General features: G+C 44.6%; 2 protein-coding genes across 2 annotated transcripts; one reads left to right on the forward strand and one right to left on the reverse strand.

The window, feature by feature from the left end:
* Nucleotides 1-5,432: 5,432 nt before the first annotated feature.
* RPRD1B (regulation of nuclear pre-mRNA domain containing 1B) lies at nt 5,433-56,449 on the reverse strand. The gene is made up of 7 exons (XM_080813277.1): nt 55,880-56,449; nt 50,840-50,969; nt 43,133-43,266; nt 34,507-34,619; nt 32,575-32,701; nt 26,883-27,058; nt 5,433-8,085 (listed from the first exon to the last, which is right to left on the reverse strand). The coding sequence occupies exons 1-7, from the start codon at nt 56,028-56,030 to the stop codon at nt 7,936-7,938; spliced, it is 981 nt and encodes a 326-aa protein (XP_080669403.1). The 5' UTR covers nt 56,031-56,449; the 3' UTR covers nt 5,433-7,935.
* A 76-nt stretch (nt 56,450-56,525) lies between these two features.
* On the forward strand, nt 56,526-104,019 carry TTI1 (TELO2 interacting protein 1). Its single transcript, XM_080813276.1, has 8 exons — nt 56,526-56,567; nt 72,654-74,977; nt 80,136-80,345; nt 83,674-83,822; nt 87,660-87,800; nt 89,756-89,960; nt 90,239-90,326; nt 102,708-104,019. The coding sequence occupies exons 2-8, from the start codon at nt 72,688-72,690 to the stop codon at nt 102,889-102,891; spliced, it is 3,267 nt and encodes a 1,088-aa protein (XP_080669402.1). The 5' UTR covers nt 56,526-56,567; nt 72,654-72,687; the 3' UTR covers nt 102,892-104,019.
* Nucleotides 104,020-126,400: the final 22,381 nt, after the last annotated feature.

Raw genomic sequence — 126,400 nt, forward strand, 5'->3', positions numbered from 1 at the left:
CTGTATGTCGGGTGCCTGGGTGGCTCAGTTGGTTAAGTGACTGTCTTCGGTTCAGGTCATGATCTTGGAGTCCTGGGATCAAGTCCCACATCGGGCTCCCAGCTCAGCAGGGAGTCCACTCCTCCCTCTGACCTCTCCCCTCTCATGCTCTCTCTCTCTCTAATAAATAAATAAAATCTTTAAAATTAAAAAAAAAAAGAAAAATATATGTCCTCTGTCTTTCCTCATTATGTTCATATTCTCCTTTATATCCTTGAGCTTTTATCGTGTTCACAACAGTTGTTTCAGCTCTTTGTCAACCAATTCCATCGTCTGTGCCATTCTGGATCTATTGGTTTATTTTTCTTCGGACTCCAGTCATATTTCTTCTGCTTCTTTGCATGTGTGCTGATTTTTTTTTCTCTTTTTTTGGATGCCAAAGAGTGAATTTTACACTGTGGCGTGCTAGGTCTTGTTGTATTTCTTTAAACAGAGCTGGACTTCGTTTTGCCAAGCCGTTCAGTTACAGACCAGCTTGAAGCTCACTATCAAGCTTTATTTATGGCTGGCTGAAAGCAGCTTTTACTCTAGCACTAATTTAGTCCAACTACAAAGGCATGACCTTTCTGCAGATTCTGGCCAGTGCTCTGTGTTATGATGAGGCCTCTCTGCTTTGGCTAGCAGAAACTTCAACTATTCCCAGACCCCTGTGAGTGGCAGGAACTAGCTGGGCCATTGCTTTCTGTTTCTTCTTCCCTTGGTCACACTGACTTTCATCCCACACATCCTGCTCAGAACTCCCCAAGGGGTCCAGGAAAACCTCTGTGGATTTTCGGAGCACAGTGTCTGTACAGCTAACTCCTGTTAGTGTTCCCCCCAGAGTCTAGCCACCGCAGCCTTCCTGAACTCTGATGTTTGCCTCCTCATCTCAGTGATACAGGGGGCCTCTGGCTCCCAGCAGATTGGGAACACCCTCCATAGGATGGGGCAATCACCTCTCCTTATCTGTTTCCCTTGTCTCAGGAACTCAGAGTTCTGGGCTTCCTGATAGGCAATGTCTGAAAACATTTGTTTTACATATTTCAATGGTTTTCCAGTAGTTACTGTGAGGGCAATTCCCACAGCACGTACTCCTTCATAGGTGGAACTGAAAATCTCTACCCTAGTTGTTTTCATTTGGGGTTAAACTCCAAAATATCATTTAACGAATAGACGGTGACTTCATTAAAGGTTGCTAGAGACCTTTAACAACATTGTGTTTGGAATTAATTCCTGATTATTCTTGAGTTTTACAACTCTACCAGGAAGCCAGGCTCTGTCAGGAATTTATGAAAGGTTGAGCTGGGGGCCATCTGGGTGGCTCGGTTGGTTAGGTGTCTGCCTTTGGCTCAGGTCATGATCCCAGGGTCCTGGGATCAAGTCCCAAATCAGGGTTAGGGTTAGGGTTAGGGTTAGGGTTAGGCTCAGCTGGGAGACTGCTTCTCCCTCTCCACTCTGCCTGCTTGTGCTCTCTGTCAAATAAATAAGTAAAATCTTTTAAAAAAAGGGGGGGGGGGCAAAGGGCTTGAATAGACACTTCTCCAAAGAAGACAACAAGCACAGGGAAAGACGCTCACTGCCATTAGCCAGTGGAAAATGCAAATCACTTCATACCCACCAGGATGGCTACTATTAAGGGTTGAATTGTGTCCCTGCCTTAAAAAGATAGGTTAAAAGCCTAAGTCCCAGTATCTGTGACTGTGACCTCATTTAAAAATAGGCTCGGGCGCCTGGGTGGCTCAGTGGGTTAAGCCTCTGCCTTTGGCTCAGGTCATGATCCCAGGGTCCTGGGATCGAGCCCCGCATCGGGCTCTCTGCTCAGCAGGGAGCCTGCTTCCCCCACTACCCTCTCTGCCTGCCTCTCTGCCTACTTGTGATCTCTCTCTCTGTCAAATAAATAAATAAATAAATCTTAAAAAAAAAAAAAGAAATAAAGTCTTGCAGGTTTAATCAAGTTGAGGTCATCAGGGTGGGCCCTAAAAAGAGGTAAATTTGGACAAAGACGTAGGGGTAATATGGCCATGTGAAGACAGAGGCAGAGAGATAAGAGTTACAGGGGTAATATGGCCATGTGAAGACAGAGGCAGAGAGATAAGAGTTACGTTGAGACAAGCCAAGGAATGCCTGGAGCTACCAGAAGCTGGAAGAGGCAAGGAAGGAGCCTCTCCTAGAGGATTTGGAAGGAGCACGGGCCTGCAAACATCTCACAGACAATAAATTTGTTGTTTTAAGCCACCTGGTTTCTGCACTTTCTTGTGGAGCCCCAGAACAGGTACATAGGTATAATTTTTAAAATGAAAAATAAAGTGTCAGCAAGGGTGATGGTTAATTTTATGTATCAGCTGGGCTAGGACACAAAGCCCAGCTCTTTGGTCAAGCATTATTCTGGATATTTCGGTGAAGGCGCTCTTAGGATGAGATTAACATTTAAATGGAAGGATCAGAGGATCCTCTACATGGGTGGGCTTCATCCAATCAGTTGAATGACTTAATAAATAAAACAGATTGACATCCCCCTTGAGCAAGAAATGACTCCCTTTGGACTCATATACCAATCTTTCTTGGGTCTCCAGCTGCTGGCCTGCCCTACAGATTTTGGACTTACCAAGCCCCCACAATTACATGTACCCATTCCTTAACATTTCCTTCTATAGGCACACCCCCAGCTCTCAGCTTTCTCCTCCTCAGCACTACACCTAAGCAAGTTCCGTCGCTCTTGGTTAGGATCTGAGATGACCCCATGCCAGTTCTCTTGCATACATAACCCACATCTGGTCCTTGGGAGACAGACATGCATCCCTTGCCTGACAAATTCTAGAAGAGACTGCACACAACCCAGCCACCTCTCCCTTGCTCCATCATCAAAGCACCTTCCTACCGACATCCTGTCCTTTAGTTTTTTTCCAGGCAGGGGTCTGTCCTGTGCACTGGATTGTCACCCTAGAGGATACACATATTAAGCTCCACTGAAGCCCTCTTCCCTAACCTGAAGGTAAGTAAGGGGCAGCTGGCAGCCCTCTCCCTTGGGGGACTCAAAACACCAATGGCTCTCTTCCAAGAAATCCACACCCCAAGTCCCCCACCTTCAACTCTAACTCCTGACTCTTTTATACCCTCCACATGAGTGAGAAAGTTTAGTGGACTACAGGTGTTTTACCATCTCCATTGTAAACACAGCATATGGTACAGGCATGTGGGATTTCTCGCTGCCTTCCAAAACCCATCTATTTTAACATCTTGTTGCATGAGCGTTTAAATACCTATATTATTATTGAACATAGTACAGCTACTATCGAACCCCTAATTTATCCCAGACGTGGCACTAGGCCCTTTTAAAAAAAACTTCTCATTTGAAGTTACGAATAGGTATGTTCGTAACCACTTTACAATTCTATAACTAAGAATTCACCCAGATAACTGGCATTCCAAAAATTTATGGAGCGCATTGTGCACGCTTTAGTAAGACTCTCGGGAGGAGGTAATGCTCTGAAAACCTGGGTGTAATGAACTTGGGATCTGGAAAGGACTTCAGAGGTTACTCAAGTCAACTCCCCCCACCCTCATTCATTCCCTTTAAGCAGCAGCTAAGGTCTCCAAAGGCTGAGGGACTCAGCCAAGGTCATCACAGTGAGAGATCAGATGCAGGCCATCACTTGCACAGCTGCATCCGATTTGTTAAAAAAAAAAAAAAAATTAGATAAATTCTGATTCATACTGCTAAGTTTAATGTTTATCGAACCAGTGGTAGAAATTAAATTTTAATGCAAAATAACTATTTCAGAGTCTAAAAAATTGAACCAACTGGGCTTTCAACACTACGTGAAGCTACGCGAATCCCAATCTACTATACAGGAGAATAATGGATTCTTAATTGAATCTGTGCCTTAGAGTGGAAGAATGATTTTTAAATGAAAAACCCCACGGAGGTGGTGATGAGAAATGAGTTTAGCCAGATGAATGATTCTGGCAGAAAGTAAGACAGCAAACCAGGCTGGAAAATAGCTTTCTCTTAAAGATCTCGACTACACCAAATGTAGATTAATTTGTGCCCAGTCAACAGTGTTTATTCCCATCTTCCTAGTCCCGTTCCTGTGTCTTGTGTTCTGATACTTGTAGACGTCAGTCTCCAGGGTTCCGCATATGCACCCCTCTCTTTTTAAAGCAACTGTATATAGCACAGCGGTGGTATTATTAACCTAACGAATGCTCCTGGGAACCTAGGATTTGCCGTTCAGTGTTCTCAGACTTCGGTCTTGCGCTTTTCTCCTGCAACACAACCACCCCAAGCTTTTAGGGCTGGCAGAGAACCCAGAAATAATTTAGTGCAATACCGTGTTTCAGAAGTAAGAAAACGGAGACCCAGGGAGGGAAGTACGTGGCCCGAGAAGGTCACACAGAGAGTTAAGGACTCTAATCACAAGAGTTAAGCATTTTGACAGATTCATGAACTCTTAGGTAGTTCCATCTTCAGCTGAGAATCTTTCAGTCATATTTTGTAGCCTGAAGTGCTAATTAAACCCGAGGAATTACGGACTTACTATTTATAGGTAGGAGTGGAGGCATTAAGTAGGCCATGAAACCTGCGGACACAGGAGATTCTGTCTCCTGAGACTCATGTGTCACAGTCAACCTTTACATTTTAAGGCAGAACTTCAGCAATGTACGGTTTCAACTCCCCTGATTCTGGACTTGGCTTTGAGCCACACTTTAGTCTTGAAGGACCACAGCTACTGCAGCCTTCTTGCATTCCCAGATGGGGAACCCCGCTTTTTCTGGCCAATATTGCCATCACCCAGTGGAGAGGTTAAAATCAGTCTTTCAAACCGATCAGCTACTTCGAAAGGCTGTATTTTCAAACTGTTTTTCATTATTTCAAGTTCTCACCAACGATGCTCAGCCCATGTGTTTTCACTGAGAGTGAAAGGAAAAGAGAAAGGAACATACCACCTGGGTTAATGATTACCTCACATTTCTTCTTTTTAACTGTTCAGAGTGGCTTTCATTGGATTGCCAAAATCAAATCTCTCTCTGGAGGCCCAGCAGTGTGAACAAAAGTGCTGAAATCAAAGAACTTCCAAGTCTGAATCTGTCAGAGACTGTGGTACTGGGGAAAAAGTCATTTAACCTCTCTTCATCGGTTCTCACTTCTGTACAACGAGGATAAAACTATGGAGGTACCTCTCCGGGGCACTGTGTGGATTGGCTAATTAAAGCTAATTAAGCCCCTGGAAAGAACTAGAAAATACTATGTAAGTGCCGAGTATTTATGGGCCACTAACAGTCACAAAACTCCTAAGGGACAAGATTCTGTGCAGACAGCACGATCCCTACTGGTGGGTCCTAATTACTGGCTGCTTACAAAGAAAGCAGTGGGTGTTCTGTAACAAGGCAAGGAAAAGAAACATTACACGATGTCGTTCAACAACACCATCTTTATTCAAAAATATATATCTATGAGACATTTCAGAATATACTGCTGCCGCCAATGACAGCCTATACTTCTAAATAAAGTCCTAAATTAATATACAAATTTAAGCTTTAAAAATATTCTTTAAGAAAAAAACAAAACAAAACAAAGAAGAATGAAGACTTTCTGAGGAATATGACCTAAAGGAAAGGTCCTTTGAGGCCTATGGATGCCCTAAAGAAAGAAAAAACACAAAACAAAACCACCCACCCCACCCCACCAGATCACCTCATACATACAAGGAGAAGAAAGGTTCATTTAAATTAAACAAAAGAAGTAATAAGCACACTTGGGGAGGATACTGGGAGAATTAAGATTTAAAAAACAAAAGTATTTCATTAAAAAACAAAACAAAGCCCCAAACTAACTTCCTCATAGGAAGTCCACTAGTAACAGGTGTTAGGAGGCCAACACATTCATTTACATAATTGCTACAGTTTCATTTTTTGCTCTTGCTGTAATAATTATGCACCAATTGCTGGTCAAACTCAATCAGATAAAACACAGCAGTGGGTGAAATCCATCACGTTATGACACTTTCATCTAGCTGATCAGAGCAAACATCTACTATACCCTTTTGATTCATGGCTAGTAACATTTCGCTTCCTCGGCGAAAGCACAGAGAATGTCCGAGATGGGTCCGTTCCAAAGCAAGCTCACACGCGGGACTAAAGCAGCACACCAGATGGGGAGCGGGGCGCATGTGCACAAACAGCAAAGACTAGACTTGATCTTGCAATTTTAGTAAGGTCACCTACTGCCCTATGGCCTCTGAGAAGAAAAACTTTACAGTTAGAGACTCATTAATTTAATAATGACAGGACAACAGGCAGTGTCAATAAGCAAACAACACACAGTCCATATTCAAATCCGAAAAACAGCTTAAATGCTACTATGTTCTACACAGAGTTAAACTGAACACCTGCTACGACTTTCCGTCGTTCTCACTTCACGGCAGGCGGGAGAGCTTCTTAAAGGAAAGCCTGCCACACGTTTAACACACAGGCTATGTTTCAACATGTTTAACATGTAAAACTACAAGTAATTGGCTTTTTGGTAATCCTGAAAATAGCAACTCAAAATAATGGAGATTCTGCGGCCCCCACCACTGAATTCCTTCTTACAGCTTCTGGATTTCAGCCTCTGGGCTCTACTCCTATTATACTACCGGGGCAAATTGTTTTCTGCCCTTTCCAATGTCAAAAACAAGCCTGCCAAATCAGAATGATTTACAGTTGGCAGGCCTAACCTTCACTAAAAGCAAGGTAAAAATCCTCTCTGACTACGATATATAGTCATAATGTCAGCTGGCATGATAATGGAATTAAAACCCCAAATTAAAAATCCCTGACTTGCCCCCTTCCTCTGCCAGAGATGAGCTATCCGGTGACAGCCCATCAGAGGACCCCTCCCTCTTCCGGGCACAGGGGCGCGCGGTGGCCAGTAGCGCGCGCGCACACACACACAAACAGGCGCAGTGCCGTATTCACAAGGGACATACTCAAGTTTACTCACCATACTGCAGACACGCGCCCAGCGAAGTAAATGTTAGTGTGAGCCCTGCTCCCCAAAAGACATGGGTTGAAAAAGCAACACCACCTGTGCAGAGCCCAGACTCTTAGTAAGTCTTAAGCTTTTGGGGTCCACCAGTGCCATTTCTAATAATTGCCTTCACAACCAATCAGGGCCAAAAGATCAGGTTTTTAGGAAGGTTTTCTCTGACAGTGGGTGGCTGGGAAGGTTGTTTGTAGAAACCTGGCGCAAATAACTTATTTTTAACTCATGCTTGTGATCCCCGTTACTCTTGTTTCTGAACTGTGACTGTGTTCCAGATCAGCTTTGAATCTTATCACTAGATGCCCTAGTCTGCTTACAAAACAAACGCACCTCACCTCTGACTACACATCACTAGAAGTAAGGGAAAGGAAGGATGAGATTTGGCAAACTCTTTATGGCAAAGCTGCTTGACAGTTGTGCCTCCAACCTTTGGGGTGGATGGTAGCCAGGAAAGTCCATGACTCCAGAGCGAGTCCTTCAGTGGAGGCCCGTTCTGAACTTGAACAAGCCCAGCTCAGAAAAGAGAAGTTGCTTTCATGACACAATGCTGTCATAAGCGATAAGATTCTTCTGAACGCTTCCAGAAGTACACATGATTTTCGTAACTTCTTGGGTGTAAAGAGAGAGCTAAGAATGGAAACCCAACAGGGGCATGAAAACATGAAGTGGGAGAGTTTGTATTCCTTCCACATACGAATCTAAACTGGACTCCACTCGCCACTGTTCTGAATTGTGCTCGAGAGAGGACGGAGAGGAGAATCAGAGTCTGTGGTTCTTGAGGCTGCAGGACCGGGATGGAGGGACAGAACCAGGGGCCACAAGGTTACTTCCAGCCATGACTTGCCCTCTTCTTTTTTGCTGGTAGAGATGGGATCTGGGGCATGACACCTGTCCTAGTCAGTTGAAAACAGGTCACCAGCAGAGGGCAGCGGGGCCAAGCCTCCCGTGACATTGGGCAGCAATGAGAGGTCTGGCAAACTCTGAATATGGGACTTCAGTTCCTTGCGGACCTGGGTTACCCGAGCAAGCTTCTGTTTATATTCCTAAGGAGACAAAGAGAAGACAATGCGGTTAAGTCCGTGTGTGCTGACGGTCAGGCTTAGGGAGCCGATACAGATACTCTCAGCTTCTTGCTCTACATTCCTCCCAGCAGACCACCCCTCCCCAGTTCAGCTAAACTACAGTGTTTGGGTTCTCAAAAGGAAAAAAACTTGACATAAAAAAGGAAAGCAGAGTTCAATACCGGCAACAGTGAATTAAATGGTATTTAGCGTCACACTTGAGATTTGGAAGGAAAAACAGTGGCACTTTGTATTTGCATTCTCTTAATTGGTTTTATCTATTGCAAAACACCTTATAAAATAAAATACAGATTCTCAAGCTTTCCAATTATCTTGAGAGCTCCACCTAGACATCCCTAGAAAACTCCCTATAAAGCAATACTTAGTGTTAAACTGAGAGAGTAATCCAGTATCACCAATGAGCACCACAGAAGCTCGAATCCCCACTGCCACTGCCTGCGTCCAGGACTTCGTCATTCCACGCCTGAGCAACTGCAGTGAGGCCCAGAGGAGGCCCGCTGGGAGGCTCCCCCAAAGACGCCAGGCTTATCTTCCGGAAGGCCAGCTTTCATCAAGCTACTTCCTTCAAAAAGTGAAGTGGGGCACCATAGTCTCTCCGTAACTGCTCAGAGCTCCAGATCTGCTAAGACTGGCTCCCGCCCACATGTTACTTCCTGCAGCTTCCCAATCCCCTGTGCACAGGCCGCTGCCTGCGTGTGCCACTGGTTTGGGGTTCCCCTCAAGCCTGGAGGGGGATCTTTCTTCTCCTGGTCTCAGGGAAGTTCTGCCTCCCTGTCTCCCCAGGAAAAGCTTTCCTCCTCATCCAGAAGACTGGTCCCCACCTCCACTGGTCCTGGAGCCCTCCTGCGCGCGACGGTGCGTCTGAGCCCTGAACAGGGGGCTCTGAGGTGCTCTCTTCACACAGGTTAGACTCCTTGGCTCCTCTAAAACAGGACTTCCCTGATGACAGGAACTTGGTGCACTATTTTCTTTCCTCCCAGCAAAAGGCACCCTTGGTAAATCTGGATGCAGTTAACAACCCTGAGCCTTGTGAGGTGTTTATGGCCCCCCTTGGGGCTGTTTTTTTTTCCCTTAAGAACAGCTGTGTCACCCTCCTTAGTCTTTCCAGAGAGAGAGAAAGTTCCTGACGCTGGATCCCCGCGGACTAAAGCCTCTCCTGCAGGAATGTAACAGAAAGCCCACAGAACGGGCTATGAGTCAAAGACTGGGTTAGTTTTGGCTCTGGCTCTAACTTGCTCTGTGATTGTAGGTGTGGCCTTTCGCTTCCTTTGTCCTCACCTTCCTTATCTGAAAGTGAAGGAACAGGCCCACTCACAAGATTGTTCTTCAAGTTCTAGATTCCTTTGCACCAGATACGTTCTACACACTTACAGAGGTAGAGAGTTTGAGGGCCTATGCTTAAGCACTCCTGGGAAGAGTGATAAGACAGGAAAAAGGTTAAATGAAGAGGTCAAGCTGTAAAGACAAAATCCAGGCCAGGAGGGGGAGAAGAGATAAGGAAGCACGGGCAGGGAGGCTCTGTGCCTTCATTAGTGCCAGCAGTCAAGGCTTCCACCTAAAATGAGAGCTGCTCACACAGCCATGGGATGAAGAGACAGAGGCAGAAAGTTAAGCTCTCCTGGCATCCCATTTCTTTCCTTTGTAGACTTAACGCAACAAAAATAATGGCTTACGTAAATTATAATGACACCCCCATCAAATTAGTGAGCTTCAGGAGGCTCAGACCAAACCCATCTGCTTTACCCATCATCTACCATGACCAGCAGTACCCTGGAAACAGCAGGTGTCCAACAGTTGCCCAATAAATTAACAATACATGAAACATAACATTACAAGCACATCACATTAAGTAATCAGCTTTCATTCTTGAAGCTGGTAACTAATTTCAGATCTGAGGACCTAAAATGTCAAGGTTTCCTGCCCTTCCCTCTGCAAACATTTTTCTTCTTTGGTTTTTTATACTTCAAGGGAAATTAACAGAGAAGACCAATTCTCTATTACTGAACATGGATTCATTTAATAAACTTCTCCTGATTCTATGTACACAAAAGGAAAAATAGTTACTAAATAGTTATCCCTTGCTCTCTACCCAAATCCTGTGACCAAAGGTGATAGACAAAAACCACCCTGACTTGGAGCCATCACTCCTGGCAGCTACAGAGGACTTCAAGTGAAGGCATTCCTTAAGAACAGTCTGAAGATCATGAGTGGACCTGGGGTCAGAATCCAAGGCTCTGTACTCTGGAGTGACGCTCACACTAACTTAGCAAGTCCATCTGAGTTTAAAAGGGAAGGCAGGTGATCTCATTAGACAGCACCTTAAGTTCAAATAATCCTCTCCTAGGCAATCTTTAAAAAACAAACAAACAAACAAACAAATACCATTTGTTCCTGTCTGGAGGTAGGGAGGTTGGGAGGAGGTAGGCTGCTATTATATCCTAAATATCATCAAAGAAACTTCATTTTAATTTTAAAGGAAACATATTCCCCATTAAAGTCCTCTCTCTGGGCCAGTCTGAAAGCTGACAGATCCCGTACACACCTCCTCATGCTACTGGGTTACTCTTTCCACAGGGATTTCTACTTTCAGAGCAGGTGCATGAGCCTAGGAGGAGGACATCACTACAGAAAGGACGAAAGTAGGACTGCCAATGAAAAAGATTAAAAAGCAGGGAGTTTACATTAGCAGACAAGACAATGAAATACTAATCAGGTGTAAATCTAACAAAATATGTACAAGACCCATATGAGGAAAACTATAAGACTCTGATACAAAGAAGAACTAAATAAATGGGAGATATTCCATGTTCATGAATAGGAAGCCTCAATATTATAAAGACGTCAGATCTTCCCAACTTGATCTACAGATTCAGTGTAGTCACAGTCAAAAGCACAGCAAGCTATTTTGTGAATACAGACAAAGTGCTTCTAAAATTTACATGGAGAGGCAAAAGACTCCAAATTGTTAACACAATATTGAAAGAGAAGAACAAAGTCTGACACCATTCAACTCCAAGACTTACTATGAAGCTACAGTAATCAAGACAATGTGATACTGCCCAGAGAATAGACAAATATATCAATGCAACAGAACACAGAGTCCAGAAATGCACCCACATCAATACAGCTAACTGATCTCTGACAAAGGAGCAAAGGCAATACAGCGGACTATTTTCAACAAAAAAGTTGGAACAACTGGACACTCACATGCAAAACACCAAATCTAGACACAAATCTTATACCTTTACAAAAATTAACTCAAAATGAATCACCGGCCTAAATGGAAAACACAAAACTATAAAACTCCTAGAGGACAGGAAAAGTCAATCTAGATGATCTTTGGTCTGGTGATGACTTTCAGGATACAACACCAAAGGCCTGACCCATGAAGGAACACACCTAAGCTAGACGGTACTAACATTTTCTGCTTTGCAAAAGACACTGTCAACAGAATGAAAATGGCAAGACACAGACCGGGAGAGAATGTTTTTATAAAACACAACATGTATTATCAGAGAAATGCAAATTAAAACCAGATACCACCACACATCTATTAGGATGACCAAAACCCGAACACTGACGCCACCAAATGCCAACAAGGAAGTGGTGCAAGAGGGAACTCTCATACATTCTGGTGGGGATACAAAATGGTACAACTGTTCTGGAAGACAGTCTGGTGGTTTCTTACAAAACTAAACATACTCTCACCATATGATCCAGCAATCATGTTCATTGGTGTTTAACTCCAAAGGAGTTAAAAACTTACGCCACACAAAAACCTACACTTAAATGTTTTTCATAATTGCCAAAACTAAGAAGCACCCAAGAAGCTCTTTAGTAGGTGAATGGATTAATAAACTCGAGTACATCCAAACAACAATTTTGCGGCATTAAAAAGGAGGGCTTTATCAAGTCATGAAAAGACATGGATAAATGTTAAATGCATATTACTAAGTGAAAGAAGCTAATCTGAGAAGGCCATATACTGTATGAGCCCAACTATATGACATTCTGGAGAAGGCAAAACTATGGAGATAGGGGTTGTGGGGATGAACAGGCCAAGCACACAGAATTTTTAGGGTAGTGAAAATACTATAATGATGGACACATACCGTCATACATTTGTCCAAACCCACAGAACATATGACACCAAGAGTGAGCCCTACAGTATGGACACTGGGTGATTAGGACGTGTCAGCAGAGGTTCATCAATGGCAGCAAATGCACCACACTGGTGGGGGGGGTGAGGGGGGAGGGAGTATATGGGAAATCTCTGTACCTTCCTCTTATTTTGCTGTGAACCTAAAACTGCCCTAAAAAATAAGCCAAGAGGTCTAAATGCATCAGCAAGGGTAATTCTGAACATCCAAATACAGGTGAAGATCGCCTTAAAAACTGTTAAAACATGCAGCTGGCTTAGCTGAGATAGCTGAATGACCTAGTTTAATGCTTTGAGGAGAAACGAGTAGGTAAGAATTCATGGCAAACTCTGATTAGGTCAAACTGAATAATGATAGTAATTTTATAGTCCCCTAAATAGATCAGGTAGTAACAGACTCTGATCTCCAACCCTTCTTCTTCTTTTTTTTTTTTTTAAATATAGATTCAGTCTTTTCCCAAACAAAGTCCTCTATAAACGTCACCATGGACAAACAAGAAAATCAAGATTGAATCCAAACAAAACTATCCCCCAACACAATTCCAGCTCTCACTTGCCTTCCGCTTCTCCTGCTCCCAGACCCTCACTGGTCAGGCAGTGGCACTTCCCCACTAGCTGCCTTTCCAGTTTTTCTCTTTGGTTCCGGACAGGCAGGGGAGAGAGATCATGAGAACCCAAGAGCCTTTTTTCTCAACCTACCAGCCAGCCTGTCTTCTAACAAAAGTTTGGTATAAGCTGGTATAAGGTTACAAACTGTGCCCTCAGCAGAAATCCAGCTCCTTTTCATGGTATCACTAAAATCAACGTGATGAGACCCGTTCAAAGTCTTCTGACTCATTTAAGTACACTATATCCCACAACCTCTTTAGTACACTGAGTACCACTCAGCTAGAGAAATGATGTGGCAAGGTGGTCACATGCTCCTTGTTTAACATACCTGACACTTGTGTGCAATAGAGGACTAAGCCTTTAACACTCAACGCTACCCCGCCTGGGAGAGGAATGCGCGAGATCGGGACCTGCACGATTTCTATCAGCAGGATGGCGGGGCTGCCCGGCCTTCTGCCTCTCTCCTTCTTCCTCTCCATCACAATTCACCATGGCTCCTCTTTGTACTCGTCTTCAGATACTTGCCGTTCCCCCACTACCTATCTTCAGCAAGAGGAGAGAAGGCAAATCCAAGTGGTCCTGTGGCTAGTCCTTTCCTGCTCATGCATAATCTATACCAGGCTGGTGGCAGAGGCGAGGGGCCAGGCTGCCACTCGGCTGCATGCACCTACCGCAGCAAACCCTACCTCTCCCACGAGAGACTGCAGGGAGCCGTGAAACAGGCAAGAGTTCTATCAGACTTGCTGCTGCTACCTTCTGTGTCAGGATCCCTGAGAAGGGGAGAGGGAAGTGGGCACCTGCGATAAATTGCCTGGGTTTATGTAACTGGCAAGAAATGTTTAAAACGCAGAGGGTGAGGCCCAGTGTGCAGTTCTGAGATAATGCCTAGGATTTATGGTCCTGGCAAAGCTCTGGAATCCTGCCCCACAGACTCTCTGAACTTGCAGCAGAAAACGCGTCCAACACCCCCTGCTTCCTGTAGATCCAGCTGACACTGTGCGAACACAGACCATCATGGAGCACTAAGACAACCGGCTGAAGGGAGCAAGCCCTCCACATTCTTTGCCTTTTTTGGTTAAGAGCAGCAGGCCAGACCTGACATGCTGCAGATGAGCTCTGAGATAAGAGGGTTAGAAATGACAGGGACTGACACGGCGGTGACCTTTCTACAGGAATTTCATTTTCAAAACAAAATTATAAGCTTCTCCTCTAACCAACTCCTATAAGAAATACTGATCAAAATGTAAACATCGTCAGATCTATTTTTTTCTGGCCAGGAAGTATTTATGTAAGAAAAATTATATTAGAAAGAACATCACAGGCAAGGGCTTGATTTGATGAGACAAGATTTCCAGTATCAAGACCAATGTTTTCCTTTATCTGGCCCTGCTGTGCTATAGGACATATGGTATATAAAAACCACCCACTGCTCGGCTACTCCCAATTAAGAGTCATAAAGGGTTATTATGCACGAAGAAGTTTATGAAGGGCCCTGTTTTAAAGGTGACCTGCCATACTGAATTTAAGTCAAAGAACTGCTTCATCGCATGAAGACTGAGAGCCATGCAGAAAGGGGAAGCTGCCCCTCACCCTAAAATGATTTCACACCCCGAAGTCAGACCTCTTCATCCTGCCAGGAGGCTTATTACTTCTCGCCAATAAAGCTCAGAGGAGCTACACTTAGAAATCACAGCCTCTACTTAAACTACAACACTTCTCTTTCTTTTGTTTTTTAGGGAAAACATATACATCTTCAGACTGAAAATAAGAATGCCACTCTAACTTCTCTTCAAGAATCTATGCAGGAAGAAAAAGCCGTAAGTGATCTGCACCTCTCCCCCAGCCAGCTCCCCGCTCCCACGTGACTCAGTGGCAGCTGCAACATTTCCAAATGATACATTCTAGGGTGTCATAGCAGGGCTGGAGCTGCTGAATAAGATGCTGGGGAAGACAGAAGAAAAGGAGGAAGTTGTGGTTCCAGCTCCAGTGCTCAGGGTCTCTCGTCTCCATTACTAAACCCATAAAAAAGGTAAACACAAAGTATTTCCCAGAAGGGAAAAATGACAAAACGGCTACAATTAGAGGAATGTTCTCAGAGCAATCCAACCTATCCACTGGAGAAGTCAAATGGGAAGGGGCTTTGCAAACTTGGAACTGTACCACAGAGTGTCTTCAGGGTATTTCTTTCTCCCCAGCAGACCCTCTACACAAAAGGTTCAAGGGAGCTTCTACTGCTACAGCAAAATCTCCCTTTAAAAAAAAAAAAAAAAAAAAAGATTTTACTTATTTATTTGAGAGAGAGAGAGAGAGAGAGAGAGCATGAGAAGGGGGAGGGTCAGAGGAAGAAGCAGACTCCTGCCAAGCAAGGGGCCTGATGGAGGACTCCATCCTGGGACTCCAGGATCATGACCTGAGCCAAAGGCAGTTGCTTAACCAACTAAGCCACCCAGGCGCACCAGAAACTGCCTTCTGACAGGGATCTGCAGAAGAGAAGAATAGAAAGATAGTGTCTATATATAATTAAATTAATAAAAATGAAAAAAAAAAGTGAATTTTAGGACTGGGCAAATTTCCCAACTTTAATGTAATCATAAAGCTAAATATTTACAATTTAACATATGTCCATAAAATGCTTTAAAAAAGATTTATTTTAAAAAAAAAAAAAGATTTATTTTGGGGCATCTGGGTGGCTCAGTCGGTTTAGTATCCAACTCTTGATCTCGGCTCAGGTCTTGATCTCAGTCATGAGTTCGAGCCCCGGAAGACCAAGATTTAAGAATGCACCTGGGTCCTCCAAAAAGAGAGAGAGAGAGAGAGAGATTTATTTAAAAAATGTACCTGGGTCCTCCAAAAATGCTTACATGTATGCCATGGGTCCCTCATTACATAAAACTAGGTAAAACCATGATACTAGTACAAGAAGAACTATTTACTATTTATAGTTAAGTATTTTCCTTAGAGGCGCCTGGGTGGCTCAGCTAGTTAAGCGTCCCGCTCTTGATTTCAGCTCAGGTCATGATCTCAGGGTTGTGCGACTGAGCCCCACATCTGGCTCCAAGTGGAGAGTGGAGCCTGCTTAGGATTCTTTCTTTCCCTCTTCCTCTGCCCCTCCCCTCCACTCGTGCTCTCTTTCAAAAAAATAAATGAGTTTTGAGGGTTTTTAAGTCAAATGTCAAAAAATCTAAGTTTTATGCAAATAACAAAGCCCCCACAAGCTGGCCTCCTTAACAACTATTTTTATGGAAAACCAGGTTACTGATGTTGCGCAAACATCAGAGATGCAGGCCTTCCAATGGTTTCTCCTTCTGAGCCAAATGCTGACAGAGTCAAGTCTTCCTGGAGGGGAGTTAAGAAGCAAAGGGTAGAAAGGCAAAGGGCAGCTTCCACATGGAATAATTTTAGGCAACATTTATTATAATTTTAAGCGCTAGCAGGTCTGCCTGGGGCAAGGCAGTGTGTAGATTACTGCACTGCAACTGGATATAGTTTTCTCTACAAGGAATAAAAAGAGCAATTTCTTTCTATAAGCAAAAAAAAGAAAAAAAAAAAAGGAGGGAAATAACATTTCTGGGCTCCTCCAAAAGACTAAGGGTATATCGCATCTCTCCCACCAGGAGGTTGCTGTGATGGAAAGTATGGAGTCAGAAGATCCAAGTTCAAATCCTATTCTACCACTTGCCTGTGGTGCACCACAGAACACCTCGCTGAGCGAGGCATCCTTACATTTAGGATGGGAATGGAAACCCTGCCTGCACCATGGGCTGATGCCAGATCTGAATGAGAGCAGGTACATGCCAAACTGTTCAGTGTGAATCAGCACATCTCAGGGGGAAAAGAACTACCACCACTCCCACATTTTTGTGTTGTAAGCAGTCCTTAGTCTTCCTGACCTACATATTCAGAAAAGGCATGCAGAATGGAAGAAAAAGAGAAGTGTCAATGGGATACAAAGATCCCATCCTCTTACAAGCCATCTGAGTATGTCCTGAAAATCTGGCACCTTTACTAGAAGTTGGTTTGAGCAAATGAAAGAGCCTCTGGGGGCACCAGGGTAGCTCCATCTGTTAAGCATCTGACTTCGGCTCAGGCCGTCATCTTGGGGAGCCCCACACTGGGCTGCTCTGTGCTCAGCAGGAAGAGTCTGCTTCTCCCTCTCCTCCTCCCCATGCTCTAATAAATAAAATCATAAAAAAAAAAAAAAAAGGAAGAGCATTCAACCTCCAAGACCATGGGTAAAAAAGTAACATACTTTTATGTCTAGATAATACCAAAGTCCAGTCCCATCATTCTAAAGGCCGAGAGAGAGGAAGAAATGTGTCTAAGCAGTAAAGTCTAGATCTCATGGGAGCATCATCAATGTGAAAGGAATCCCCCTATCAAAGATACAGCGTCTGACCTAGCCTAGAAATGAACTCAGTTGCAACCATACCTACCACCTGAGATGAAGACACTGTATCGAGCGTGAGGAGAGGGATGGGGATGACACAGTGACAATCCAGATAGGATTTTATGGTCTGGTCAGGGAACTAACGAAATCATCCATAAACAGAGTAACAAACCATGTGGTGCTCTGAAGGAAGAAGATAGGGAGAAAGGAAGAAGGGAGAAACCTGGTTTTACAGGGTAGGGTCTCAGGGAAATATCGTTTGACACAGAATATAAATGATGAAACAGGAATCAACAAGGTAAACAGCGGGAAGGAAAGCGGGCAGAGTGTTTTAAACAGGGGGAGCAGCACATAGAAAGTCGGAGACCCGATAGGCCAGCACAGACAAAACGCAGTGGAACATGTTAAGAGACAGGGCTGATGAGGTCAGCAGGGGCAAGCCACGCAGTGGGGCATGGAGCATGCGGCGGGAATGGGCAAGGATTTGGGCTTATATTCCCTGAGCCAGGGGCAGTCATTTAAATGTTTACACAGGGGAATGACCTGCTCAGAGCTCCATTTTGGAAAAGAATCACAGGGCTGCCATGTGAAGAATGAGTTACAGAACACAGAACAAATGCAGGCGGGTCTGCAAAGAGCTACCACAGGTGAGCAGGGGAGGAGTGGTGGCAGTGGGGGCTAAGGTGGTGGGCGTGGAGACACACAGGAAGAGAAGGGGACAGATTCAAGAAAAACTGAAATGAAAATCAAAGAGGCTGTCAGGCAGAGGTGCCGCACAGGGGCTGAGGGAAAGACTGGGACAAGAGGAAGCTGAACTGACCCATCTGGGAGGCGGGACGAACAGGGAGTGACACTGGATGAGCTCCGGTGTCCTCTTTTGACAAATGGCAATGCCATTCTCTAAGAAAGGGAAAGAGAAGGAAAGGAAAGGTTAGAAGAAGAGAACAGTCTGTTTTGGCCATATGACATCTGAGGTGTCTGTGGAAATAAGATATATGGGTCTAAAGCACAAGGCAGGGTCTGGGCTAAAGATCTAGATTTAAGCCATCAGCACGCAGGTGGGAGCTGAAGCCACTTTGTGTGTCACGCAAGGACAGAATGAGAAAAAGGCTAAAGGAATACCAACATATATAGGGTGGGGTTGGAGCTAACACACACAAAAATAAGACTGGAACAGAACCCAGAGAAGGAAAACACATAAAGGGTAATAATGAACAGTTCCAGAGCTCCAGAGAGGCCCCAAAAGAGCAAAGGAAACAAAAGACAGTGGGGGTGGGGACAGGTATCTTGGCATCTGAGTCTGGACCCAGTAGTGGTGGACTCTGAAGATGGCCACTTGAGCAGAATGTAGATATGCATGCCAAGCTGCGGTGGGCTCAGAAGTAAAGGCAGCGAGGGAAAATAAGGTAGGTGAAAAGGGACAGTGAGCGTGTGCTCACGTGAATGTTGCTGTTCTGTTTAATATTAGAGAAGCAAAGCATGCTACCTGTGGAGAAGGGCACCTATAGCCAGTCTACTGGAGAAGTCTTTGCCAGAAAGGAAAATAAAGTGCCCCTGAAGGCTCCGTGTGATAAGGAAAGGCAGGCTCCAACAGCTTCAGGGTAGACAAGTGTTAGTAGAGCCCACTTGCCGCAGGTGAGGGTGATGTCGCTGTTTTATAAATGACAAACCACACCAAAGATAAAAGGCTGCGAGGACCACTGGCCTCAAGAGAGAACGCCAGAGAAAGCCTGGAATGGCGACTGCATTGTAACTGGGGTAAAGGATGCCCATGGGAATAACTCCCAGCAAGTCTATGCAAGTCTATGCCTCATAGAACAGAAGCATGATGAGCAAAATAAAAGGACCCAGAAAAGCACCAAATACATCATCCCAGACGTTTTGAAGAAAAAGTGGACTGAGTTCATTAATCACTATCCAAACCCCAAGAATGCTCAGAAGGCTGCTGGTAAATTTTTGTTGAGTTTAAAATTGCAGTTACCCTGCTTAAAGTTCTCCAAGTACTTAATGAATGGATTAAGCAAGAGAGTTGTCCACACTTTTTCCTAAAGATATTTAAGGAATCTGAATAAGGGCAAAAACAAGTAAGGAGGCTTGCAAAGTCATAATGACAGCTGGTATCTTCCCCTCTTCACAGGAAGCACGTCATAGCTTTGGGAGCTTATGGGCTTCATTTGCAAAGGTTTCATTCTGACTCCCGATTACAACCACGAACACTTTTAGCTGTAATCGTAGGAAAAGACTTTCTAATCTTAATTCAAGCCCTGTATCTTATAGAGATAAAAATAAAAGTCAGAAATGGAACTTCCAAGATTGCAAAGTATGACACAATCCAATTTTATTCTCTACAAAAATTGTGACTTCAAGTGGGTGAAGGCCTACTTTAACAGTAGTAAGAACATTCCTAAAGACTAAAATAGATCTCTGCTCAAAATGACACGTATCCATTGGGTCAGACATTTAGACACTAGGGCTTAAATTTCTGTAATCTGAACCTGCTCTCAAAACGATGCTCCCTCAAGTCAGTGTTATAATAAGAAGTAGCTGCTATTTCTCACGGCTGTTTCATACGTAAACATAACTTAAAACCCAGAAGAGAGCCCCATTTGTCTAACTAAACTATTCAATGTTCATTTCTTCACAGAACAATGATTAATGCTTAACTTGGGGATGGATATCTGTATGTCCTATTTATCTATCTCTAAAGCTCTATGAAGTGCCAGGCTGCCGAAGATGTTTTGGAAGAGCAAGAACTCCTAAGGTAGGAAAGCATATTAGTGGCAAAGATCTTGAAATATATAAACTTAAGCATACTTAAAAGACAAGCAGGTATCTACACATACACACATAATCCATTTTTTGAAACTTACAGGAAGCAAATACTCCCATACTGGACGTTAGCCCAAAGTAAAAAAAAAAAAAAAAAAAAACCAAAAACATACTCAATAAAAATAATCACTGATTATCCAACTATAGTGTTCAAGCAACCATTTAAAATGTTTACACAGGTTTCTGTTAATAAGTTTAAAAAAAAAAAAGCATGACAGAAAATTGTCCATGTATTATGATCACTTTAATTTTAAAACTGTAGAAAAAGGGTGCCAGGAGGGCTCAGCTGGTTGAGCGTCTGGCTCTTGGTCTTGGCTTGGGGGCCACTGGGTCATGGTCTCAGGGTTGTGGGATCAGGCCCCGTGTCAGGCTCTACACTTAGCTCGGAGTCTGCTTGGCCCTCTCCCTCTGCTCCTCTCCTGGCTCACTCTCTTTTTTGCTCAAATAAATAAATACAATCTTAAAAAAATATATATATATATATGTAATTGAAGAAAAAATAAAGGAAACATACCAAAATCAAAAGTTCTCTGGGTAGTGAGATTATAATTTTTTTATACTTATTTTCTAAGCTTCCCTGTGATGTGCTTGTAATCAGAAAAACAGAAATAAAGAACCAATAGTTGAATAAGAATGAATGTTCTAGCAGGCAGGCAGTGACTAGGGGCCCAGATGCTGTTTTGACTTAACATGTATATGTACTTTGTAAATACAAAAAAGCAGTGTTACACACACCAGCTGAAACTCAGTGGAGCTATTTTGGAAAACAGGAGGAATCGCCAAAAGTTGGGCTATAAGTATGGAAATGATGCTATGACTAAACGTATGGAATTCTAGCTGGGAGAGCTTTGAAATCATGTCACTTCTTTAATGTGAAGCCTCAAGTGTTGGCGAACCATGCCCTTAGGTCACCAAGTACAGTGAAGTACATTAGAACGGTTATAATGAGGCATTCTCCGCCCCCCTTCACAAGATAACATTAAAAAAATACACACATGAGCACCTACCCACTCCCCTACCCATGCGAGTGCGTGTGTGCATGCAACCTCACAGATAAAAGCTCCAACTACAAATCTAACCTGAGTGTAAGGTTTGGCAGCAACCGAAAAGAATGAAAGGACTTCAAGGACACAGCCTCTAAACTCCAAATTACTTGCAGAACCACAAAATTCAAGCAATGTCCCCACTTGTTGGAAGGAAACTTTGTAGGGGGAGGCTCCCATCTCAAAGCAGAGGTGAAAAAGCAGGGGCGAGCCACGAGCTGCTGTGTGGGGAAGGATGTGAGTGCAAACCCTCTGTGGGGTCCCTTGACCAGTGTAAGCAGACTGACCTTTTCAACAATGGCTGGAACAGCCCATGGTGTTGACAGCACTGCGACTCTAGGGAGAAAAAGAATTATCTGCTAAGGAAGGGCAGTGAGTGTAGAGGACTGCGAGCAGGTGGGGCCAGGCTAGGCAGGGCTGTGAGAGGCAGTCTAGGCGGGGGGGGGGCCCTCTCAGCTCCCAGGGGAACACTGCAGATGATGACTAGGGTCAGGAGTCAGGAGATTAGGGTTTTGGTTCTTACTGACTTCCTCTGTGACCCTGAACTCCTCAAAGACATTCTGAGCTTTGTTTTCTCATCTAAAATGAGGATTAGATCACCGGCTCCCATCTGCCCTTACTGGAATGGACAATGAGATACTGGCTTTGAATATCATGAGAAAAAGAATTTACTCCAAAGTTGACAAAAAATGGATTTATCTCCACTATTGCCTATCCTATTATTGAAATAAATGCTTTTAACCATATGTACCCTGCAGGGAGGGGGCCGATGCTGCCAAAAACAACAGATGGCCATCAGTTTGGTTTAGTACCTTCTCAGCTGCACCCAAAGAATTTCTCAAGTTGTTATAACCAAACTGCAAACAGAAATACGAAGAGTCACAAGGCAATGTTAGATCCTGGGCCATTTCCCCCTTCCCAGCTGTGCTGTCTGAAGTAGAAGGCTCTACTCCCGAGTATTTGTTATGGCCAAGGGGGAGGTGCCAAGTTGGGGAGAAGCAGCAGCCCCAAATTCAATGGGCCAATCACCCCCATGCCCTCAAAGCATGTACAGTCACAGCCAGAAGGGTATGTAGAACCTCGGTGGCAGAGTTGGCTCTCTCAAACCTTAAAAAGGTCTTCTCAGAGGCCACTCGGAAATGCTTCATACAACTATTTTAATCCCCCTACAGAAGATGGCATTTTTCTAAAACAAGGTTCTTGGGGATTGTTGCAATGATTCAACTTTGGTTGCTCTTCTGTGTAGGATGCCTTCCGGCTGCTGACCTGATGGAATCAAATTTAAAATAAACAAAACAACAACAAAGGAAAACAAAAACCTGGTGGAAAGTTACCAGATGTCTGCCTTGGATTCTATTCCTGGTCTGTGGCAACCTCCCTTCTCTGAGTCTGAATTTCTTCACCAATTCGGAAGTCAGACTCCATGATGTCTAAGGTTCCATCCAGCTCAACAGTCCTGTTAACGACTTACATCCAGGTCTCAATGTGCCACTTCGTTTTGAGCAAAGAGTGAGGCTGTCTGTCATGGCTGTGCCTTGGTGGCTTTGCTGAGCACACATGCATCTGTATGCACGCTCCGTAAACATGGGGCTACACATACCTACTAAAAGGCGGCGCACACTAATGCCCTCTCCTGTGGTCCCTGGTATTCGTGGCACCTAAACGGGGCCTTTGTAACGGCAAATGCACCAGTTAGCGGGCCTCCTGCATGCTTTCTTAAATTCTGCAGCAGAAATTTTAAAAGATCTAAGTAAACAGAAAGAAATCTTGTGTTCATGGATTGGAAGTTAAGAATGTTAAAATGGCAATAGTTCCCAAAACAATCTAGAGATTCAGTGCGATTCCTATGAAAGTTCCAATGACTTTTTTTTTTTTTTTTTTGGCAGGAATGACAACCAAACACTAAGATGTGAATGAAAATAACTGATATATTATGGTAGTAAAACAGCGAGTACCTGCTCCTTTTCGATTTTTTTCCTCCAATGTTTGTACAAATAGATCTCTGTTCCCTCCCTCTGTCCCTTCCCCTTCCCCCCACATGCCCTGATCACTCAGATGAACATACCCACATTGTGCTTTTATCCAAACTGACAAGACAGGAAGTCCATCCAACCCATTCTGACATGGCTTATGAGCTTCTAACACACTGGGGTAACAGTCACCTCTGTCTACCAGGAACAAACTTTCCCTTTGCTCTAAGATCTGAAGTCTGGAGGCTTTTCTGGTACATTTGGCCTCACCTTTTTGAATTAGCTTTCTTCTGTACCCTCCAAACTTCCAACCACTTCGAGGCTGCCGTTTGTGCTTCCTTCCACATGTCCTCCTTCCCATTTCTAGATTTTCTCACGTTCGTGACAAAAGCATTGCAAATAGATTTGAAGCAGCCCCCTTCTAACCCTGCCTGGAATTTAAGGGGAAGGCTGAAGGCCAACGTCACCATACATCCAGAAACAGAGGCAAAAAAACAAAAGAAAGGGTAAAAAACAAAACCCCGTCATCTCAAAATGAACCATGGTTCTAGTTCTACTTAAAGGGGGAAAAAGCACAAACGAGAAAAACCATAGGAGTTTTCTATCAAAAAGTCACCTTTCCTTACCACAAATTAAATCAGACTTGTCAAACCACTTTTCACCCAACCACAATAAATAAATAAATAAACAACCAAAAACAAAGAAAAAGAGTACATTGACTGATGGAAATTTCATGCACAAATATTTATTGAGAGAAAGTTTGTTCCTGGCACTGCAAGAGCAGAAGACCACAAAGGCTAGCAGACTTCAGAAGATCTGCTGAAGGGTATTACAGGGTTCAAAAACTGCCCATGTGTTTAATAATTCTCCCATATTGAAAATAAACTTCTGACCAAATTAGTGTTGTTATTACTCAGACAGTGAGCTACGATACTCCCCTTACTTCTCCATTCACTGCTGTTTCTCCCCCAGTAGAGTGTGAGCTCCTTGAGGGAAGACAGCACACCTTGCTCATCTTTGGACATCTGGCTGGCACGGGCTGTGTGGACTTTATTCATGAATAAGCAGCTCCTTAAAGAGTACAGAGCCTGGTTCCCATTGGAGCACGGGGGCACTTCCCTCCCACCGCTTCTGGTTTTTTTTCTTTCTTCATACATTTGTCTGCTCCGGTCTGGCTTTCCCATTTATAAACATATTTCTCTTCTTCACTTGCGATTTCCCTTTACAAAAAGCCTTTTATTGCCTTCCAGGAAGTTAGGATTTGACCTTAAACCACAATCAGAGTGGCCAACTGCCTCCTTAATCTACATTATGTATAATCCCCTGGTTTGCTTTTATGTTCACCAAAGCTGTTTATGACTTCCTTGAGGGCAGAAACACAATCTCTCTCTGTGAGCCGTAACTGCCCCCTCCTACATGCCAGCACCTAAATCATTCTTGGCTCCAAATCATCACATTCCCTATTCCAAAGCTTAGGAGCCACCCAGAAATCAAACATAAGATTCTAAAGTGAAAGACAAAAAGGTACGCTTGTTACATGAAGGAAGAGATGAACTTAAAAGGGGGAGTGGAGAGGGGGAGGAGAAAAACTTATCTGTTAACAAATTAGAACTTTGGGAAGAAAACAGGCTCTCAAGCAAATCATTACATTTCCAGAGTTCTGAGAATTCCATATTCACACATTAAAGGTAATGACAGGATTAAAAAACAATAGCAGATTTCATTTACATTCTGATATGGCAATTTTAAAACAAGGACTACGAGTGTTACAAAGTGAATGTTAAAAGGACAAGCATACTTCACGACAGCCCTCCTCAACAAGAGACTGCAAGGCCTGAGAATGATTCATAGTGGTTAACGCATCACCTTTCAAGCAGCACATACTTTTCAAGTTTTGTCATTGCCATAAGGGTATGGTAGAGTGAGACCAGTCTGTTCCCGAATAGGGAGAGAAAAATCATAAATTCTAGAAAGCAGACATGCTTTAGCAAACATGGATAAAGAAAAAAACTAGCCAGATCTCAACATCTTACATTGTATCTAGTCTTTTGTTTTTAAACAAGCAAATTTAGCTTCATTTTTACAGTGAATGGTTTTGTTCAAGTGACTAAGTGACATGGTTTGAGATAAGAAAGGACCTTTAGCTCAGAATCTGTACTTTCCAGCAATGGTAGCCTCCTGTTCTGATTCTTAAGCAATGGAACCCCAATGCCCAGATGAGCAGAGGAATTTGGACTGGAAATTTGGACTGTAGCTACAGAACAGACCCAAATCTCTGATCCATCTCTGTGCTTAATGACCTTTCATAGCATCTCACAAACCACTGGTTCCAAAGAAACCAGAATGAGTCCCCAAGAAAATACAGGGAGCCAAGTGCAACTGTGAGGAAGGGAAATAAAGAGTTAATCCACTCTACCAACCCAATCTCCTTCTCAAAGACTCTGTCCTCTATGGTAGCATGCCACGTTCCACCCAACAACAGCTGCTCATGATAATCAATGTCTGACAGATCAGAGAAAGCCCTTAATGTGTCGCCAAGGGGCAGTTCAACAGATGGCATGGTGACTTACAACCAGAATCATTAATTACACTCTCTTATTAGTCCCGGGGCACAGTGCTGAAAATGCTTCCTCAGTGAAAGATGAGCATTTCAGATAAATGACCGTCTGGTATTGCCTGTGAAACTCCCTTTAGGATTTCTGGTCAGTGTCGATTTCTAAATCTAAGCCATACTACTTTCACAACCATTTCCCTCTTTCACTTCCGGACTGGCTTATGAAGTTCCCCCAACCACTACCCAGCCCTGCTCCCGTAATCACTGCAGGTAAGGATAGGGTCAAAAGTGCCCGTCAATGCTTGCCCTCCTCAAGTCGCCAACTGCGTGGAAAGGCAAGGACCGTAATCTCAGCCACAGGACTAGCTCTGTTTCCCTCCCTCTGTGTCAGAGAATATGTTTCTTGAGTACTGGGGTTGGGAGGGGGTACTATTCCCTCCCCCCTGTACCTACTCTGGTGCTTCCTGTGATATATAACAGATTCTCTGACTGCAAACTGTCCTGACCCCTGAAACCGCTAGCAGCTTGGGGCAAGCAAAGGTTCCCAAATGTCCACACCGCTGGCTGTGTTACGCGAGCACTGATGTAAAACCACCATGTACTTAATTAAGAAGCCAAATAAATGCAGGGTAAGGAACTAGTTCTAAAGCCCCTCCCCAAGGGCATGCAGGCTAATGTCAACTCAGGGTAGAAAGTAGCACCTTCTCAGCAGTTTGAGAACTGGACTCCATAAGCACTACTGTGAAGTTTTAGAACTGACTGCAGATAGAGCTGACAGGCAGACTACTTTCTGGCTTTAACCACGGCTTACGGGTCAGAAATCTCAATATAACCTAAAAGAAAGACAATTTTAAGTATTTTCCAAATCCTACCAAAAACACATGCTTCGGTTTTGCCAACCACCTGTTCTTTTTGTACCTGGATCTACAATTTTTTCTTTAATGTGAGTTCAAACTAAAGTAGTATTAAGATCCTAAATGCTTTAAGGATTCAATGCTTCTTGCATTCCAGTTTGTTCTTTCTTGGACACACAAAAACATGACTTGTTTTCAACTCGGTTCAAACGATTACAATATCTGGTGGATCTTCTCAACTCATTAGTTTTTAAAAAACAAAAAAATGTTAACAAAAGCACAAAGAACCTCCTGCTATGGACTTATAGGAAGGGAAACTTGGGCAGTCTGGGTCTGCCTCGGCAGGTACTCACTTCTAGTTTTTTCTCCTTTTCTGACAGAACATCTTTCTGGTTCTGGGTGTACTCCACCAGCATCCGAGCCAGCTGGCGCCGGTCTTCCAGTTCTGCCGCCAGACGCCCGTTATATTCTGCTAGTAACAGACATGCTTCATCTACCGTTTTTGAAAGACGTTCAGCTGCCTCTTTGTCTATGTACAAATGAGACCAAAAAACAGAGACAATATAGAAATCACACAGGCATGATTACAAACATTTCTGGGGGAGGCTAACAGTTTCTCTCCCAATGTACAGAGTCCAAGAATAAGCCAGAACCTGTAGACAAACAATGGATGGGCTGACAGAGAAATCCAAAGGCACTCACTCCTGTTAACAAGACAGGACATCTCTGAATTACCTGATGTGAGGCAATTGTACAAGGAGGGGAATCTTGCAAAGGATTTCTAAATGCCTATTCCTGAAAAAGCTCTACAGACAAAACAAACAGAAAGAAATATTTAAGGTCATAGTCATACATGAAATAATTTTTCCTTGCCTCTGAAAGTTTCGAAAGCGTTTTCATATTATTTTGTTAAGAATCCTTCACATGTTCTTCTGAAAGACAAAAGCAAGCACTCATTTCTTGGGTGTGGAAACTAAGACCAAATAAAAGCTATAGGACAGGTTTGATACCATGTGGTTAGCAGAGGAGTTGGGACTCAAAACCATGTCTGTAAAATGGATCTAAAACGTCTCTAAAATAGGACTCTGCCCCTTATACCATGTAAGTCTTGAAACTGGGCAGGAGCTCTCTTCTTCCATTCAAGAAAATATGGGGTCTGATAAGAACTGACTGTTCTTTCAAATTCTTTAAACACGACCCACAGTAAGAAACACCCTTTATGCAAACACAAAAAAGAAACGAAAGTTTCATAAAACAATACTTATCCTTACTATGTGCAAAGTGTTCCATCTTCTACTCTGTGTTTGTTTTAATTTTCATCATTACCTACCAGACTGATTTCACATCCAATTAATGGGTTGTAACTCACTGTTTGGGAAAAAACTGTGCTGAAGTATCAAAGTATAAGAGAGGATATCCTTGGAAAAGAGGAGGTGAACAAGGCTCAACATTAGGAAATGAGAGGAAGCAACAAAAGGATGATCTGTATTAGAAAAGTAATGAAAAAATTAATTTCATGTGGGTCTGGTGAAATTAGAGCTCTAATATATATAGTATGTACATATATATACATGTATATGTACATATTATATATATATATACACACATGCACACACACACACAGTATTTTTAGAAAGGCTTTTAAGGATCAAAAGAGTAGATCAGTACTTTGAAACCAAGAGCAAGGGCATCCCATTCCCTCTTGCTCACTCCAAGATTCTGCTTCTGTGACTGTCCCTTGTGACTCCCCACACCTCTCAACTTCTCTTCCTCTGCCAGCACTATCATCAGCATAAAAATATGCCGCTCTACCTTCTGTCCACATGTCACTCTCTAGCTACTGCCCCATTTCCCTGCCTCCTTTACAAAACTCCTCAGGAGAGCTGACCATTTTCCTGGTACCCACCTGGTACCCTGGTACCCACTTCCTCTCCTACCACTGTCACTTAACCCACTCCAATCGGACTGCTATGCCCCAAACCATCTAATTAGCTGAATAAATATGTGGGCTTCTATTATGCCCAACATCATTCTAGGCTCTCAGAGCAACAGGGGACACAAAGGACAAAAACTCTGTCCCAAGGAGTTTACATTCTCAGATAAGAAGAGAAACAATATACATTTTACTTGTTCATCAGCTGAAGAGCAGAATTCTAGAGAAAAAAAAAAAGGAAGAGGAGAAAGCATGTGGCATTCAGAGGGAGAACTGGACTTCTAAATGTGGTGGTCAGGATAAGCTTCCCTGAGATGGTATGTAAACCAAGGCCTGGAAAAAGTGAGAACAAGCCACATGAATGTGACTATCCGGGGAAGATCATTCCAAGCAGAGGAAACAGCAAGTACAAAGCCCTAGAAGGGGAAAGTGCCTGGCAAGGAGCCCATATAACTGGAGTGCTCTGAGCACTGACTTCCATTTGAACAGATCACTCTGGTTATTCTAGTTATGTGAAGAACAGAGCGATGGCTAGGGATGGGAGATAAAGAGGAAGCAGGGAGACCAAAGAGGAAATGATTGCAATAATCCCAGTAAGATGTTGGTGACTTGCACCAGGTAGTAGCAGTGGAAGTGGTGACAATATCAGACACTGGGGTCAGACACTGGTTTTGGTCCTGATCAACAGGAATGATGAGGGGCTCATCTACTGATAAGGGGAAGACTGTGAGAGCAATGAATTTTAGAGAGAAGATGACAAGTTTGGTTTCAGACAGGGTGAGTATGAAATGGTTTTTGTTTTTTTTTTTAAAGATTTTATTTATTTATTTGACAGATAGAGATTACAAGTAGACAGAGAGACAGGCAGAGAGAGAGAGAGAGGGAAGCAGGCTCCCTGCTGAGCAGAGAGCCCGATGTGGGACTCGATCCCAGGACCCTGAGATCATGACCTGAGCTGAAGGCAGTGGCTTAATCCACTGAGCCACCCAGGCGCCCAAATGAGGGAATTATTAGCCTAAAAATTATTTAAAGTTATCAACCTGGATAAGAGGAACTGTCAGTGAAACTAACTAGAGAAGAGAGCTAAACACTAAACATTAAGAGGTAACAGAGGAGTGAAGAAACTAGCCAAGGAGACTACAGAGCCACAGCCAGAGGGCAGTGAGGAAAGCTAGGAAAGAGTCCTACTTTCCTGCTGCTGCCGCTGCTGCCAACAGATTTATCACCAGTTAAGTGGCTGAAAATAACACAAATGTATTATCTTAGTATTTATTATCATGGCCTCTTCCTCCACCTTCAAAATGCATCTCACCAAAGACTGTTTCCAGGGTTCTATCTCCTTCTCTACTACTGCCCTTTGGCCTCCCTATCAGAAGGACCCTGTGACTAGATGGGGCCCACCTGAATCATCCAGGATACTCCTCCCCACCTCAAGATCCTTAACTTCATCACACCTGTAAGGACCCTACTGCCATGTAAGATTACGCACTCACGGGTTCTGGGGATTAGGACACAGATGCCTGGGTTGGTCGGGGTGTTTTTATTCTGTCTACTGCACCAAATCAGAAGAAACGACCAACTGGGCCAAACACTACTAAGATCAAGTCACGACAACCACAAGTAAATATTGGGTAAAATTCACCACCGAACTGGCAACATGGAAGGAAGTCATCAACAACACTGATCAGAGCAGCTTCAGTAGAGTGGAACCAAAAGAGAATGGGAAGAGGGGAAAGGGAGACAGATAAGCACAGGCCATCTATTTAGAATGTTTTATTACAAAGAACAGAGAAATAAGGCAGTAACTAGAGGAACATACGGGTCAAGAAAAAAAGTTTTTCCCATGTGGGAAGAAAAGTACATGTTTTTGTGCTGTGCAGCATGAGCCAGTAGAGGAAAAACATGGACAACTGCTGGAGCACTGTCCTTGAGCAATGAGAAGGAACAGGGCTGACAAACAGGCAGGGGGCTGGTTTAGAAAATGGCACGTTCACCCACAGAAATGGGAAGAAAATTCAGCTTATGGGTGTTATTTGTTATCCCAGTCACACCCACCTGTGCGGGTCCAGGAAAGAACAGAGGCAAAGCTGGATTTAGGAAAGGTGGCTGAGGGGGGAAACTGCGTTGTTATCAAATGGGTATAAAGTTTTAGTTTTGCAAGACGAAAAGAGTTCTGGAAATTGGCTGCATAATAATGTGAATGTGCTTAGAGCTTCTGAAGTGTACACTTAAAAATGGTTAAGATTGTAAATTAGGTGTATTTTATTGCAATTAAAAATCAAAATAAAATTTTTTATTAATTTAAAGAAAGTGGGGCGCCTGTGTGGCTCAGTTGGTTAAGGTCCAACTCCTGATTTAGGTCATCATCTCAGGGTCATGGGATCAAGCTTTACATCGGGTTCATTGGGGAGTTTGCTTGAAATCCTCTCTCCCTCTTCCTCTGCCCCAGACCCCCCATGCTTCCCCCTGTACTTACTCCCTCGCTTGCAAATAAATAAGTAGACCTTAAAAAAAAAAAAAAGGCTATGAGACATGAGACCTTTAGGTCAGTGAAAACAGATAAATAAAATCACATAATTTACTAGCTTTCTGTTAATTTGTTCCCAATTTTTACAGACTATGATTCTGATAGTAAGAATAAATGAGTTGATCATTATAATAAGCTCAAAAAGTTGGACTTAGCCAAGAGAAAAGCTAAAGTTTTGCCAGAAGACTACAGTGAAGAGGAAAGCGAAAATCAGAGACTGAGGGCGTATGTAAGGGAGCGATTATAAAGACTCTATGCTAAGTAGAGAAGAAAGTAAGGCCAGAGGGGAGTGGAGGCTGAGAAAAGGTGGAAGGAAGGACTGACAGACAGTAGGGTCCAACTGCCGGAGCTGGGGAAGGAAGAGTGAGCCCAGATGCTGCCTGTAGGATCTAGACTGCCTCTGAGCTGTGTCCTGCAGCTAAGCATGCTCCTGACCTGAAGTCTTTACTCGGCCTATACCCTCTGTCTGGGTGGCACTTGCTTCCCTCAGATATCCTCACCGCTTGCTTCCTAATCTTGGGGGCTTCTGATCAAAGGTCATCTCATCAGAAAGGTTTTCCCCAACCACCTTTAAAATACAGGTGTGCCTCGGAGATATTGCAGGTTCAGTTCCAGACCACTGCAATAAAACAAATGTCACAATAAAGGAGTCAAATGAGTTTTTTGGTTTCCCAGTGCATACAGAAGTTAAGGTTACACTATACTGTTCTACTAAGTGTGCGAGAGCACTATGTCTAAAAAAAAAAGTATACACTGTAATTAAAAAATACTTTGTTGCTAAAAAATGCTAACTATCACCTGAACTTTCAGTGAGTCCTAATCACTAATCACAGACCACTGTAAGGAATATAGTAGAAAAGTTTGAAATACTGCAAGAATTACCAAAATGGGACACAGAAACATGAAGTGATCAAATGCCGTGAAGAAAATGGAGACGACAATCTTGCCTGAAGACACCTAACCTCTCAAAAGCCTCAATTTCCTTCTATGCAATATGGGGATATATAGTCAGGGACCTCAAAAGGTTATCACAAAGAGAAGTATCTGACACAGAGCATTCTCTATGAATACTAGCTCGTGCTTCACTCCTTCCTTTCAATTTCCCACGCATATAGCGGGAATAACGCTACGTGTCCCTCCCTGTTTAACTGGCAGTGAGCATCAAGAGGGCAAAATGACATGACTAACAATATACACCTGGCATTCTTGGCATTAAAGGCACTATCATCTATGGGGTGTGTCTGTGTGCAGTGTATAAATCACACAGCACTGAATCATAAGTTTTGTTAGTAAGAGGATCGTGAATTTAATGTCTTCTCTCCTGCCCCCCAAATCACATACACAATTTGCCCTGCGTTTTCAACAGACCTTACTTAAGAGTGCCACAGGTTGTGGCATGCCGCATTTCTGCTTAGTTTCTAGAATCACTACTCAAGCATGGACTGTTTCAACAGCTGCTCTGTTTGCAAAACCCAATACCACATTGAAGAAGTTTGTATCTGCAGATACAAGCATGTCCTTGGGTTTGATGCATTAGAGAAATGTCCCTCTTCCTTTACCTTTCGAATGAACTCTACCTTCTCACCTGTTATTTTTTCCAACAGAGAAACATCCTGCACTTCCTGGGGCAAAGACGCAATCTTCTGCCGGACAGTAGCATCCCCTGATGCAGCATTTTCCAGGTCCTGCAAAGCTTTGATCAGTTCCTCAGTCTGTACAATGAAAGCACAAACAACACTGTCCTTTAAGACATATGGGATTTAAAGAAAGTTAGCCAGTATTAAACAGAAAAAAAATAATTGTTCCTGACATTTACAAAAACACTGTGCTCGGTACCCGAGTCTATACTGAGGTCAGTGATTAGACTGGACGATGGATTCTAAAAGAATCTACAGTTATTTTTTCTAAGTCGACAGCAGAACATGAAGAAATTCTACATAACCTGGAAAAAAACCAAAAAACAAAAAAAACAACCTTTTTAAAGGAGCATGTTTTTGGCAACTTAAAAACAAAGGGAGCCTGGTTCATACTGCTTAGTTTCAAATAACATTATGATTCCTAATACAGAATGGTCTGGTCTCTAGTATAGCATAAAGGTGTGTGTACCAGATGTTGAACAACTGTGTGCTGACTGATTAAATGAAATGACAATGCCTACTTCAATTCTTTCTTGGATGTGTTTTACAAAATAAGTGTCACAAAGATGACAGTTTCCATTTTGGCAGCCACTCCCCAAACTAAATGTGTCAAACTCATTAATTACAAACAAAGGGGAAAAGACGAAGAAAAGAGCAAACCAAGAACGCATAGTTTGTACACTAAAAGGGTAATTTTAAATCATCAGAAAACAGGATGCCTGGGTGGCTCAGTCAGTTAAGCATCTGCTTTCAGCTCATCATGATCCCAGGGTGCTGAGATCAAGTCCCACAGAGGACTCCCTGCTCATCGGGGAATCTGCTTCTTGCTCTCCTGCTGCCTGCCACTCCCCCTGCTTGTGCTTGCTCTCTCTCTCTCTGACAAACAAATAAATATTAAAAAGAAAAAAAATCAGAAAACAATGAGTGCTGACAGGTTCGCCAGTTGATCATGACCCAGGAGTAAGTAAGTGGCAATGCAGACAGTAGTCCAGGTACTCTAAAAGTTAATTCAGGTTGGCCCCCTTGGAGGTTTTTAAATGCAAAGCTATGTGGCCTAACACTGTTTTCACTTAACCCATCTCATTCAACATGTTAACATAACACAAACCAGAAATGCTGCCTATATAATAGGCCTTAGCCACACCTATGTTTGAAAAAGTAAAACTTTTAGCCAAAATGAGAGGCCATGTAACTCAGTAAAGAGCATGGTCTCTGAGGTCAGTCACACCCAGAGTCAAATTAAGACACTGGGCAAGTTATTTAATATCTCTTTGAGTCTCACTTTCTTTGACAGTAAGTAAAATAAGTTAAGTAAATTAGTAAGTAAATAAATACACAACAAAAATTAACCAATCACACATAGGTCAGGAGCCAATTTATATGAAGGGCTAAACAATGCAAATATATAATCAAAAACTCATCTCTATTTTAATACTTAAATAGGTGATAGTGTAGCAAATTTGCTATAGCCACACAGACTATCCTAGAAACTAATGAGCTGTCTACTTACAGCTACATAACTGTAACCATGCTACAGGAGAAAAGCCATGGCAGAGGGCATTCAAATGTCTTTGTAGCATTATCTACCCTTTCACAAAAATCTACTTTTTTGAGAGTATTTTCAAGTCCTAGGAGTGAAACAAAACCAAGTCCAAATACTGTAAAACACATAAATCCATCCAGACTCATGGCATGCAAAGACAAAGGCGAGCCTGCTATCTGGCTAGCTCTACTGGGTGGATCTTGCGCCCAGTGCCCTAAGAGCTGCCCTCTGGTGGTTCCATACTGTTGGTCCCTGGCGCCACCCTGTGGCCGTCATCTTCAACGAGTGGTCCCTCCACCAAGCCACTGTGTCCTACTCTCTGGGAGTTCTGACATACCAACAGGGGTCCTGCAGAAGGATCTTGGGGAGAGTAGCTTCCAGGGTAGTCATCATCCTCCTCGTCTTGTATCTGCTGAAAAGTTCGCTTCAGAGATTTCTTCTCCTCTGTTGCTAGAGGGAAGGAAAAGGGCACAAAATTTGGGTTACGAGGGCCCGTGCAAGAAGGAGTCAAATGCTATGCACAATGGGCCACATGCAATAAAAAGGGCAAAGGGGTGTACATTTCCAAAGATGGCTTAATGTTAACCTAGACGCTAGTTATTTTAAATTGGTCATAGTTCCCTACATTACTGAAGAGTCAAAAAATGGTCTCAGGCCTGTCATCTCGGATTGACTCACTGGAAAAATACTACCAAAAACCAGCATCTAAAAATTAAACTTACCAAACTTAATACATTTAAGTAAAAAGCTTATCTCTTGAAAATATAAGTTAACAAGAGACTCAAAGTGGTAAGAAACCCATGAGACAATATAATGAAGCAAGCCAATGTATGGGAGGGTTCATAGAAAATACACTGCATGTAAAATGAAATGCTGTACACTCTGCAAGATATGTCAAAAAGTAAAAACAGGTATTCCTCACTTTTCTAAAGCTTGCTTTTATGAAAGACCTACAGTAATAGTACTGGTTTTCACTAACCAAAAGAAATTCAAAGAGGATTTTCGCTTTCACAAAGAAAGGCACAAAGCGCAAACAGCGGTCAGCATGTGTGCTGCAGGGAGCCGCTATGGAGGAGGCACGCACCGCACTCGGCCAGTGCGGCCCTGCCGATCTCCTTCCCAGCGACTACACTCGGCATCTCAGCATCAAGCCACCAGAGCTCTGAGCTGTATCTGTGAGCATCTGTGCTTTATCTCAATTTATTTTGTGCATCTGTTAGCAAGATGTGGCCTAAGGTATCAGAAAAGCCTGAGAGAGGTTATTTTTGTGTCTGGGGATGCTCAAACATTTTTCCGTATAAATTAATGGTAACTGCTTCTTCACTTTATGCCATTTCAGCTTAGGAGATGTTTCATAGGAATGGTCTAATTTCAGATAGCAGGGAAAACCTGAGGTAGAGAGAAATCTATCAATAAAATTACGTCAGAAATTCCACACATCGTGTCCTTTAAACTCTCCCTTTAAAAACAAACTAACCTTATTTTATCTTAAAATTAAAGATAACCATTGCTGAGAAATATGACTGATACAATTGAGAGAAGTTACTTAAGTCACGATTTTAAAATTAACCACTTCCGAGGCAAACAGTTTACATTACATTTATTACTTGTACTGTATGTTTTTAAACGGCTATGAAAATGTGCCCATTCCAAAATCGTTCCTTTTGTATCAAATGGGACAATACAGGGGCACCTGGGTGGCTCAGTCGTTAAGCATCTGCCTTTGGCTTAGGTCCTGATCCTCCTGGGATCGAGCCCCACATCGGGCTCTCTGCTCAGCGGGAAGCCTGCTTCTTCCTCTCCCACTCCCCCTGCTGTGTTCCCTCTCTCGCTGTGTATCTCTCTGTGATATAAATAAAATCTTAAAAAAAAACTGGCCAATACAAAATAAATGCCAAACATCTGTGGGACATAAGTCTAAATGACACAGTTAGGCTTGGGAGGTAAAGAAACGATGGTAACATGTGGCAGGCACGGCAACAGTTTCTGTGCAACTCTGAGATATGGCATCTCCAGCTTGCAGGTGAGAAAATGGAGGCCCGAGAAGTTCAAAACACATCTAAAGGCAGGACTTTCAAAATCTGTACTCTTTCCACTGTAGTCAAATTCCTCTGCAGCCCACATTCTCTCATCTGTCAAAGGAGGAGTCACCATGCACCTGCCTCCAAAACTCTGAGTTATAAACAGAAGAACGTACACTTCTTACTTAATTAAACATTTTCTCCTGGAACCAAGGATGTAGTTCCTGTTCCTACCTTACACATTAACTGACCAAACTGCTTGACGTGAAAGCCAAGTCAGTACTTCGGGTTTTATTTTTTCTTAGCGCTTTGTTCCTCTGTTCTACTAAATAAAGGAAAATGGCAACATTTGCAACAAGGCAGCCCTCGCTTTGCAAGATTCTAGTATGCACAGATTTGTTACCAAGGTTGAAACAACACCAGTCCCCGAACACCCCGGTTCAAATTGCAGTTACGGTGGCATATTCACTCTGAGTAACTGCATAAAGGACAAACTTTGCTGCTAACTTCACTCCACAAATCACTGCGTAAGTAATAGAAATGCATCACGATCAGTGACCACATCACGCCGTTCAGGTCACAGGATGGTCACTGCACAGCTGTTATTTCAGTTCACAAATAAACAGCGAAGTGTTTGGTTGTGTTGTCTCCCAGGGATCAAATTCACATGACATTTCATTAAAATGAATAATCAACAGGAACTGAGTGAAAATGACAAAGATGAAAGAGGAGCCCAGAAACTAAAACTAAAGCTCATGCTAGAAGTGAACAGAACATAAAGGGAGCTGCAGAAGACTTGGGGGGCTGCGGAGACACTGGCATTGCCACCCCTTCCCAGAAACTCTAGGTCCCCAGGCAGAATCACCTGGTGAAAGCCAAGTTATCAACATAAGAAATTGGTTGTGATGACAAGGACGACCGTGTCCTGAGGAAGTGATGCTGACAAAACTCTTCACGTTACAGGAACTCTCCAACATACCTCCCGACACCAAGAGCACTAAGGGCAAACCACTGAAAGCCGATCCAAACATCCAGGATGCTTGCTCCGTACCATGGATTACACAAGAAGGCAAGCTCTGGTCAAACTCCTATTGTGCAGTTCATTTCAAAGAATAAAGCACTTTAATTCTCAAAGTTTCTAATGTTTTATGTTCTAGCATGTTAGGTAACGATCAGTGTTGCTATCTTTTTTGTTCCCTATAGATTTGTAATCAACCATGAGTTTTCAATTCTTTGATAAAAAAATTTTTAAAGTCATGGAACAATCATAACTCTTCCCCTCGATTATTAAGATCATTTTGCATGGTTTCGGCCTACATAGTCATTTTTACAGTCTTGCACTATGCAAAACAAGGACTGCTATGTTTGTAGAACAGAAAATCTAACAGTATATAATTTGCATACGAAATATCTAACAGTACTTAGCACCACACTAGCTGCCTAATTAATGTGCAGTGTGTGTGGTATGACCCTCACTGACACTTAGCCACCATAAAACATCAGAGTGGCAATGTGTTAGAAGTAGCCACTAAAATATAAGCATGTAAGTGAAAACAATTTTTTAATATTTTTTTGTCCATTTCCAAGCACCCAGAACAGTGCTCAATGAAATAATTGTTAAATACACTAAAGAAGGTAGAAAAACTACAAAACTTGAATCCTTCAGTTTCAAACTCTCATACATAAGTTATTATATATAAAAACCGCACAGCACTTAACACCTCAGGACCCGCAGAATCACTGAATTTGGGCAGTGGAAGGCCTTAGACAGACCTACGTTGTTGCTCTTCTTTATGAGCATATATCCAGGCCCACAAGCTGCGGTTTGTCCAAAGTCAAGGAGCTCATCAGTCTACGTCTGGGCCCTATAGCCAAAGTCACCCACCCCCCAAACTGGAGTACTTTTTACCACTTTGTACTGGCACTCACTCATGGCATCACAAGACTGAAAACAAACTAATGAAAATAATGCAGGCCCATTTCTGTCCTTGGCCATCCTGATGGAAGCGGGTGTAATAAGAGATAACCACCGTCATCCTACTTCAGTTCTCTCCTATTTCCACTGGAAATGAATTATTCATCATTTTCTTCATAAGGCTTCTCTTTTCCTGAGCTACCTACTTACACTATGAACACTTCCACTGGCCCCATCTTCCTAATACAATGCCTTGGAGACTACCAGAATCTCTCCTAAAGTCCCAACTTCCAGCAGATTCTACACTTCTGAGATGTAGCTTACAGATCTCTCCTCTCTGTTCCTTCCCATCGCCTCCTATCAGAAATGTGCCCTTTTCCATGCCTTATGCAGACCACTGCCCCAACCGGTCTCCCTGACGCTAGTCACTCCTTTTCCAACTTAGACTACACTCTTAAGAAATGAATCACCCGCAGGCCTCTACTCAAAAACCCAGAATGGCCTCTCGTGATTTTACAATGTCCAGCTATGCTCAAAGCCCACCCGTGGTTAACAGCAGCAGTATCATGAGCCAGCATCTTCCTCTACTCCTGCAGCACCTGGCCCTGCTGTGCTGCATGGCTCCGGCAGGCACACGCCTTACCTCTCAGATTGAAACATTAAGTATCTTATTTCTTTGTATCCTTAGAATACCTAGAAAAGTGTCATTAGGCCTGAGTTGGAAACTTCTTGAAAGCAGAGGTGGCACGGAGTCTGGAAAATGCCAGCGCTATATACCAAAAATGACCATATGCCTCCATTTACACAAACAGGACAGCCTGCTCTGTTAACTGTCCCCTGACTCATGTGTACAAAGTCAGCAATTATAATGCCCAGCATTCTCAATCTAGTCAGGCAGCTATTAAAAATAGCCGAGGAGGGACGCCTGGGTGGCTCAGTTGGTTAAGCCGCTGCCTTCGGCTCAGGTCATGGTCCCAGGGTCCTGGGATCGAGTCCCACATCGAGTTCCTTGCTCGGCAGGGAGCCTGCTTCTCTCGCTGCCTCTGCCTGCCTCTCTGCCTGCTTGTGTGTACTCTCTCTCTCTCTGGCAAATAAATAAAATCTTAAAAAAAAAAAAAATTAAAAAAAAAAAATAGCCGAGGAAGTCTGTCAGTCCCACTTCTATCACTCAATTTAAGACAAGGCACCCTCCCACTATCATTTCAGCTTCTGACCATACCATTTACACTTGCTTCTTGACTCAACCACTCTGTTTATAGTCTGGGCATAAACTACGGGTGGCCCCAGTCTGCCTGTCCTCATATTGTACACTCTCTACTCTATCCTCCAACCTGTCCCTATATCTCTAGCGGTCTTGTACTTGGCTAACATTCAAGTAATCCTGGTTCCCTAAGCACTTCTACTATGCCTCTTGGATACCTGACTGTGGTAGAATTTCAGACACTACAGCAGACTACAAAATTAACTTTGAGGCAAAAAGTTGGCCTGAAGGTACCTGAACACTTTATAAAATGCAGCCATCTACTTGTAAAGCTAGATCTTTCAAGGAATCCACTTGAAATTTTCTGGGATTAAAAAACAAACAAACAAAATAAAACAAATAAAAAAAACCAAAACAGAAAAACCCCAACACCCACAGTTTTTATATTACTTTTATTAAGGAGAAACGAATCAGGAAACATTGTTTGCAATAGCTCCCGCATTCTTTGTTCTCTCTCTGCCAAATAAAGGCAACCGTAAAACAGAACACATTAAACTTTACTCACGGAAAGACAGAGCCCTGCAGCCAAGGTCTGATGCTGGGTGTACCGTTCTAAAAGCATTCCACCAGTACCATCTCAAACTGAGTGGCCAGCGCCAGCGCCAGCACCAGACTTAAACCTGGGGAAGCTGGGCCTAGAGCTTGTGCACTTAACCACTATGTGAGCTAATCTTGCACAAAATCTGGGGGACTAAAAATACTAACAACCCTCCTCCTATGTTTGCCACTGGATCATTGAGAAACTCAGAATACTGGATATTAGAAACAGGGAATAGGGCTCAAATAAAAGTCATATCATCACTTCATTAATAACATTTACCTACGTTATCTCAAGTAATCTTAGGACAACGCTGTGAGGTGCTATTACTAATAGCCATATACAGTGAAGAACCTGAAGCTCAGAGAGATCTAATGCTATGCCCAAGGTCACACAGCTTAGAAGTGACAGAGCTGGGATTCATCCTCTGAAAGCCTGGTTTCAAACCCCTGCTTGGAAGAGTTAAACTAACTATACTAAGGTCCAGGAAAGCTGGGTGACCTGCTCATGAATTCATACCCTAATTCAAATCTGCTGAATCCATGGGGTTCCAGGAAAAAAATACGGTGTGAAGAGCACAGGCTTTAAAGTCATATAGACCAGAACATGAATTCTCCACTTATTAATTATATCTATTTGGACAAAATTAACTATACCCTTTTGAGCCTTAGTATCTTCATCTGAAATACGAAAATAATATCAAATTCATAGAGGAGCTATAAGAATCTAAAATAAATTAACATGAAAAGCAGCCAACAGACAGGCTGGAACCTAACAGGTGCTCAATAAACACTACTTCCTTTGCATCTACCTTTCTTTTCTAAATCCTTCTACAACTGTAGGACACTGTGTCACTCACGTGTGACTTAAGTAAATAATGAAATTCCATTCAGTTCAGTGACAGCTTGAGTATGCCCAAGAACAGAGAGACAACTTTAGAACCCTGGGTCCTATACAAGGGGAAATGGGTACATACACCCAAGTTCCACTTTTCTAAAACAGAATTTCTTTTTTTTTTTTTTTTTAGATTTCATTTATTTATTTGTCAGAGAGAAAGAGCGAGAGCAAGCACAGGCAGACAGAGTGGCAGGCAGAGACAGAGAGAGAAGCAGGCTCCCCGCTGAGCAGGGAGCCCGATGTAGGACTCGATCCCAGGATGCTGGGATCATGACCTGAGCCGAAGGCAGCCGCTTAACCAACTGAGCCACCCAGGCGTCCCTAAAACAGGATTTCTAAGCTTGTTTATTCTCTACTGTCAAAGTTCCACAAGAAAATTTTTATTTCAAAGGTAAATTCTAGAGTTGTCTCAAGACAAAGAAATATCCATGAGTCAAAGCTGAAATATAAAAGGACTACATAATTTTAGAAATAAACTTCTGGAGAACTCATCAATATTGTCAAAGGACTGAGGTAAAATATTCTGATAACTCAGGTCCAAAGAAGATGGTGAGGAGACAGATGGAGTTAGCTCAGACTAACACACATGTTGGAACCTTTGGTATATGTTTTCATATTTACAGCAGAAAGTTAGAGAAATTACCTTAGATCAGCTTTATCCTTCACATGGAGGAATACTGCCTCAACGGCTGTTAATGTCTAGGCGCTCAAAAAAATCAGAAACCCAAAGGAGCTATTTTCAAATCTACCACTGCCACAAACTCCCCAAATTGCCGGACTGCTCCCGAGGAGTGAAACTACTTCCCCACCCTCTGCTCAGTCCTATAGCATCTAGTATAGCCACTTACTCAAAGCACATGTCTGGCAAATGCTTGTCAAATTGAAATTCAACACTTAGCTTCCAACATTGTCTTTCAGAGTTCCCCCTACTTACCCAAAGGTGTTTTAAAAAATCAGCACTGTTTACCAATGAAGTCTAAGAGTAGAGAAGAGAATGCTGAATAATTCTCCAACATTGTCCAGAACACCTCCAAAAGATATAATACAAACACGACCAGAATACAAAGTAGGGAACACCTTGCTTTTCAGAAGCTACCTCCAGACTGACTTCAAAACTGTTTCCCATCAACTCTAAGTAAAACAATGACCTACAGTCGAAAGCACTTATGTCCTTCTTACAAAGCCTCTAACTTGTAGTTTTATGGGAAAGTTGCCCCATCTTAAAATGCATGTAAACTCAGACCTGGAAGATATCATGAAAGGTACGAAATAAAGGGTTGCTGAATGAGTGATATTATCAGGTAAACTAACCATGGTTAAATGCTATAGCAGAGGCAAATACAAAGTACCAGAGGAACATGGAGGGAAGGGCTACATGTGCCTAGACAAGGTAGGGAAACAGACAAAATGAGGAGAGCATTCCTAAAGAATGAGTTCACCACACACTGAAAACAGCAGAGGACATTTCAGGCAGAGGTAACACCAGATGCAAAGGAAGAGGTACCCTGAGAGCACCCAGAAAGGAAACTGTTGGGTATGGCCAAAGACCATGGTGTATGTGAAGAAATGGAAGAAGAATCTGGAAAAGTAAATGAGTTCAGATTATAGAGGATCCTAAGTACTACCTTAGTACTTAGACTTATCCTTCCAGGCAATGAATTTGTGTGCAGTCAGATCAATGTGTAGCTCAGAAACACGTCATGCCACCTAGAATTAAACCGCGCAACTAACCACAAACCCACAAACCAAATAATGTTTGACCTGACTCCTCTTTAAAGAAAAAGAAGCTCTTAAGAGGACTCGGTGAGGTTCACACACATATATGTACATACTTCTGGAGGATATTCTGGGTTCGGTAAAGACCAAAATCAATTACAGATAGCAAGCTGACAAACATCAAAAGCATGTTCCAAAACCACACCAATATTTAATGAAACCAAGCTCTAAAAGGGCTAAGGGACATATTCAAGACCCCAGAGTAGTAAGTGGTAGGGCCGGGGCAAAATCTTAGTCCAAGGTGCCTCCTAGTTCCCCACAACTAAAAAATGTTGTTGTTCCTTTCCCTTGTGCAAGGAAACTCTCTGCCAAGGCAGAAGAGAGCCACAGAGAATACACAGCAAAGTTAAGGGTGTGAGATGATGGATAGCATGAATACTAGAACCAGGCTTACACGCTGCGAGCACTACATAAATTCTCACCATCATTTATGATCATCTCTCTGAAGAATCATACAATCGCTGGTGGTTCACAGCAACCCCCACTGCAGCTTTTCATATGTGATTCGAAAGTAGGCAAAGACCAAGAGCTGTAAACATGTGGTGATGTTTCTACCTTTGGGGGGAGGGCTCTTGGAGTCCTCCATAGACAGCTTCAGCTGCTGTATGAACTCGCCGCCATACACACTTCTTTCTTGCCAGATGTTCAGCAATCTTTCTAAAGGTTTTTTACAGCCTTCATCTGCCTCTCTGCCCAGAAAAGACGAAAAGATAGATATAAGCTTAAGATTTTTTGTGTTTCATTAGGACAGACCTACTTTAAAAATAACAACTGACTAAATGATTTACATATTTAAACACAGACGGAAGAGTAAGACACACATTGTGATAAACAGATACCCAAAATTTGACCAAAAACTACATTCTTCCTGTGGTGTGTAGGGAAGACAGAGGGAGTATGTTATAGAAGAATTTGTCCTTATCTCCTTTGAAAGATGGGGCAAATAGGGCGAAAAGCCAATCGCTGATTGTTACAGAGAATTATCAAAAATCGATCATTTCAAATGTGACAGCTTGCTTTATAAGAAGACATTAATCGAAATGTAGGGCCAGACATTCTGCTGGAAATTAAAGGGGGCCAAAACCTTTAAGGGTAGGAAAAAAAAAAAGATTAAAAAAAAAATGGGGAATAAATTCACCATGACCCATCAATACTAGCACATCAACACCTCTACATGTCTTATAAATATAATCATACACACATACCAAGACTGATCTCAACTTAAATTAACTACTTCATCATTATTTTAATTCTGGGTTAGGTATGTAGTCCCCATTCTCACAAAGGTGTCTAGTGGGTAATTTTAGAACACACTGAGCATAACTTAGCCCTCTGTAATTTATATCTGAGAGAAGCTATACCGTTTTTTTTCTGACATACTGTACTCTGGAAACAGAGTATTTCAATGAGATAACTAGCACTAGCACTCAGTGTGCAACAGCTGCTTACCAGAAAACAACAGACACCAAGTGGAAGAGTGTGGGAAGACTTTCTGAAAGGAAAACAAATTCTCTCACCATCCACGGTGTTACTATGGCTTGTTCTGGTTTATAAAGCTGTCTGGATGTCAGTGATCTTACTCTGAGTGACTTCCAACAAGAAGGGATACACTGACACCTTAGTTTCTAAGCCAAGATCTTTAACAGAAACTTCAAGAAGAAAGAGGTACAAAGGAAATATGCCCTGATGGCACTTTTCTAAAATTTACGGTAACACTCAAGGTAACCTGAGGGTTCAGCTTGAGCTGGTCAGATGCATCATTTAGGAAATATTAGTGGCAAATTTTTACTGCATTGGAGTCAAAGTACTAAATCAGGGTACAAAAAAAAAATTTTTTTTTTTTTGGTCAAACTTTTTTTTAGTCAGAGGTGAAGGGGGAAAAAAGGGAAAAAAATTTCAATGGTAGTTTATAAAACTTAGAGCTATGACTGAATCATTTGATACTGGTGATAAAAATACTCCACCTCCAAAATATATCTAGAAACAAACTGCTTCTCACCCTTTCCTCTCTGTCAAGCTGGTCCAAGCCACTATTTTCTCTTGCCTGATTTCTGGTCTCCCTGCTTCTACCCTTATCCTCCTACAAACTACTCTCAAGTTTTAAAAATTCTGTTGCATCAAGGCAGATTACGTCACCCTTTGGCTCAAAACTTGCAACAGTTCTTCTCATTCTCCCCCAAAATAAAAGTGGAAGTTCTCATAAAGCCTACAAAGCCTTTCTCAACACAGCTCATTATTTCTCTGGCCTCACCTAACCTCTCCCTTCTTCACTCCCTAATAGTTACCCTGGCCCTCTTGACTCGGGGCCTTTGCCTAGAACAACATTTCCTTACAGGGCGGCATGGCTCAAGCATCCCTTCCTAATTTCCCTATTTAAAATTAATGCTCCCCACCCCTACGCTTAATTTTTCTCCATGCAGTTTAGCTTCTGATACGCTATTCAGTTTAATCGTTGTTTAGATTCTGTCCATCTGAATGCAGCTTCCGCAAGGGCAGCGATTTGACCTCTCCCCCCGACACAAACACGGCTACCCACCCTAGAACAGGCACAATATTGGCCTCATTGTGATCTTTCTAGAAAATTTTTAGTTAGATTTCGATAGGCCATACAATTAGTTACTTTTCAAGAATCATCTTCCCACAATAAAGCCATTCATATCATGCATCAGCTAAACATTCACCTGCTCATTCAATGAGGTTTATGAAATACTGCACTTGTAATACAAAGAACAAGGCCTAGAGCCTGACCCAACAGCCCCTTCCTTTTCCACACCTCAACCAGGGCACTCAAACATATTTATCCTCTGCTCAGAACTTGCTCTCTCCCACACATGTGCCTTTGCTCATACTATCTCCTCTCCTTTGAATGGAACCCCTAAAGGAGAACAAGATGAAGAGGGAGAAGCTGGGAGCAATGCAGGTGGTTTAAGTAAATACAGAGTATGTGGAAATAGCAGAAGAATCTGGACAGACAGAGTGGAATTAGATTAGGAGGGCCCTGAACACCATATTAAATATGTGGCCTTTATCCTGAAGGAAACGGGAAGTCTCAAATGTATGACTTAGAAAATAACTAGTATAGGGGCGCCTGGGTGGCTCAGTGAGTTAAAGCCTCTGCCTTGGGCTCAGGTCATGATCCCGGGGTCCTGGAATCGGGCCCCGCATCGGGCTCTCTGCTCAGCAGGGAGCCTGCTTCCCTTCCTCTCTCTCTGCCTGCCTCTCTCCTTACTTGTGATTTCTGTCTGTCAAATAAATAAATTTAAAAAAAATAATAATAACTAGTATAGCCAAATTACAACTTACCAAAACTTAACTGGTTGATACTTTTTTTTTTTTTCCTGGTTGATACTTTTAATATATAACCTGTTCTCTGCAAATTCTCTGTTCACTTAATATAAAGAGAAACCTATCATGAAAGGGTGGGGGACATAATGCAGACTAAATATTTGGGACTCGATTTAGACCAAGACTGGTTTGGGGTATAGATTCAGCCACATTACTGTATATGATGGAAACTGATACACAAACTGATAACAAATGACACAAAGTCATTTTCAAAAGGCTTTTACCACTTAAGGCAAAAGTCAAATAGGAGCTCAAGTTTAACTGGTGAATGTAATTAGTCAGGATAGGCTAATTCCTGGAGCAATATCATAAAAGTCAAAGTTTTGCCAGGTAAGTTTCAAAGCTACAGATAGAACAGTCTAGAAGTCTTTTTACTCATGAGGTTTTGCCTTAAGTAGCTTCAACGAAATGAAATCCCATTAGCACTCAGAAGTGGGTGCAACTAAAGCAATAAAGTAGTTTTATAACAGACGGAATTATCTTTCCAGGTTGCACTAACTCCATCCTGAACTGAGAAATCTTTAAGCGAAAAAACACCAAAAAGTCCTTGCCATTAAATCAGTGAGTAAGCAGAAAACGATAAATATGTATAACTTAAACACAATATAATTAGTTAAATTATAAATTCAATCGCTGCAAAACTGATCTGAAAAGTATAAACTGCATACTATACATACAGAATTGCTGCTTGAAGTGCCAGCTGAGGCCTCACCAAGCTTACTTGGGGGCCTTTTCTTCCTCTCTAGTTCTAATGGCACTTCCTTGGTACACCCACTATAATTTGTGTGTTTCTATCTTATCCCATGCACGGTAGCCCTGTGATAAGCCTACTAAAAGTAGGAATTCTTTCTAAATATCCCCAGCACTTCCAACAGAGCCTCTTGTGAAACTGAAGCAGAAATGGTCCGTTGCCAATCATGCAGAAAAGAGCGTAGCAAGCCTGAGACTGCCACCCTTAGAAAGGCCTGCTCACCGCACTGGCCCTTGGCTGGCATCTGGAAACTTGGGTTTCAGGAGTGTTCCTCCAGTTTCCTAAGTGATAATAAGGGTGGTTTACTGTGCCTAAACTGTTTGTGCAAACAATATAATTTATGCTGAATACTTGCTTTCTTTCTGAGAGTTGGGAATTTTGGCAGAGGGTACCTGTGGCCAACGCCAATAAAAACCCTGGGCACTGAGACTCTAATGAGCTTCCCAGGTATACAACACTTCACCCATGTTGTCACTACTCAGAAATGGAGGAATTTAGTATGTTTTGTGTAACTCCACTGTGAGAGGACTCTTGGAAGCTTATACGTGGTTTCCTCTGGACTGCGCCGATTCAACTTTTCCTTTGCTGATTTTGCTTTGTATCCTTTCACTGTAATAAATCGCAGCCACAGACACAACCATACGGTGAGTCTTGTGAGTCCTCCTAGCAAGCCACCAAACCTGGAAGTGGTCTTGAGAATCCATGACCCAATAGTAAATAAGTGTGTATATGGTGATAACTCCAAATTTATGTCTCCAGAAATTAATTTCCTACTGAGCTTCAGACTATCTATCAATATCTACCTATCTGGCATCACCCCCTTGGGATATCTACTAGCCACCTCAGACTTAGCATGGTCAAAACAAAACTCCTGACTTCCTCTACCACATCTTTTCCCCAAACTTCATCTCAGCATATAGCACCAGCAGCCATCCACTTAGTCATGTCAAAAACCTAGAAATAATCTGATTTCTTTTTTCCTTCATTACCAGTTCCCAGTAAACTCCCCCAAATCCTATCAGTTTTAGTGGGGAGGTGAAGCAAATCCATTCACAAAGTAAACATTTGATAATCTGGAAGCTATTACTATCTTCTCACTGCCCTGAGTCCTATCCAATGTCATCTCTAGGTTATAGTAGAGCAATACCCTTCATATTCCCTTGGCCTTTATAATCCATTCTCCACACCAAGCCACAGGGACCTCTTAACAATGTGATGGAATATATCGTTCCCCTGCTTAAAACCTGTCACTGACATCCCACCAGAATAAAATTCTCTCCCAAGGCTTTTAAGACACATTTGACTGGCACCTGCCTACCTCTCTGATCTTACCAGATACCGCTTTTCCCTTTGCTCAACACAGCTGTTTTAACCACACTGGCCTTCATTCTGATCCTCTTAACATGCCAAGATTATTTCTACCTTAGGTTCTTTTTAATAGCTGTTTGTTCCTACTTTGCATGATTACCTCAAATGTCATTTCCTTAGAGAGGCCTTCCTTCACCACACTAGAAGAGATCTGACTCCAGAATGTCATTCTATTTCATTATGTTCATATTACCACCCTCTGAAAGTATCTTGCTCCTTTATTTGTCCTTGCCTGCCTTGTTCACTGCTGCTACTCTAGAGTCTGCATCAGTTCTTGGCACATGGAAGGCACTCAAATATATTTTGAATAAAAAACAAAGTGCACATAACTATCTCCAAACTCAGGAGAAAGTAAGAAGGCATCTGTGTGGGAAAAAAAGTTCAAAGTCGAGGTAATTAAACTGCTATTCAAATTAAATCTAACCTATGAGTTTGGTGGCTTCCTCTGACTTGAGAGGTTTGGTTTGGGTTTTTTTTGGGGGGGGGCGGTGAGGGAGGAGGTAGGAAGTTATCATAAAAAGATTCCTCATCGGGGTGCCTGGGTGGCTCAGTGGGTTAAAGCCTCTGCTTTCGGCTCAGGTCATGATCCCAGGGTCCTGGGATCGAGCCCCACATCGGGCTCTCTGCTCAGCAGGAGGCCTGCTTCTCTTCCTCTCTCTCTCTCTCTGCCTGCCTCTCTGCCTACTTGTGATCTCTGTCTGTCAAATAAATAAATAAAATCTTTAAAAAAAAAAAAGACTCATCAATTTTGGTCAATATTAATGGGTTCACTATCTTTGTTCATCAACTGGGCACAGAAAACCAGACAGAGTACTTCTTACTATGGATAGGATACATCGGGATTGAAGTAGCTGGCTTTTCTAACAATGGCAGGAGGAAAGGGCTTAGAAACATGGGGATCCTGAATCTAATACCAAAAAAGGACCTTGAAAGAACAAGAAGAATGCAAAATATTAAAAAAAAAAAAAAAAAAAAAAAAAGGGAATTAGAGCTTTTTCCCCCCATTGAAAAGGACCAGGTTTACTTTCCACATTAATGCCATACATAGAATCTGCCAAGACATTTTTACAACGCCTCCTAGATAGGCTTTAAGATGTTAGACCAAACAGAAAAGGAATTTTCAATCCCACTACTGCCCATTCACATTCCCCTTCTCCTACTCCTTTCTACTTACCCTTTCTGGTTTGGTGGGCAGTTAACGATTATTGTTCAATTTTAAATAAAAATGTTATGTGTACTATTCCTACAGGAAATTATTTTAGTCAATTTCCTATACCCTAATTAATTCATTCAACAAATATTTACTGAATCCTTACTATGCCAGGGTAGACCACAATGTTGCCCAACTCCTGGAACACCAATCACATCAAGGCTACATAAATGGTATTCCCTAAAGCTGTGAAACCTGACAGGTCTGTGCCAGACACTTTACTAGTGCCTGGGATTCTGTGAAGAACAAAAAAGAAATGGTCCTTCTTGTCACAAAGTTTACAAATTAGCATACTTCTATAACAAAGCAAAGACTGGGGACTGGGCACCATACTACAAGTTTTCAAACAGACTGGTGTACTTCTGCCCCACAACAACTTCAGTGAGGTAAGTGGTGTCGTCCCCTTCTAACCAGTTAGGAAACTTGTAACTGAACTGTTAGTAAAAGCTAAGTAACACGTCCAAGGTCACTGAGACAGTGTTGGAGGCAGAGCTACAGCCTAAGAAACTGAACCACATCTCCTCAAAACAAGAAAATTTGAGATGGCTATCCTAGCAGTCTGTTCAGGGTTCAGGATTGTTTCCAGCTCATAATGCATTCTGCTTCTTCAGTGTCCATGTTCATCTCAAGTTAGGGCCAGCTACATCGCTGACAAACAAAAATCTTTTTCCCATCTTTAGAAAATTAGGTATCATTTCTTTCTTTCGGATTTTTCATTTTATTCCTTCAAACTATGGAATGCTGGGCTCATTTATACATTTGAGGCATTTCACGTAGACTTCAGACGTTAGAACAACTTTGTTTAACGAACTGGTCTCCTTTTTTTGGCCTTCCCAATTTCCTTCTGCAAAGATGTTTATTATGTGTTTACTAAGTAATATTCTAGTGGAAAATAGTTTTTCTTTGCTCCTCCTGGGCAACTAACTTGTGTCTACAGAAAAGCAGTTTGTTTTAAAATAAAAGTGATTTATAGAAGTTTTAATCAAATGAATTTCTTGTGATATTAGTTACATGTGTGCTCTATGCTCTAGTCTTCTTGTTCACAAAACACAATAGTGACAGATTTAGTATCTACTTTCCACACTGACAATTATTATCTTTGCAGTTACAGTAATGACCACTATTTTTAGTAAACAAGACATCTAGACATCTAGAAGGAAACAAGTAAAAATGAAGGCATAACCAACTAATATCTTGCTATTAAGGTTTTGTTACTGGAATGTTTCCTGGTACCATTTAGCTTTGTGTTCCAACCATAAGCTAATGAGACAACTCAGCCAAAACATGGAAAACACCATATTCAAGAAATGAATTCGATAAATGAATACAGCTAGGAAAAAAAGATGTTCTACAAGTGCTAGACTCAATCCCTTCAATGCATCAAAATGTTTACACATCTGAGACAGCTGAAGGGCTCAGCAGAACATAAAACTGTAATTTGGCCTTTCCAACACTCTATAAAGCACACCCCTGTAAAATATGAAGTGGTCAATTTGCAAAGGCTCTCCCAGAGAAGGAAAGAATAATAAAGAAGAAAGGGTAATGCATTTAAATACCAAACCAAACCATACAAAAAATCCAAACGTACCTGGCAACATGAGAAAAAGCATCCACAAGGACAGATTCAAATTCTCTAGTGAATTCAGGTCCTTTCCTTTTACTGTTTTGGATGACATCATTGGCTAAGTACAGAAAAGTAAGCTTTCTATTTGATTTGGCTGGAAAAAAAGAAAAAAAGATAATTTAATTTACACCAAGGAAATTCTCAATGCACAATTCTTCTACCCTAAGCTACTCCTAAAGAATATTAAGGCAAGTATTATTTACTTGAGACCAGGCTTCCTTTACAATTGAAACAACTTAAATAACTTGTTGACATCACTAACAAAAAAGGTTTGAGAATACAAGTTTGAAAAACAAAATAAAACAAGAATCGGCCATCTTCATTTCTGTAATATTTTAACCAGAATAACTGATGGTAAAATAAAGATAATCCAAAGAAAATTCCTAAAGGATAAGCAGTCAATTTCCTCAAGAAGACATAATAAAACCAAGGTTTATTCTATTGCAAAGATGAGCATTTTTAATTCACTATTAATTACCAAATACTGCAGAATGAAGACTGAGCCAGGTTTCAGTTTTAAAATAGATTCTTGTTAATTTATGTTCCTACACTGAGAATTTCTCTGAACATTCCTATAACAATCATCAATGATAATAACTCTACAATCCAGAGAAATCTCTAAATGCACCAATGGATGTTTATCTCAAAACAAATATATATTAATGCTACATTATTATTGAAAATTTAAAGATGTCTGAATTCTGGATATGCAAAATTATGGCTCCCACAGAAACCATAATTCTTCTCTCTTATACATACTAAATGTAGTATTTCCTATTACTCTATATGGCATCATATATTAAACCATAAAAACCTCATGTACTATGTCTGAGTTACAGTTGCTTGGGGGAACATTACTGAATTTCCTGGCTTCTATGCACATAACTTCTCAACCATAAAGTTACATCACTATCATTTTTGGTCCCAGTTTTCTTTTAAAAGAAATAAATAAGAATACAATCAGACAGTCCAAAACACTAAGTTTTCTCCAATGCTAAAATACCTGAAAAACTCAAGCAAGCCTTATATCAACCTTTACATACCTGAAAAACTAGTCCTTAACTCTATTCCTCTCAGAAACCACTTGTTTCTTTTGATATGCACACAGCATGTATAAATTCTGACACAGCAGGCATAAGATGTGACATTTTTAAAGGTAGCTACAGAAGAATAACCCAAGTTAAAAACAAGATTTTTAAAAGCATGTAATAGTTTAAAATGATGACTTAAAGTATTCATAAAATTAAATACGGATATCTTGAGCTGTATTAACCTTCTAGTAATAACCTAGTTTACATGGTTAACTGATGATAATATTTAATCTTTAACTATTTTAATTATTATTCAAAAGCAGATCAAAAGTGTCAATAGTTACAATATTCTACCATTGCTACAAAGGTATCTTATGGCAAAGGCTTTTCTTTTTTTTTTAAGTAAACCTTGTCTGGGATGTTGCAACAAATAAAACTACCAAGTCGATAATGTTATGAGTTAACAGTTTCCAAAGTACAACAGAACTTCAACAAAGGTAATTTGACCAAGTGATGCTTTACAAATGCCATATATTTCATGTTTAAAAACCCAGACTCCATTGTATAAAATGTCAATTTCGACAATTAAGACATGATACATTTTTTTCAGTGCTGCAAACATGATAGCCAAGAGGCCAGAGAACCAAAGTTTTCACTATTTACAATGCCAATTAATTTTCATCATCCTCAAACTTTGCAATGGGGATTTAGTCAAAATTTATCCCTCTACATCCAGCATCCTGAAGCCAACATGAGTACCATGTGTGTAAAGGTGATAAGACAAAGCCCAGAGCACTTGAATACTCTCACCCTCTACTCTAGTCCCAGGTGACAACTCGCTTATTCAGATGTCTTTCCAATATGACACAGTAGATCCTTTCACTCCCTATCTATGCCCATTCCAAATGGGATGGAATAGTTACTAGGCAAAATTTATATAACTAGCTGACCAAAAAACTCAACTTGTTTAGCTGGTTTTGACATCTAAAAAAGTTGGGGGTGGAGGGGAGGGGAAGCCTATTTATCTGCATTCAGGCCAATAAATAAAAACATTACTAAAAAATATTCATCTAAGGAGCATTTTACATCAAACTTCCCCATAAAGAAAGGAAGTTCTACCTAGGACAGAGCCCAAAGGGATAAATTAAGAATTATTCCTAGTGGAAATACAGTAACCCATCAAGAATAAAAGTAGCGGGGACGCCTGGGTGGCTCAGTTGGTTAAGCGGCTGCCTTTGGCTCAGGTCATGATCCCAGCGTCCTGGGATCGAGTCCCACATCGGGCTCCTTGCTCAGCGGGGAGCCTGCTTCTCCCTCTGCCTCTGAGTGCCACTCTGTCTGCCTGTGCTCACTCACTCTCTCTCTCTAACAAATAAATAAATTAAAAAAAATTTTTTTCAAAAAAAAATAAATAAATAAAAGAATAAAAGTAGCATTTAAGCAAAAAATAGTAATTTCTGTAAACCCTGTAAATATTTTGAAGGTGATTCAGACAGAGTCTGCAAACATCTTAGGGAAATGACTTGACCAGATAGAAATGTCCACTTCTAAAGACTCAGGGTGGGCCAGAATCTAAGGGGCTAGTCAATTTGAACATAATGGCACAAAATCTTTTTCCACTTCTGTGTGGGAGCATTCTCTATTCATGAATGAAGCCTAGGTTATTAGGAAGCTGTATCCTGATGCTTGGAAGAGCATCTCTGCCTTGGCACTATCCAATATGGTAGCCACTGGCCACATATGGCTATTGAACACTTGAACTAGCACAATTATTTAAAACTTTTGTTTCTTAGTCACACATTTCAAGTGATCAACAGCCACATGTGGCAAGTGGCTACCTTGTTGGGCATTATGGATATAAAACATTTCACAAAAGGCTGTAGGTAGTGCTGTCTGGATTCTCTGCTCAACCATGAAAATGACACTGGAGACCACAATCAAACTCCTAACCTATTTTTAAACTGTGTTAAAAGGTACCATGCTAAATCCTATGGGCATTACAAAGAAACAAGAAGACCTAGTTTCTCCCACAAAACACAAATCTAGTGAAAAAATAGAACTACTAAGAATGAATAAATGCTAAATTAGTGTGGGATGGGGTGGGATACAGTGATTAATTCTAATCAACAAAAGTGCTATGGGTTTGGTTGGAGTCAGACAATCACCTTCACTTATTAAAGGGCACTGAGGCACTGGGTACTTGAAAGCACAAATTTTGGCACTGGAGGGCGCTGGGCTGATACTCCAGCTATATACCCTAAACAAAGCACTTAATCTCTCCTTATCTTTACATTCTCATCTATAAAATGGGAGATAATAATGCTGGTCTCCTCAAGACTAAGGTTTCAGGAAACTAGGATCATGAAATTAGGGTTAAAGGAGCTTCACAGATGAATGCACTCTCTGAATTGTTATTTTCCATAACTCAAATAGGGTACAAGGAGGAGGATCTGGGGGCTCTAGGCTTTATTCCCCAACTGCCCAGAAGGGACCCCTATCTCAGTATGGCACATACTTGTGGAAAGGGGAGTCTGTGCTAGAAGGCTAGAACCAGGTCTCCTCAAAGAATCTTGGATTTTTGTGTCTGACAGCCTGATGTAGTCTAGCCTCACCAGCTCTAAGGCAGTGAAAATACCACTTAACCATTCAGGTGGCAGTCTCCATCTCACAGATAGTAGAAAACACATGTAAAGTTACTTCCTATACTATAAAGGGCCTACTACACAGAGGCTGCCCAAAGTGGTTCTAAGCTCCATTTCCTCAGCTTTCTGCTATGGAATCATTAGGGGAACAGCTGTGAAGGTGCCTACCTTCCCCCACCAGACTGTAAGCAACTTGAAGGCAAAGACCATGCCTCACATTGAGTAATCAGTAGTCCCATTTCACCATAATTTATGAAACGCCTATACTGTGCTTGACACCATGATGGATGTTCATTTGGATTATCCTGTTTACTCCTTACCACAGCAAGTTGTTTGAGCCTCAGTTTTTCCTCATCTGCAAAGTTCCTACTCCAGAGAACTCTGAGAATTTAAAAAATGACAATGTATGTAAAGATATCAGTACTGCACCTGGCACATAATTAAAGGCACAGTAAATACCAGTTTTCATCACCTCCATTTTATAGGTAAGGAAACTGAGGGTCAGAGAGGCTAGGCTGCTGGGGTCAGTGAACAGCAATACCAGGCTTAAATTCCAGGCAGATGGCCTCTGGAGTCAACGTATTATCAAGCATCCAACCCAGTGCCTGGCACATAACCGGCTGAGCTCAATGAACGCCTGTCAGATCCCGACTGGGGTCTCGAATCAATGAAAGATGCACTAGAAGAGGAGCCTGAGAGGTAAGGTCTAGGTAGTGTGGTCCCTTAACCTCTCCATAATGGGGGTAACCGTACCCACTTCACAGAGCCATTCTGAGGACTAAATGTGAAGATATTCATTAAGGTCTTAGCATAGTGACTGGCACAGAATAAAGGCTCTGTAAGTGGCAGCCATCCTTGTCTCGTTTTACAGATGAGAAAACAGAAGCACAGAGAGATGAAGAAACTAGCCCAGTATCACTCAGCTAAATATGTGGCTAAGCCAGGACTCGATCTAGGCAGTCTTACTCCAGAGTCCTCTGGCTCTTACTCCAAATGCCCAGCAAAGTGCCTGGCACACAACAGCCTAGGGCCAATGCCCTCTGCAAAGCTGTCGAGATAATAACAGTCACAGGTGTCAGGAGTAGTCTGCGGGGGAAAAGGGCTGGCTGAACTGGGAGTCTGGGAACCTCAGACAAGTATCCTAAACCTTCCCAGGCCTCAGTTTCCTTCTCCGAGAAATGGGGATAACACTGTCACCAACCTCAGAAGCGCAATCAGAGGCTCGGGCTTGGAAAGCAGGCTTCAACTAAGAAGCTAGAGGAGCCTCGGGAATGGGCTGGGGAGAGGTCAATCCGGGGGAGGGCCCAAGGGGCTGCACAGGGGGTGTTTACCTTTGCGGAGCTCGCGGTGCCACACAGAGACGATGGGTCCCGCGTGCTTGCGGTGGTGGATGAGCCACAGGGACAGGGTCTGCACGCTCTGTTGAGAGTTGCTCAGCTCCGAGAGCTTCTTCTCCAACGCCGACTCGGAGAAGGAGGACATGGTGGCGGCGGTGGGGCCCTGCAGGGAGCGGCCTGGGCCGCCCAGTGCGGCGGGAAGAGCGACGGCACGAGGCCGGGGCCTCACCTGACTGCCTGCGGGGCTCTTTACAGACTGACAGACTGCTGGCGGGGTAAGGAGGGGGAAGGGATGGGTCTCCGCAGTAACAGCCGCCCGCGCCGCCGCCACAAGATGGCCACCGACCTCTCACCCCTCCGAGAGCAGGGTCAAAGGGGAAGGGCCGGAGTAGCTGGGCACCGGGAGGTGTCAGAGCTAGAGAAAAACGCCCCTCCAGTGGCGGTGGCCTCCCTGAATCTCGCTCAGGGTACTTCGAAAGGGACAGACCGGGAGGGAAGCGCAGTTCGGCGGCCTCCGGAAGGCGCTTTGACCGCTCGCGCCCGCACGCAGGCGCAGTGAAGCTCACCGGAACCCTTTCTCCCGCTCCGGCAGAACCTTTCTGGCGCTGTACGGCGCGCTAGTTAGCACGCCACTTCCGGCGGGTTGGAGGAGGCGGGAGAGAGGGAAAGGCTGGAAAACGAGGTAAGGGAAGAGTGGCGGGAGCGAGAGGGAACCCAACAACCGGGAGCCCCTAGAGGGGAATCTCGAGGGGACACTGATGCTTAGTGGTCAGGATATACGGGAGGGGGGCTTTCTCCCTCATCTGGCAGGCCCCAGCCCGCACTCTTCTCTGTACACGTCCTGCTCTCCGGTTGTCCGCCCCCATCCCCCGCCCGCCAAAGCTTCCTTTTGGTTGTGCCAAGCCACCCACGTGCACTTTTCACGCCTTGGCTCTTGCTGTGTTTTTTCTCTAAAGGTGAGGCCTTCCCCCCGCCCCTTCTCACCTGGTGTGCTCCCACTCAACCTCCAGGACCACCCTTTAATATCCTGTACTGACGTTTAGTCGGTGACAGCACTGCCATAAAACACACCTTTGTGCCCTTAATTTGGTTGCTTCGTTCAGGGAATTACATGCTGCCCTTGCCTTCTGGGGAGTCCATTTAACCATTCTGAAATGTAAGCAATGTGTTAACTTTTTTGAGGGTTGGGGCAGGGAAGTCAGTGGTTCCTTTGACCTCCTTTAAAACACCGTTTGAGACTGCGACCTTTTTACCTATGTTTAATAAAAAGTTTTAAATTCGTTATCAAATCAGAGGAATTTGTCTTTCCAGCTGCTGTGGGGCTGGTAGTAGGCAGTTAGGTTATTGTAGACATAGCAGTTTTTAAATTTCCCGGTTATCGTGGCATTTACCAGTTATGGGCAAACGCCAGTTAAGGGACATTTTCCTAGTTGGTGACTGTTTTTTCTCTCACTGCACCATATTGTAGTTCTTTGCCTAGATGTTTTCACTCCTCTTCCAGACTAGAATCATCATAATCATCATGGTAGCCAATATAGTGAGCAATTTCTAAGGGCTAGACATTGTTTTCACATAGTAACACATTTAATCCTCATGACAAAGCTATAAGATAGTTATTATGTTATTCTCATTTGGCGAATGAGGAAATGGCACAGAGAAGTTAGGTGACCTACCCAAGATCACCTAACTAAGATTAGAGGGAAAGGACTGCATCTTATGCATTTTTCTCATCCCACCACCTTATTCATAGCTGATGGAGTGAATTAATATTAAAAAGGTGAATGCCCTAAAATTACACAGTTAATATCTAGTCATAATTATAACCTAGGGCCTTTGAGTCCCAATCTTGACCATGTTTCTGTATTAAGTAGCACTGTCAAATACAGAACACTTAACACCAAGTCACTCTGTATTAAGCACATTACATACTTTGTTTAATTTAACCCTTAAAACATTTTTGTGTGATGAGGATTATTATCACTATTTGAAAGATGAGAGAACATAAAACATGGGTGAGTAATCTGTCCAATATCACTTGGATATAGAAAATGACCGAGCTAGGAGTCAAATCAAGGTTATCTGATGTCTGATCCCAAAGTCTTCACTTCTTGAGCCACTGATTGATTCTTTCAGCTAATAATTTTTGAGCACTATATCTCAAGCACTATTTTAAGCAAAAAGAATCTATGTCCCCAGAAGCTTACCTCCTACAAGAGGAGGTGGATTTAAGAAAAATTCACGTATAAAACAAGTCAGAAAATGATACCTAATTTGAATAAAAATAAAGGAGAATGAGGAATGCATTTGTGGGAGGATAGGAGCCTATTATATATGCTGGTTAGAAGAGGCCTCATTGATAGGGTGACATTTGATTAGAGCCCTGAAAGAAATGAGAGAACAAGCCGTATGCCCTATGGTAGAATGTTGTTCAAGGCAGAGGGAAAACTAAATGCAATTGTTAGACCATTGTTGGCATTTTTAAGGAACAGCAAGAAGGATGGTAAGGCTGGAGTGATATGAACCAGAAGGCTGGAAATGAGCTCAGAAAAGTAGCCAGGGACCACATGGGGACTTGTAAGCCATAGGAAGAATTTTGGATAATACTCTGAATGAAATGAGAGTTCACTGAATGCTTTTGAGCAAAAGAGGAGCATTGTGGCTGTTAGGCTGAGAACAGTAAGGCTTCAAGGGTGGAAGCAGGAAGAGCAGTTGAGCAGCTGTTGTAATAACCCAGGTGAAAGGATGATTCAGATCAGGGTTGAGGGGGTGAGAGGGGGTCGGATTCCGGGAATAGAAATCCCAGGATTCTGTCTTCAAGAGGTCGGACAGTATTTGCTGACAAATTAGATATGAGATGTAAAACAAAGATGAGTCTGGGTGGCCCCAAAGATTTCAGCCTGAGCAACCATAAAAATGGGACTGTGCATTTTCTGAATTGCAGAAAGGGCTGGTTTAGGGAGTAAAAGCAGGAGTTTGGGTTTGTACATGTCCACGTGGAAATACCTATCCAGATAAAGGCTTCTCTCATAGGCAGTTGGATTTATGGGTCTGGAGTTCAAGGAAGAGACATGATAGAGATAAACATATAAATGTGGGCATCATAAGGTGGAATAGCTATATAAAGAAGAGAGTTTGGGGCGCCTGGATGGCTCAGGTGGTTAAGCGTCTGCCTCAGGCTCAGATCTTGATCCCAGGGTCCTGGGATTGAGCTTCTCCCCCCACCACCGTAGGGCTTCCTTCTCAGCAAGGAGCCTGCTTCTCTCCCTCTCCCTCTGCCCCTTTGCTTTTATACGTGCAAACATACCTGTGTGAGCTCTCTCTCTCAAATAAATAAATGAAAAAAAAAAAGAAGAGAGCCCAGTGACTGAGTGCTCAAACACTTCAATGTTTAGAAGTCTGAAAGATAAGATGATGACAATCTGAATTTTCTTCTTCAGCCCATTAATATTAATTATACTGATTCATTTTCAAATATTGAGTCAGCCTTCCATCCCTAGCATAAACCCTGCTTTCTCATGGCGTATAATTCTTTTTACATGCTGCCGAATTTTATTTTATAATCTGTTTAGGATTTTTGCATCTATGTTCATGAAGGAAATTGGTGTGTAGTTTTTTTTATTTACATATTGTCTTTGGTAAGTTTGGTATCAGGGTAATATTAGCTTCATAAAACACGTTGAAAGGATTTCCTCCTTTTAAATACATTATATGTTTATTAAAATAAAAAAATTTTTAAAATAAATAAATAAATAAATAAGATTTCCTCCTTTTTCTAGAAGATTGGGTAGGATTGGTGCTAATTCCTTAAATGGTTCGTAGAAGTTCCCAGTGAAACCGTCTGGGCCTGTGGATTTGTTTTCTTTTTCTTTTTTGAGTTTTTAAATGACATATTCAGTTTTCTTAAAAGTTATAAGGCTGGTCAAAGTTCAAATAATCTTTCTCATATTACGTGAGCTGTAGTAGTTTTTGAGGAATTCGCTGTTTTGTCTAAGTTATCAACTATACGTGTGTGAAGTTGTTTGTGGTATTCCTGTATTATCCCTCTTGTCTGTCTTTCCCTCTTGACAGTCTTGCCAGAGTTTGTTAATTTTATTATCTTTTCAAAGAACCAGTGCTTTGTTTCATTGATCTTTCTCTATTTTGTTTCCAATTTCATTGATTTCTACTCTGCTCTTTATTATTTTCTTCCTTCTGCTTCCTTTGGTTTTATTTTGCTCCTCCTATTCTAGGTTCTTAAGGTGAGAGCTTAGATTATTGATTTGAGACCTTCCCCTTTTCTAACATGCGTATTAACTACTATAAATTTCCCCTCTCAGCATGGCTGTAGCTGTGTCCCACAAATTTTGATACGTTGTATTTTTATTGTCATTCATTTCTAAGTATCTTTTAAAATTTCCCTTGAGATTTCCTCTTTGACCCATGGATTATTTATAAATGTGTTGCTTTGGGCGCCGGGGTGGCTCAGTCATTAAGCAGCTACCTTAGCCTCAGGTCATGACCCTGGGGCCCTGGGATTGAGCCCCACATTTGGGGGGCTCAGCGGGAGCCTGCTTCTCCCTCTCCAACTCCGCCTACTTGTGTTCCCTATCTAATAAATAAAAATTCTAAAAAAAAAAAAAAAAAAGAAAGAAAGAAACATGTTGCTTAGTTTCTAGGTATTTGGAGATTTTCCTGTTGTCTCTCTGTTGTGAGATTTCTAGTTTGATTCCATTGTGGTTGGGGAAGCTACTGTATTCACTGTGTCATGGCCTGGGATATGATCTATTTTGGTATAATGCTTTGTGGGCACCTGAAAATGTATTCTCCTGTTGTGGGTTGGAGTGTTCTTTAAATGTTGATTAGATTCTGTAGGCTTACAGCCCGCTGTTGAATCCTGTTATCCTTGTTGATTTTCTCTCTGTTTTATCAATTGTTGAGAGAAGAATGTTGAAGTCACCACCTGTATTTGTGGTGACCACCCATACTTCTCCTTTCAGTTTTTTTTTTTTTTTTAAGATTTTATTCACCTATTTGATAGACAGAGATCACAAGTAGGCAGAAAGGTAGGCAGAGAGAGAGAGGGAAGCTGGCTCCCTGCTGAGCAGAGAGCCCAGTGCAGGGCTCGAACCCCTGAGCGGAGATCATGACCTGAAGGCAGAGGATTTAACCCACTGAGCCACCCAGGCGCCTTTCTCCTTTCAGTTTTAATGAATTTTTGCATCACACATATTGGGGTTGTTTTGTATTTGTATTTTGTGGTTGACAAACCACAAGTGGTTGACTTGTGTCTTGACGTAATCCATTTAGTATTGCTATGTCTTGATGTGTTTACCCTTTCATGGTTATAGAATTCCTTCTCTATCTCTGGTAATTATTGATTTTTCAATTCTAAAATTTCCATGTGTTTTTTCTTTACATCTCCTGTTTCTTTGTTGAGGCTTCCTATTCTTTCATTTACTCCAAGCAAGCACATAATTGCTCCTGGAAGTATTTTAATCATGGATGCTTTAATAGCTTTATCAGATAATTCTCACATCTCTGTCATCTCAGTGTTTGATGTATTGATTGTTTTTTTTTTTCTTTCAGTTTGAGACCTTCCTGTCTCTTGGTATGATGAATCATTTTTGATTGGACGTTTTTGCATTATGTTCTGACACTCTGGATCTTATTTAAGTTTTCTGTTTTAGCTGGCTTTCTCTGACACCACTTTGGCAGGAGAACCAAGTGTAGGAAGTTCAGAGTCTTCACTCAGTCTCCTTTGACACCCAAGGTGAAGGGCTCCTCATTACTTCCCAGTAGAAGTGAGAATTCCAGCACCCCATTTGGTATCCACTGTGCTGCACTAAGGGTGGCCTCATTATCACAGGACAGTAGCAAAAGTCCCGACTGTCCATAAGCCTCCTCTGACTCTACCTTGAGGGTGAGGGAAAGGAGTGTATATTCTTCATGTACACCCTTTTCTAAGTTAAGAACCACTTTTCTAGAATGTACTGCCTACCAAAAAACTTCCTGTCTAATAGAAAGAATAGGCACATAAATATTACTGTAATACAGGGCACCATTTCACAAACAAAATGAGCCTAAAGTAATTTGGGGAAGGTCTCCTTGATTCCCTTCCTCCACCTCTATTTTGTATACTCCTTCGTGTTTTTTGTTTGCTTGTTTTTAAGATTTTATTTATTTATTTGACAGAGAGAGAGATCACAAGTAGGCAGAGAGGCAGGTAGAGAGAGAGGAAGGGAAGCAGGCTCCCTGCTGAGTAGAGAGCCCGATGCGGGGCTCAATCCCAGGACCCTGGGATCATGATCTGAGCCGAAGGCAGAGGCTTTAACCCACTGAGCCACCCAGGCACCCCTTATTTATTTATTTGATGGAGAAAGAGATCACAAGTAGGCAGAGAGGCAAGCAGAGAGAGGGGGAAGTAGGCTTCCCGCTGAGCAGGGAGCCCCTTGAAGGGCTTGATCCCAGGACCCTGTGACCATGACCTGAGCGGAAGGCAGAGGCTTAACCCACTGAGCTACCCAGGCACCCCTCCTTAGTGTTCTGTTGTATACTCCTTCCTTGCAGCGTTAGATCCTCTAGGTAACTTTGTATCTCCCTTTCCTTGTCCAGAACTTGCGTGCATGACACATAGTATATGCTAAGGAAACATTTCTAGATAGAAAAAAGAATGAGTAGGAAGCTACAAAATTTCACGTGTACTGGAGGTTTAAGGTTTATCCAGCCTCTCTTACTCATTTATTAAACAAACAGTGAGTGGGAACTGCTTGGCAGACACTGTACCAGATGCTGGGAAAAATCACAAGGAAAGCTGTAACACTAAAAAAGTATCCTGTTCGGTTGGAGAGGTACACAAATAAACCAGTCACTTTAACCCAAGGCAGCAGCCCTCCAGTGCACTCTGCACACTACTGCCAGATGGATCCTGAGCGAGTACTCCTTTCATCACCTGGTGCTTACTCTTCAGAAGACAGACTTTGTGTAGAATGTATACAGTGTGGGATTTCCATGCCTTGGGCGGGGGGGGGGGGGGTCATCAGACTGACCTTGCAAACTTTTATTTATTTATTTATTAAAGATTTTATTTATTTATTTATTTGACACAGAGAGAGATCACAAGTAGGCAGAGAGGCAGGCAGAGAGAGAGGAGGAAGCAGGCTCCCTGCCGAGCAGAGAGCCTGATATGGGGCTTGATCCCAGGACCCTGAGATCATGACCTGAGCCAAAGACAGAGGCTTAACCCACTGGGCCACCCAGGCGCCCCAACCTTGCAAACTTTTAAAATAGATTCATAAGCATACCTACCATCTCCCCTGCCCCCCCCCCCCCCCAGTATAGATTCTGATTCAGTAGCTCTGATGTAGGGCCCAGGAATCTGTGCTTCCATTGATACCCCCTTGATTCTGATAAACAGACTGAGGGTAGCCTCTGTCTAGGGGAAAGTGTGCTACAGCCTTTGAGATGAATTCCAGGTCTGACATCACTTGCTATGTGACCAGGCGTCACTTCACCTCTCTGAGCCTTGAGTTACTCAGCTGGTGGATGAGGAATTTTTATTCATAAAACACCTAGTACATGCCTGTCATTTGGTGGGGTTTTTTTCCAGCAAGTATTAATTCTCTTCCTTCTGTTCAAGAACCTGTATTAGCAATTCTTATGTCTAAATGCTTGTCTCTGGAATCTACGCCCAGTTTTTTTTTTATCCATATGCTGGTTATTCAGAGTTAGAACTTTTGGAAAAAAGTCTTATGTACCAAATTTATGTTAGGTTGAAGAAATTGAAATTCATGGAAATCGTACCGCCAGGTGTAGAGCGAGAACTTGAATCCGGATAGTCATATTTGTGTTCTTATTCTGTCCCTGTCCTAGAAATAGCCTAAAAGTAGCCCAGCCAAAGTCTAGAGCTATGATTGCCCCTTAAGAATGAATCTAGGGGCACATGGGTGGCTCAGAGGGTTAAGCTTCTGCCTTCACCTCGGGTCATGATCCTAGGGTCCTGGGATCAAGCCCTGCATCGGGCTCTCTGCTCAGCAGGGAGCCTGCTTCCGCCTCTCTCTCTGCCTGCCTCTCTGTCTACTTGTGATCTCTCTCTCCCTGTCAAATAAATAAATAAAATCTTAAAAAAAAAGAGAGAGAGAGAGAGAGAGAGAGAGGGAGAATCTAACAGGATCCTCCCATAAAGGATGACCTCAGCTACCTGTAGAAATTACCCCAAGAGAAGAAGAATATGGCAGTTTTTACCCAGAATCCAGTTCAGGCACAGCTGATATTAAACCTCTACCAACAAGAGAACCAGACCTTAGAATATGGCTGTTGACTCAACAGGCATGTATTGAATATTTGCTGTGTGCCTGAAGCAATAAACAAACCTGTCAATTATCACTCTTCTAGAGTCTATATTCTAGTGAGAGGAGAGAGACAATAAATAAACAGGTAGATAATCTGGTTTGATGGATGGTGCTAAGTGCTCTGGAAGAAAACTTTAAGGTCAGGAAGAGGAGATAGTGCAGGGGTGGGGAAGAGAGAGGATAGATTATAGTTTTAAACAGGAGTGATCAGAGAAGGCTCACTCAGAATTCACGTTTGAGCAAGCCGTAAAAGGGATGAGAGAGCAAGTCATGAGGAAATAATGGTAGAACAGCAAGTGCAAAGGCCCAGGGATGAGCATGTCAGCCCTTGATGAAGTGTGGCTCACTGGCGGTGATGGCATCTCTATCTTATCTCTATATTTACAAGGTGCTTTGACTTTTCTTCTTCCTGGCCTTTGCTTGTAACAGCTGTTTTACCTTGAGAGCCTTCCTGCACAGCTCTGAACATGTAATCCTCAAATTCCAACACGAGTCCCCTTCCCTCCATGAACACTTCCCTGTTGAAGTTCATTCTTTTTCCAAATGTCTTTTGTACTTCTTTCCTTTTTTCTCCCTTTTCCACTTCTTGATTGTATGATATAGTAAGTGCCTTGTGATCTACCATCTTATCCTTTTAAGTGTCTGTAAGGCATAGCATCTTTTCCGGTGCCAACTACCCCATTTGTCTTCACCAACTATATGCCATGGCCCAGGGATGGTCTCTAGCTCATCCAGTGACAAGGCAGAGAGAGAAGGGGAAGATGGGGAGAGGCTGTAGGCTCACCCATGTACTACGATTGTGGATCTCTTCCCTTGCCTCTCAGTGACTGCTTTCCGTGACCACAGCTTGGGTGTGCTGAGCAAGGAAAAACAAAGTTGGCCATCAGCAATCGAGAACTGGTTATTCAAGCTTATGTTTATTCAGTCACTGTCTGCCACAGTTGGACTCTGGGTGGTTTTCTCTACTCAGCCAGAGAATCCACTCTTTCTGAATGCCTCATCCCAGTGGGCCAGAACACCCGTGGAACCATCAGTTACAGAAACATCGAACTTTGCAGCACCACATTAGTAATCAGGGCTGCATTTTATAGGAACAGAATCTGAGACTCCTAAGTCTCTAAATCTCTAAACAATTTCTTTTGTAATTGACATATTGTCACACAAGTGTGATTTCATGGCCATCCCATAAAGGTATATGATTGCCTTTTATAGTCATGTCAGAGCAGCAATTTGGTATACTCTCTTCCCTGCAAAAAGCTGGTTTATATATTTCTGAGTCTATAACCTGTTCTTTTAAAGATCTCCAATTGCGGTAAATCTTCATCTGTATAATACTCCATTGAGAGATTAAACCACAGTTTATCCATTCTCCTGGAGATGGGCATTCAGGGGCAATTGTGGATAGTATATTCTTGAACACACCTTTTGGTATGTTTATGTATGTATTCTGTTGGGTATTTATCGAAGAGTAGGATTACTAGGTCATAGGGCACTCATGTGTTTACCTTTAGAATAATAGATCCTGCCAAAGAGTTTTCCAAAGTAATTGTACCAGTTTACACGCCTACCAGACCTGAATAAGAGTTCTAGTTGCTTCATTTCCTTGCTAACAACTAGTATTTTCTTTGTCTTTTTTTTTTTTTAAGATTTTATTTATTTATTTGACAGACACAGATCACAAGCAGGCAGAGAGGCAGGCAGAGAGAGAGTGGGGGAAGCAAGCTTCCTGCCAAGCAGAGAACTGGATGCGGGGCTTGATCCCAAGACCCTGGGCTCCTGACCTGAGCTGGAGGCAGAGGCTTTAAAACACTGAGCCACCCAGGCACCCCTCTTTGTCTTTTTTTTTGTTTTTTTTCCCTTTTTTTCAGCTTAGCCCTTCTGGTGGATGCATAATGACATTTTATTGAGGTTCTGAATTGCATTTTCCTAACTTAATGATGTGGAGTGTCTTTTTTCATATGTTGATTAAGCATTGGACATCCTCTTTTTTGACATGTCTGCTCAAGTCCTTTCTCATGTTTTTCCTGGGTTGCCTTCTGAATGATTTATGAAAAATATTATCAATATGAGTGTTTTGTCAGATATATAGCAAACATCTTTCATTCCTTTACGGGTTGTCCTTTCACTGTCTTAATGGTGTCTTTTGAGGAACAGAAGTTCTTAATCATAATGTAATCCAATTTATCCTTTTCTTTCTTTCTTTCTTTCTTTTTTTATGGTTGGCCCTTTTCTGTATCCTGTTTAAGAAATCTTTGCCTACCCCAAGATCACAAAGATGCTCTTCTCTGTTTTCTTACATTTTCTTTACATTTCACATTTAAATCCAGTGTCAGATGGAATCAAGACATACATATTTTTTCCTATGGATAACCAAATGACACAGCACCTTCTGTTAAAAAGACTGTTCTTTCCACCAGGTCATTTCAGCTTTTGCCTTTGTGAGGTATGTGGATCTCTTGCATTTGAGGGGGCTACTCTGTTCCATTAGTCTGTTTGTCAATCTTTATGCTAATAACGCACTGATTTTACTTACTGTACATGTACCGTAAATCAGATAGTGAAATCAGATTGTGAAAGAACTTACACTACCACAACTTACCAATCTAATTTCTCTTCAAGATTGTCTTTGCTGGAGCACCTGGATGGCTCAGTCAGTTAGGCATCCGCCTTCAGCTCAGCTCATGATCCCGGAGTCCCAGGATCAAGTTCCACATTAGGCTCCCTAAACAGCGGGGAGCCTTTTTCTCCCTGTGCCCCTCACCCAACTTGTGCTCTCTCTCTCTTTCAAATAAATAAAGTCTTTTTAAAAAGCGGGGGTGGGGGGCGCCTGGGTGGCTCAGTGGATTAAAGCCTCTGCCTTCGACTCAGGTCACGGTCTCAGGGTCCTGGGATCTAGCCCCACATTGGGCCCTCTGCTCAGCGGGGAGCCTGTTCCCCCCTCTCTCTCTGCCTGCCTCTCTGCCTATTTGTGATCTCTCTCTCTGTCAAATAAATAAATAAAATCTTTAAAAAAAAAAACGTTGTCTTTGCTATTTGAGGCACTTTGCATTCCCATATCAACTTTAGAGTCATCTTGTTACTTTGTACAAAAATCCTGCTGGGATTTTGATGGCTACACCAATGATTTTCATCCAAGGGCCATTTTTGCTTTCCACAGGGCATTTGACAGTGCCTGGAGAAATTTTTGGTTGTTGCACTTGGAGGAATGCTACTGGAACCTGGGGACAGAGGCCAAAGATGTTAGTAAATATCTTACAATGGATAAGACAGCCAACCACTAACAAATAATTATCAAACCTAAAATGTCAAAGGTGCCACTGTTGAGAAAATCTGCATTAATGTAATCATTGTTTCAGGGAGCTCTCTACCATTTTATTATTTGTTTTCTATATGACCCACTGGTTTTGCTTCTCTTTTTCTCATTTTTTACCTTTTTTTGGATAAATTAAAAAATATTTATTTTTTTAATGCTGCCTGAACTTATTAAGTATATATTCTTTTACAATTCTTTTGGTGCTTACCCTACAAATTTCAGATTATTGTACCACCTCCTCAAACTACTAGACTTTTAATACATGTAACTCCTTTTACATCCCCTCCCATGCACCTTTGTGCATTATTGTCTTGCACTTTGGTTTTATATCTATACTTAAATTGCAAAACACATAATCATTTTGTATAGTTAGCATTATTTTATACCGGTATATTCCATTGTTCTTCAATCCCTCCTACATAGCTGTGCTTCTGTCTAGGTTCATTTTTCCCTTTATTTTTTTCCTTTAGTGCAGACCTGATAACAATGAATTCACTTAGTTTGTTTTGTTGTTGTTTTTAAAGATTTTATTTATTTATTTGACAGAGATCACACATAGGCAGAGAGGCGGGGGGGGGGGGAAGCAGGCTCCCCACTGAGCAGAGAGCCCGATGCAGGGCCCGATCCCAGGACCCTGGAATCATGACCTGAGCCGAAGGCAGAGGCTTTAACCCACTGAGCCACCTAGGCGCCCCGAATTCACTTAGTTTTTATCCAAAACCATCTTTATTTCACCTTCAATTTTGAACGCTGGCTTCATAGGGCATAAAATGCAAGCCTCATAGTTATTTCCTCTTAGCCCTTTAAAGATGTCCCTCTACTAGTGTCTTCCAGATTTCATTGTTTCTGTGGAGAAGTATCTGTCAGTCTTACTGCTCCGTTACTTTTAAGATTTTTCTTTTTAGTTTCAGTTTACAACAGTTTCACTGTGATCTGTCTGTGTGTCTTTGTCTTTGTACCGCCAACCTGGGTTTGCTGAGCTTGAATCCGTGGGGTTGATCTCTTTCATGTGTTTGGACATTTCTCAGCTGTCCGTCCCCCAACAGCAGCCTTCTCCCAGAAGCCGTGTATTTTGAGAGCCCTAAAAACTGCAGGTTTGTCCCCCTCCACCCCACATAACAACATTTTAAAAGCGTTGTGGTTTCTCTTTCCTAAGTGACAGCCTTTGACCTGGGCCACACTGTAATCCTGAGCTCATGTCAAGGGTCAGCAAATGCAGCAAGGGCAATAAAATAAAATGAAGTGAAATGAAAAAACAAAAAAATAAAGGGAAACAGCTATCAACCGTTGACTCACTGAACATTCCCCCCTGGCGAGAGTATCCGTCCACCTAGTCCCTGTTGCTTCCACAACTACTTATGTTTTAAGAAATTATTTTTGTAATTTATCTGGCTTTTTGTAGTTGTCAGCAGGAGTATTAGCCTGCCAGGACCCTACCATATCCAACTTCAAGGCAGAAGGAGCCCGATGTTTTTGAGAGCTTGTCACGTGCCAGATGCCTTTCTAGGTTCGATGTACAGGATTGCCCCGTCTGAAGCAGCTAAGACAGAAGGATAAATCCTGCAGCAGACGGAATTCCATAGTAGCGGTGTGCATGGAGGTGACTGAAACAGGACAGAGAAGGCAAATGTGAAGGAGTGCCACCTGCTTGGGAAATTGCAAGTTTTGTCATTTCACATGGCTGCAGTTTCAGCTGGAAGGGTTGAAGTTAAGGTTGCTGAGCTAGGCAGGAGCCCGATGGCCAAGGGCCCCGTGTGCCATGGTGAATAGGCGGGCTAGGGAGCATAGTGGAATTCTAAGCAGCGAAGAGTGATCAGATTTTTGTTTTAGAAAGATTACGTACATGTCATTGTGAAATGTGGATCCAAGAAGGGCGAGCATGCGAGGCCAGGGGCCGTGGAGGAAACAGTTCCAGGCAGTCCAACATTAAATAGATGGTTATCGTCAGCAACAGATTTGAAAGATGTTGAAGGGGTAGCATTGATGAAATTGAAGAGAATAGGGGCATTAAGAGGGAGGCGGGAGAAAGAGAGGCTAAGGTTTCTAAATTTACAGAAGGCTGTAAATCACCAGGGGGGCGCCGACGGTCGAGCTGAGTTCAGTTTGGGATGTACTGTGTCTTCCCACTTCATTAGCTCTATTGTTGTTTGTGTCATAGAATCTGAGAGGGTGGTTCCGGGGGGCCCCAGGTTGTGTTCTTGAAACTCCTGAGATAGATAAAGAGAGATGTAGAGCCCCAGGCCATTGCCTTCACTCCAGCTTCAACCAGACCCTCTGATTTATTCTACCTTGTGTGGGCTTCCACTTCAACATTTTATTTGAAACAAGATTTCCACGCTAAGAGAATGCTAGCAGCGTTTCCTTCCTCGTTCATCTTCCTGTTTAAGGTCTCTGTTTTGAGTTGTCCATTTGAATGGAGTCCATTTCAAGTACCTTCCTTCGGAGGGTGTGTGGGTCATGCCCTCTCTGCATCTTTGCTCTTGTTCGTGCAGTCTGACTGGTGTCTCTCTTGGCTGTATATAGGACTTAGGAGCCACAGGCCTTCCTTTGCAGTCAGTAAATGCTATTCCGTTGTCTTCTGATGTCCCTTGTTGCAGATGAGAAAGCCAGAGCCGGTCTTCTTCTAAGTTATTTGTTTGTTTCTTCCTGAAAATATGTATAATTTTCCTCTGTCTCTTTTAGCATACAGGAATTTTACCAGAGTGTGATTAGGTGTGTGTCCTTCTGTCTTTTCAGTCTCCAGGTAAATCTTTCTGCAGCTCAGGGAAATGTTTCATTTGTTTATTTGTTCTGGCTCCTCCATCTGGTCCTTTCTCTCCTTCCAGAATTCCCTGCTATTTATTTATGTGTTGGTTCTCCAAGTCTCATGAGTTCCGTCTCTTTGTATTTCTGCTCTGAGTTTTAAAGTAGCTCTAAAGTAGCGGTCTTCCAGGCTGCTAATTGGATCTCAGTAATTAACCGTCTTTTTTTAAGAAAAATACCATCACTTGAGCTTTTTTGGTGTGGAAAATCATGTTTTTAAAATTCTAAAAGATATCATTTGCCTTGTGATCAGACTTTTTTTATCGCTCTTATTTTTCCAATTCTTGTCTGTCTCCCTTAGTGGTTCTGTTAGTCTAAAACTCACAACCTCAGACAGTGCTCTGCTTGCTTTTCCTGCCTCCGACTCCTGGGTTGCATTAAATGGCTATCTTCCTTCCCTTTTGGTGTTCCAACTACAGTACCTCAAGCAGGGGACGGCATAGCAGCCTCCGGGTCACGTGTGTGTGAGCCGGTGCCAGTGGGATGGCAGTAATCCCTGGCCGAGCCTTCTGCCATCAGTAGCCTGAGATAGGGCAGATTTGAGTTTTCTCCCTTGGTGGGGGTCACAGAGACCAAGAGATATCCCCCCAACAAGCTTCACAGTGACCAATATTGCCCTTCCTTGCAGAATACCATGAGGCTCTATGGACCAGACTCTCTCCAGAGCCTGATTGTTGCCCTGGAGCCCTCTCCTGACCCAGGAGGAAAAGCCGGCACTGACTCTCTCTCGCTGGGCTGAGCAAGTCTTGCCCACACCCACCAGGCACCACTTGCCTGTCAGCCCTATAGTCCATGGGGCTCTGGAGGGTTCATCTGGAGGAACGGGGCATCATCTGTTCAGAAGCCCCCAGTAAGTTGAGCCAAAAGAAAGAGAAAGAGATTGGGAGATGCAGACGGACTGACAGACCCCACCAGACTAGACAATCTCTAACCTCCCTCCAGTGCCAGCATTTTACAGTTGTACTCGTTTATGGTCTCCAGCTTCAGCTCAGTCCTCAGTACCCTTGGGCCACACTTTTATGTCTTCCCAGCATGCTCTGCTTCCCCAAAGGGAAATATTGGAGACTTTTATTTCTCTCCTCAAACCCTCTGTTTACCCCGCCCTCCCCCTTCTTGTTCACTGTCAGCCTATGACTTTGAATTTCTCCTCACAAAGCAAAGAGACTCTCCGGTATTAAGTTGCTCAGTTCCTTTGCTCACCTATAAACCTGTCTCCTTTCACTGCTGCCTGCCGTCCCATCTTTCCATCCTGCTGGTTTCTGTCTTTGCCCATGATTTCTGTGATGGTGTGTGTTCCCAGTTTTCCCCTTTCTCTGGCCACTCCCTCCTGTCTTGTTCCGCTCTTGGTCTCACCCAGCTCGGACTCTTCTCCCATATCTTTGGCTGCCGGGGGCCTTTCTCAGTGCATAAAGTTGATCCTGTAACTTCCACTTAAAACCTCTCCATGACAGGAACAGACAAAACGAATCCGTGGTCATAGAAGTCAGAGTAGAGGTTACCACTGGGCAGGGGAAATCGGAATCAACTGTAAAAGGGCTTGAGGGAGCCTTCCAGGGTGCTGGAAATATTCTGTCTTGTTTTGGGTGATGGTTGTATAGATCTCTACCTCACAAGAATCCACTGAGCTGTACATTAAGACGAGTGCATTTTACTCTATGAATCTTATGCCTCAACTTGAAAAAGAGAAAACTGGGATGCCTGGGTGGGTCAGTCAGTTAAAAGTCTGCCTTCGGCTCAGGTCATGATCCCAGGGTCCTGATATAGAGTCCCACATCGGGCTCCCTGCTCATTGGGGAGTCTGCTTCTCCCTCTGCCGCTCCCCCCACTCTCGTGTGCACACACACGCTCTCTCTCATAAATAAAATCTTTAAATTAAAAAAAAAAGATAAAAATAAAACTTTCAGTGGCTCTCCACTCTTACCACAGGTTAAGATCCAAACTCGTTAGCGTAGCCCACAGATTGCTATTATTTCTCCCTCAAGTGTGGCTTAAGCATCTTCTTCCTGTGACCCCTCCCCTGGCTTTCGCAGACTTCTGACGTATGGGTCCCCCCCACTCACCCAGGACCGTGAGCCCGGGCCAGTCCCAGTTCTTAGCAGCCTGTGTCGTAACCGTCCGGCTGCTTCCCTCTCTGGACTGGGGGCCCCCCCTCACCCCGATAAGAGCAGCCAGCCACCTCTCTCAGTTCTGCTGCTCCCCAGGCGCCTCGTGCAGTGTCTGGCGCAGAGGCCCCCACGAAGTGTCTGTGGTTGAATGAAAGCAGGTTCGCCTTGTATTTGCTCTGAGCTTGACCTTCACTGAAAAGCCTTCTTCCTCCGGCCTGCAGGATGCTTCCGCAGTGAGAAGAAGGCTGCTGCGCGATGGCCGTTTTCGACACTCCCGAGGAGGCCTTTGGGGCCTTGCGCCCCGTCTGTGTTCAGCTCACAAAGACGCAGACGGTGGAGACGGTGGAGCTCCTGCGGGCGCGGCTGCAGGCCGTGAGTGACTCGGCCCTTCAGGAGCTCCAGCAGTACGTCCTCTTCCCGCTGCGGTTCGCCCTGAAGACGCCGGGTCCCAAGAGAGAGCGCTTGATCCAGAGCGTGGTGGAATGCCTCACGTTCGTCCTCTCTTCCACCTGCGTGAGGGAACGAGAGCTTCTCCAGGAGCTCTTTTCCGAGCTCTCCGCGTGCCTGTATTCACCCAGCGCCCGGCAACCCGCAGCTGTGTCCGAGGAGCTGAAGCTGGCCGTGATCCAGGGCCTCAGCACGCTGATGCACTCGGCTTACGGGGACACCGTCCTGGCTTTTTATGAGCCCTCTATCCTGCCTCGGTTAGGATTTGCCGTATCTTTACTGTTGGACCTTGCAGAACAGGAGAAATCCAAGCAAATTAAAGTTGCTGCCTTAAAGTGTCTGCAGGTTCTCCTCTTTCAGTGCGACTGTCAGGACCACCCGAGGTCCCTGGATGAGCTTGAACAGAAACAGCTGGGGGATTTGTTTGCTTCTTTTTTACCTGGAATCTCAATGGCACTGACCAGGGTGATCACGGGAGACTTTAAGCAAGGGCACAGCATTGTCGTGTCTTCCCTAAAGATCTTTTACAAGACAGTGAGTTTCATTATGGCTGACGAACAGCTCAAAAGGACCTCGGACGTCCAGCCGAAGCCTGCCTCCGTGGAGCCCAGAGTCGCAGAGCTGATGGTTCACAGGGAAGCCAAGTGGGTAAAAAACACCAGTGACAAACTGACTGTCCTTATTAAAAAGATAACTGAGTGTGTTTCCATCCACCCACACTGGAAGGTGAGGCTAGCCCTGACAGAACTCGTCGAGGCCCTTCTCTTGAAGTGCAGTCAGTCCCTGGTCGGCTCGGCCGGACCCCTTCTGAAGGCTTTGGTGGGTCTAGTAAATGATGAGAGTCCCGAGGTCCAAGCCCAGTGCAGTAAAGTTCTGAGACATTTCGCAGATCGGAAAGTAGTGGTCGGCAACAGAGCCCTTGCCGACATCTTGTCAGAAAACCTCCATTCCCTCGCCACGTCTCTGCCCCGCCTCATGAACTCCCAGGACGATCAGGGCAAATTCTCTACTCTCTCCCTATTTCTTGGTTATCTGAAACTCTTGGGCCCCGAAGTGAACTTCGTCCTCCGCTCTGCGGCCCATCTTCAGCGCCTTTCCAAAGCGCTCATCCAAGTGCTGGAATTGGACGTGGCAGACATCAAGGTCGTCGAAGAGCGGCGCCGGCCTTCTGGTGGTCTGAGCTCCTCTCCGGAGAGCGCGGCTCTGATACAGAGGAGGTACTTCCGCTTCTTCACCGACGAGAGGCTTTTCCTGCTTTTGCAGGAGCTGTGTCAGCTCCTCGGTTTTTATGGGGACCTCTATCTGCTCGTTGATCACTTTATGGAGCTCTACCACGAGTCCGTGGTTTACCGGAAGCAAGCCGCCATGATCCTGAATGAGCTGGTTGTGGGGGCTACTGGGCTGGAGGTGGAGAATCTTCATGAAAACCACATTAAAACAAGCCCGGAGGAACTGAAAGAGATCGTGACTGCTATACTTGAAGAATACACGAGCCAAGAAAACTGGTATCTGATCACCTGTATCGAATCTGAGGAAGGGGAAGAGGAGCTAACAATGAAGCAGTCAGGCCTCCGGGCCATCACATCTGCTGCACACACCTGCCAAGTCACATCTTTCCCGGCCTTCTCAAAGCCAGGTCCCACTATCTGCTCCATGAACAGCAACATCTGGCAAATATGCATCCAGTTGGAAGGGATTGGCCGCTTTGCGTATGCACTAGGAAAAGACTTCCGTCTGCTCTTGATGTCAGCCCTCTATCCAATCCTGGAGAAGGCTGGGGACCAAACCCTGCTCATTAGTCAGGCAGCTACCGGCGCCATGATGGACATTTGCCACGCCTGTGGCTACGACTCTCCGCAGCACCTAATCAGTCAAAATTCGGACTATTTGGTGAATGGGATCTCTTTAAATCTGCGTCATCTGTCTCTACACCCCCATACCCCAAAGGTCTTGGAAGTCATGCTGTGGAACTCGGATGCTAGCCTGCTTCCTTTGGTGGCAGATGTGGTTCAGGATGTCTTGGCCACTCTGGACCAATTTTATGATAAGAGAGCTACTTCCTTTGTGGGTGTCCTCCATGCCTTGCTGGCAGCATTAGGTACAGTCAGAGCCCTTTTTAATGCTAATCTAGGGGAAGGCCTAGTATCCTTGTTTGCCTAATCTTCTTTTTTGTTTGTGTGTGGTTATGCTATGGAGGACATTATTTGAATAGTTGTTGGTCCAGCCCTACAGGTTATGCCAGGATTCTACTGCCTTTTTTTTTTTTTTTAATGTGTGTGTATACACACGCTTTTAATAACCTCTGCCGTATATTGAGCTTCTTCTCTGTGTCAGGGTCATAAACCCTGCAGACTAAATGTAAACATCATTCTTATTTTACTGAAAAGAAGAACTAAGGCACAGTGAGATCGACTTAGCCAGGGTCACACAGGTAATAAGGAGTAAAGTCAGGAATTGTGACAGTCTTGTTCTTTTCAGTATCCCAAACTGCTTCTGACAATACGTGGGGTTAGAAGTATCTGTACTAATGGAGAACAGGAAGAACAGGAATTACTCAGTCTGCAGATGAGCTGGAGCGTTACGGCCCACTAGGACTCTCTGTGATGATGGAAATATTCTATATATGTTCTGTCCATTGCAGTAGCCACTGGGTACACGTGGCTAGTGTAGCTGAGGCACTGAATTCTTTATTTTAACTTAAATAGCCACATGTAGCTAGTGACTACCATACTGGACAGAGGTCTAGAAACTTTTTTTTTTTTAAAGATTTATTTATTTATTTGATAGACAGAGATCACAAGTAGGCAGAGAAGCAGGCATGGGGGGTGGAGGAAGCAGGCTCCCTGCTGAGCAGAGAGCCCGATGTGGAGCTTGATCCCAGGACCCTGAGACTGTGACTGAGCTGAAGGCAGAGGCTTAACCCACTGAGCCACCCAGGCGCCTGTAGAAACTTTTTAACATTTTAATTGTATGAGGTGGTTTGAGTTTCTCTCCTTCCTTTTGATCCTGTTGGGTGTCTGTTGGAGGTGTTAAAAACCATTAAAATGGCAAAGTTTTGGACAATAAGAAAAAGAATCTCTCAATTAGATAGTCAGTCTTTGAATGAAAAAAATAATGAGCTATATACTTGAGTCCCTTTTATCCAAAGACCGTATCTCTAGTATTTATTCCAGTACTAGGATCCTCCATGGTAGGTAGAAATGTCACTGACCTCATTTCGTCAGCCAAGAAAGCCAAGATCATGTAAGAAAGTTTGTCACAGCAAGGAGGGGCAGCTGGAACAGAGACCGTCATCTGCCCTATACCTCAAACCATTTCCAGTGTTCATTCATTCATTCGTAAACACTCGCATGCCATCTAAATGTTCTTCTATTCATTCCTTTGCTAAAAGCGTGACTGCCATGTGTCGGACACTGTGCTTAGGCATCAGGATATAGCAGTGAGCCACGCAAATACAGTCATGCCATTTTCTTGCTCCTCAAAAGAGATGGCAACTAAATTATCAAACAAGTTCATTTCAGAGTCTAATAAGCACTATGAAGAAAACAGACAACCTGATGCCAGAGGAACAGGGCTAGGATACTTTCAGTCGAGTGGTCAGGGAGGGCTTCCCTGAGGAAGCAACAGTGGAGCTGAGACCTGAAGGCTGAGAAGGGTCCCTGGGTACGTGTGAAGCTGTCCTATCCTTTTTATGTTTTTTAAGAACCTTCAGGTCAAAGAAGCAGGTACAAAGATGTGGAGGAGCCTGGGAGAGAGGCCACTGTGGAGAGAGTGATATGAGATAAAGCTGGCAGGTGAGGCGAGGTGAGGATAAACCCCATGTGGCCTTTTAGACCAAGGGAAGGAGTTTGGGTTTTATTTTGCAACGACTCGGGAGTCTCTGGACTGGCTTAGTCGCTGAGACGTCAGCAGTGACCGAGAAGGATTGGGTGCTGCCCTCGCGGCAGTGCTGCTGAGACTGGCTAGCAGATTCCATGGTCCAAAGCTAGCCCAGACTTCCACCTTTAGTGCTTTGGGGAACTAGACTACGTGTCCATTTGAGATTTTAAAACTATATTGAGAGGGGCACCTGGGTGGCTCAGTGGGTTAAAGCCTCTGCTTCGGCTTGAGTCATGATCTCAGGGTCCTGGGATCGAGTCCTACATCGGGCTCTCTGCTCAGCAGGGAGCCTGCTTCCCCTCCTCTCTCTCTGCCTGCCTCTCTGCCTCCTTGTGATCTCTGTCAAACAAATAAATAAAATCTTAAAAAAAAAAAACTATATTGAGAAAAGGCCTGTTAATTATATGCTCTCAGGAGATATCTCAGTTGGGGCCTTGAAAATTGAATTGTCTTGGGTTGCTGATGTCTTTGGTCACCTCGAAAGGAGAAACCCTGTGTAGCACTTTATTTTTATTATTATTTTTTAATTGAAGCGGAAGGGGAAGGGTCTCCACTGTAGAGATAAAAAGGAAGATGGTTAACATTGACTTGAGGACATCCTAGGAAAAGAAGCAAGATGGGAGATGGCTTTCCTGAAAGTGTTGAAATCACCCCAAATATACTTGCATTTGGAATGGTGAGCAGTGCTGAAGGAGAGTTGGTCAGTTGCGCGTGAATCACTCTGTGTTGCCGTTTCTGTTTGTCTTCGAGTTATCTTACTGATGGCCACTCTCTTCTTTTTTATTTTATTTTGAGAGAGAGAGAGAAGAGGGGAGGGGCCAAGGGAGAGGGAGAGAGAATCTCAAGCAGACTCCCTGCAGACGTGGGGCTCGATCTCACGACCCTGAGATCTTTTTTTTTTTTTTAATATTTTATTTATTTGACAGTGAGAGAGAGAGAGAGAGAGAGAGAACACAGCAGGGGGAGTAGCAGGCAGAGGAAGAGGGAAAAGCAGACTCTCCACCAAGCAGGGAGCCCGATGCAGGGCTTGATCCCTGGGCCCTGGGATCATGACCTGAGCCACCCAGGCGCCCCAACCCTGAGATTTTGACCTAACCGATGGCCACTCTTTTAAAATGGGAATGGAAGTGTGGACTCAGAGACACACTAGAAAGTCTTCAGAGGACCCAGCACATGTTTCAGGAAATGGAGTCACCATAATTAGCAGTGTTTCACAGCCACTGGCTAGAAAACATTAAGTGCCACAGTGAGGGCAGGAACGATCAGCATGGTTACCGCCGAGCACCTCCTGCCAGTTGCTGAGGACTCACAGCAACGAGAACAGGGTAGCTTTGAAAGCAAGGAAGAGTCTGTGCCACGCACCTTGGCACTGAGAGGCTGTGCCACAGCCATACGTGGACGGCTGCCACCTGGTTTTCGTGGCTGCCTAGGATACTGCTGTGCAGCTGTGCACAGTTTGCTTAAATGGTCCTTTCTGGGTGAAGATTTTGGTTGTTTCCATTCTTTTGCCGCCACAAAAAAAAAAAAAATGCTGCAGTGAATATCTTTAGAGTTCATTTTGAACATGTCAGAGTATATCAATAGAGTAAATTCCTAGGAAGGAGTACTGGCTTAGAGGACAGTACATTTAATCTGTTTTTTGGGTTTTGTTGTTTTGTTTTGTTTTTGTAATCATTGTGGGGCTTAAACTCACAACCCCAAGATCAAGAGTCACGTGCTCCAGAGTGAGCCAGCCGGGCACCCCACATTTCAGTTTTAGATGAAGAGTTTCAGGGTGCTCTCCAAAGAACTTGCACCCGTTTAAACTCCTGTCAGCAGCGGAGCAGAGAGCTGATTTTGCCACACCCTCCTCTCGACTATATTCCTGAGTCTTTTGCTAATCCTTGCTTATCCAATAGGAGAAAAATAGCACCTTATTATAGTTTAATTTGCACTAAGAGTGAGGCTCAGCTGCTTTTCATATGTTTAAAAGCCATTCGTAAGCAAAGACTTCAGTGTCTGGTACTAGCCTCAATGTAGAAATCTTTGCAGTGTGTCTACTTTGATCATTGTAAATGCTAAGTCCTGATTTTAACACCTCAGGAATGCAATCCCTTGGAGTCTGCCAAGGCCCGACTTACGTGCGGGGGTGGGGCATTGAGGAAATGGCCTAAGTGGTCCCCTCCATGTAGAACCTTAGGCTCTGGAGTAAAGACTCTAACCCAGCATTCGCTCTCTCTGGTTCCCATTTGCTTGGTCCTGGCATCTCCTGTCTGCTATTGCTCTGTGCACACGCTCCTTGACAGAAATGAGATTAGCAGGGGCTAAAGGTTATCGGAGGCATTTTTCCTGCTGTCTGTAAAAGGGTGAAAATTCACACTGGGGTTTTCTGGGGTTTTGTTGTTGTTGTTTCTTTTAAGTGTTTAGAGCCTTTTTGAAATGAAGCCCTAGAGGAAACCCAGTACATAAAAAGAGTTGAAATCAGAGCTGCTGGGTTAGAGGGGAGTCAGACCCCCTGGGCCCACCCCCTTTAGCATGCTGTCTCTTGGGGCCCTCCCTGTTGCGGCCCCGAGACTTTCCTGCAGAACCCTTAGGGCTCCTCAAGGCACAGTTTGAAAACCACTGACTGGTTCAGTGATGTTTAAGCCTTATTCTGTGGTGACACATCAGAAGTATTGGCGCATCCTGAAGAAGGAAAAGCTTTGGAGAGAACATGCCCGCCTTTTTTTATCAGAAATACAGATGAGGGGCTGTGTCCATTCCAAGACTATAGAGCCAGTCTTCTGCTAATGAGGAGTGCACCCTGTACTCAGAATTCTGTTGCTTGTGTGTATTCTCTTGCATATTTTCTCATTCAGCATATATATTTGGGCACCCATTCCATGCTGGGCATGTTGGATTCCAGTGGCAATCAGTGGAGTGTAGAGTCCAGTGGGAGATGCAGACACTAAACAGTATACTCAAGATAAAGGTAATTACACATCATGATGAGTTGATATGAAAGGGGAGAAGATAGTACTCTATAAGAGAGCCTTAGGGACCTATATTGAATTGGGAAGCCAAGGGATGGCTTTCCTAGGCAAGTTCTATTGTATATTGAGACATGAAAGGTGAATTGGAATTAGCCAGATCTGACGTTGTGGGGAAAGTAGTCCAGACAGCAAGAAGAGAATATGCAAAACATTCTGGGGTCGGGAAACACCTGCCACATTGGAGGAATGGGAAGATGCTCAGTTCACGGGCAACTGGGAGGAGCTGGAACATGAGGTTGGAGAGATGGACGGAGGGACTGGATCGTGTGGGGCCACGCAGGCTGTGGCAGAGAGCTTATTCTGCTACTAGAGTACCAATGCCTATTGTCAATGACCGTGGTGATCATCATAACACTTTATTTTCAGCCCAGTGGTTCCCAGACACAGGTGATCTCGGGCAACCCCAAGAGCAGAGTGCAGGGGAGGAGGGAAGTCATTTGAGCCGAAGACGAGCGGCTCCTGAGAAAGGACTTAAGAATACCACCACAGCAGAAGACATTGAACAATTTTTGCTGAACTACCTCAAAGAAAAGGATGTGGCAGATGGAAATGTCTCAGATTTTGATAATGAAGAAGGTAACTGTTTATTTTGGCTTAGCCAGTTTTTTCTTTTTGAAGCAGATTATCATAAGAATGAGATTGCATTACAAAACGTTTGGAAATCAGAAAAGTCCTAACCCCACCATGCTCAGTGGAAGCACCCTCATTTTTTGTGCCATCTTATCCCATTCTTTTTTGTTGCAGACCTATTGCTATATGGTTCCAGCTACAGTTTAAATGCATTATACCCTTTTTGCACTTAGTTATATAATCAGCAACTCTCCCACGTTGCTATAGAGTTTTCATAATTAATGTTTTAATAGCTGCTACTAAGTACCCATTCCCCTGTGGGAAGTTCGAGTTGCTTCTAGCTTTTCACTCTAATAAACAGTGCGGCAGTGGATGATTCTGTGCACATGACATTTTCCCTTTTTTTTTTTTTTTTTTTGCATATTTCTTTATAAATCCCAGAAGTGGGATTTCTGGGTCAAGGATATGAGCATTATTTTATGCTTGCCAAATTGCCTTCCAGAAAGGTTGTGTCAATTTATACCTTCCCTCAGCAGCGTGGGATTAACACCGGTGGTACCACAGCCTTGCCAACGTTGGCCATTATGACTTTCACTTCTTGCTGAAAATAGATGAAAAATGGTTCTCAATATTTGGCTTTGCATTTTTTTCGATTACAGGCAAGGTCAAACGTTTTCCTATATGTTCCTTTCCTGATTTTTTTCTCGTGCTCGTTGTCTGTTTATATGCTTTGTCCATTTATTTATTGGTGGGAGGAGATTTCAATGTTTTTCTTCCCTATTTATATGATAAAGGAGAAGGGAGTTCAGGCTAGTTGAAGCTCCGGCCTGTTGTTTTATTCACAAGCTCAATCTGGAGCTTCAGGTCACGGAAGGATTAATAAATTGTTAGAATCTCCTCTGCAAATATAAAATGCCAAGTCATAATGAGCTTGGTGGTCTCAGAACTATCCTAAATCGAACTGAGTCCCAAATTAGTTTGTTAGGTTGGAATTGAGCAGGATTCTTTCTCTTTTTTGGTGGTCTCCACTCCGAGACTCTGGTGAACTGAAACCAGTACTTCCAGGATAATAGGAAATAGTCTGTTCGATGCATCTAACTACTGCCAGTTCCTTTAGTGTGTCAGGGAATTATCACAGGGGCCGGGGAATGATTTATGCGGAACGGAGTCATTGCCCTCCCCGAGGACAGTTTTCTGATCAGAAGTCTATTACGAGGCCTTTTCTTCTCAGTTTTATTTCTTAAGGCAATCCAATCTTTCTTTTCCTGACCTGCACCCCACACCAAAACCCAGAAACTCAGAGGGTGGGGAGGCATCATGATCCCTCGTAATCCGGATTTGCCATTCTTGTTTGAAATTCTAGTATTGTCTGTGAATCCATTCTTTCACGATTAGGATCTTCTGGTTCTAGTTGATGTTGGCTAGGAGCAGACTGAATGAATCAACCTTTCTCCCAGTAACGGAAAAATCCACATCCCTCAAATAACATTGTGCAATAGGTGAATTTCAAACAACAAATCCTCCTCTGGGAAGAAAAGCACAGCCTTATCATTCTTATAATTATCATTCATCAAGTTCACACCACAGACTTGGCATTATAAAGAATGTTTGGCTTGATGTTGGTTTGACATGTGTTTTTTGTTTTAGCCACAATGAAAGCACCTCGTGTATCTGAGGTCCCTTTCTCCAAGAAATCCAAGCATTCTACAAATGCATTTTCATTTATCTTTTCAGCATCTGGTAGAGACAGGTGTGGCCTCTGCTATAAGATTCTGTTTTTTCCAGCAGAGGAAACAGAAATGGAAACAAGTGAAGGGAACAACATTCAGCTCAGTGGAAATGAGCACAGCTAGTAATGGGGGCTTGGTGGAGGGGCTACAGAGCTGGGGGCTGTATGTACATAGAGGAAAATTTTCCAGGATAGGGATTTTGGCCTGGATTTCATGCAATTCTCAGGTCTTTTCATTTACAAACTTGGGCCTATCGTGTGCAACACAGCACTCTAGGCAGTGAAAGAATGCTGATAGCTGGTGGCATTCATCTTACTTAACTCTCAAGCAAATGATGTGTGCATGATTTATACCTTTTTTCCAAATGAAGTAATGTAGGATGAGAAGGTTGCTAATAGGTGTACAGTCAGGACTTGAACTGACCTCCTTTGACCAAACCCCCTCCCTGGGTATTGTATCAGGCTGCCTTGCTGGGATCTCATGCAGACATCAGTAAGGCCTGATCTTGGCCATCGAAAGATCCTACAGGCTGGTGGAGGAGACAAACGAGCCTCTTAGTCAAAGAATGAACCAAGAAGAAAGAAAGGGTAAAGGTCAGAGCAGAGGCCAGCTGGGGAGCTGCCAGTCTTGGGGATCCAAATTAAAATGTTGCCCTCTTACATTTTTATTTGAAATATTTATTAATGGAAATTTAGAAAAGACAGAAGGTATAGGAAGAAAATCAAAATCCTATATGATCTCATGACCCCATCTCTGTTAGTATTTCACGGTCCTTCCTGCTATGCGAGAAATTTACATAATAATGTTCCACCTGTGTATGCAATTGTATATACTGCTTTTCTCTTTTCAACATAATATTCTTTCATAAACATTTTCCCTTGTTGTTAAAGCCCTCAGTAAACACAAATTTGGGGGCCCCCATGATACATCCTTGTATGGACATAGCATGGCTTATGTAATTATTCCCCCTCAAGTGGCAGTGGAGGGGTTCTCCCCACCCCCACCCCCAGTTTAGCTGTTATATAGTTAATGCTCTGGTGAATATCCTTTTTTTTTTTTAAGATTTTATTTATTTATTTGACAGAGAGAGAGAGATCACAAGTAGGCAGAGAGGCAGACAGACAGAGAGGAGGAAGCAGGCTCCCCGCTGAGCAGAGAGCCCGATGTGGGGCTTGATCCCAGGACCCTGGGACCATGACCTGAGCCAGAGGCAGAGGCTTTAACCCACTGAGCCACCCAGACGCCACTCTGGTGAATATCTTGACTGATAGCTTAACCCCAATTTTTTTTTTAAATATTTTATTTATTTATTTGATAGAGATCTCAAGTAAGCAGAGAGGAAGGCAGAGAGAGAGGGAGAAGCAGACTCCCTGCTGAGCAGAGAGCCCGATTCGGGGTTCCATCCCAGAACCCTAGGATCATGACCTGAGCCGAAGGCAGAGGCTTTAACCCACTGAGCCACCCAGGCGCTCTTACCCAAATTTTATATGGTTTCCTTAGGATCAGTTCCTTGTAAATGCCATTCCTGCATCTGAGGTTGGGAGAACACATCGAAGTGGGGCATCTCTCATAAAACACTGTCCCCAGTTATGCTTTTTTTCCAGAGGAGCAGTCAGAGCCTCCGAAGGTAGACGAGAGTGACACTTGTCCCGATGTGGAGCCCCCACTGCCAGTGCAGATCCAGATAGCCAAAGATGTGATGGAGCGCTGCATCCACCTCCTGTCTGATAAGAACCTGACGATCCGTTTGAAGGTCAGTGTGCAGCCCTCTCCCCGCATTTGCACGGCAGCGGGACCCCAGGTCACTCTGGCTGCCAGGGACGGCATGGATGAGCAAGAGGCTGCCCTTATCTCCCCGTCCATGTGTGGTGGCCAAAGGAAGGTATAGGGAAGAATTTATCTGTGGGATGACAGCCTTACGGCCTTCTGTATCAGCTCAGATGCCAAAAGAGAGCCAAGTCCCCTTTGTGGAACTAAAAAAACAAAGTTTTGGACATCCGTTGACTCTCCAAGGGAAAGACGGTCCTATGCTTTGGAAAGGATATCATTTTCTAAAGTGACTTCGTGTGGGAGGCGGGTTTTAATCCTTGGAAGCAGTCATTCTTCCACGCCTGACTCTGTCTGTTTCCATGTTCATCCCCGGAAAAACACCCACATTTCTTTTTTTTTTAATTTTTTTTTTAATAAACATATAATGTATTTTTATCCCCAGGGGTACAGGTCTGTGAATTGCCAGGTTTATACACTTCACAGCACTCACCATAGCACATACCCTCCCCAATGTCCATAACCTCACCCCCCTCTCCCAACCCCCTCCCCCCAGCAACCCTCAGTTTGTTTTGTGAGATTCAGAGTCACTTATGGTTTGTCTCCCTCCTGATCCCATCTTGTTTCATTTCTTCTTCTCCTACCCCCCTAACCCCCCATGTTGCATCTCCACTTCCTCATATCAGGGAGATCATATGATAGTTGTCTTTCTCCGATTGACTTATTTCACTAAGCATGATACCCTCTAGTTCCATCCACATCGTCGCAAATGGCAAGATTTCATTTCCCTTGATGGCTGCATAGTATTCCATTGTATATATATACCACATCTTCTTTATCCATTCATCTGTTGATGGACATCTAGGTTCTTTCCATAGTTTAGCTATTGTAGACATTGCTGCTATAAACATTCGGGTGCACGTGCCCCTTCGGATCACTACGTTTGTATCCTTAGGGTAAATACCCAGTAGTGCAATTGCTGGGTCATAGGGTAGTTCTATTTTCAACTTTTTGAGGAACCTCCATGCTGTTTTCCAGAGTGGTTGCACCAGCTTGCATTCCCACCGACAGTGTAGAAGGGTTCCCCTTTCTCCCCATCCTCGCCAGCATCTGTCATTTCCTGACTTGTTAATTTTAGCCATTCTGACTGGTGTGAGGTGATATCTCATTGTGGTTTTGATTTGTATTTCCCTGATGCCGAGTGATGTGGAGCACTTTTTCATGTGTCTGTTGGCCATCTGGATGTCTTCTTTGCAGAAATGTCTATTCATGTCTTCCTCCCATTTCTTGATTGGATTATTTGTTCTTTGGGTGTTGAGTTTGCTAAGTTCTTTATAGACATATCTGATATGTCGTTTGCAAATATCTTCTCCCATTCTGTCAGTTGTCTTTTGGTTTTGTTAACTGTTTCCTTTGCTGTGCAAAAGCTTTTGATCTTGATGAAATCCCAATAGTTCATTTTTGCCCTTGCTTCCCTTGCCTTTGGCGATGTTCCTAGGAAGACGTTTCTGTGGCTGAGGTCGAAGAGGTTGCTGCCTGTGTTCTCCTCAAGGATTTTGATGGATTCCTTTCTCACATTGAGGTCCTTCATCCATTTTGAGTCTATTTTCATGTGTAACACCCACATTTCTTAATTGTACTTCCTCGTTTGCCGGCAGTTTCCCAAGGAGCATCCCCATCAGCAAGAACTTAAATGATGCAGTAGTGAAACTGGACAGTGGGGCGACTGGGTATGGGGACAGGCCTTTCAGAATCACCTGGGAGAAGCTCTCACAGGGAGGTGCCTGGTCCTTCCCACCCCCAAGCAGATGTGAGAAACACAGCTACTTCGGTGAGTTACTGTTAGCAATGAGAGCACGCTGCCCTGCTCGAGGTGTTGGGCTAAGAAACCCCACTCCAGGATCATCTCAGATCCCAGGGTCTGTGCTTTGTGGAACTCACTTCATTTCCCCAGAGGAGCTTAGCATTCATCTCTTGTTCCATTTAGCAAGTACTGTTTGAGTGCCAGCTGTATGCAAGGCTTGATGGTAGGTGTCTGGACAATACATTAGCCCAAGTGTCTTTCCTTTCATGGAGGTTTTGTAGCAGCCGTGTCCACACTGTGTTATTGAGATCACCGGCGTTGGAGTCAGACCTGCGTATCTGAGTTCACATCCTGGCTCTGTCTCTGTGACCTTGAGCAAGTACTTCACCTGTTTAAGCCTCTGCTTCTTCTGTAAAATGGGTGTGATGGGACCTGCCTCGCTGGGTTGTTGATCATAAATACGAAGCACTGAGTCTCGGCTACGGCCGAGTGTGTGTTGCGCACAGCTGCGGGTCAGGCAGAGGCCGTACAGACTAAAGTGAAGCAGGCGTCCCTGTCCTCATGGAACTTCCTGTCTCTCGTGGGGAAATACACAAATACACACCTAGAAGGTGAAGAAATGTCTGCGGAGAATAAGCAGGTTCTGTGATAGAAAATAGTAAACCCCCATCAGTGAATGTGCATTAGGAGCCTACTCTGTACCGAACCCTGTTGCAGAAGACAGAGCTTCTGCCCCGGCTTCGGCCAGGTCATTGGGGAAGGCCTCTCCCGAGGTGGAGATATTTGAGCCAAGACTTAAAGGCTGAGAAGGAGCCAGCCATGAGATGGGGCAAAGGCAAGGAGCTGAGCATTTTAGGCAGAAGGAGGAAATGTCTGTCTTGGAATCAGGAGTGTCTGACGTAACTTGCTCAGTTAGTGACAGAACTCACGCGAAGCCCACGGTAGCAGCACCCTTTCCACTGGGCTGCCTTGCTGTGTGGTACACGCCCAGGCTTCTCTTCCTGCCCTGCTTGCCTCTTTCCCCTCATGTGCAGGCTCTCTTTTGTTCTTTGTTGCTGTTCCGGCCTCAGTGTGACCAGCATGTAGCCGACATCCAGCGGGGTTTACTGCTCTGTTAGCAGACCTCAGTCTCTCCGACTCAGCCATGCACCCTCCCCTGCTCTGTGAAGGCCAGCCCATCTCTGGGAGGAAAGGCCACACTGGTCATCATCATGACCCCTGCTGAGGATACTGAGACAGGCCAGTAGTCTCTCTCTGAACTGCAGATTAGGACACATATTCTCAGGGAGGGTAAACAATCCAGTTTACATCTAGGCCACCCCGAACCTTTCTTCTGAGGTGGACCTACACCTCGGCTGCCTACTTGGCTTCTCCATGTAGAAGAAAGGGAACATGACCTCACCCAGCCTCTCAGCCTCTCAGCATCCTCCCCCTCCCTGCTCCTATCTCAGCCAGCGGCGCCTGCATCTGTTCAGTCGCTAAGCCTGACTCCAGGCAGTCCCTGTCAACACCTCTCTTTATTGCCCCGATATCGGGTGCCATCAGTGTCTACACAGCTCGTATACACGTTCAGTATACACACACCTCCAGGACAGACCTCAGACCCCTTCATGCTGCCACCACCCCGTGGCCACATTCCTGTCTTCTCCTGCGGGCATGTGCCTGCTTCCTGAGGGGCCCCCTGGCATCTCTCTCCTGCCGTGGGCCCCTCCCCCGCTCAGCAGCCAGAATGACCTTTTTCAAACATGAATTGTATCATGGCACTTTGCTACTTCACCCATTCTGATGGCTCCCCACTGCACTTAGTACGAACTAAAAAATTCTAACGTGATACCTTCACGGTTGGGCCCCTCTTACTCCTCCTGTGTCACGCTGCCCATGGCCCTGCCTTAGTGCCGTGAGCCCTGCTCTGGGTCTTCCTTGCTGCCATCTCCACCTCTAGGAACTTCCAGGAACGCTCTTCCACGCTTCCCATGACGAACTCCTGCCCTGCTGAAATCACATCCTCTCTTCTTTCAGGTCTTGGATGTGTTGGATTTGTGTGTGGTTGTGCTGCAGTCCCACAAGAACCAGCTCCTTCCCTTGGCTCATCGGGCCTGGCCCTCACTTGTGCGCCGACTCACCAGTGACGACCCCCTGGTGGTGCTCAGAGCCTTCAAGGTACCGTGCTGATGTCCCACTGAGGTCAGCCGGGCGGGTGGGGGCCGCCGGCACAGAGCGCGGCCGCGTCTTTGGGGATCCCCACTCGTTTTAACTGGTCCTCAAAGAAAGCAGAGCAAAATAAGAAAGGCACAAAGAAGAAAGTAAAAGTCAGTCCCCTCTTGAGTTAGGAGCAGAAGGAACTAGCAGATGAAAAGGACTGCCAGTATTTACCGAGCACCGTGTGTGGTTGGCACTGCCTCCCACGAGAATGCATCTCCTCACAACAGCTTTCCAAGGTAGCTTCTGTTCTCCTCCTTTTTTGACAGAGGAGAAGTAAGCTCAGAGAAATTCAGGGATTTTCTCAGCATCACACAGCGGGTAAGTGATAGAACCCAAATCTGTGTTTGTGCCCAGGTTCTTTGCACTGCACAGGAGTCAAGATGAAGGGGCCTGGGTTCTAGCAGTGAGCATCTTCTGCCCATCCAGGTGACTCTGGGCAAAGCCCATGCCCACCCATTTTCAAGTTGGCCTTAGGAGCCTGTGTTCCACCTTCCTCATAGTATTGTTGTCAAGGCTAAGATGGGACTATTTGGTGAAACGCTTTGAAAAGTTAAAAGCCATATATATGTGTATGTCAGGTTTCATTCTCCCCGACTTAGTTTGGCTTATATCAGCAGCTGTATTTTGGCTTATTTATTTATATTCTTCCTTATTCTGAAAAGCACTTAAGGCAACCTACAGAGATATATTTCCCAGGGCAAGCTAACATAAATTAGGAGTAGGCGAGCAAGATGAAGCAAAGCAAAAAGATGTGTAGGGACATAAAATGAAACCAGGAATGCAACCAGTACACTTGGCAAAAGTATCTTGGTTTTCTGTAAGATTCTTCAGCATATACTGGACCAAAATAGGAGCTTATGTTTAAAACATATAAAATTGTTAATATTTTTTTCTAAAACAAAATATACAAAACCATACACATACACGCACATGCACACACACAGGGGAGGAGGGAGACTTAGGAAGAAAGAGGGGGGTCTTGCCAAATCTTATTCAGATATGCTGCCTTCCTTTATGGAAATTAATAGGTAATCTGAAATGACAGCAGGCGTAGAAAAAGGGAGAAATAGAAACATGTTTGCACTGTAACTGAAGCCGCTTTTCCACCCTCAGACACGCTGGTGACATCCGAGGCCTGGAGGGCTTTGTGCAGGCCAGCTGAGGGCCCTGTGGAAAGGACCTTATTCTCTGCAAAGTCGGCAAACACTCTCCATGCTGGTTATGCCTTGCTTACCAATTTTTAAAGAAATTCCTATTATCCTGTATATTCAGCCTTGTGCAACGGGGCAAAACATTTCAATATGTTCTGCTAGAGAAAGTTTAAAACAAGACGTGTAAAGAAACCGCCCGTGGTGGAAGATGGGATGAGGGTGATCGTACATGGGAGATGGTGCGGTGGGACAGGCAGGGCTCTGCCGGGGCCCTGACCACCGGGCCCGTGCCCAGACCCAGTCAAGGGACCACGGCCAGCCACTTGCCCGCCCAGGGCCTCCGTGCAGCAGCCGCTGGGCCTCACTGTGTTTGTTCAGCTAGCTGGAGTTCAAAGCACAAGCCTTCTCTCGTGGGATGTTAGGAAGAGTCAAGAGATGATCTATGTGAACTGCTTTAAGCTCTTTTTTTTTTTTTTTAACCAAAAAAGGGAGGAAAATCAAGGTATTAATCATATTATTCATCCAACCCTAGATTCCTTTGAATTATTCCCCGTGTAATCTGTATTTATGGATAGAAGCAGCCATGCCTTGGGAGCAGAGACCTCCGAATTCATAACTGTCAGAATCACAAACCATGGGCAAGGAATTAACAGCAGTAATTCTATTTTTTTTTCCCCCAAGAAGAAATTGAATTACCACACATTCCTTAGCTCTGTGCTGCCTGGCAATGTGCAGTCACCAGAGCCGGGGCTGTTTCTGCAGGTCTTGCGTACCCTGGGAGGCAAGTGTGGCGACTTTCTGAGGAGCCGATTCTGCAAAGACATCCTGCCCCAGCTGGCTGGCTCCTTAGTCACCCAGGCTCCCGTCAGCGCCCGGGCCGGACCAGTGTACACGCACACGCTGGCCTTCAAGCTACAGCTGGCCGTTCTGCAGGGCCTGGGCCCCCTCTGCGAGAGACTGGACCTTGGTAGGTACCGGCCACCCTCCCCTGGGGACATGCAGCCTGCGTGCGATCTGGCCAGCACCCGGCACCCAGTCGTGCTCCCTCCTTTCCCTTCATGGGTACCTCCTTCAGTTTTACTTCGCCCTCGTTTTCCCACCTATCTTGATGTGCTTTTCTGACTCGCGGGATGGAGTCGAGAGCCCAAGGCCTCTCGACTCGCTGTTCCAGGTCCAGCAGACAGCAGTCGTTCTGCTTGTCCCAGCTGAAGTCTGAGCCCCGATGCTTGTTTCTCCCCTCCGCAGGTGAGGGTGACCTGAATAAAGTGGCTGATGCCTGCTTGATTTACCTCAGCGCCAAACAGCCCGTGAAATTACAAGAGGCTGCCAGGAGGTACGTCTGCTTGATCACCCGCATCTCTTTACGTTTGCTCTAAATTATAGATGATTTGCTAATGGCGAGCAGAGTCAAGGCATCTCCGCTCTTTTCTCTTCTCACTCTTCTTGCCGGGTTAAGATGGTTTCTTTAACTGGGCCAGCTCTAGAGATGGTGTTTTTACTAGATGCGTTTCTCTTTGCAAGTAACCTTTTCCTCTGCTGCAGTGTCAGCAGCAATTCCAAAGGGGCAAAAAGCAGAAAGATGGTGTGCAAACAGGACAAAGCAGTTCTCCTGGGAGGAGAGAGATCTAGTTCTAGGCCCTATTCTAGTGACTGAGTGACCCTGGCACCTGTCTGGACCGCGGCTCCTTCTTCTGCAAAGCATAAGCATTGGGTTACTGATCGGGCACACCTTGACTCCTCAGAGCGTCTCAGTGGACGTCAGGTGTTCTGAACCCCCACACATTGTACACAAAATGGGGCGTGTACAAGCAGACCCTTAAACATTCCTTTCTCTGGATCGAGTCCGTGGCCTTCATCTGATGGTAGTAGGCATCTGTGAACTGAGGGACATAAAGAATCGCTAGACCAATGGTCTAAAGGGCCTTTTCTAACTCTGAAATGAGGTGATTGTGATTTCCAAGAGTTTTACTTATTCTCAAGTAGCTGTGCCACCGCTAATGGGAGAAGCTATGTCTGGGTCCTTGAGCCCCAGAGGATTTTTCTCAAAAGCTAAAATTCTGAGTACAGCAGCATTCCCCAGACTTGAGACCAAAAATGCACTGGGCCCCCTTGCATCCAGCTGGATGGAGAGCTGGAGTGGGGGGCCAGAGTGGTCCTGCCATCCCCCGGTGTCTGCTACTGGAACAGAAGTTAGCTTCCCTGGCCTGGCCCTGTGTACTCCCCTGGGGGCTGTAGCTCCCGTGTCCGAGGGCAAATCAACAATCCCTCTCACCTCTCAGGCTTCTAGAAATGAGTCCCCGACCTTCCGTGGTGGGGTAGGAGTCCTCCTGTTCCCTGAAGGCCAGAAGGCCTCTCAGACTATGAAACGAGGAAGCTGCTTGCTCCCTTGCAAACCTTGCACTCCCTGGGAGTGATGGAAATATCCTTTTGGATTGATTTATTGTCCTTTGCAATTTTTTGCTCTTGATTTCCCCAGTTCCCTTTTTTCTTTCTGTCACTTTCCCGTCACTTCCCCTAGGCCCAGAATCAGTCATGGTTTCTTGAGCACAGGGGCGCATCCCAACCAGCTTCTTACCCTCGGACATTCTTGTTCCTTCAAGAACCAACTTAGGGTGAAAATAGCCCTCCCCCTCCGGGTGGTGTTCCTGAAGCTGCTCTCACACTGATTTCAGGTACAACTCAAGAAGGTAATGAATTCATCTTGAAGTAAATTCTCTGTGTGCCTGTTAACAACCAAGAGTCACAAACATCTGACTTTCCCATTCTCTGTCCCATTCAACTTTTCCTCCAGCCACCCCATACCCGTCCTTCCAGTTTAGACCCATCAAACAAGCTAATATTCACCATTCATTATCTTTTCATTTCTAATTTTCTTTTGTGCCGCTAAAAGCAATTAAACCTGGAATTGGACCTTGCTGAGTCTCGAGTTGGTATTCAGGGTGCCTCTGGAGGAGGAAAATGCAGCCAGACCACTTGACTGCTGCGCCTTTGTTTGCTCTAGCGCATTCCATTCGGGGTTGAGTCAGATGACCTCCCTCTTGCCAGGCTGGGAGGGGAGGAAGTGCAAGGTTGATTGGTTCACAAACACATCATCTGCAAACTTATTTTGAAGCTAAGGGGAAAAAACCAGCGTTGTCCTTGATCAGGAGCTGATTTGGCATCTTGATTCAGAAATTAATAAGCTCGGTAAATAGGAGAAGAATCCTGAGACAATGGGAAACCTGGTCTCTGTGTGAGCCTCGTTACTGAAGGAAGGGAGGGCGCGGGGCGGGGGGGCCCCCCGGGGTGGGTTTGGTACGGAAACACTCCGTGCCTGCCTCCGTGCCTGTCTCCGTGCCTGCCGGTGATGTGGCCTATGGCTCCCTCATCACCAGGTCCCCTGGCTCAGGGACGCTTTCATCTTTCCCTCACATCCCACATCCATTCCAGAAGGGAAGCCTGTCTACCTGACTTACAGACTCTCTCTTCAGACTATCCGCATCTCCTCCCTGGCCCCCTCCCCCCGACTCCTGCCCCTGTGTATCCCCCATGCAGCAGGCACTGACACCTGCCACACACTCATGGGAGAAGGGAAGGCTGTTGTGTTTGTTGCCAGGGCCCGAGAGGGAGCCCTGTGGCTTAGCGTTTGGCCTCTGGCCTCAGCTAAGTGTTCAAAAGAACCAGTGAGAGCCAGAGCCGTCCACAGATGCCCCGGCTTCCTCGGAGCTAGTGAGTTGCCGTTACCGGGTGGATGTCTTCTCCGTGTGACAGGGCTGGCCAGGGAGGGCCAGTGGCTGCTCTGAAAGGAGATTGGGGAGCAGCCATGTGAGGGGTGGACAAAGTTTCCTCCCATCGTACCCTTCTAGGTTCTTTGGCAGACGGATTAACAGGAGGAAAACACATTTTTTATTTCATACCTGAAGGCACCTTATAAAAACATGAGACCCAAAGTCAAGTGGGGCAATTGAGGCTTTTTTGCCACCCTGAGCTGAGGAATGGCCTAGGGGCCTGGGGCTTCAAGAGGGTGATTCACAGGACCTAAGAAGAGCAGGTGTTTGGTGATTAGAGGCTGGCCTGGCCATCCACATAGGTTAATCAGATGAAAAGTTATCTCTGGTAATAGCTCGCTTTCTGGGCGAGGCCCTCTATTCAAATTCTTCCAGGCAGTTAAAGGAGAAGTAAGAGGTTTTTCTTGAATCTGCTGGGTCTTGATTGCCTCCAGCTCAATTCAGTCCACACGCCAAAGTGGCACTTTTGGGGGCAGCCTACTCTGATCCCCTTCACCTGTCTGTGGGTCCAGCGAGTGGGGGCTGGAGCCTCCGAGGGTCAGCTTCCCTGGCTAGGGCACAGAGACACTCAGCAGCTCCCTGAAAGTTCCTCTTTGTGTGCATTACCATTGGCTTTTTCCTCCCTCCTGTTTGCTTCTCCTGGCTCCAAAGAATGACCAAGCCTGTGTTTGCTTTTTTAATTTGTCATATTAAATAGAGCCTTTGTGGCAGGCTTTTACATCCAGGCTGTAAACTCTAGAAATGGAAATTGATCAGGGGGTGGTTGATATAACCAAGGCTGTAAATGCTAAGAACAGAAATGCCATTCCAGTTTAATGCTTTTATCTAGCGAATGTGCCTTGTAAGGAGGGGCATAAATCTTGCAACTTGGGGGAGGGGTGGGGGGGTAGGGGTAGGGTAGAACCTCACCATATGTTACCACTAGGTGTCACTGTTAACTGGCTATGCAAGAAAAATACCAGCTCCCCCAAAGTCCATCTAGTTAAATAACTTTAATGGATAACAAATGAGAAAATCCAATTTGGCATGTGGGAGGAGGGGTCAGCGTACCACACGCTGTAAACCAGGCTGGGTCCCTGAGGGTAAGCATTAGCTTACAAAGAACAGGTCAGCCACGCCCCCACCTCAACCATGGCAGAGGCCCACTCAACTGATTGAAATTCCCCAGTAGCCCTGGACGCCTCCAAGATCTCTCCCAGCATGCAGTGGGCCTCCACACTTCTGTGCCTTTCTGACCATGGAGCTCTTCCTTCTCACACATGAAAGGAATCTGAGATGAGAGCACATACCCCAAATTTCTGTGTTTTTCCTTAAAGCCAGTAAATGCTGTCAGCTTGATTCAACTCAACTCCGTTGAAACCACGCTCCTTGGGCCTATCTCTGAGCGGTGTCTGAGGCTCCCTGTCTTTTGCAGGGAGGTCTTAAATCATCCAATAAGCCTTCCATCCTGGGGCTAAAGGGAACAGACGAGGCAATACCTCTTTTGAAGAGACCAAGTCCATGCTCCACCGGTCTCATGATGGAAGAACAATGCTTTCAGGCCCCTTGGTCTCCACCCCCAGGCCTGCCACCACCTGCCAACCCCAGGACCCAGGTGGGGATGCAGGGTACCAGCAGGTAGTGACTGGCCGGTGCCCTTTGGGGTTGTGCGGCAGCTGATTGCTGCAGTCCTCGGCATGGTGGTGGCCGGGGAGGGCATGCTGTGGCCAGGTTCTGCTGCCTAGCCATTGTATACAAGGACAGAGGGCACCAGCCGTGGAGGTGGACAGACCTAGGTTCAGACCTTACTGGCTCTGGGACTTGGAGCAAATGACTTCATTTCCTTATGTCTCGTTTCCCTGCTCTGTAAACTAAGGGTGGTGGGAATGAATTGCATTTCTCTGTGAGGGAGGCCAGTCCGCAGGTCCGTTCATTCTCCTGGCCAGCCGAGGAGCTGCGGCCTGCCAGGCACTGTTGTAGGCACTGAAATGAGAGGAGAGCAAGAGAGAGGAGGCATCTGCCCTCACCGGGCTTGCACTCTGGAGGTGTATTTGTGTGTGTGTGCACGCCCCGGTGAGGGATATATATAAACGTGGTAAATAGGAGATACAGTGTGTACACATCCTCTGAACATCTGGGCACTTGGGTGTGGTGTGTCCTACTGTGAGTCTGCCTCATCTTCACCGAACTCCGAAGAGAGTTTTTTTTACCGCGGAACGATCTTTTCATGTTAATTGTGCCATCTCCCCCTACCACCCTCTGTGTGAGAAGTCAGGCCCAGGTTTCAAGGTTCACTTACTGGCTGACTGCCCCGCTTTCTTTCTAGCAGTAGGATCCCAGCCCATCAAAGAACCAGCTGGTGCCTTCAAACCCTGGACGAACACGCGCTGGCACGGGCTTGTTCATTTCATCCCCGTCAGAGCCCGGCTCCCCTCTTTACCCACACGTGGGCCTATTATATTTGAACAGATCAGGAGCCACAGAGGTGATCCGTTAGTTCAGCTGAGCTTGAAATTAGTAGCTCATCCCCTCACATGTTGTGGGCAGTTTGTTTGAGCTTGGGCTGCAAAGCTGTTTCCCCCTCAGATCACATCCAGCATGGAAACGAAGGCGCGCCTAATATTTTTCCTTTGACATTTGATTAATAGTTGACAAATCCAGACCCAAGTAGTTAGCTCTCCTATTATCCATCTTTTGACAGGCATTGCTGCTTTTCTTTTCCAGGCTCATTGTTCTAAAAATACACTCAGATCTGAAGCTGTTCACCGTGCATATATAGGCATGATTTCCTGGTGTCAAAGATAAGAGACATCTGCCGTGCAGATTATAAACAAAGTGCGTTGCTGGGTTTCAGATCTGAAGGCAGGGACCTCCGTGCTACTTAAGCCAAATGCTCCCTGTCCTTCCCCTGCTTCCTTGGCGCTGTCTTGTGATTGATAATTTGCCGGGGTATAGCATTTTACCACCCAGTGGAAAGGCAGGTGTGGGGCGTGCCTGCGTGTCTGCACACCACACTGGGCTGGGAAGCAGGATGCACTTGATGCTTCAGGGGGCAGGACCACCTGCACAAAGTGGATTTCACATGTCAAAAGCCTTGGCAGACCACAGGGTACCTGTTTCATCACTTTGCAGGGTCCGTGGTCTGTCCTGAGCACCTAAGAGGCCGGCGTCAATGTCATGATCTCAGTACCGAGTAAGGCAGCCAGGAAAATGGCCTTGATTATCTTATTATATGTGTGTTTATTCACAAGGTTTTTTTTTTTTTTTTTTTAATTAAGAAGCCAAGTACTGTGTTGAGAGTTGAAAGATTGCAAAGATGACAACCAAGTTAGAGTGGGCCTCACATTTCTGCTCGGTGGTGGCATAACCCTGGGCCAACCAGCTTACTTCTCTTAAGTGTTCACTCCCTCATCTGCAAGACTAGAGTGAGCGGATCTGTTATTTTCCACCTAATCAAATTATTGCCAGGATTCGGTAAACTCATGCATATTATTCTTCAGCACAGAATGTCAGCATAGAGGAAAAAGTAAGTAGTGGTTGTTAGCATTATTACCTTCCTCCTGATTCCAAAAAAAAGTCCTAGGTCATCTTATCAGTTAAGTGTATGCAACAACAACAAAAATAACAAGAGCGGAAAAAAAACAAGGTGAAGGCAGGGTTGAGGTCACTATATAAAGTGCACACCTAGAGCTCCGCGCTCTTGCTGGAGATGGGCCTTCAGTGCGGCCCTCGTCTTCCTCACAGGCGGAGCGTCTAGTGCACACCTTCCCGGCATCCCCAAAATAAGAAAAGAGATCTTCGCAGAAGGAGGCACAGCTTTTCTTGGTTCTGAACCCTAAGAAAATTTCTTCAGGGGTCATCTTAGAACACGGGGGACTGTTGTGACTAATGTCTCTAACGTCCTTGCAGTGAATGCACAAGTACACTTCCTCGAGCGGCCGCTTCCCCGCATCCATCAGCAGAGGCTGCTGGCTTAGTGCCAAAGCGTGGGTTCCAGGAAAACAGACTGGGGGGAGGGGGACCAAATAGGTAGGTTGCTACAAAGATGTCTTTATCTTCAAGGGTATGCACCTCTGGGGCGAGAGGGTGGATGTGGAGCAGGAATCACGGCATGGGGCCTGAGCCAGCCCCCGCCCCCCGCCCCCAACCCAGTGTTCTGGTACAGGGCCTCTTTGAAATCTGCACCTACCAGCGTCCTTTCCAGGGGTGGGGACGTGGGGGATGGATCTAGGCCTGCGGGGGGCCTGGAGGCAGGAGAGGCAGCCAGATGGAAGGGGCTGCTTTTAAATCCTGCCCCAGTGGGATTTAAACCCTTCTAGGTTTTGGCTTATTTTTGAATTGTCTGTGACAGATTGGTCCTCTCAGTGCCATATCTTTTTAAATATGCACAAAGCAATGGAGTCATTCCGCTGCATTTATGATACTTTGTCTTGTGGTACTTTAGGGGTGCGATTAGCAGTGTAAGCTGCTACTGGTGTTTATGGTTTTAAATTCTGTCCCCGTTGCATTTAAATATTTTTATTATCGGTCTCTGTGTGAGTATGCGAGATGGAGCCAGATGGATAGATGGATGGTTTTGAACAGGTAAATATAGTTAAGTCTAACGAGTACATATAGCCTCAGAGGCAATTGGTAGTATTTATTTGGAAAGTAAATCGTTGCTCCGAGTCATAATCCTCCATTTCCAACATTTAGAAACAAAAAAACGACCTCCTCACAGGAGAAGATAGCTAAATTGAATAGCAAGAAAGGACAGGCTTGAAATACTGGTTAACCAATGAACCAAGACCTATTAGAGTAAATTACCAAGATAGAAACATCACCCCACTGCTCGCTGGCTGGGACACGTCGACACCCCCAAGCATCCATTTGTTTAAAAGGAAACATACAGCCTCATTTGTAGCATCGGCGCGCACCGCATCGCAGGAGAAGAGATGGCCGGAGAGGAAAAGACTGTGCAAGTTCTGCCAGGAAGGGAAGAGTAGGGAAGCCAGAATAACTTTGTGGGTGCGCCTGTTTCCCAGCAAGTGAGTCTGTTTCCCGATTGCATTTCGTCATGGCCGTGTAGAGACGGCCTGTATCGCGTTCCTAAGGCGACATCGCTGAATAACTTCTTTAGAAGCCCAAAATAAATAAATAAACAGATCACAAAGCCACAAGTCCTTTACCACTGGCACTTATGCAGACTGCTCATGAGAGCGTTTTATAAATCCAGAAAGAGACAAGGAGCAGCAGATCCCTCCAGCAAGTAATTGACAGAGAAAGAGTAGCCTGTCACCCAGGAGAGCTGGAAGCCTGCATTTCACTTACGGTTTATTTAGCCTCACTGGGCCCGGATTGGCTGGCGGTTTTCTAGAGCTGGGTTTGAGCAGATGCCGTCTAGACCGAGGTGGTGAGGACACGCTCTGGAACATCTGCATCTGCAGCAGAGCGGTTTCTTGGGGTGTTGCCACATTTCAGGGCGTGAAGGAGCTGTGCTCCAGTGCCCGTGCGTGGGGATCACTGTGGACCATTGACGCTGGAAGGAGCCTTAGAACTGGTATTTGCAGAGAAGCAACTTGCCCTGCCCCTTCCTCAGGCGTCCTTCCCCAGCTCCACCCAACATGTGCACCATGGGCCTCTCTGCTTGGTCCATTCTCCCTACCAGAGGCGGAGCCCGGAGGCCGGAGCCTTCCTCTGTCTGTCTTTGTATCCCACATACCCGGCTCAGTGCCTGGGCTGGAGCAGGTGAACCACAGGGAGGTGGGACCCAAGCCCTGCTGACCGGATTCTAGGAGCACATTTCCTTCTGCCCCACCCCACCCCACCCCCCACCGCCAGCCTTGTCACTCCGGACCGGCCACTATTGATCATGAAGGAATGAGCGGCTTCCGTTGGTTTGGTGTCTCGAGTTTATTAGGGACTTGCTGATGCCCGTCAATTGTAGATAGGGCCGGAGTGCAGGGAAATGGCTGCCTGCACGGAGCGAAATTCAATAAAACCGCATTTTAAGTGAAAAATCAGTATAAACACCAGGCTTCTTTGCCATGGAAACAGAGGTTGCTTAGAAACTGCCTAACGGCGAGTTCTAAATTTTTTAAAGTCAAGTTATCATTTAAGCTACACGGCCCTACAGGTTATTGAGAGATAATCACTCGCCTCAGGACACTCGGAGGCATGAGGCACAGCCGAGTGCCTCCCGAAACTCTGGGGACCAGATAATCTCTTGATAACTGTGCTCCCCGGAGCCACTGATTTGGGCCTGGGGGAAGGAGAGAGAAATTTTTGTTCAGGACTTAAATGGTGTACATATATATATTTTTTTAAGTGTTTCTCTTTGGTTTGAGAAAACATGGGGCCGGCCATTTGGCACGTTCAGCAACATCTCTGCCATGTCTCGTGATGTATTAGGAACATTTTCCAGGCAGTTACCCCGGTCCCTTCAAAGCGGAGGTCCTCTCTTCATCTTCTGGCTTTGGATTATGCAAAAGGGCTTTTAAGGTCTTCAGCTTTGGGCTCTTCACGTTCGGGGAACCCCCCCTCCCCAGCTCAGGGTGGGCAAGAACTGGCCGCAGGACAAAGTGGCAGCAGAGTTTGGAGCAAAACTGGGCCCCTGAGCTCTCAGACGAGACCCCCCGGGCCTCCGTTCCACTCGCGGAAGGGCTTAAAGCGAACAAGGGTTCAGGTTCAGAATGTGTCCGTGTTCAGGGTTCAGCAGGTTGCATGCCTTTTGCCAAGCCAGAGCACGGTTACACCTGCCAGCACCTGGTTGCCCAGCATGGCATCTGCTGCGAGCCTCGGGCACGCAGAGGACGAAGAATATTGCCTTTGTTTCTTCTCGAAAATAACAGGCGAAAGGAGAGCGCCATTTGCGGAGGACTGGGACCCCCACCAAGTCAGTATGAGGGAAATTGCGAGTGAAACAAAAGACAAATGTTTTGCCCTTTTCGGAGTGTCTGAAAGTTTCCGTGGTGTGGCGGCACTGCAGAGGTTGGTAGTGATAATTATTCCTTAGACACACACATACCCTCTGGAAGGACCAGTGTTTTCATTATGCACTTCAAAGTGTTTTCCTGCACCTCATCTCCTTAGAGCCTCGCCACAAACTTGTGAGGAGGGCGGGGCGGGTGTGATCCTCTTCCTTTGGAGAAAAAGGAAACAGGTTCACAGAGGCAAGATAATTTGCTCCAAGCCCCAGAGGCAGGAGAGGGAACGTGTATGGCTGCCTGCCGTTCTGGGGAGTCTGCCCCTTTAAGAGCTAAGAAAGGAGACCCAAAATAATTTTTGCAAGAGTTTGGCTCTCACTTAATACAAGAAGGTGGGCTTCGTACACACATTCTTTCTTGGCCTCCCTGTGAGCACTGTATTTGGAGCTCTCACAGGGCGGGGCGCCTGGGGGGCTCAGTTGGTTAATAGACTGCCTTCGGCTCAGGTCATGATCCTGGAGTCCCAGGATGAGTCCAGCATCCCATTCCCTGCTCAGCGGGGAGTCTGCTTCTCCCTCTGACCCTCCCTGCTCTCATGCTCTCTTTCTCCTGTCATTCTCTCTCTCTCAAATAAATAACTAAAATCTTAAAAAAAAAAAAAAAAAAAGAACTCGTTCTCGAAGGGCAAGGAGAGTGGCTTCTTCCCTTTCCCTTTTCTGCCAGCGAGTACAACATCTGCATTTAGCATGTTAAAAAGGACTCAGAGTGAACATTGCAACATGTTCTTTTGCGGAGTTAAGTCAGAGCAGAACCGTGACTGAGGTGGGCCACAGCCTCACTTCGCTGGGTGTTGCCCAGATCAAAATATTCCTTAGTGCACCAGGCTGTAGCCTGAGAAACCGTTCCAGTTCTGGAAGGGGAAAAAAAAAAAATCAAATGAAACCATTTGCATTCTAACTGTCTTTGGCACCAGGGAAAACTGTCAACTGTGTCACATGTAAATAGAAATCAGCTTCCCATTTTTGGTGTGTTTTTTTCATAATTTCCCTTGCCACTCTAATTATCAAAGATATTTTTGTTTTTAAACAAAAATTGTCGCCCACGCAGGCCCCATCTCCTTTCTGCGGCGAAGTGGAAACGATGAATTAGAATATTCTAATCACTTCTCCGGCAGCCACTGCTGAGATTATAAGCACAAGATTATCCTAAGTAAAGAAAACTTAAATTGTTTAGGCACAAACCAGGCCAGGAAAATTTTCAAAGGGCCCCCTCCCACCTGCCTCCCTTGCCTCCTTAGCAGATGTCTATTAAACCCAAGGAAGAAAGCAAAACTGGCTTCCCCCCAGGGTAAGACCCAAATCTCCGAAGGGCACAGTGTTTTCAGATTAACAAAATTAAAAACAGAATTTAGCTCCATTCAGCAAGCATTTAAATTCCCAATTGTTGTCCAGCAATATGAGAGAGGCTTCTCGGTCATCAAGAATAAAATGTGATTTAAAAAAATTAAAAAAAAAAAATAAAATGTGATTCATCAGATATGTAGCATCCACCCTCTTACTTGGTACATAGGGATCGCCTGGGCTAGACACTGTGTAGGGCTGGATCTGTGTTTCCTCATTTAAACCACAGCAAAACCGTGAATGAAGTACATCCCCTGTTTCTAGAATGAGGAGACTGAAGTCCACTCGAATCATTTCCCACAGCTACCGAGCAGTGATGGCCGAGATAACGTGAATCCTGTGGGGAGCCTGCACTAGACCGTTCTTGGAGATGAACAGTTGACCTCTCCTTTAGATCCTTTTATAGGGTGTAATTTTCCAGTCGTCTTAAGCTTTTACCATGTAGTGTCATAAATCACTTGTTAAATATAAGAACCAAGGGTGCCTGGGTGACTCAGTGAGTTAAGCATCTGCCTTCGGCTCAGGTCACGATCTCCAGGGTCTTGGGATCAAGTCCTGTGTCGGGCTACCTGCTCGGTGGGGAGACTGCTTCTCCCCCCTCCACCTCATGCTCTCTCTCTTTCTCGCTCTCAAATAAATAAATAAAATCTTTACCAAAAATATAAATAAATAAATAAAAGAACCAGTTAGGTCAGGTGTTCGTTGAGAGCTTACCGTGTGTCATCCCGGCACAGCAGCGAAGCAAAAAGGCCTGGTCACAGCCCTCGGGAGCTATTTCGTGATAAAGGGAGGTGGTCAGTAGACAGTAGGTGCTGGACAGGTATGCTGGAAGAGAGAAATAAGGGGCAGCCACCTAAGCAAAATGGTCTGGGAAGGCCAGCCTCTCTGAGCAGGTGATACGTGCCACCAGGGAGCTGCCCATCCAGGGGAGGGCCTCATCCTTCCTGGGATGGAAAAGCTGGACTCTGAAATGGGATATGAGCAGAGGAGAGGCAAGGGTGGTGACCCCAGAGTTCAGGCCAGGTTGAAGAACCTTACCCTTGCAGGGGGGGAGGGGGCGTATGGTGTCAGGTGGCCCGGGCCCTTCAGCTCTGTCCCTGTCGTGTATAGGACACCAGTGCACTGGCTCAGTCGGTTCCTGCTGCAGGAGAGTAACTGGGTCTGATCCTGGCGTGAGCATGTCCAGGCCACCAGGAACCCACGGCTCTTGGTGGCCAGAAGGGGCTGAGCTACAGAGTTCAGCCGCAAGCTAGTGGCCCGGGGATGAGGACCTGGGGACTCGGGAGTGAGGGCTTATTACCCTGTGAGCCTGGAATGAGGGGTGGGCCCTGTCAGTTTTCTTTGAAAACTCTTGCTCGACACCCCAGAACTTGACTGGTTTCTTTGCCAAGAGCTTGTTTGATGTCAGTATTGTTCTGCTTGGACTAACTTTCTCCTCGACATCAATGGATATGAAACTCTTCATATGCTGTGGGACCATCCTCATGGCCCTGTCTTAGGAACTACAGAGGGTTTGCTCTGCTGTTCGAAGGGATTTGATGTTATTATCAGGTTCTCCCCCCAAATAACCCACCAAGCAGCTTCTTCTGGAGAACAGCGGCCACTCTCCCCTCTTTCTGCTCCCTTGAGACGCCAGCCCACCCTCCCTTCTGTCTCCCCACAGGGTTTTCCTCCACCTGATGAAGGTGGACCCGGACTGCATCTGGTTTCTCCTGAACGAACTTTATTGCCCCGAGCAGCTCACACCTCCCCACCCGAGCCTCCACCCTATGCAGCTGCGGGGGACCGCCGGGCAGGGGAACCCCTACGCAGCCAATGTGCTCCACCTGCTCCAGGAGCTGCAGTGACCCCCCACGCACACCTGGGTGCGGCAGGATGGTAGCTCCGTCCTGCAGGTGGGGAAGACCCCACCCTGGCCCCAGGCGGTGGCGGAGAAGACTGCGACAGTGGATCCGACAGCCAATCGATTAATAAATTGATCGATCACACAAGTGCTTAGAAACTGGATCGAAGGAAAGTAGCTGACTGTTATTTATATTTCATACCTGGTGTTTTCAGATGACATTGCCTGGCAGCTCTAAGGGTTTAACTCCTTCCCTTATCATCTCCTCGCCCCCAGCTGCCCTACAGGCCATCCCCGCCACATACGCCTGCACAGCGAAAAGCCTAGGGGCACATGGAGGGAGGACTCTACTAGGCACCGAGTGTGTCCCCTGAGCACCCAAGGGCCACGTGGAAGTACCACGACTCAGGGGTCTTCAGAATGCAGCCCCGCGTCACAGACACGCGCACCCCCGCTCCTGGAACAATGAGCTGGAGCTGTTACCGGAAGAAACCTGTCAGTTTGGAAGAAAATGAAATAAAGGTGCTTCTTGGATGAAAACTATGATCAACAGCTCACTTTAAAGTTTGTTATTTAAATCGGGTGCTTTTTAAGAAATGCGTTTATGTTCTTGAATGGATAATAGAGAGCCATGGACTAAAATCCAAGCAGGACAAAACAGAAACGGTGAGAAGTCAGTCTCCCCACCTTGTTCCGCAGACATCTGGTTTCCCTCCCCAAAGACAACACATGACAATTTTTTGCATACCTGTTAAGTGAGAGATTGATTCGTTTTTACTTTTTATTATGGACAGTAGTACACAGCAAGCCCCCTGTACCTGTAAACCAGCACCCCAGGTACCAGCACGTGGCTTGCTTTGCTTCATTGCTGCCTCATGCGTTTACCTCCGCAGCTCACCCGTCCCCTGAGTATTTTGAAGCACATCCCAGATGTCCTAACTAAACCTTTTTTTAAAAACGTACAACCAGGGGCGCCTGGGTGGCTCAGTGGGTTAAAGCCTCTGCCTTCGGCTCGGGTCATGGTCTCAGGGTCCTGGGATCGAGCCCCACATCGGGCTCTCTGCTCAGCAGGGAGCCTGCTTCCTCCCTTCTCTCTCTGCCTGCCTCTCTGCCTACTTGTGATCTGTCTGTCAAATAAATAAATAAAATCTAAAAAAACAAAAAACAAAAAACAAAAAAACGTACAACCAGGGGCGCCTGGGTGACTCAGTGGGTTAAAGCCTCTGCCTTCGGCTCAGGTCATGATCTCGGGGTCCTGGGATGGAGCCCCGCGTCGGGCTCTCTGCTCTGCAGGGAGCCTGCTTCCCCGCCCCCCTGCCTGCGTCTCTGCCTACTTGTGATCTCTGATAAATAAATAAATAAAATCTTTTTTTTTAAAAAGTACAACCATGGGGCGCCTGGGTGGCTCAAGTCAGTTAAGTGTCTGCCTTTGGCTTGGGTCATGATCTCAGGGTCCTGGGATCCCGCCCCGTGTTGGGCGCCACGCCTTGTGGGGAGTCTGCTTGAGATTCTCTCTCTCTCCCTCTGCCCCTCTTCCCCCTGCTTGTGCACTCTCTCTCTCCGTCTCAAATAAATCTTTTTTAAAAATAAATAAAATGTACAACCACAATAGCATTATCACACCTAAACAAATTAGCAGCTGTCCTTTCATATTGTTCGCAGTGAGTGTTTAAATTTCCCCAGCGCTTTGAATCAGGATCCAAATAAAGTATATACATTGCTGTTATCTCTATGTCCCTTAATAAATCTCTTGTAATTTCTAGATTCCCTCTCCACCTCTCTTTTTCTCTCCCTGTATGTTTTTGTTGAGGAAACAAGGTCATTTATCCTACAGCAGTTTCCACAGTCTGGATCTACTGATTACATCCCTGTGGGGGTCATTTCATGGGCTTCTCCTGTCACCTGTATTTCCTGTAAATGGGGAGGCAGAACAAGAGGCGTGATCTGGTTTGGGTTTTTTGTTCTTGTTGTTTTTGGCCACACTCCTCCGTAAGTGGTATTACTTACTTCCATCAGGAGGTGTATAATATCTGCTCTCTTATGAGAGCAGCGGTCCTTGGTGATCGTCACCTGGACCCACTCCCTCATTAGGACATGCGGAGTAGAGTAGTTTGGTCCCAAGCGCCAGCGGCTTGCTGTTCGCGAGAGTACTTAATGTGAAGGGAACATTCCTTGCATCAACTATGCAGTAACCTTGAGGGAGTTTGTGTAGAAAAGGCAGGATAAATACTTGATTTTTTTTTCAGCTAAGGGATTTAAAGCACAGATTATGTAAATGTGGGTCTACCCACACACACACATACACATACACACGCTAAAGGATCCTAGGAGTGACGAATGCTTCCTCACCATATGCATGGTGAGACTCCATCCGGAGAACTCCTCCAGTGCTGTAGATAACCCCACGCTCTATAAAACCCAGAAGGCAGCTGGCATGGGGATATACTGGAGCCCCCGGCCAGTTCTGGAGAGGCCCACTCATCTCCTACTAGGATCTTCTCTGCAAGGGCATAGGATGTCTAGCTGGGACTCCTGGTGGCAGCAGCCTGGGTCCTGGTCTGGCTCTGCCAGTGAGTCATCGGAGGCCTTCCCTCTACTTGGGCCTCAGTTCTCCTCCCTGTAAAGTGGAGACAATGCATCAGAGAGACAGCTTAATCTGGGGGATCCTGGGTCTCTCCAGGAATCTGATGACATCTCCGGACCTGCTCCCCCAGAAACGTTCCTCCTCTTCCCCACCCCCCAAGACTGCAGTCATCCACTATCTCATCTCCGGCTGGGTGGGTCTGCTTAGCTGACCTCACAAATTCTATGGACAATTCTAGAGCCTTCATCTATGAGCCTGCAGGGACCCCAAGTTACGAACCCCTGAAAGAGAGATAATCACTTACCTCTCTTCTAGTTTTAAGATTCTGGGATGATTTCCTTTGGGAAAAGGGGGGGAAATACCTTCTAATTGAGAGGACTGTAAGAAGATTCACAGCATTGTTCCCAATTCCACTGGGGACACAAAGTGCTAGGCTAATTCAATCTCTAGATCCTGACAAATGAAAAACAGGTCAGAGAGGTGGTGGGACTTACCGAGTATTACCTGGTTTCCAGAGCAATTCAAGTAGTCTGCCTTCCCAGGGTGCCTGGGCACAGCAGGCCGTAATGGTGTGCCAAGAGGCAAGGTAACACACACACACATCCTGCACCGTGATGCAACTTGGGCCTTTGGGAGGCTCTCTGGGAGATAATCCATGTGGGAGGATTTGCCACAGTCTTCCAAAAACCCATCTCGTCCTCAAAGAGTAAAGTTGCTTTTGGATTCCTGCAGGCAGATTGTTGCGCTTGATTTAAAAAAAGAAAAAAAGAAAAAAAACTAATTAGAGTGCCTCTCCAGTCATTATTATATCCAGGCAACTTTAATTTGAACTCATCCAGCTGACTCATTCTAGTCCTTGTTTACGTGGGCTTCTCAAAGCGATCGTTTCCCCCTGTTCAACCCGGCTGGTGCAGTGAGGGTTTCTCCTTTCATTCAGGGTTTCCGAGTGTTGGTTCGGCTGGAGTTAAGGGTAGGTACTGAAAGGCTTTGAGTTTGAGGTTCCGACATTGAGCTCTGATCTGCAGGCAGTGGATGCCTCCTGGGGGGTTCAGGAAAGCACAGAGATGGAACCGGGGTTCCTGCACAGGGTTGGGCGTGGTCCTCAGGAGGCTCGTATTGTAGAAAGAGCTCAGGTGACCTGGAGCTCATCGGCACTGGGCTTGGTTTCTGACTCTGCCCCTTAGTGCCTGTGTGACCTTGGGCGAGTCACTTTCCTTTGTTTTCCCTTCTCTAAAATAGAGTCGCTGCCTTTGCCTCTTTGAATGGCTGCAGAGGGAAGAGTGAGTGCTGTTGTGTACACAGTGCCCAGGGTTTCGACGTTGTGCATCCCTTCCCTCCGTCCAACCCCACTGCTCACGGCTTTGGCAGGGTGCAATACATCGTCCTCTGGACAGTTATCGCTGAGGGAGGAGATGGTTAAATCTCGGAGCATAAGGCCCCCTGGAAACTAAGGAGGACCCTGATGGAAGACGGTAAGATCCTGGTAGGACAGGCAGACTGTTGGCAGGAAGAGAGGATGGAGGGCAGTCTAGACAAGGAAAATGACATGACAAAGGCAGCCGGGCATCCCTGCCAATATCTGCATTCATCAGAACTCCTTTGGTTGCAACTGACAGGAGACCTGACTTAAATTGGCTTGAGCAGAAAGAAATGTCTGGGCTTACGTAAGCAGCAGCCCCCCACCTACCCTCCTGCTCCAGAACCCACAGCCAGGCTCCGCATTTTAGCAGCCTTTCTCTATAAAGTGTCAAGGTTGGCCACTAGTCCTAGGCTGAGGTTCTCTGAGTTGAACAAGCCTAGGAGAGTGTGCACCTCCTTCTGGCAGCTCCAGGCTCAAATCCTAGGATTAGCGCCTCCCGCTTGCTCAGCGGGGTCCTCCGCCCCCCCACCAACCCAAGCCTTGTGCATCCAAGCAGGTTTTGGGAAACTCTCCACACAAGGCCAGATAGTGAATATTTTAGGCTTTGCAGACCATAGGATCTCTGGGCCATCTTCTTGGAATTTTTTTTTTTTTTTACAATGTTTTAAATGTGTAAAATCCTTCAAAATAGGCCGTAGGCCATTCTTTTGCCCTTGGACCTTAGTTTGCTGGTTCCTGATCATTGCATTCTCCTGGCAGGCCTAGAGGCATGTGCTCAGATCCGCTCACCCAAAGCATATGGAGGCAGAGCTGGGGTGGATTGGTTTCCCCCAAAAGGAAGCACTGCATTTGGTGGCCAGGCAGTGGGCAAGAGTAATAGACAGCCACCACCCCATATCTGTGGCAGGTGACTGGTGTGGTTCAGCAGCCCGGGAGGGTATGTGTGAGCAGGTTGTGCTCACAGTGTGCTCACTGTGCCTCAATGAAGGGCATTGAATGCCAACCTAGGGATTCCAGCCTTAACAGATCAAGTGGCCTTGGAAGGTTCTTGAACAGGTGAGTAATGCTCTGAAAGCAGCATTTTAGGAATATTCATCTCGCGGCAGCATCCAGGGGCAATCGGAAGGAGGAGAGACCAGCGATGAGATTGTGTTTTCGAAAGTCCCAGGACAAGAAAATGTACCTCTTCCATCAACCCCAAACTGTTTGACATGCCGTGGTTCATGGGCAACTTGAGGCACATAAATATGTGCTTTAAAGTTTAAAAGTAAGAAGTGAGATGAATGGAGCCTCTGATGAGTCTTCCTCCAGCTCGTGCTGGAGAGTTGAGAAGCCCTAGAAATGATTTTCCGCAGCTCCAGCCGTGATGAACAGCGCGGGGGCCCCTCTCCCTTTGTGTGACTTACCCCAGCCTCTGTGTCAGGCTTGATTGGAAGCGAAGTGCCCATACTGCCTTTCCTCCAGAGTACGGAACAGAGGCCAAATTTCGGAAAATAATTCTGAGTGATGGCTGACTCTGTCGAAGCGTTGATTGCTTTATAAATGGCATTCTCCTCTCTGCGCCCCCCCCCGCCCCCCGCCACCACTGAAGTTTTGGAGGCAGCGGCTTTTCAAATTACGCTTGAAAAGCAGCCTGATTTCCCACAGGAATCATCTCCTAGATTAGGAGCTGTTCTACCTTTTCCGACAGTTTTACCCAGAGTACAAAGCCTGTCGGCAAAGGGTGAGGAGGGAGCGATGCTGTCCTCCCTTCAAAGCCTTCAGCACAAACCATTTATGAAAATGTCTCTCACTGCAGCCATCTCCGAGCCCTCTGTCCGGAGCTGCCTGCTTCTGCAGCAGGAAAGGGTTAAAAAGCACTGATGAATGGCTGTCTCCAGCCCCCCACCCTTCCGCTTTCCCTCCTTATATAATTTACCATTCTTTTTGCACAACAGCTCCTGGGTCTCAACCTGCTCTCTCAATCAGTACCCTCACGTCCTCAGCTTCCTCCCACACAGGCGGGCTCAGAAGTAAGGAAAGCACCTTTCAGAATCTCTGAGGCCGTTTCCAAGGGAGAAGATGTTGGGGGGGGTGGGGGAGAAGTGGAGAGAAGTAGTGGAGAAGAGTCAGAAGTTCCTTCATGAAATAAAAATGTGGCATTCCCCAAGGCAGAGGTGTGGAGTAGACACAGATCTCTGCACACCCACCTCCCCTTTGCCCCATTTCTGTGTCCTGTCTCGCCTCATGGAACCCTTCCAGTGCATCCACACATTGGACCCAGGACACTGCCCAGTTCCCTAGAAGGGGGCAGAGAGGTCCCAAATGTTAATTGAACCGTGCTATAGCTCACGGGTGACCTTGGGCACTCCTTCCCCATTCCTGGGCCTCAGTGGCTCTGTCTGCTCCATAAAGGGTTTGAACCAGTCACTGTCCAAGCATTGTTCCACCCCCTAAAACATCTGTGACTTGATAATAAAGTGTTGGCAAGTATGTAGGGAAACGGGCATGTAAGGTGGTACAAGCTCTTTGGAGGTCAATCTGGCAGTATTACCGAATTTGAATGCGTGCACCTTTTGACCAGCAATTCTGCTTCTAAGAATTTAATGCTCACACATGTGCACAAAGATGTACGTGCATAGGCAATTCACTGCAACATTGTGATTTACAGAAACTCACAAATACCGAATGCCGGGTATGTGCCAAGCATTATGCCTAATGCTTTGCATTAATATCTTGAGAGACTGGGTGCAAAAGATAGAAAAAAACCTAATCATAGGATAGAAACATCCATCCAAAAGAGGCCAAAACACCCGCATTCCACCCCCACCTCACATCACAGAAATTCTAGTGAACTATATGTACTGAAGGATGATCCATCAAAAGTCATGAAATGTTACTGTTCACTATTTCCTAAAAGTAAATATAGAAATTGAAAAGAAAGCAGAAGAAGAGCTTGGGGAGGGAGGGATGGATTGGTTAAATAAACTATGGTACAACCCTATAAAAGAATGAATAAAACAGCAATAGCTATCAGAATCTAAAACGCACATCCCTTTTGACTCAGCAATCCTGCTATTAGGAATTTTCTTGTCCTTGTGCAAAAACGACGAACAAAGTGTTCGTTGAAGCATTGTTTGCATTAACAAAAGGTTGGAAACAACTTAAAGGTCCATCCAGAGAGGCCCGGCTTAGTAAGTCTGTTACTAACATGTAGTTTGCCATGTGGCCTTTAAAGGAAAGAGCTCGTTTTCTGTGTATATCTCCGGGATACATATTAAAGAAAACGGCAAGCAGAGCAATGCAACTGTTTATGGGGGATGAAGGTACCTTAAGTGTGGAATTTCTCTTAAAGAACACCCAAGTGGCAGGCTCTAGGAAGGGTACAGGATCAGCAATAAGAAGTCTTTTCACATTATACCCTTTATGCTCTTCACATCTTTAAACAATATACATGTGTAACTTATTCGCTCACAAAAAAATTTATTATTAGGGGTGCCTGGGTGGCTCAGTCTTTAAGCGTCTGTCTTCAGCTTGGGTCATGGTCCCAGGGTCCTGGGATCGAGCCCCGTATTGGGCTCCCTGCTTGGCAGGAAGCCTGCTTCTCCCTCTCTCACTACCCCTGCTGTGTTCCCTCTCTCGCTGTGTCTCTCTCTGTCAAATAAATAAAATCTTAAAAAATTTCTTGTTATTAAAATATAAGATATCTGTGAGTCCATAATGCTATGACAAACTTGCACTTTGGTGACAGGAGCCTGATATCATCGGGATTTCCTCTCCTGTGCTTTGCCTTTCTCAAGTAGAACCAGGGCTGGAGGAGGAGGAGGCATTGCTTAATCCAAAAATGCAAAGGGATCTCAGAGAGGATCTCTTGAGGGAATGGCCAGGCACTGGGCAGGCAGCCCCCATCTCCACCTCCTTGACTCTTGTGTGCATATAGGAAAACCATTTCCCCTCTATGCCTTAGCTCACCCGAGTCGCTTAGAACCCCAAGAGAAGCAGGTCGAGCCTCAGAGACTTTCGTGACTGCCCAGACAGAAATTAGGGCCCATGCTTAGTGCTTTCAAGGCATTGCATGATGCCCTCTGTCCTGCCACAGCTCTGTCTGGGGCTTGCCGCCTTTTCCCCATGGAAGGGTCACCTTTCTTACTGCATCTTCAGCACCTTAGACAGGGCTGGGGTCTGCACCTTCCTCTCAACATTAGGATGACTGAGCTCTCCAGTGCTGGGCCCCAAAGCATCAAGTAAAGGGCAAAGATAGGATTCGAACCTGAGGCTACTAACATCACATGATCAGTTATATCAGATTTATGCAACAGGATCCAAACTCTGCAGATTGGAAACCAATTCAATTCAACAAACATTTTCCAAGGTTTTCTATGGACCAGGCCCAGAGACAAAAAGACATAAATGCTGCCTCCTAGGGGCTAGGCTCAAAGGAGAGCTAAACAAGACATGTTATGAGGAGGCAGCTATCTTCTGTATTAGGAGGAGGTCAGGAGCAGCTGTTAAGAGCATGGGCCGCCTGGGGAGTTCAGTGGGTTAAGCCCCTGCCTTTGGCTCAGGTCATGATCTCAGAGTCCTGGGATCCAGCTCTCTGCTCAGCAGGGAGCCTGCTCCCCGCCCCGTCCCCCCCCACCTCTCTGCCTACTTGTGATCTCTGTCAAATAAATAAAATCTTAAAAAAAAAAAAAAAAAAAGCATGGCCTCTGGAGATGGACAGCCCAGCTTTGAATCCTCACCCTGCTGCTTTGGGCAAGTCTCTTCATCACTCTGAGAATGGAATTAAATGAGAAAAAAATGGGAATAAAAATAATACCTTGATGAAATGAGAATAAAAATAATACCTCCCAAGTCACCTGGATGGCTCAGTAGGTTAAGCATATGATTTCAGCTCAGGTCATGATCTCAGGGTCCTGGGATTGAGCCCCACATCAGGCTGTATGCTCAATGGGGTGTCTACTTCTCCCTCTTCCTTTCCATCTGCCCCTGCCTCTACTCATGCACCCTCTCCCTTTCTCAAGGAAATAAATAAATAAATAAAATCTTTAATGAAATATATATGTATATGTATATATTTCATTAAAGATTTTATTTATATATATTTATATATACATTTTATTTTATATATATATTTATACATATATACATACATATATATATAATGATACCTCCCTGAGAGTATGTTGAGAAGTTGACCAGTAAAGTGCTGGACTCAGGGCCTGGCCCCTGGGCAGTGCGCTATAGGAGCTGGTCATCATGATGCAGACGATGGTACCTTAAAGGTATAAATGGCATCACAGAGGTTGAACTGAAAGGAAACTGGGAGGCTTCGTGGACGAGAGGCCAACCAAGCTAGCTTGCAGGATTTGCCTGTCAGACACAGAGGGAAAGACCCCTCTGGGTAGAGGAAGCTGCATGTACAGAGGCTAACACAGCACATTCAGGGCGTTGCTCATGTCAATCGGAGGTGAGAACCATAAACAGTGAGACTGAAGAAAAGGACGAAGCTTGGAGAAGGGAGGCTCATCTGTTCAATACCCCTATGAAAATTAGTAATGGGAAACGTCACTATAATGGAGTGGGGAGGTTTCCGCAGGGGGAGCTCTCATGTTCTACCCCTCATAGTCGTTTTCAGACCCAGCAGGAAGAGACAGACTTGACCTTGGGCGTGGATACTACTACACTACCCCAATGTGGAGAGAGATGTTTTCCTTATCCCCCCAGCAACAATTCAGCCAATGAGAAGCCACCACACTTCAAATTCCCAGTTTACTCCAGTGGATTTTTAGTTCCTAACAGCTTCCCAACTTACCCCTTTTCTCCTTAAAAAGTGTACCTCTCCTTTGTTCCCAACTTGCCTATGATTTTGTTTGTCCCAGATTGCAGTTCTCCTTTATTCCAGAATAGATCCGCCTTTTGCTGGTAAAATAACTCATAATTTTACTTTTAAGGTTAACATGTTAGGTCCCCCAATAATGGGTCCGTGATTAAAGGAGCAAGACTGATATAAAGCAAAGGTCAAGCAAAGCTTTATTTCTCGCCAAGCATCAAGAATCAAACTGACCGGCCAGGGCCGCGCCTCTTACAGAGAGGGGCGACCTTTCTCTGTTTCACAGACTAGCTTTTAAGGGCAAAGGTCATGTGGTCGGGCCTGGCCACGCACAGGTAGCCAATGAAATTGTAACACACAAAGAAAGCTGCACAGTGATGATAGATGACCAATTGAATTACAATTTACCCTGTAGTAGACATTTGACCTAGCCTATCACCTTGGTTAGAATTGGCGCCCAAAAGGCTCCCAAAGGGCGGGGACCCATACTCCTTGGTAGCTAGGGAGACAGTATGCAACCCCCCACTGATCGGATGTCTCCACCTGGCCTGACCCACCCTTGTACCTGGGCTTTGTTACCTGGAGCTGGTACTTGTTTTTAAGTAAATCCCCTGAGGGTAGGGGAGCAGGGACAGTTTAAGGGTTAAACAACAAGGTTATTGTTTAACCTTAATGGAAGCCTCTTGCTAAATAGGTCCTTACAAACACTCCAAAGGTGGACCTGGGCTCCCCTGCCAGTGGGCACCCAAAAGGTGCCTGAGGAGTGGCTTGGTATTATCCCCCTGGGAAGTTGTTCTCTGGGGCTTTTCTGCAGGGCTCTGTTTGGGGGAGGGCAGAGCTTACCCTTGCCATGTCATGCCCAAGCACCCTTCCTCCCTGTCCACAGTTTCTGAGGCCTGTCCTGTGGGCAAAACAGTCCTTCCAGAAGTGAAATGCATGGGGCTCTGAAGGCAGACTGCCTTTGCCATTTACATACTTTCCAGTGTGGAGGTCAAGGACAGGCCACCCCAAGATGAGCCACTTTTGGCATGAGCATTATTTTGAGTTAAAAGCAATCACATCCCATTCAGGAAAACTTCTAACCTTCTCCTCAACTGCCTGCTTGTACTGGGAAGAGAGCTATTCACAGAGATTCCTTTTTATCTAAGGAACTTACCTGCACAACAGGACGACCTTTGTTTTCCAAACATCTCCTCTCACCTTCCTACTAATGGCCTTTCTCTCCTTTGTATCCTCAGACCCCTACCCTCACTCTCCTTAGCTCAAATAAGCATCATGCTGCTTCACTGTCTTCGGAATGTCCGTGTCTGTGTGGATTCCCTGTGTGCACACTATTAAATTTTATTTTTTCCTATTAATCTGTCTCCTGTCAATCTGATTCTTAGTCCAGCTAGAAGGATCTTGAAGGGCAGAGGAAATTCTTTCCTCTCCAGCGCTAACCATGTGATCTTTGAGAAGTCAGTTTCTTCCTCTGTAAGATAAAGATGATAATAGTAGCTCATCCCTGTAGCATTGTTTGAGGACCTGGTAATTTAATGCTTGGCACACACTGAGCCCTGAAGCTAGTTAGCGCTCAGACAAACATAGCTGTTTCTTTTCTGCAGAGCTACCAGGCTCCTGGGAACATTAGGATGAGTAAGACCCAGGAATGGCAGACCCACCAAATGAAGCCCAAGACTGGGGAGAACAGCCATTTCTTCCTCAAGGGTCAGAGATGGCTTCCTGAGGAGACGTCTCAGCGTGGCAAAGAGAAAAGACCCAGGGCAAGACCTCTCCCCTCCAAACCTCAGTCTCACACCTGTAAATACATATGACAATGGCCACCTGGTGGCTTTGGCTGTGAGGATTAAATGACTAGTGCAAAGCAAGTGTGACCTGGGAGCACCCTCTGTGCATAGGGAAAAGGAAAGAGGAACCTGTTTGCTAACAAGACCCAAAGAGTTCAGACCAGTAGGGCTGCAGGGTAGCTACATCCACAAAATAGACTCCCTCCCCGCACAGTCTTTCAAGGAGGATAATACCGAGATGTGGGCTGACATTCCTGACTGCTCAGCTCCCTCTAATCTTCACTGCTAGCCGTGAAATTGAATGCTGTGCCCATCGTACAGGGGCAGAACCCGAGCTTAGAGAGCTGGAGAAACAGGCCCCTCATGTGAGAAAGGACTAGGGTCCTCACCTAGGGTATTTCCAGCTTGTGAGCACCTGCTTTGCTAACATCTGGGAGGTCTGTACAAAAGAGGGGGTGCAGCCCTTGAATTTACACTCCAATGCGGGAGGCCAGACTTCCCTGAGAAACATTTTCATTTACTAATGGATTTAATGAGTGCAGAACTTCCCGTTTTAAACAAACAAGTGATTAGCATTGACTACAGAAGTGAAAATGGATCCTAATGAATTGCTAATTAGCCTCCTCCTCTTCCTGGGGTCTTTAGCTGGTAAATTCCCTCTCTGGCTACTGGGAGTCGTAGTCAATCTGACTTGAATTCATTCATTCACTTTTTCATTTTTTTATTCATTCATTTTTTTCACTCACCATACATTTCTTGAAGACCTACTATGTGTTGACAAGACAAGCAAGATCCCTTCCTTACAGTCCAACAGGGAAGGCAGGATTAACTAACTTCACATATAATGACACACTTTTAGGGCAGGGAGCTGGGACAAAGTGCAACAGGAGGACTGATTCTTTTTTTTCTTTTTTTTAAGATTTTGTTCATTTTAATTTGACAGAGAGAGAGAGCGAGAGAGCGTGCACAAGCAGTGGGAGCAGCAGACAGAGGGAGAGGGAGAAGGAAGGAGCCCTTGATCATGACCTGAGCTGAAGGCAGACACTTAGCCAACTGAGCCATCCAGGCACCCCTTGGAGGACTTATTCTTACTTTGGGGTGGGGATGGGGTGTCCCTCAAGGAAGGTTCCTTAGAGGAAAGGTCATTTGAGCCAAGATCTGAATAATAAGTAGACTGAACTAAATGAAAGGGAATGAGAAAGAGTAGAAGAGTGTCTCAGACATCTAGAACACTATATGCAAACGTCCTATGGTGGGAAGGAAGCAGGGTAAGTCTGAGGAAAAGGAAGAAGCCAGTGCGAGAAATGTACAAGGGTATATGTGGGGCATATGTGTGGGTGTGTATGTATATGCGTGTATGAGATGAGGCTGGGGTTAAGAATGTCGGTCTTGTGGGGAGCGTGGGTGTCTCAGTCATTAAGCTTCTGCCTTTGGCTTGGGTCTTGACCCCAGCATCCTGGGATCAAGCCCCACATTGGGCTTCCCGCTCAGTGGGAAGCCTGCTTCTCCCTCTCCCACTTCCCTTCTTGCATTCCCTCACTCAGTGTCTCTCTCTCTCTCTCTGTCAAATAAATAAAACCTTAAAAAAAAAAGTCAATCTTTCTCCTTTGTAGCAGACAGTGCTGAGTTCCCAGCCCATATCCCACTCATCTCACTACTCTAGTATGCTCCAGTCAACTTGCAGCTGCCCCATGTTTGCATCTCTTTGCCTGAGGACTTCCTACAGGTAAGGAAGGCCTTCTGTCTTTACACTTTGTAGGCCAGAAGTGCTGGTGAATTAACACCTAGAAGCAACCCTCAGTCAATGACTGAGGAAGTTGAGGTAGAAAAACCACAGATCCCCAGGCCTTGGAAGGATGACTTTGAGGTATGTGCTCTGCCCTGACTCCCAGAGTTCCCAGGTAGGATGGAGACTCACTTCCCCATCTCATTTCCGCATCCCTTTACTGGTACTTCCTGGGATCACCTCCCAAGTAAACTCCTTGCCCTGAATTTTTGGCCCAGTATCTGCTCTGGAGGAACCCATGCTAAAACGACTTTAAACAAGACACATATATACTTCCTACAGCTCTGTACTCTAGTCATCCTTGCCTGGATGCCTTCCCCTCTCCCATTTGTTTCTTGGACAGAGTCTGGAGCCCATAGACCATAGTGGCCCAGCTGGGGTCTGCCTGGCATAGTGTAGACCAGCCCCATCAGCTGCCCTCCTTCTTGGTACTCTGCCTCTGTTAATGTGACCTGAGATATCTTTCCTCCGCAACAGTACTAACCAATAGAACCTTCTTCAGTGATGGAAATATTCTATATCTGTGCTATCCAATATAGTATCTACTGGTCACATGTATCTACTGAACATTTGAAATGTGTCTGGTAAACTGAGGAACTGAATATTTTATTTTATTTTATTTTCAATAGATCTATGCAGTTGGTGGCTACTGTATTAGATACTCAGCTCTGGGACATGCCTTACCCTCTGTAGACTGCTAAGTTTCCCAGAGCCCAAGCCTGATGAACTGTGAGAAGGGCAACCATGTGGACCCAGCTGTCTGCACCCAGTTCAGTGATAGGATCCACCAGCGCTTCCTCGGGAAGGCCACCCAGAGTGCCAGGGAGCTCAGCAGCATAGGCCCCCCTACAGAGCCCATCATTAACGTCCCCCTTCTGTAAATGCACCATCCTCCAACTGCTCCCTTCTGTAGCTGGAGCAGACAACCTTGAGGGAGGAGCCAGGGTAGCTAATTTGGGGCCAGGGGCTTGGGCCTAGAGGTGCTGAGTGAGACACCTCCTATATCCACCAGTCTGTTCTTTTGTATAGTGAAATGGAAGTTTCTCCCTGGAGTTGAGGAATAAATGTGTTTTTCAAATAATACGGTGTATTGGGCCTAGAGTGCCTGGAGTTCAGGACAAAATCGGGCTCGCAGTGCGGCCTCCTGGAAGTGATCCAGTGTCTATCTTCCCTTTCCTCTGAGTAAAAGAGCCCTGCTATTTATCTAGGCACACAGCTGTCAGAATAAGGACCACATTTCCCCATCTCCCTTGCAGCTAGATGTGGCCATGTGACTAAGTTCTGTCCCATGATGGATAAGCAGAAACGATCTTCATTGTCAAGCAAGTGTCTTTAAAGAGAGATGTGCCCTTCTCACCCTTTTTCTCCTTCCTGCTGGCTGAAATGCATGCCCCATGCAGGGAGGTGGGGGTGGCCTTCTTGAGCTGTGAAGAGAAGGCTGGCTGGAGGGATGGTAGAGCTCAGGGTAGAAATGCCAACTAGCTCAAAACAAGGGTTTTTGTGACATTTAGGGAAGGAGAAAACAGGACTCCCCCAAACCTCCTTTGGTTAGATAAGAGGCAGTAGGTCCAAACTTTGGCCCAACTCTTATGTGCTGTTAGTGTTTGTCAGAGACAAATCTTTATCTGTTGATTCATATACAGAGTGTGTGCCATCAACCCAGACTGGTGCTAGGTGCTGGCGATGCAGCAGTAGACAGGACACTTAAGAGTCTGTGCCCTCACAGAGCCTTCATTACCATTCCTGGCATTTTATAGCTCAGGATACATTCTAAAGTGTTTTTACGGTCACCTCCAGTCAAGATGGCATTGAGTTCATGCTTTAAAAATAACCTGCTGCTCGACCAGAACCCTCAGACATTGCAGATGGAAATGCAAAATGGTGCGACCACCTTGAAAACCAGTTTGGAAGTTTCTTGTAAAGCCCAACATATGCCTAGCTTACTGCCCAGTAATCCCAGTCTTACATATTTACCTGAGAGAAATGAAAACACATGTACACAAAGACTTGGCTATGAATGTACGTGGACAATTTTTATATAATAACCTCAAACTAGAAACAACGCGAATGTTCATCAGTAGAAGGATGGATAAACCGATTGTGATAAACCTACAAACAAAATATTACTCAATGGTACGAAGGAATGAAGTATCAGTGTATACAATACGAGTAAATCTCAGAATCATTATGCTTAGTGAGAGAAGAGTATCTACTGTCTGATTCAATTTATTTGAAATTGTAGAAAAGGCAAAACTAATCTACAGATAGAAAGCAGATCAGTGATGACCTGGGCTGGGATTTGGGGAAGAGGATTGATAGTAAAGGGGCACAAGGGAAGTTTGGCTAGGGGTGATGGAAGTATTCTTTTCTTGATTATAATGGTGATTACATGACTATAGATTTATCAAAACTCATTGAATTTTACACTTCACATTGGTGCTATTATTGGGTATAAATCATACTTCAATAAAACTGATGTAGGAAAGATTAACCACGTTGTCCATGAATTAGTGGGGAAAAGATAACCTCTGTTTATACTCTACAATAATATATAAATAATGTTTTAAAAATAAAATTACACAGACACATTCACAAATATGGTAAACTTCTCTTTGGGGTGGAAAGAGATGAGAAATACGAAGTAAATGGAGGCTGAAACCTCAGATCCACCAGGCTCAGGTTCCAGAAGTGACTAGGAATTCAAGCCCTGCAGAGTAAATGGGACCACACAGATTCTTTGAGAACTGGAGGCCTAGCATCAGACTCACTGCTTAAAACTATATCTTGGGTAACGGGGGCACAGATGCAGATCTGGAAAGTAGGACCTGAGCTAAATCACCTTGACTCATTAACCTTTTCTGTGACATCTCTGATATGACCAAAAACTAGGAATCTTAAGCTACCTTTAGGAAGCTTGGTTTGGGTAGGGTCCTGAGGGTCTGGGTTTAGACAAGGACAAAGAAAGAAAATGGACAGAAAGATTCCTCTTAAAAAAATAAATCTGTGAAGAAAACTGACATTGAGACAATCAGTAAACTCAGCTCTTAACGAATGGATTCATTTGTGATATGTGCAAATGATAGAGCAATCTGGCAATGACTCTAAAATAAGTTTAAGACTTTAATAAAGGTAAAGGAAGGAATGACTTCCTTTCCTATAGAAAGGAGAAAGTTAGGAAGTAAAACAGAATTAACTATTTTTTTTAAGATTTTTAAAATTTATTTCAGAGAGAGAAGGCATGCCTCTGTGTGTGAGGGGGTTGAGAGAGAGCAGAGGGGGAGGGGGAGAGAGAGGGAGAAGGAGAGAATCTCCAGCAGACTCCACACTGAGCATGGAGCCCACACAGGGCTCAATCCCATGCCCCCGAGATCATGACCTGAGCCAAAACCAACAGTCGGATGCTTAACCAACTGAGCGACCCAGACGCCCCAAAACAGAATTAACTATTGATGTGAAAAAGAAACAATGAGAAATATTAAAAGTGAAAAGTATCATTATGAAATGAATTCAAATGGAATAAACTCTAAATCAGACACATTTGAAGAGACGATTAGTGAATTGATAAATATTCCTGAGTCATTCACTCAAAGAGAGAGAGAAAGAAATGGAAAATATGAAAGAGCAGTTAAAACATAGTAAATAGATTGAAAGATTCCAATGTATGTGTAATAGAAATTCTAGAAGGACAGAATAAAGGATGTAATGGAGTTACAATATTTAAGATATGGTGACTGAGAGTATCTCAGAACCAAAAAGAAAGTCCTCAGATGAAAAACACATACTAATGGTTAAAATAGGATAGTAAAAAATAAATCTCAAAAAAAAAAAAAATCTCAACCAGAAAAATTATAATGATAGAGCAGAGTGTCAAAGATAAAAAGGAAAATCTTAAGAGTTACAAAAGAATAAAGACAAATTGCCTATGAAAGAATGCCATTTGAGCTGACAGCAGATTTCTCATCAACAGCAATGGATGACAGAGGTGAGAGAGTAATATCATAAACATGCAGAGGGAAAGCATAATCCGGGGTGCTGCCTGACTCAGTAGGTTAAGTGTCTGCCATTGGCTCAGGTCATGACCCCAGAGTGCTGGGATCAAACCCCAAGTCAGGCTCTCTGCTCAGCAGGAAGCCTGCTTTTCCCTCTCCCTCTGCTGCTCCCCCTGCTCATGCTCTTGCACTCTCTCTCTCTCTCTCTCTCAAATAAATAAATAAAATATTTTTTAAAAAAAGAAAACATTAAAAAAAAAAAGAAAAAGAAAAGCATAATCAAACTCCCTCAATACACAGCTAGAGGAACATTGAAAAAGAAGAGCAAATTACAACTTGTTCAGACTTTCATAGATTAATAGAGTTTACCACCCATACCCTCACTGAAAGGATTAATAGAGCCTATACTTCAGCAAAACAGAAAGTGAAAGAAGAAAATCACTGAGTCAGAAATTGGACAACTATATTGGTAAATCTAATTAATTTCTGATCACGTAATACTAACTTTTGTGAAAAACAGTATAATTAAAATTCTAGACAATAACAAGAAAGATGGGGTGGAGGGCAGTTCAACTGGTAGTTACATTGTGTTAAAGGGGTTGTCCTTTTTTTTTTTTTTTTGAGATTTTATTTATTTGACAGAGAGAGAGAGATCACAATTAGGCAGAGAGGGAGGGGGAAGCAGGTCCCCCACTGAGCAGAGAGCCTGATGCGGAGCTCGATCCCAGGACACTGAGATCGTGACCTGAGCGGAAGGCAGAGGCTCAACCCACTGAGCCAACCAGGTGTCCCTAAAGGGGTTGTCTTGACAAGAAAATAGAGATACTGAATAACTTTAGACTGTTAAGAAAACATAGTTAATGGGGCGCCTGGGTGGCTCAGTGGGTTAAGCCTCTGCCTTCGGCTCAGGTCATGATCTGAGAGTCCTGGGATGGAGTCCCACATCTGGCTGACTGCTCAGGAGGGAGTCTGCTTCCCCCGCCCCCCTGCCTGCCTCTCTGCCTACTTGTGATCTCTGTCTGTCAAATAAATAAATAAAATATTTTTTAAAAAACCATAGTTAAATAAGTATGTTAAAACTAAAATAAAATCACTAAAAGAAAAATTACTTACAGCCTTCAAATAAGTGGGGAGGAAAAGGAATGGGGTTCTAAAGTCATCAAAAGTCAAGAAAGAAGAAAAAAAATTAAACTAACCACACATGCTCTTCACCCTGCCTCCCCCCAACCAAATCTCATGGTAATAGGAAAAACACAAATAACACACACACAAAATAAGATGGCAGAAAAGAAATCCAAATAAATCAGTAATCACAATAAATGTAAGTGGACTAAACTTAGCTATTAAAGACAGAGACTACCAGATGAATTAAAAAAAAAAAAATCAAAATCCGGCTATAAGTAAACTCTGTATAAGAGATACTATACCTAAGTCAAGGACACACAAATATTCAAAACAGACAGAAAAAGATCTCCCAGACAAATACTAACCAAAGAAAACTGATCTAACAATGGTTAATATCAAGCCGATTAGAATATAATGCCAAAAGCACTGCTAAGGATAAAGTGAGTCATTATATTCATGATGAAACCAAGAATCCCATCAAGAAGGTGAAAACTCGTGAACATAATGCCTTCCCTAGAATCTGAATGGAATCCTTTTGCAGCTACACTTATTCAAGGATTGATGGTTCATTAAATGCAATCTTTGCGCAGGCTTAGGTCCCTTAATGTGGAAAGAGATGAGGCATGAGGACAAAGGGAGATTAAAAAATGAGGTTGCTTACTAAATTATTAACCATAAAGCTATGGGCTAAATCAACATAACTGCAACTAGAACAATAAAGGCCTCGCACACCCTCAATCACTTGTGGTGCATTTGCATATTAAATGAGAACGTTTATGTAACTGTAGCCTAGAAAATGGTCTTTATTAAAATGTGCCCACGGTTAACACTTTCAGAAACGAAACTCATGTGGCTCCAAATGCAACCCAGCAAGCCTAAGGTACTCTTTGCGGGCAGGAGTGGACACAGTGAAAGGGCTGAGTTGTGGGTGAAGGAGATATTGCAGGCTCAAGAAAGCTGGGGCATTTGACAAAAATCATATTTGACAACCTTGTAGACAAGAAAGATGAATGAGCTGGATGAGGCACAATTAGGTAAATTTGACTTGGGCCCCAAAGGACAGCTGATTAATGGATGCTGTAAAGCAGGAGAGTTCTTCATTGTAGAGTTCTGTAAGCCAGGCTCAAATCCTGGTTCCCTCGTTTATTGACCAGCTAGGTGACCTTGGGAATTTTTTAATTTCTCTGAGTATTAACCTCCCCAGAGAGAGATACTGCCCATTTCAAGGATTATTGTTGTTTTGTTTTGTTTTGTTTTCAAGGATTATTGTAAGAATGAAAGGGGATGGGGTGCCTGGGTGGCTCAGTGGGTTGAGCCTCTGCCTTCGGCTCAGGTTATGATACCAGGGTCCTGGGATTGAGCCCCACGTTGGGCTCTCTGCTCAGCAGGGAGCCTGCTCCCCCACCCCCAACCTCTCTGCCTACTTGTGATCTCTCTCTCTCTCTGTCAAATAAATGAAATCTTTAAAAATAAAAAAAGAATGAAATGGGATAACTCATTAAAGCACTCAACACATAATAAGCACTCAAGTGATACTTCCCATTCTCTAGGATATGGAGACAGTTTAGGAGCCCTCTGTATGATACAAATTTCAGAGTTCTGGTGGCTTGGAGTTCAACGGTATAAAACAACAGTTTGTATATTGGGCTGTAGTAGCAGGAGCATACTGTCTATATTGAGAGAAGTGATAGTTCTGCTTAATACTAGTCAGACCCGGGGCACCTGGGTGGCTCAGTGGGTTAAAGCCTCTGCCTTTGACTCGGGTCATGATCCCAGGGTCCTGGAATTGAGCCCTGCGTCAGGCTCTCTGCTCGGCAGGGAGCCTGCTTCCTCCTCTCTCTCTGCCTGCCTCTCTGCCTACTTGTGATCTCTGTCTGTCAAATAAATAAATGAAATCTTTAAAAAACACAAACAAAAAAAACCAAACTAGTCAGACCCCAGCTGGAGTAGTGGTTTCTTCTGGGGAAGCCATGTTTTTATGGGACCTAGACCAGTGGTTCTCAAACTGTGGTCCCCAAGACCAGCAGCATCAGCGTGATAAGGGAATTTGTTAGAAAAGCAAATTATGGGGACCCACTCCAGCCTTATTGAACCTGAAACTCTTAGAGTGGGACTTTGAAAGGTATGTTTTAACAAGCTAATGTTAACAAACAGCATGATTCTGATGCATGCTGAAGTTTGAGAACCACTGACCTAGATCGACATACATGTTAGGGGTAGATACAGATCTCAAAACCATGTCTCTTGAGACCAGTTGAAGGACCTGAAGATATTCAGCCTCAAGGAAAGGTGATGTGACCAATCTCAATAAGGGTCAGAAAGGACGAAGGAGCTGACTTGTTTCTTCCTGTCACTCCAATGATGGTCCTCATCAAGCATGGAAAATATGGGGGAACAAAAATAATGGTAGGTTCAAGAAAGTGTTTTTGAGGGGCGCCTGGGTGGCTCAGTGGGTTAAAGCCTCTGCCTTCGGCTCAGGTCATGATCCTAGGGTTCTGGGATCAAGCCCCACATCGGGCTCTCTGCTCAGCAAGGAGCCTGCTTCCTCCTCTCTGCCTGCCTCTCTGCCTCCTTGTGATCTCCATCTGTCAAATAAATAAATAAAATCTTTAAAATAAAAAAAAAAAAGAAAGAAAGTGTTTTTGTCTGCAAGTCACTGACAAGTGACCCAACTGGCCTAAATTATAAGAAATTTATTCACCTATGACAGGAATCAGGGATAGGGAAGTTCTTATCTAACTGATTCACCAGATCAACCACATCCTCAAAGACCCTGGCTTTTCCCGTCAGTTTCTTCTACATCTCAGGTGGATCAGCCACTCTCCACACGGTTGTCCAACGGTAGAAGAAATTCCCAGCACACACGTTTAGACACTAAGAAGCAGAGGAGGCAAGTATGACTTTCTTGTGCCTTCTTTGAAGAAACCTTTCCCAATAGGAGCTCCACTGTCCCTCCAGCAGATGTCCCCTCAAATTTCATTGTGAAGGTAACACACCCCATCACATGACACTTCCTAAGCTAGTCCCCAGCTAGGATAATGGAATTACCAGCATTGGCTTGGACCAGGATTCATCCACCTTTTCTGTGCTGTGGACCCCTTGGGCAGTCTGGAGGAACCTATGGACCCTTTCTCAGAAGACTGTTTTTGACTGCATAAAATAAAATGATGGGATTACAAAGGAAACCAATTATATTGAAATACAGTTTCCGAAACATATTTTTGAAAACGTGTGGTAGAGGAATAAACTCGCTTCTTTATTAGTGCATTAAATAACAAATTCTAGCAGCCGATCTAATAACAACCATAATTTCAAAGTAGTGATGAGTGTGAACAATGTTCCGAGATACTGTAATAACTTCTGTGATATGAAAACATTTGTGATTTCTGTTGGGGACAAAGTCACAAAGTTATGGCTAACTGTGGTTTGTTGCTTACGATCATAGCAGGAGGAAATGCTAAATTTCCATTGGAGGATAATGAAGATAGAGGTGGATTATTTTTTTCCCCACGCAAGTCTGTGAATCCCATGCATACCGTCCACAGACCCCTCACTGGGGTGAGCTGTGGACTCCACGTGAAGTGCCCCTCGCTTAGATTAATCAAGATTCACACCGTAGGGCTGGGAGTGGGCAAGTCTTCACCGAGACAAGTGGCCTCAGACAAGCGTGGATTCCTAAGCTAAATCAGGACCAAGTCAAGCAAAACAGGAAGTGGGACTGGGGAGGGGATGGCGGAGCATCGTGGTGGAAGAGAGGGATGGCAATGGCTCCAGCGTTCCTCCACGCAGCATCGGGGACTCCTTCAGAAGGAGACTCCTCACCACCGGAGCGAGAGACCTGGCAAGACCACTCGGACCCCACACGTGGCACATACCAGGATTCCCTTCATTTTATTTACTTAAAAAAAATTTTTTTTAATATTTTATTTATTTATTTGACAGGGAGAGAGATCACAAGTAGGCAGAGCAGCAGGCAGAAAGGGGGGGGGGGAAGCAGGCTCCCTGCTGAGCAGAGAGCCCGATGTGGGACTTGATCCCAGGACCCTGAGATCATGACCTAAGCCGAAGTCAGAGGTCTAACACACTGAGTCACTCAGGTGCCCGCCCCTTTTTATTTACCTTTGTTTCCTGACTGGTTTTTGAAAAATATCTCTATGCATATCAAGTTACAGGTGGAACACTTGCCCTTTGCAAATATTCAGCCTACTGGGGTGTGTCCCTTCCATTCTACTCCTTAAGAAGTGACCGCAGCTCTCAGCGTGGCGGGTGTCTTTTCAGACAGCTTGCTAGCCACACAGGGCATCCCAACAGCTCACAAGGGAGTCTGTGGGGAAGCTTGTGAGCAATGCAGATTCCTGGGCCCTGCCCTCCCGTGTGGCTGAATGAATGCCGCTTCAGTGTGCCAAATGCTGATTTCGCGGTGTTCCCTTAAATTCTGCACCCCTCTCCGTTTTTTAAGTTTGTCAGTGTTGTTTGGGGAGAGCAGTTTGTTAAACTGCCTCAGATTGAAAGTGTAGATTTCTCTACCTGGTGCCAGTGATCTTCCACACACCTGAAAAACCTCAGGTGGGCTGAGCAGGTCCTAGAACCATAGCTGGAGACTCATCACCTGTAACGGAAAATCGCTAGAAATAACTTAGCTGTCCATCCATAGGGGGGCCCTTAGGCTAACTGTGCTAGAATATGCATCCATGTGCTGGAAGTCTCTTTGGTTAGCAGCCCCAGACCGCGCTGATGAGAAGCAAGTCCTGTTTCATGTGGGTGAGTGAAACAAACACCCACTCTTATATGAAAATTACTATTTTTTTTTTTTTTTGGTTATGTGTGTCTGTCTCTTTAAGGGATCATATGGTAAAATTTTTCTCAAACTACCATCCATTGGCCACCTCCCTCGGAATTCTGTGGGACATACAGATTCCTGGGTTCCACTCTGGAACTCCTGGGTCAGAATCTCCGGGGACGGAGCCCCAAAACCTGGGTTGCTCACAAGCTCCCCAGACTCAGAAGCCCGGGTTTGGGCAAAGTGTGGGCCTGGGTGGGTAGGTGACCCCACTCACTTCCAGGGTCCCT

The sequence above is a fragment of the Martes martes genome (assembly GCF_963455335.1).
Source record: "Martes martes genome assembly, chromosome: 9".
Lineage (NCBI taxonomy): Eukaryota > Metazoa > Chordata > Mammalia > Carnivora > Mustelidae > Martes > Martes martes.

Coding starts and splice junctions, on each gene's coding strand:
- RPRD1B (XM_080813277.1), bottom strand. CDS start 56,030: ATGTCCTCCTTCTCCGAGTCGGCGTTGGAGAAGAAGCTCTCGGAGCTG. Junction 32,702..34,506: donor CTTCTGCAGGACCCCTGTTG/GTATGTCAGAAC, acceptor TTCATTGTACAG/ACTGAGGAACTGATCAAAGC. Junction 27,059..32,574: donor TCTGTTGGAAAAAATAACAG/GTGAGAAGGTAG, acceptor ATTTGTACATAG/ACAAAGAGGCAGCTGAACGT.
- TTI1 (XM_080813276.1), top strand. CDS start 72,688: ATGGCCGTTTTCGACACTCCCGAGGAGGCCTTTGGGGCCTTGCGCCCC. Junction 80,346..83,673: donor AGATTTTGATAATGAAGAAG/GTAACTGTTTAT, acceptor CTTTTTTTCCAG/AGGAGCAGTCAGAGCCTCCG. Junction 89,961..90,238: donor CTGCGAGAGACTGGACCTTG/GTAGGTACCGGC, acceptor TCCCCTCCGCAG/GTGAGGGTGACCTGAATAAA.